This window comes from Cetorhinus maximus, chromosome 11 (assembly GCF_964194155.1).
Source record: "Cetorhinus maximus chromosome 11, sCetMax3.hap1.1, whole genome shotgun sequence".
In the NCBI taxonomy this organism is placed as follows: domain Eukaryota; kingdom Metazoa; phylum Chordata; class Chondrichthyes; order Lamniformes; family Cetorhinidae; genus Cetorhinus; species Cetorhinus maximus.
This window is the reverse complement of record NC_135889.1, coordinates 11,232,720-11,376,898: the sequence shown is the minus strand read 5'-3', so window position 1 is coordinate 11,376,898 and position 144,179 is coordinate 11,232,720. Positions and strand designations below refer to the sequence as shown.

Here is a 144,179-nt window from a genome sequence, read left to right as displayed (position 1 = left end):
TCACCTTAAAGAGCCCGCGTAACGCTTGCACGTCTCGTCACCAGGTGGGCACTAGCGTGTCATCAGGAAGGAGGTGGAGCATTAATAACAGATGCTAAGAAAGGCTAGCAGACTGCAGCAGCATGACCAAGTGGTACTTCCAGCTAATAACAGCTTTCCCCTTTCTGACCATTCTGTAATAATGATTTTCATGTGATATCATTTGGTTATGCAGTATTTCACACCCTTCCAATTGATGTGCGTGCCCACATGCCCAGCTAGAGTTTGTACCAATTACCACCATGGATTGAAGACACCAAATCGATAGCTATTCCCAGAAAAAGATTATTGTAACAAAGAATTATCCACACTTTTCCAACACTTCAAAATGCACTTCAGTGGATCTATCCTATTGATTGGTGACCAGGAACAAAACTTGCACTGCTCTAGAGAAGTAAATGCCTATATTTTAATTTCTCTCTCTCTCTCTCTCTGTCTCTTCACTAATTCATTCATTTTATTGCAAATTCAGCTGACATGGTGAAGTGGTGAAAATTGGAGATGAGCAAGGAACCGGAATTGGAGGAATTCCGCGGAGATCATTTCCTGTCTGCTCCTGGTCACCCACACGACCTGCCAATGTAATACCTGGTTGCAATTGGTAAGTCAGTTGAAGCAGCCCTGAGCCAGTACCTTGTGCCTGCAATCAACTTTTCTGTTTTGGAAATTGGACTGACAACAGCAAAAGAGTGAAATCAAAGGCAAACGCAAATTTCAGGTTGTGAATTGTAACTGGGCTGCACCTACACCTGTGACCAATTAGTATTCAGCCCTTGGAGATATCTCTTACGAGGTACTATGTGCATTGTGCCAAGTCTGCTGCTGTGTTGCACTGTCGGAGGTGCAGTCTCTTGGATGAGATGTTAAACCATTTGCCCTCTCAAGTGGAAGTAAAAGATTCAAAAGTCACCATTCGAAGAAAAGCAGGGGAATTCTTCCCCGGTGTCCTGGCCAATATTCATTCTTCAATCAACATCACTAAAACTGATTAACTCAACGTTTTCACATTGCTGTTTGTGAGACTTGCTGTGCAATTTTGCAACATTACAAAAATACTACTTTGGCTGTAAAGCACTTTGAGATAGCCTGCAGTCAGGAAAGATGCCATATAAATGCAAGACCTTCTTCTTCTTCCCAGTTCCTCTGGGAATGGAATAGCTTGAAGGCGCTGTCAGAGTTGGGGACCTGGGATGGAGGAGTAATGGATGGGAAAGGTAAATTAATGCACAGGAAGCCCAGAACCAAGGGTTTTCCGAATGTTCTGCTGAGCGTCTTTTAAATGTTTTTTCTCCATGCTTCCCAACGGACAGTCAGACTGACTGACAGGATCATTGACAGGCTGATTGACAGACTGACTGACAGGCTGATTGACAAGATGATTATCAGGCTGACTGACAGGATGGTTGACAGGATGGTTGACAGACTGATGGACAAGCTGGCTGACAGGATCACTGTCAGGATAACTGATAGGCTGGTCACTTATTGGACAGGAAACTTGTAGCAGATGGGCGCCGTAGATAGGGAAAGATCGCTGGAGGGGTTCTAGTGGACGGGTGGGATAGACCTTGGGGAAGGGAGAGATGGTTGGGGGAAGGAGATGGAGGTCATGAGCTGGGAGATGGAGGGTGGTGGTCCAATCACAGGGTGGTGGGGGGGTAGAAAAGAGCATACAGATCTCGAGGTGGGGGAAGATACTGCGGAGTTCAGAGGAAATGGGGGGAGGTTGAGAGATAGAGAGAAGAAGGTGATGGGGGTTCTGAAAGCAGTGAAGGGGGGGTGAAGATGGTGGTCAGTGGTGTCCAATCACAGTGGGGAAGGGCTAACAGATCATGATGGGGCAGGGAGGATAGAGTGGTAGTTACAGGTTTAGCTTGTCAAGCCTGGAAGAAACACGCCTGTTTCTCCTGGCCCACAAGCAGTGCTGTAAAGGCACTCACCTTCATGGATTCAATCCTACTCACCTCCTTTCACCGCCAACTGTGCTTAAAACTAGGTATCCAGTTAAAATGGAGGCACATGGCCTCCTTAAGAGATTTAATGACTGACCCGCTCCCTGTGAGTGGATTGGTTGCCTGTGTCCCATCCTGCCTCCATCACAACTGCAAGTGTTTGAGGTTTGAGGTGAGTTGGAGTTTTGTTTCAAGCTTTTAACTTCTCACCTGCCACAAGCCTCCCATTATTTCGATACAGAAACCCTTCACATCAGCACGGTCTGCTGCCCGCTCCCACACTACATTCGGTTTCTTTTATCTGGCTACCCTTGGAAAGAATCACGAGTCACTTATCCAGCGGTCGTTAACTCCCCGCTTGCTCCCGAAACATCTCCGGAGGAGGAGGGTAATCGCAAGGCTTCTTCCCCCTACATTCTGAATTGATATCAACTGCAAATTGCAGCTCAGCCTCTCAACCTCCCCTCACAGAAGGGGGCCAGTGCAACTGCCCCATGACAAGGGGCAACGGTGTTACAGCCACATGATCTGCTGCCATGAGCGACTCCTTCTTTAAAGTGGAATTGTGTCCTGCAAGAGAGAAAAGGAAAGCCGGTCACTGAATGCCCCCAATTAAAAGGGTCTTGAACAGAAACTGACCAACACTTGCCTTAAGTTAAAAAGATTATAAGTTGAAACTTGGCTGGCAGGGGTATGTGAATGACCCCCCCAGGATGTGGTCAGCCTTGCCCTGCTGCGAGGTCCAGGTCCAGCTGCCTTGGCTTGTAGTACCTGGAAGGGTTCTGTGCACAGGGTTATCAGTGACGGCCAATGATGGATATGATGGATTCTATGGCGCTGAAAGCGGAGGAGCTACAACCTCAGAGGGCAACGGCTGACTGGTGCCAGGTGGAGCATCCTCTTGGAAGAGGATTTGTGCTTCTTTCAAACACACGTGAGGAAAGCAACAGGAAATCATCTCATGCTTCCCTTTTCCCTCGTCAAATATGGTCAGTACAAATCATCCTGACCCGAACTATATCGCCGTCCCTTCACTGTCACTGGGTCAAAATCCTGGAATTCCCTGTGGGTGTACCTACACCGCATGGACTGCAGCGATTCAAGAAGATGGCTCACCACCACCTTCCCAAGGGTATTTAGGGATGGGCAACAAATGCTGGCCTAGCCAGCAATGCCCACTTCTCGTGAAAGAATAAAATAATTTTAAAAATTCTTATCATGACAACAGCGCGAATGGGGTTGGCAACACTTGTGTCAACACCCAGCTCAGTACAGGCATCCACGAACTACAAGCAAGCCAATGTTAAAGGCTGGCTTGACCAATCTTATCCACTGTTGCTATGGATTGGAAAGTTTAGAAGGCCATGGTCACTAGTGCCATTCGACATGGCACTTAGATGACAACAATGATAAAAAGTTAAAACTAAACACTTTAGGGAGGATGTGAAGGTACCTTAAGGACATAAGAAATAGGAGCAGGAGTCGGCCATTCAGCCCTTCGAGCCCGGTCCGCCATTCAGTGAGATCATACCTGACCTTCTGCTTCAATGTCATTTTCCTGCCCTATTCCCGTATCTCCTGATGATTTTAATATATAGAAATCTATCAATCTCAGTCTTGAACATACTCGGCAACAGAGCATTCACAGGCCTCTGGGGCAGAGAATTCCAAATATTCACCACCCTCTGAGTGAAGAAATTCCTCCTCATCACAGTCCTAAATGGCCTGCCCCTTATTCTGAGACTGTGTAACAACGTGCAAGGGGTACGGGGGAAAGGGCAGGGCAATGGCACGAGCTCATAATGCTCATTTGGAGAGCCAGTGCAGACACGATGGGCTGAATGGCCTCCTTCTGTGCTGTTAAAGTTCTGTGATTCTGTGTCCCCTGGTTCTAGACCCACCCCTGCCAGGGGAAACATCCTTCCTGCATCGACCCTGTCGAGCTCTGTAAGCATTTTGTATGTTTGAGTGAGATCACCTCTCATTCTGCTTAACTCCAGAGAATAAAGGTCCCAGTCTATTTAACATTTAATAATGAGAAAGACTGCACAAAAGATTCACGAGAATAGTTCCAAGGATGAGGAAATTCAGTAAGGCGGATAGGTTGGAGAAGATTCAGTGGAGATTGACAGAGGCATTCAAAATCAGGAGGGGTCCGGACAGAGTAGTTAGGGAGAAACGTCCCACTGGCCGAGGGGTCGAGAACCAGATGACTACAATTTAAGAAGATTGGCAAAAAAAAAAGTAGAGGCGGCAAGAGGAAAAACATTTTTAGGCAGCAGGTCATTAGGATCTGGAATATACTTCTTGAAAATGTGATGGAGGCAGTTTTAATCGCTTCTTGCAAAAGAGAATTGGACAATTTTCTGGAGAGAAATGATTTGCAGGGCTATTGGGGGAGGTGGGCGAGAGGGACTCAGTGAGTTGCTCTTGCAGAGAGCCAGCACAGGAACAATGGGCTAAATGGCCTCCTTTTGTGCTGTAACCTGTGATTCTATCATATAAAAGAAAGGTTGCATTTGTATATCACCTTTCATGACCTCAGGATGTCCCAAAGTGCTTTACAGCCTATGAAGTACTTTTCTGAAGTGTAGTCAGTTCTGTAATGTAACATGGCAGCCAATTTGCACACAGCAAGCTCCCACAAACGGTCATGTGATAATGACCAGCTAATCTGTTTTAATAATTTCGGTTGATGGATAAATGTTGGCCAGGACACTGGGGAGAACTTCGCTGTTCTTCTTCAAAATAGTGCCATGGGATATTCTACACCCATCTAAGAAGGGAAATGGAGGCCTCAGTTTAACATCTCATCTGAAAGTAGTCAGAGAGAGCTGCATTATCAGTGTGTCAGCTTACGTTATCTGCTCAAGTCTCAGGAGTAGGGATTGGGCCCGAACTCACAGCCCTGCAACTCTGAGGCAAGAGCACTACCACAGCTGGCTGATGCAGGAGATCCTGATCTAACAATAACCAGGCTGTCAGCCTGAATGCCTATAGGTTTAAAGCCAATTCCTGCTCCTTTAACCATGAGAGATGCCCTGGGCTCGATTTTAACCCACTCAAAACCCACCCACTTGTGCAGAATTAAAATTGGGCCCCATGGTCCATCCTACATGGCAAGTGGGATTGTGCCCCAATGTGTTTTTTTTAATACGTTCATGGGATGTGGGCGTCGCTGGCTGGGCCAGCATTTATTTCCCATCCCTATTTGCCCTTGAGAAGGTGGTGGTGAGCTGCCTTCTCAACTGCCGCAGTCCCTGTGGTGTAGGTACACCCACAGTGCTGTTAGGAAGGGAGTTCCAGGATTTTGTCCCAGCGACAGTGAAGGAACGGTGATATATTTCCAAGCCAGGTGAATGACTTGGAGGGGAACTTCCAGGTGGTGGTGTTCCTGTGCATCTGCCGCCTGACAACACCTACTTTGTGGTGGACAATCAGAGGTTACCTTGTCCCATAAACTGTGCTCTATGTTCATATAATTTGAACTATTCCTGGCATCAGTGGAAATGTAGATGACACCTCACACCCAGAGAAACAGGGGACTTTCCAACCTTTACCCTGAGGTGACCTCTGAGTTTGAAAAGGATTATGGGAAATGATGGTTGCCTAGAGACACTAAAAGGTCGACGTTTGGACACTAATGTATGTCCTTGAGGACAGGAATTGTGCACTCTCACACTCTAATGACTCAGCACCACTGTAATTTAAAGAGCTGACTCATTAAAATCTGGGTAACCTCTTAGATGGGTGTAGAAGATTTCAGCTAAACCAGCCTACAACTTACTAACTTGCACTTTAAGAGACAGAGCCTGTTCAAGTCTCTAAACAAGTAGATTCCTCTTCATCATCTCGTACGGCTTTCTGTTGTTTAGTCTGGCTATCCTCAGTCATTAGACCCACCGGTTGCTGGTCTTTGGTCAAACCCATGCCTCCTGGTTGTGGCCTTTTGAAGCCTACGTCTTCTGCTTTTCCTCTTCCCTGCCATGACTCTGTTCTTTGGCAAGCCACCTCCCTCCTGAACCATCAGTGAATTTGAACTCAGTGCCACAAGCAGCCAGAGGAGGAAGTGTTGAATTGGAGGGTTGCTGTACTTGTTAGTGGCCCTTCCTCCATGTCATCCTGTAGCTGCTCCTTGGCTGAATTTGCTTGTGGGGGTCGGGGGGGTGGTGGTGGGGGATCCTGCTGAATCTTTCTTGTGCTCTGGTCACTCCTCTTGTGCTCAGGGATCCTGGATCCCTATCGCTTTAAGTTGCAGCTGGCTGGAAGATCCCATCTGTCAACTCCTGGCCTAGCTGTGAATGCAAGTAAACAAAATGAACAATGGCAGCACGATCCCTATGGCTGTGTAATTTGTAGAGCCTAATTTGTCATTTGCAATTATTGCTGAGTATTTTCTAAGAAAGTAGCTCGACATTTGGAAGAACACTTGATGAAAGCCCATCCACCACCTTAAACGTCCATTTCTAGATGGTGAGAAGCTGGGAATGATGGCGGAGCAGAGAGATTTAGGGGGCCAAGTACAGATATCACTACAACCTAGTGGACCGGTACAAGAAATGATTGAAAAAGCTAATAAAATGTGGGGTGGAGTTTCACAGCCCTGTCACAGTGGGGACAGGGCTGTAAAAGGCGGTGTACCGTTGAAAAGTCCATTGACTTCGGCGGGACCGTAAAATTCCACCGCGTAAAATTCCACCCATGACCTTTAAGAAAGTTGAAATAAAAAGGTGTGGAAGTTGTGTTAGAGCTGTACAGAGCTCTGGCTAGACCCTCATTTAGAGCTCTTTGTTCAGTTCTGGACACCATGTCTCAGGAAGGACATAATAGCTTTGGTGGGGGTTGAGTGCAGATTCACTAGAATGATAGCAGGCCTAACAGGGTTCAAGTATGAGGTCAGTTTGCACAGACTAGGCTTCAGTAAACCAAGTTTGGGAGGTGATTAAAGATGCTAAAACAATTTGATGGGGTAGATAGAGAGAAACTATTTCCTCTGATTGGGGGAGGGGGGTCCAAAACAAGGGAACAGGACCATAAAATTAGAGCCAGGCCATTCTGGGGTGATGTCCACTTCTTCACACAAAGGGTAATGGAAATTTGGAACTCTCTCCCCCCCAAGAAAGCCTAGGGGTCAACTGAAAATTTCAACGCTGGTTTAATAGATTGTTGTTAGGTAGGGGTGTTAATAGATATGGAACCAAGGTGGGTAATAGTTAAGGTACAGGTCAGTCATAATCTAGCTGAATGGAGAAATAAAATTGAGGATTTGAATGGCCTTCTTTTGTTCCTATTGTCTCATGAGTAGTGGTCCCAGCAAAACATCAGAGGGCTGAATATACGCAGTGAGGTTGATTAGGGGGGAGTCTCTTCCTCCTGGTGTAGAAGCTGAAGGCAAGCCCACCCCGTAGTCACTTAATGGCCGTCAGGCTGTTAATTACCTTGAGGCAGGACTTCTGCCCCCATCGGGGAGGAAGTCCCGCCTCCAATAGCTGCAGGCCAATCAAGTGTCTGGCAGCTGGCCGGCAGCTCTCTGGTCCCAGCAGCACCACCAAGAGTGGTGGTCGATGCTGGGATTGCAGGCAATCCCAGGGGGAAGCAACGGAGTCGGGCTTCAAGCTAAGGTCGGGATACTGCTGGGATTGGGCAGTCAGGCTCCATTGAGGCGGGGGCACGAGGAGGCTGGGGGTGTTAGGGTGGATATGGCAGGGAGGGAGAAAGGCTGAGGGGGGGAATATATGGCTAGGGGGTATTACCAATTGGCACAGAGGGCCTGAAAAGGAGGAACCATCTGCACTCCCCCCCGCCACCCCCCCCACCCATACTTGCCTGGCCACCATCCCGCCCAGTTTCACTGGGTGGGCTGGGCACTTTGAATGGGCTTGCCACTTGGCGCTGGACTACCCCCCGACCCACCAGTACAATTAGCCACTTATAGGTTTCTAATGGCCCACAGGTGAGCTGGCCTCCTCTCCTGCTGCTGATAAAATTGCAGTGAGGGTGGAGGAGGGGGGGTGGATGAGCAGCTAACTGCCATGAACGACATCACTGGTGCCCAACCTTACAGCCCCCACATCTGCCACCCGTTCCCCCCTAGTGGGGGCAAGATGAGAAAATGCGTCTAAAGATGCATCTTGACATGAAACTTGTCCGAGGCAACAATCCAGTGAATTTCAGGGCTGCTTCGGTTTTCAATGTCTGCAATGCTTGGACCAAACAGAAGCACAAATTATTTACAAGGATGATAGCAGAAATGACAGGGTAAAATGATTGGGAAAGACGTATGGGACTGAGGAGTGCCTCATAGAGGTCTTTAAGATGACGAAGGGGTTTGTTAGTTTAGACATAGGAAAGATGTTTCCCTTGAGGGGGAGTCCAAAACCAGGGGCCATAAATATAAGATAGCCAGAAATAAATCTAATAGGGAATTTAGTAGAAACGTCTTTACCCAGAGAGTGGTTGGAATGTAGAACTCGCTTCCACAAGGCGTAGTTGAGACAAATAGACTAGAGATATTTTAAGGGGGGACTAGATAGGCACAGAGGGCGTAAAGAATGGAAGGATATGCAGATAAAGAATAGTGAGAGAAGTGTTGGACAGAATGGTCGGTTTCTGTACTGTAAATTCTGAATAATTCTAGGTAATGTTACAATTTCTCCGATAGCTCCCTCTTCCCATGTTCAGGTTTATAGGCACTGACACTACCATCCCGACACGCTGAATCTCTTCCTGCAAACGATGGCTGTCTTCATTCGGCATTTTAACCTTTGCTTCCAAACCACACCACTTGTCTTCTTGCAAGGAGTGATTGACCTTTGTTTTAAACTTCCAGTGCTGCAGCTGTTGTTTGAGAAATCTACAGCGGACATGCACAGGTCTACATAGTAATTTCAACACTGTCCTCGGACCAAGCCCTCTCCACCCACCTCTGTCTCAGCTTTCAGCTATCGCTCAGTGTATGGATTGTGCTGCTAGAACTGAAATTTCACGAGAGGAAACTAGCTAGAATTTTGCCCAACATCAAAACTAATTTAGCAGATCAGGAGTAAACTCCTGTGGGCACCAGCATGCAAAAATTTCCTCTATCTTCTCCAAAAAAAAAACTGATTCAATTGAATGAGGATGATGCCTAATTCCATTCATAACTGGAGTGGGAGCTGCATATCACTGAGACAGAAATTGCTGATGCCAGTCAGGGGAACATTAAGAAATTTCATTACACTGATATCCCTGAAGTAACATCACAAAATCAGGAGAGGGAACACAGTGACCTTGGTGAATGCTACAGAAGAGGGTAACTGTAGAGGTAAATACAACGATTGCTACAGGAGGAGCTAACTAGGGGTAAATACAATGATTGTTACAGGAGAGGATAACTGTACAGGTAAATCTAATTATTGTTAAAGGAGGGGGCTAGCTGATCTAGAAGGAGGCAAATTGGTGTTAACAGATTGTTACAGGAGGTGCTAAATGTAGGGATAAATAATGATTGTTACAGGAGGTGGTAACTGGAGGAGTAAACAGAATGATTATTACAGGAGGGGGTAACTGCAGGGGTAAATAGAATGATTGTTACAGGAGGAGCTGACTGTCAGGGTAAAAACAATGATTGTTACAGCAGGGGGTAATTTTAGGGGTAAATGCAATGATTGTTACAGGAGGGGGTAACTGTAGGAGACAGAGTATGACTGTTAATGGAGGAATACAATGCACATGAAATCAAACTGCTGTAGATGCTGAATTCTGAAATAAAAGCAAAGTGCTGGAAATACTCAGCAGCTGAGGTAGCATCTGTGGAGAGAGAAACAGAGGCTGGGATTTTCCCCTCACGCCCATGGTGGGACTTGTCGCAGGAGAGAAGGAAAATTCGGAGAGGCAGCCAGAAGTCCATAGGCTTTGGGTGGGAATTTCCAGTCAAAGAATCCCGGCCAGAGTTAACATTAAAAGGAACCTGATGTTGGGGTAAATACAGTGATTGTTAGAGGAGAGGGTAAAATACAGGAAGGGGCAAATACAGTGAACATTAAAGGGGTGTTGGGGTAAGTGCTGTCAATGTTGGAGAAGGGGGAACTAAGAGTAAAGATAATGAATCAGCTGGAGTCTTCTAACATTAGCCAAGGGGCAGCCACATGGAGTCAGCTCAGATTGTTTTGTCCCACTCAACAGCCATTGCACAATCTCCTAATATGAACTCATTCTTCCTCAGATATCAGATCCAAGGGGCAGGCATTGTATATCTTCTTTCACAAGACTGCTGCACATAACAGGTGTCTCACTGCTTCTCTTGTTGTAGTTTCTCAATGGCTGCCTTTGGGTTGCCCAATTCGCCTTGTATAGGTGCAACCCATCCATAGTTGTTATGGCTTTCGATTTAATGGCCAAGCATAGATACTCATCAAGGCAAGGGCACATGGCAATGACTTATCACCAATAGACTTGGTGACCAACCAAGCAAAGATTTTGATAATAAAAATGGAAAATGCTGGAAGTACTTAGCTCTGCAGGTGCAAAGAGCTCTCTGGCACTTCACCAAAGTGTGTCCGCTTCATGGACATGAGTTCAACCATTGAGTGTCAGCAGTTATTCCAACATGGAGGGCCAATGCAGGCATGTCCAATCCCTCCTTGCCCAATGTCCACAGGGTGGCAATCCCTGGGAAGTGATGAGGACCTGGAGCTCCTCAGGATGATTGTTACCTCCCTCTGCCCCATTGATGCCAAGCTAAATTTAGCACCCTTTTTGCTGCCACAGTGGAGATCAACACAGACTGGGCATTGAAAGTGGGGCCTTCCTCTGCCACTCTAGAGTGTGTGAGATTTAGCCATTCAAACAAGGCAGAAGGTTGTGGGTTCAAGTCCCACTCCAGAGACTTGAGCCCAAAACCTAGGCTGAGGGAGTGCTGCACTGTCGGAGGTGTTGTCTTTCCTCTCAGTTGCATGTGAAAGCTCCCTTGGCACTATTTCAAAAAAGAGCAGGGAAGTTCTCCTTCCACAGTGTCCTCGCCAATAACTATCTCGCAACCAACAACTAAAACAGATTATCTGGTCATTATCATATCCAACAGCAAGGACCTGTCTGCTGTCTGCTTTAGATGCACTTACAAGAGAATCTGAATTCCTGGGCATATCCAGAAAGCTATGGTGTGCAGGTGTCCATGACTGTTCTGCAGAATTGCAAAAAACACAAATGTGCAAAGGCTTTTAGAAAAGTCAATTGTTTTGGACTGGAAGGCCTTAAGCTGGTTAAAAACTAAAAAGCAGTTCATGAGGCCATGCACTATTGATGATCAAGCACAGGTTAAGAGAAAACTCTATCTGCTTTGCCCTAATGATAGAGGAGGTTTTGATGCACTTACGGGAAATTAGGTAAGTACATGAGGGAGAAAGAATTAAGATGTTGATAATGTGAGATGAAGTAATTAGAGTGGGAGGAGAGTGAGATCAAGCATGGGCTGGTTGGGTTGAACAGCCTAATTTTGGTGCTCCAATTTCTATGCAGCTCAATGTAACTTTCTAAGTTGAGACATTGGGAATGTATGCATCCTCAGCCTGTTGTTTTTCTGTCCCACAGGCGTTAAGCAGATTTTTGATCTACAAAGGAGTCAAGGGGGTTAGAGTTAGGGTTAGGGCTAGGGTGAGGGTTAGGGGGCAGGGAAGGCAAGCAGGAAAGTGAAGTTAAGGCCACAATCTGATTAGCCATGAATTTAATAAATGACAGAACAGCCTTAAGGGGCTGAATGGCCTACCCCTGCCCCCCAAGTCTTATGTTCTTATGCTAAAGTGGCAAATCTCCCCCAATGGGATTTTTTCACAAACTCTGAAGGGCAAAAGCTAGTCTCAGTAATGGTGACCATGAAACTGTTATCAATGGTCGTAAAAATCCACCTGGTTCGCTAATGTCCCTTAGGGAAGGAAATCTGACGTCCTTACCCAGTCTGGCTTACACGTAACTCCAGATTCACAATAAAGTGGTTGACTCTTAACTGCCCTCTGAAATGGCCTCGCAGCCACTCAGTTCAAGGGCAATTAGGGATGGGCTGATCTTACCAGAGATGCCCACATCCCAGGAAAAAAATAAATTATAAAACAATTCCATTTTACACACCAACCATTCTCACAGAGTGGCCCAGATTAGCAACAATTAGTGGTGAATTAAAGAAATGGGTCGAGACTATCCAAACACATTTCTCATAGCCACCCTACCCCACAGCTGACAGGGACAAGGAAACTTTCTCAGTCGTAGTTTGGGATTGCAGAAGTAGGTTTTATAATAAATTTTGAAAGGGCATTGGATAAAGACTTGGGAAAAACATTGGGCTGGGTTATGAGGAAAGAGTAGTGGGATGGGACTAATAGGCTAGTGCTTTCAAAGATCCAAAGGCCAAAAGGTCCCTTTCTGTGCTGTGCGAGTCCATGAGGTGTGGGTTCCTCACCCTCCCTGATTCTTGGCTGGTGGGTCTCCCTCATGCACTTCAATCAGAGCAACTCTTGCAACGAGCAGACAGTGGATTGTCCTGGACAGTACGGGTCAGTAACATCAAGTTATCCTTGAAGGAAGTCTAGATGCAAAGGAAGAAGTGAAACCACAGCGTGAGGTTAAATCAGGTAAGTACAACTCAGCAATAATGATTAGAGTGTGCTCTATTCTGAACTTGTATCCTATTATTTTCGATAAACAGGTCTGACTTAGCAGCTCAGCACTTTGGCACAGGAAAAGATAACTTGCATTTATATGGTATCTTTCACAACTTCAGGACAGTCAATGAAGTACTTTTGTCATGCAATCCTTGCTGTAAAGTAGGAAACATTTGGTCCCCTAATCCTAGATTCCTCACAAACAGCAGAAATAGTTTCTATTTACTCCACCTGTTCCTCTTAATATCTTGAAACCATGGGATCAAATCACCCCCTAACCTTCTTCATTTCAGCAAACACAATCCTGGTTCCTTCCCTCCATCATAAGGTCTGAAGCGGGGATGCTCGCTGATGATTGCACAATGTTCGGCACCATTCGCGACTCCTCAGACGCTGGGCAGAATTTTTGGGCCAGCGAGTGGGGAGGCGGGGCCTACTTGCCGACGTGTAAAATGGTGCACGGTGACATCAGGCGGCCGTCCCGACATCACTGCGCGTCATTTAGATTGTCAGTTTGGCGGGCGCGCAGCCAACTGTCAAAGGCCTATTAAGGCCTTTAAAAATTAATTTAACCAATAAACTGAGCTGTCCGTCCAACCTTAAGGACGGGATGAGGTTTCATGAAGTGCTTATAAATTGAATAAAAATTTTTTAAAAACTCATTGACATGTCCCACTGTCACATGAGGGGACATGTCTTAAAATTTTTTCTTTCCTTTATTCAGCTTTTTAAAACTTAAGCTAATCTCCTTGAGGCACCTCTGTGCCTCAGGGAGATTTCCGTGCTGCTTTTTCGTGTGCATGCGCGAAAGGGTGCAGGCCCCGACTCAGGGAAATCCCCCCCGCCCGCAGAGGAGGCGCTCAGCGCTTCCGGGCACGCGTCACGCTGGGCAGGCCTTAATTGGCCTGCCACTTAAAATGGCGCAGGTAATGGTTCGCGCCCGCCCCCCACCCCCCCCCCACCCCCCCCCCACCCGGCCCCCCACCATGTCAATGGTGGGGAGAATTCTCCCCACTGAAACAGTCCATATCCAAATGCAGCAAGACCTTCACAATATCTAGGCTTAGGTTGACAAGTGGCAAGTAACATTAGTGCCACACAAGTGACGGGCAATGACCATCTCCAACAAGAGAGAATCTAACCATCACCCCTTGACACTCAGTGGCATTACCATTGCTGAATTCCCAACTATCAACATCATGGTGGTTACCAATGACTAGAAACTGAACTGCACTAGCCATATAAGCACTGTGGCTACAAGAGCAGGTCAGAGGCTACGAATCCTGTGGCGAGTAACTCACCTTCTGACTCCTCAAAGCCTGTCCACCAGCTACAAGGCACAAGTCAGGAGTGTGATGGAATACTCTCCACTTGCCTGGAAAAATACAGCTCCAACAACACTCAAGAAGCTTGACACCATCCAGGACAAAGCAGCCTGCTTGATTGTCACCTCATCCACAAACATTCACTCTCTCCACCACTACACATAGGCAGCAGCGTGTACCATCTACAAGATACACGGCAGGAACTCACCAAGGCTCCTAAGACAGCACCTTTCAAACCCATGACCGCTACCACCTAGAAGGAGAAGGGCAGCAGACAGATGGGAACACCACCTCCTGGAAGGTCCCCTCCAAGCTACACACCATCCTGACTTGGAAATATATTGCCGTTCCTTCACTGTCGCTGGGTCAAAATTCTGGAACTCCCTCTCTAACAGCACTGTAGGTGCGCCTACACTGTGTGGACTGCAGCGGTTCAAGAAGGTATCTTCTCAAGGACAATTAGGAATGGGCAATAAATGCTGGCCTAGCCTTTGATGACCACATCCCATAAATGAATTTTAAAAAAAGCAAACTACTACAGATGCTGGAAATTGGAAATAAAAACAGAAAACACCATCTGATAGCATCTGTAGAGTAGGAAACATGGTGAACTTATTAGATCTGTGATCAGAATGCATTTTGATTGTTTTCTATACTTGTTCATGTCATTTTAATGATCCATGTACATGGAGCCCCATTCTCTTTGGACCTCCATTGTTTCTAGCTTTCCACCATTTATAATCTACCCTGTTCCAACCTGTTTTAGCACCATGGTGGATGACTTTACACTTGCTGACATTGAAATCCACTTGCCACAGTTTTTGCCATGATCTTAATCTATTAATGTCTCTTTTTAATTTTATGCTTTCATCCTCACTGCTTCTGATGCCGCCTTTCTCTGTGTCATCGGCAAATTTTCCATCCCATCATCTAAGCCATTAATAAATATGGTGAATAGTTGAGACCCCAACCCAGACCCTTGTGTGATGCCACTAGTCACATCCTGCCATTGAGTAGTGCCTACCCATTATCGCTACTCTGTGTCCTGCCGCTCAGTCAATTCTCATAACCAGTCAATAATCTGTCTTAAATCACATGATCTTCAACCTTAGCCAACACTCTTCTATGAGGGACTTTGACAAATGCTGTCATGAAGTCCCTGTATATAACATCCACAGACATTCCCAAGTCTGCTACTTTCATCACTTCTTCAAAAAATTCAATCAGTTTCCTCAGGAATGTCTACCCTTTGCAAATCCATGCTGGCCCTTTCTGATTAGCTGAAGATTTTCAAGGTGTTGAATCACTCTAGTCTTAATTAGCCAGAAATTAGCTGACAACGAATGTTCGATTAACAGGTCGATAATTCCCTGGTTTTCCTCTGTCACCTTTCCTAAAAAGCAGACTGACATGCGCAGTTTTCCAATTTAAGGAAGCAGTTCCTGAATTCAGAACATTTTGGAAAGTTATAGTTAGGGCATCTGCAATATTCTCACCTAATTCCTTTAAAACCCTGGGGTGGAAAACATTTGATCCTGGGGATTTGTCGCTCTTTTCTGCTATTATTCTCTTTGTTACATTTAATTTTGGTCATGTCCATGATTTAAAACAATCAATGATATTCATTGTCACCATTTACTGAAACTAGGTTTATATTCCAAATTTACTAATTGAATTCAAATTCGAGCAACTACCATTGTAAGATTTAAATGCATGTTCCCAGAGCATCAGTGACCACAGGGTTACTAATCCAATAACATTACCACTACACCACCATCTCCCCTTAAATTACACACTTTATAAGCTTTTATTTATAGAGATGCACATTTTAAACATACATCTCCAATTCCCAACAACCACAAGGGGCACAATTGAATCCCCTAACAACCAACAGAACACAATTAAATACTCAATTACTATACAATTAACAGGGCGGTGAGGATTGATGTCATGGATTTGCTGGGGGCTGAGTTGGGCAGGGGAGTCTGGGGTTGCTGTGGGTCTGGGGGGCAGGGGTGCTGAAGTACCAAACTGAGGGAGATTAGGAGTTAGACATCACTGGATTGGGTGCAGCACATTTGGAGAGGACCAATCCCTTTAATGCAGGGTTCATCCCAGCTGCATATTCAGATAAGATATTACCATCTTTATTACAGGCAATTGCTAGGGCTGAGTTCCCCAAGTGCAAGCACTCAGAATCCTCTCGAGCTTATAAATTCAGCATCAAGTCTAGTATATACTCCATCTAAACCATTAGCCTTAACACTGTTCCACACATCGGACTGGCAGTACAAAATAGTAGGGGGAGGGGGAAAAAGACATTAAAAGCTTTGCAAAATTCCCTCCAGTGCTGCTACACGGCCTAATGTCTTGGACATACCTGAACACAGTGATAGGAAATATCTTGCAGATGCTGCACTGAGCTTGGTGGGTGACAGGTTCCATGACAGACTCCTGGTAGAGAGTGGGGAGCCAGGACAGAAGGACTGCAAACCAGGCAGGAAACTTGTGCCCAGGAATACAGGAGCACAACACATGCAGAGCTGTGAGTGGTAGGACATGTCATTGAAACATATACCCTTATCTCTCCTCCATTCCCTTTATAACTATCTCCACTTCTTACAATGCACAGAAGGAGGCCATTTGGCCTATCATGCCTGTGTTGGTTCTTTAAAAGAACTATCCAATTAGTCCCACTCTCCTGCACTTTCCCCAACATCTTTGCAAACGTTTTCCTTTTCAAGTATTTATCCAATTATGTTTTGTGAACCACAATTCCTTGACTCTTTCAGGCAGAGCATTACAGATCATAAAAACTCCTGATATAAATACATTCCTCCTCCCTCCCTGTTTATTTCGCCAATTATCTTAAACCTGTGTCCTCTGTTACTGACCCTCTTGCCAGTACAGTGTAGTTACTCTATCAAACTTTAATACTTTTACAACACCTCTAATAAATCTCACATTGACTTCTAAGGAAAACAGTCCTCAAAGAGCAAAACCTTCTTTTCAAATGCCTCTCCAAACAGCACTCCAATGAGTGGGATGCATAACATTCCTGGGGTTTGGCTGACAACATTTCCAGCTAGCACATAGGAGGTACGCCAGAGAAGATGTAGTTGGGTGATCCAATAGGGATTGGGGTTGTCACAATAGGAGAAGATTTCCCCTGATTGGCATCTCCGGTGAAACCTGAAATGGTGTTCATTTTGGACTAGAAAACACAGAGACATTTCCTTTCCCTGCTGGTGTCCAGCAACCACAGGTCATGGGCAGCAGTGGCCACGATTTCACACGTGTGTTTACAGCGCCAGTACGAACCTTACTCTCTCTCATTTCTAAGCTACTTTCTCAGGTTTCCTTCTTTGCTTAAAACAGGTGGTAGTAAATAGCTGCACCTCCCGCCATGCCCCGTTGGATCTATATATTGAACTTCCAAGATCTTTGGTGGAGATGACATACCCAAAAGCAGCATACCATTCGAAAGCAAAAGCAAATGTTCAATATTTTTAGGCAACATTAGAACTTTGTATTTACCTGCTCACCCCTTGGAAACAATGGCGTATTGCAGTTTCCACCTGACCTAAGGTTTCTCTCTCACATAAAATCGCAGGTATCTGAAATTGCAGGGACACAAACCAATAATGAAACACTTCTCAATTTTTCTACAAGTGTGCACATGTCCCCTTCAAACCCAGATAATTCTCACCAACACAACAAAAGAAAGGAGGAAAATCACTTTCATAATGCAGACAATTTGCACACAGCAAGCTCCCCAAAATAGCAATGACCATTTTAGATTTTAGATATTGATTGAGGGATAAATATTGGCCAGAACACCACGGAGTACTCCTTTGCTTTTCCTCGACAATGCACCATGGGATTTTTCACATCCAGGTGACAGGTTAGATGGGACCTGGGTTTGACATCTCCTCTGGCACCTCTGGGAGTGCAGCACTCCATCAGCATGCTACTGGGAGTGTCAGCTTGAATTATGCACTCAAACCTTGAGCGCAAAAATCTAGGCTGACACTCCAGTGCAGCACTGAGGGAGTGCTGCTCTGTCAGAGGTGCCAATTTATGGATGAGATGTCTGTCCTATCTGGACATGAATGAACCCATGGCACTATTTCCTGGGTGTCCTGACCAATATTTATCCCTCAAATGAACATCATAAAAACAAATCACATGGTCATTATTACATTGCTGTTTGTGGGAACACATTTGGCACAGATTGACTGCCATGTTTCCGATATTATACCATTGAAGATAGTGCAGAAGTACTGGCTAGAAAACACTGTGGGACTTCTGAGGCTATGAAAGATGTTATATTAATGCAAATTTAAATTTCTTTACATCTCTGAAGTACTATTTGAACCCACAATCTTCTGACTCTGTGTCAAGGCTGACACCTTCAAATTGGTGAATAACCAATATTATGCACCATCAGGGACAGGCGCTCGCAAGGATGCTAGTGTAGGAGATAGGGCTACAACAACTGTAGCGCAAATTCTTTGACTTGTGCTGCCATTGAGCATGGTTCCTACTAGAGGGTGTGGAATCAATAAACTTATGAAAAGATCCACTCAGCTCCCATAGTATAGCACTGCTTCAGGTAGATGGTGGTGTAATGGTAATGTCACTGGACCAGTAATCCAGAGACTAACACTGTCTGGGGACATGGGTTCAAATCCCACCACAGCAGCTAGTAGAATTTAAATTCAATTAATAAATCTAGAATATAAAGCTCGTCTCAGTGATAATAACAACTATCATGATTGTCAGAAAAACATATCTGGTTCACTAATGTCCTCTAGGGAAATCTGCTGTCCTTACTTGGTCTAGCCTACATGTGACTTCAGACCCCCAAACCCACAGCAATGTGGTTCACTCTTAACTGCCCTCTGAAATGGCCTAACAAGCCATTCTCTTCAAGAGCAACAAATGTTGGCCTTGCCATGAAAAAAAAATAAAGAAAAAAAAACATACATGTGAATGGTTTATTTTCTGGTGTCTCAGATGCGTCGAGATAATCAATGAATTGTGAGTGCTGGATTGATAAGCTCATCAGCACACCCCATTAAACATGGGATAACTACTTCTTTCTAATTCACATAAATGACCTGGATTCAAGAACATAATGCAAGGTAGTCAGTGTTATGGCAGGCGGATGGTAAATGCCAAGCTGGTCAAATTCCAGAGGGAAACTTGAAGCAGCTGCCACAAGTATTTGCAATATGTATTCATTTCATGATGCGGGCTTTGAATTCACTGGTAAAATGACCACTGAGTCTCATTGGTTTTTTACAAAACTAAATTAAACCTTTATTAATATAAAAAAATGATTTTAAGCACATACATAGGTTTACAAATTACTACAATGATAACCCCATCTCCCCTAGTTAATCTAACTCCCAGTTACACCTCCGTTAAGGCAACTGTAAAACACACAGATTTTAAAAGGCCCAAGCAAAGTAACATGATACCCTGAACAGTCGAATTCAAAGACAGTTTTCTTAACTTCAATTCTTGCAGACAGCAGTTTGGGCACAGAGGCTGGAGGTTTTTCACACTTGTGATATCTTAGAATTCCTTCCCTTGCACACAGCCTTCTCTCCTTTATACATACTTTCCCCTTTGAATGCAAATTCCCATTGTTTCACTATGTCCTTGGACTTTACCCCTCTAATAATAAAATCTATCATAGTACCAATTTTACCAGCAATCTTTAGGAAAAATAAACACACTGTTTCTTAACTTCTCCTGGCTAGGTGAAACATTACACCCCCTCTTTTGAATTCAAGCTAGTCTGATTTATTTAAAAATGCATAAGTTCCCTTTACATCTCACATTCTAAAACTTCCCCCATGTTTACCTAGTTCACATTTCAAACCTTGTTTCCCACCTGATACATCAAAGCATCCAGACCAGCTGCCTGTAATTCAATTAAAACACACACACACACACAGACACACACACACACACCCATAAACACACACACACCCATAAACACACACACACACGCACCCATAAACACACACAAAAACACACACACACACACACACACACACAGACACACACACACCCATAAACACACACACACACACACACATGCACCCATAAACACACACAAAAACACACACACACACACAAAAACACACACACACACACAAAAACACACACACACACAAAAACACACACACACACACACACAAAAACACACACACACACAAAAACACACACACACACACACACAAAAACACACACACACACACACACCCATAAACACACACACACAAAAACACACACACACACACACACACACACAAAAACACACACACACACACACCCATAAACACAGGCCCCACTGTTACTCTGCTTTACAATAAATTATGAAAATTATTACATCTTCCTGACAGTCAGATAATACCAGTTTAGAAGGAGCAGTGGAATCTGAAACTGCATAATGAGTGGAACAAGATATGAGGGGTCAGGACAGAGGAGATAGGGAGAAAATGTTCCTATTGCTGGAAGGCTGCCATGGAAGAATGTCTCTTCTGCGTCTTCAACGTTCAAGCTATGGAGCCAAGTGTGGCTGGGCACACCAGGCGGGATGGCAGGTCGGGTGGGCACACTAGGCGGGAGGGCAGGTCGGGTGGGCACACCAGGCGGGACGGCAGGTCGGTTGGGCACTTGGCCTCCCCGCTTTTCAGATGAGTGCCTCACTGTCCTCCTGGAGGAGGTGGCTGCCAGGAAGGACACCCTTGTCCCCAGGGATGGGAGGAGGAGGCCACTGCACCTCACCAAGAGGGCATGGGAGAAGGTGGCAGTGCTGATGACATGGTGCGGTGCACGTGGTTGCAGTCCCGGGAGAGGTTCAATGACCTGCCGTGCTCAGGAAGGGTGAGTACCGTGTTGGCATGGGTCAGTGTGCAGAAGTGTTAAGGTGTGGCCATCCCCTGTGGACCTCAGGGATGCTAGAGTCTGAGTGCCAGCTGTCAATGACGCCGGAGCTGGCCAAGGGGGTGAGGCCTGGCTGCTTGGACTGAGTGCCTTCCAGCTCAAGGGTCACGTCTCAGATGTGACCTGTGAGGTGCTCCTCAGCTGGGGTTGGCCAGGCTGCAATGGCGCTGCAGGTAGAGAGTGGACTAATCAATGCTCCTCTGTCCTTTCAGGAGAAGACAAGCCATAACCAAGCAGAGAGGGCATGTACAGGCGGAAGCCCGCCCAACCTCCTGCTGCTCAGCAGGTTCAAGCAGGACACCCTAGAGCTCGAGACTCATGCAGCTAAGCATGGAGAGTCGGATGTGCCAGACAAAGGTAAGAGCGCAGTACTCAGAAGTGAGAGTTTCAGATTGTACAACCTTTCTAGTGTAGTCCCTTCACTGATGTGAGTATTAAACCTGGAGTCCTCATTGATCACTGAAAGATGAGGGCACCATGATGCAGATCTCCATTGTCTCACCAGGGTGCCTGGTGTGCACAATGACAGTTTGATGGTTTTAACTAATGACATGTCTTTCTTCTCCCTTTTAGGTTCACCAGCATGCACTCCCTCTCTGAATCCCGAAGGGCCACCCCTGATGCCGGAGGGTCACCGGGCTTCACTTGCACCTGCGTCACACCCGCTTGAGGTGCAGGAGGAGGCAGAGGGTGCCCAGGGCGCTGGCAATCAGGGGAACAGGACAATGCTCAGTCGAAGGTAGATGATGAGCCTCTAGAGTCGTCCATTAGGTGGCAGATGCTGGATGTCCATTGAGCTGTGCGGGAGGATCTGCCGGAGATCCATGAGAGTCTGTGCGCCATGGTCTCCGTTGTGGAAGAGTCCATGCAGAGCGTGAGCACAGCATTGACCCTCATGGCAGAGCGCACTGCCTCCTCCATCGACAGAGTGGTGACTTCCATGGACAGGCAGCTCCAGAACAGAATGAGAGGTTCCTGGGGTTGCGCTCGGACCTGCAAACCCTTTCACAGGCACTGACCTCAGGGGACCAGTGTCAGTGTTGGAGATGGATGGGGCACCCAGTATCCCAGCTAGGTGCTCGTCCATCAATGGCGAGCAGGGAGGTCCAGAGTGACCTCACATTGGTGCACGAGCTGCTTGTCGTCTCTGCGGGCTCCTCTCGGGGCGCTCCGGATGACAGCAGCAGCTCCTCCACCCCTCCGCTGGTGACTATCACATCTGATGAGGCTGCGATGACTGGGGAGATGCCAGCCGTGGTACTGGCTGCTCCCCCACAGGCAGAGCCAGCACAGGCTCCACTGGCCAGAGGATGACCACCAAGGTCAGCAGGCTGTCTCTAAAGCCGGTGCCAGTGAGGCAGGGCAGCAAGACGTAGCACTCGGAATTGTAAGTTAAAGGCACCATGAGCGCAAGAGGGACAGGTCACGGGTCATTTTATGCTCATTTATATTTGGTTTATCTTTACTGGTCTGGGAATGAAGACCAGAGAGGTTTATGCAAATATTGTCATTGTGGCTTGAGTATACTTCACAATTTTCTTTGGTGCAGGGTACGCCAGTATGTAATGCTGGACGGGAGTGGCTCTAAACTTTTTTGCACAGGCACTAAGTGGATTTTGGGTTCAAATGAAAGGGTCATTTCAGACATCCTGGATGGAGGTGGCAGCCCTGGCATGCAGTTGAATCTGATCTTTGGCAGCCTAGCTGAAGGATCATTGGATTAAAGCATTCCTGGTGTCCCTGCCTCCCTGGAGGTAACTGAGGTCTGCCTCCACGCCCTCAGCATTCTCCTCACCGTGCTCCTCTCCTGACTCACTACTGGATTCATCCTCTGTGGCCTGTGGAGCTGCGTCAAGATCCCCTTCGTCCAGTGGGTCCCCCCTTGCCAGTGTCAGATTGTGGAGAGTGCAGCATGCAACCACTATCACTGACACCCACTCTGGGGGGTATTGTGATGCACCCACTGAATGGTCCAGGCATCGAAAGCGCGTCTCGAGAAGACTTTTGGTCCTCTCTATCACCGACCTTGTGGAGGCATGACTCGTATTGTAACACTTCTCTGTCTCTGTTCTTGGGTGCCGGAGACACATCCTGAGCTACCTCTTCAATGGATAGCCCTTGTCACCCAGCAGCCATCCATCCAGCTGGGCTGGAGCACTGAAGAGCCTCGGCACTTGGGAGTGTCTCAGGATGTAAGCATCATGGGAGCTGCCAGGGTACCATGCACAGACTTGCAGAATCTGCATCCTGTGGTCACACACTATCTGTACATTCATGGAGTGGAATCCCTTCCTGTTGATGAAGGCACCCGGCTGACCCACTGGCGCCTTGATGGCCACATGTGTGCAGTCGATGGCACCCTGGACACAGGGGAACCCAACAATCGCTGCAAAGCCTCTGTCTCACTCAGCCTGACTGGCCTCGCCTGTACGGTAAAGGATAAAGGTCAGTACCTGCCTGAACAGAGCTTCTGTCACCAGCTTGACACAACTGTGGACAGCTGATTGGGAGACTCCACACAGATCCCCCACTGACCCCCAGGAAAGAACCAGAGGCATAGAAGTTGAGGGTCACTGTGACCTTCAGAGCCAGGAGATGCAACATCTGTCCTTTTACCTCCTCCCTTCTCAATGTCCAAGCCCCAAAATGCTCCTTCCAGGTGAATCAGTAATTTACTTGTACTTCTTTCAATCTGGTATACTGTACTGTATTTTCTGCTTACAATACGGTATCCTCTATACAGGGGGACCAAATGCAGGTCAAGCGATTGCTTAGCTGATCACTGCCATTCAGTCCGTAAGTGTGATCCCGAGCTTTTGGTTATTTTAATTCTCCACCCCACTCCCACTCTGACCTCTCTGTCCTCAGCCTCCTAAACTTTCAATGAAGCTCAACATAATCTCGAGGAGCAGCACTTCATCTTTCAATTAGACACTTTTGCAGCCTTCCAGTCTCAATATTGAGTTTGACAATTATAGATTATAACCTCTGCCCCTATTTTTTTTTTGGATGGTAGTTGTTGGTGATGATTCTGTTTTTACCATTTACACCTCATCTAGACACTTGATCTGTTATCATCTCCTTTAGCCTTGCACCATTACCCCTTTTGCCATTTAATCTCTTCTGCTCTCCACCCTTTCAGAGATCCTCCCTTTGGTTCTTTTCCCACCTCCACTGTCTCTGTACTTGTGTAAAACTTGTTAACTTTCTCCAGGTCTGACAAAAGGTCATTGACCTGAAATGCTAACTCTTGTTTCTTTCTCCACAGATGCTACCTGTCCTGCTGAGTATGTCCAACATTTTCTGCTTTTATTCATACTTACAAATAAGAATTAATTTACTTATTACTGTCAATTCTTGCATTCAGTGCACATTAACGAGTTGCAAACTAGTGAATAAACAAAGCTTCGACCCAAAATAAATGGAGAACATAAGACGCTACAACCGGCAACTTTGAACTTTACACTAATACAAATGGCTAATGGTTAGCACATGGTGGCTGGTATCTGCTGCTTTAAAAGTAGATGCTTTCAGTGGAGTGGGCTTATTTACTTCATGTGTTTAGTCATGAAAATTAATGTAGCTACATTTTTATGTTCTCTGAATGATAAGTTTAATTCTTTCCAGGTGAGGAATGTAAGAGAAATTACAAAGCTTTTTCTTTATATATCGGCCTGGAGTTTCTGTTCTGTGTCGTTGGTGCTCCAGGCGCAATACACCCAAGATTGACAAAAGCTGTGCAAACGATTTGCAGAATTTTAAGCGCAAGTAACGTTAGTCACAAGTCGGTCTTCTGTCATCATTTGCACTAGTTTAATAAAAAGGTGTGAGAAACAGACCCCACGCACAACACTGGTCACATCCCGAGGATGTGTTAATCACCTGTGTGAGTTTTCGTGAATTGAGCTGATTTGTGGGCCCACGAGAGGGCCCTGAGCATTAAGCTTTTTCTGTTAGCTGCAAGGACATCAACACGCAGCTTTTTTATTATTCTTTCATGGGATGTGGGCATCACTGGCAAGGCCATAAATTTCCAAGTCAGGATGGTGAGTAGCTTGGAGGGGAACTTGTGGATGGTGGTGTTCCCATTCATCTGCTGCCCTTCTCCTTCTAGATGGTAGGGGTAGACGATTTTGAAGGTGCTGTTGAAGGAGCCTTGCTGCAGTGCATTATGTAATTGGTACACACTGCTGCCACTGTGTGCTGATGCTGGAGGGCGTGAATGTTTAAGTTGGTTGATGGGGTGCCAATCAAGCGGGCTGCTTTGTCCTGGATGATGTTGAGTTTCTTGAGTGTTGTTGGAGCTGCACTCATCCAGGCAAGTGGAGAATATTCCACACTCCTGACTTGTGCCTTGTAGATGGTGGACAGGCTTTGGGGAGTCAGGAGGTGAGCTACTCACCACTGAATTCCCAGCCTCTGACCTGCTCTTGTAGCCACAGTATTTATATGGCTGGTCCAGTTCAGCTTCTGGTTAATGGTAACCCCCAGGGTGTTGATAGTGGGGGATTCAGCAATGGTCATGCCATTGAATGTCAGGGGGCGATGGTTAGATTCTCTCTCTTGGAGATGGTCATTGCCTGAAACTTGTGTTGCGCACAGCAAGGTTCCACTTGTAGAACTGTGGTAATAATCACTTACAGACCATGATAACCTTGCTGTGCACAATTTAGTTGCCACATTTCCTACTGTACTACCACGATTACACTGCAAAAGTACTTCAATAGTTGTAAAGCGATTTGGGACATGCTGATGTTGTGAATGGAGCTACATAAGTGGAAGTATTTTAGCTTCCATTGATTTACATATTGGTAAAGGTACTGTGTACAATGCAGAGACCTTACTCACTGTATAAAGGTTGGCTAATTATAAATGCATGTTTAGTGTGTGAACTATTTGTACAAATGTACCTTTATGCAGTAAGTGCCGTTGCAGTCCTCTGTCTTCGGTGATGTTGATTGAGGGATGTATATTGGATAGGACACCAGACAGAACTCCCCTGCTCTTCTTCAGAATAGTACTATGGGATCTTTTACATCCACATAAGAGGATGACAGGGCCTCAGTTTAACGTCTCACCTGAAAGATGCCACCTCTCTTAATGCTACATGGGAGAGCCAGCATGAATGTTGTGCTTGAGTCTCTGGAGCGGAACTTGAACCAACATCTTTCTGATTGAGATGTGATAGCGTTCACTGAGCGAACAAAGATGTACAGCAGAGCTGAACTGCTTTAGATCTGTGTACATGACGTCTTTTGTCAATCTCTCCTTAGCCCCCACCTATCGCTGGCCTCCTATCCAGCTTCATCTGCTCCACCCCCTCTTAAACCATATAAAATCCATCATATTTCTTCTTCTCTTTAGCTCTGGATAAGAGTCATATGGACTCGAAACATTAACTCTGTTTCTCTCTCCACAGATGCTGTCAGACCTGCTGAGTTTTTCCAGAATTTTCTGTTTTTATTTTAGATTTCCAGCATCCACAGTATTTTGCTTTTATCTTTATGCTTTGGATTTGTTGTTCTTTTGCATTGGGGATAAAGCTCCCATCCCTTTAATTCCTTCCTGCTACTAATGCCAACAGCAACTTCCAATAGCTCAGCAGCGTCCATAGTAGCAAGTTAGTGGTACTGCACCTGGCTGCAGCACACACCATAAAAAATACAACCATAATAGCTGGAATTTTGTTCGCAGAGCTGGGGTCTAGACAATGGGTCCAAAAGCTGGGGGGGCAATGCCACTTCGGCCATCTGCAGGGCCTGGAGCTGCATCTTAAGGAGGTCAGGCAACTAATTAGTTGCCATTGAGGCCGCTACATCTATTAAGGTCAGATGGATGCCTCCAGGAGCTGCAGCCATTCAGAGTTTCACCGGCGCCACAGGGAGTGGTGGCCACTGCTGGGACTGCACCTGGAAGAAGAAAACAGCGTGAAAAGACACCATCCTCCCAACCCGGCAAGTGGGGTTTGGGAGCGCTGGGGTCCGTCAGGCAGGTCCCAGAGTGGGGGCTGGGTGTTAGGTGATGGCAGGCAGCTCTGTTGTCACGGAGGCAGCCATTGCTGCCATGGACCAAAGAGTTCCCAAATAAACCACCACCCCCCCAAACCGAGCCTGCTGGGAGGCCATGAGGATTCAGTAGGAGGCCTCCCCATGCAGCATCGGGCCACACCAGCGGCAGTGGAAGTAGGCCCCAGTTGACCACTTAAGTGCCTCAGTTGGCCTCTGGGTTAGTGGGCTCTCTGCCACCTTCTCCGCCCTTGGTAAAATGGCTTGGAAGTGGGAAGACAACATGCACTGCACCCTTCCCACCTTCCCTTGCCATTTTAAAGGCACCTGCCTCCCAGCTCATCCCCAGGAAGCTGGGAAAATTCAGTCCAATATTACAGGTTGAGGAGGGAGGTGGGATGTCCTTTAGAGCTCATTGAATTGTGGAATATCTGTTACTGGGCTCTGAGGGCATAATAAGTACACATGGAAGCAGCATGTTGGGAAATCACTGCACAATAACAGTGTAGTGTCAACATTAGGGACTCCCCAATAAGGTAAAATACCAGATGCCCAAGAACTGCCAACTCCCCATCTGCCCATCTTAATATTAAGTTTCATGAAAACCCAGACATGAACTGCACCTATCCTTCATCTCTACAGTCTTGTTTACGTTGAATTCACAGCACGGAAATGGTTAATTAGCCTAACAGGTCTACACCAATATTAATGACCCAGTGGAACCTCCTTCCACCCTACTTCCTGTAACCCTAAGATGATCCTGCTTTAATCTAGTGAACCCTCAAAATCTCTAAGTGTTAAGTTAACCCTGGATTGTAATACATTTCCCTCACATTGGGTGAACCTTTCAGCTGAGTAGTCGAGTTTCATCCACTGATATCTGTGGTGGGACAATCCAACAGGAAACAACGTCCACTTTTGAGACATAAGAGACTTTAAACGAGGCCCTGTCTGCACTCTCAGGTGGACATAAAAGGTCTCATGGCACTACTTTGAAAAAGAGAAGGGACTTTGTCCATGGTGTCCTGGCCAACATTTATCCCTCAACCAAAATCACTAAAATAAGCACATTATTTGGTCATTATCACAGTGCTGCTTGTGGGATCTTGCTGTGTGAAAATTGGCTGCCGCATTTTCTACACTACAGCTACACTTCAAGTGCACCCCATTGGTTGTAAAGTGCCCTGCTATGTCCTGAGGTGGTGAAAAGCACTATATAAATGCAGGTTCTTTCTTTCCATTCTAATACACCAGTGGCAGTCCTGCAGAGAGTTTCAGGACCATGTTCTCAGCAGCCCATGATGTTGTAGCTGGTGTTATTACAAACTGCCCAATAGTTTCCTTTAACATTCACCTGAAGGGGTGCTCCATTTGGACTAGTCCTCACCTCTGTATTTTGCAGAGAGTGTGTCTCCCGAAAGGCTGATGAAGATGGCAATGACAGATCGTAACTGGATGGACCCGGTTCTGTTCCTGTTTCAAGAAAAGCCATCGCATCAATAAAGGTAAAGAGAAAAACTACAAACCTGAAAATCCTAAGCAAAAAAGAAAACTGAAAATGCTGCAAGTACATGCAGATCAGATTAGGTTAATGTTTTGAGTAGAGAGCGGGAACTTTCCTCAAAGATCTCATGCTGGAATCCCTTGCATTTGAAACATTTATATGTACTGAAATGCACTGTTGAAGTTGCTGCCTTACGGATAGGACATTTGCCGAGGCCTTATTTGCCCTCTCTGGTGGATGTAAAAGTTCCTATGGCACTATTCAAAGAAGAACAGGGATGTTCTCCCCAATGCCTTGGACTACTTGGGTATCAAACAGCAGAAGCAGCAAGTGATAGACAGGGCTAAGCGATCCCACAACCAATGGATCAGACCTAAGCTCTGCAGTCCTGCCACATCCAATGGTGAATGGTAGTGGACTATTAAGCAACTCACTGGAGGAGGAGGCTCCACAAATATCCCCATCCTCAATGATGGAGGAGCCCAGCACATCAGTGCAAAAGATAAATCTGAAGCATTTGCAACAATCTTCAGCCAAAAGTGCCGAGTGGATGATCCATCTCAGCCTCCTCCAGAGGTCCCCAGCATCATAGATGCCAGTCTTCAGCCAATTCGATTCACTCCACGTCATATCAAGAAACGTTTAAAGGCACTGGATACTGCAAAGGCTATGGGCCCTGACAACATTCTGGCAATAGTACTGAAGACTTGTGCTCCTGAACTTGCCATGCCCCTAGCCAAGCTGTTCCAGTACAGCTACAATACTGGCATCTACCCGGCTATGTGGAAAATTGCCCAGGTATGTCCTGTACACAAAAAGCAGGACAAATGCAACCCGGCCAATTACCGCCCCATCAGTCTACTCTCGATCATCAGTAAAGTAATGGAACAGGTCATCAACAGTGCTATCAAGCGGCACTTGCTTAGCAATAACCTGTTTACTGATGCCCAGTTTGGGTTCCGCTAGGGCCACTCAGCTCCAGATCTCATTACAGCCTTGGTTCAAACACGGACAAAAGAGCTGAACTCCTGAGGGTGAGGTGAGAGTGACTGCCTTTGAGATCAAGTCAGCATTTGACTGAGTGTGGCATCAAGGAGCCCTAGCAAAATTGGAGTCAATGGGAATCAGGGGGAAAATTCTCCGCTGGTCAGAGTCATACCTAGCACAAAGGAAGATGGTTGTAGTTGTTGGAGGTTGGTCAACTCAGCTCCAGGACATCACTGCAGGGGTTCCTCAGGGTAGTGTCCTAGGCACAACCATCAGCTGCTTCATCAATGACCTTCCTTACATCATAAGGTCAGAAATGGGAATGTTCGCTGATGATTGTACAATGTTCAGCACCATTCGCGACTCCTCAGATCCTAAGCAGTCCATGTCCAAATGCAGCAAGGCTTGGACAATATTCAGGCTTGGGCTGACAAGTGGCAAGTAACATATGTGCCACACAAGTGCCAGGCAATGACCATCTCCAACAAGAGAGAATCTAAACATCACCCCTTGACATTCAATGGCATTGCTATCATTGAATCCCCCACTTTTAACATCCTGGGGTTTACCATTGACCAGAAACTGAACTGGACGAGCCATATAAATATTGTGGCTACAAGAGCAGATCAAAAGCTATGAATCCTGTGGTGAGTAACTCACCTCCTGACTTCTCAAACCCTGTCCACCACCTACAAGGCACAAGAAGTGATGTAATGAAATACTCCCAACTTGCCTGGATATGTGCAGCTCCAACAACACTTGAGAATCTTGACACCATCCAGGACAAAGCAGCCCGCTTGGTTGGCACCACATCCACAAACATTCACTCCCTCCACCACCGACGCACAATAGTTGCAGTTGTGTGTACCATTTACAAGATGCACTGCATGAACTCACCAAGCCTCCTCAGACAGCACCTTCCAAACCCACAACCACCACCATCTAGAAGGACAAGGGCAGTAGACACATGAGAACACCACCACCTGGAAGCCACTCATCATCCTGATTTGGAAATATATTGCTGTTCCTTCACTGTCGCTGGGTTGAAATCCTGAAACTCTCTCCCTAACAGCACCGTGGGTGTACCTCTAACATGCGGGCTGCAATGGTTTAAGAAGGCAGCTCATCACCACTTTCTCAAGGGCAACTAGGGATGGGCAATAAATGCTCACATCCCATGAATAAATAAAAAAGAAAGTCTTGATATGTGTCTAGGAAACACTATACTGGTGAAGCTGCACTGAAAAAATTGATGTTCTCTAGTGTACACCCAGATGGGAATTTTAAAAGTGTACCAATATATGTTAAATAGATAGAAGATCCTCAGGCCCAATCCAGGCATGGAGAGGTAGCCAATGGACATACCGATTTTGTCCAATTTAGTTGGGTGCTTTCCTCTTGCACTGTGATGAAAGTGGCTGTGGAAACAAGAGGTGGAGAAATGACGAATTAATTTTATTTGCTCTGGCACTTTTAACCTCCATGGCTGTATTATTTTTTTAAACCATCAAGTTGGGTGAAGTCTTAACCCTAAAGCCTTGGGGAACAGTGGAACGGATTGCGATGGCAAATTCCTCGCTAGGGCCAGAGAAATACAACCTGAAATTCTCAACCAGGTACCTGGGAAGTCTTTAATTGACTTACACATGTATATAGTGCTTACTGTGACCACAGAACGCTCCCAAAGGGCTTCACAATCAATGAAACACTTCTGAAGTGAATGATGTGAGTTAGGATATGGGCAACAGAGCTTCAGAAGAGTTGAAGTTCATTGGGAGGGGGGTGGAAGTTGAAATAAGTCCAAGACTGGGGCTTAGACAGGACAATATTATGACACAGATGGTCAAAATAAGGCATGTACAACTGCACCTGGAGATATAAATGCTCAGACACAATTATCAACAGCACTTGAAGTGCAAAGGGACTCCATTTGCATTGTTGGCCTTCATCCAGTCTCTGCCAATTCCTTCTGGAAGAAACCAGATACATTATTGAATACAAATCTATAATGGTGCCATTGAGGTAAACTGTGAGCTATCAGATAAATGGAACGTACCCATGTTGAGTGGTGTGGGACTCCCGTAAGATACTGAGTGTGTTGTAGCAACTAGCTCATGAGTGTCATGTCAGTTATGCTATTAATTTTCTCATGTGGCTTTATGTGTTGTGTTTGGTTTATATCAAAAGTTGACACTGGTTGAAGAGTCTCAGTGTCACTGGGACCCAGGGTCACTTCCTCCAGTTTTAAACCCCTTTTCATCTGACTTTGAGGACTTGTCCCAGTGCATGGATTTCACAGATGTTGGTCAGCTCGAGTACCTCTCTGAAATGGACCATAGTTCATTTGTGAGCCTCAACAGTTGGATTGTGACAGGCTATTCGGGCAAGGGAGGCATCAGCACTGAGCCCGATCACATCCTCGCCTGCTGAGTGACACCAGTTCCATCAGGGGCAGAATTTTACGTTCTGCGGGCAGGTGCGCGCCCAAACCGAATGGGCGTAAAATCCCGTGAGATGACGTTGGGCGAGCGTCCCGATGTCATCACGCACACGTGTGATGTTTCGCTCAGCGGGCCGCGCGCGGCAGCCGGAAGAGCGCCCGTCGACAATTATGCGGGCAATTAAGCCCATTAATGGCGCAATTGTAAGCGATTTTTTGTGGCCCGTCCAACCTTACGGTTGGCGGACGGGTGAATTGGCCAGGCGGCCTTCACCTTTTTGCTGAAACCTCATCCAAGGGCAGGATGAAATCTCCATTAGGATATGAAATAAAAGGGAATACCTGGGGACAGCGTTTTTATGAGGTGTGCTTTCAGATGCTTGATTGTGCTGCATGGACATTCTTTGCAGCATTTTTGTGCTTTCTGTTATTCTGTGGAGGTCTGCAGCTCCCTGGGGCAGCCGTCTGCCTTCAGGGAGCTCAGGGGAAGCGCTCATCCACACCCACGTTGACATCAGCGCCCGCTCTCTTCCCACTCCCACCCCGGCAGCGCTGATCTTTTCAGCGTGCGTTTCAAGCTGACCGGCTGTTAATTGGTCAGCTAGCATGAAATCGCGGTCGGGGCCAATCGCAGTCGAGGGCCCGTTTCCCAACCGCTCTTGGGAGTGCCAATCACGCACGCCCGACGAGCAGAAAATTCAGGCCCAGGAGCCATTCAGTGTTGATCAGGTATGCAAATCCTGGATTAACCCCCTGCACACCACCTACTCCACCCTTACCACATCCCTAGCCTATAAGCCATGAGCCCAATTACCCCCTGACTCCACAAAGCCCGTCCACCATCTACAAGGCACAAGTCGGGAGTGTGATGGAATACTCTCCACTTGCCTGGGCGAGTGCAGCTCCAACAGCACTCAAGAGATTGACCCCATTCAGAAAAAGCAGCCTTCTTGATTGGCACCCAATCAACCACATCAAATATCCACTCTCTCCACCACCGATGTACAGTGGCAGCAGGGTGCACTATCTACAGGGTGCACTACCTACAAGATGCATAGCAGCAACTTACCAAGGCTCCTTCAACAGCACCTTCCAAACATGTGACTTCTGCCACCTAGAAGGACAAAGGCAGCAGGCACATAGGAACACCACCGCCTGCAAGCTCCCCTCCAAGCCACAAACCATGCTGATTTGGGAATATATCGCTGTTCCTTCACTGTCGCTGGGCCAAATTCCTGGAACTCCTTACATTGCCTAACAGCTCTGTGGGAAGTACCTTCACCACATGGATTGCAGTGGTTCAAGAAGACAACTCACCACTACCTTCTCAACACCAGCTTCTCGAGTGCAACTGGTGATGGGCAATAAATGCTGGCCTTGCCAGTGATGCCCATGTACTGAGAATGACTTTTTAAAAAAAATTGTACAATTTTATGTTCTTTCTCCTGTCAGGAAGATATAGTCGTTCTCATAAGGTTATTGGAATGTATTGTAAAATAGTGGTATCCATGTCTGTATGTTTGTGTGTGTGTGTGAGACTTAATTAGATTAAAGGCAGCTGGTCTGAAGGTTTTGATGTAAACATGTGGGAAGTTTAGAATGTAAGGTGTAAAAGGACATTTGCATTTTGAAATAAACCAGACTAGATTGTTTTCAAAGGAGGGGTGAAATGTGTCACCTAGCCAGGTGAAGTTTAGAAACAGCGTGTTTATTTTTCCCTAAGATTACTGGTAAAACTTAGTGCTATGAGAGAATTTTATTACCAGAAAGATAAAGTCCAAAGACAATGGGAATTTGCATTCAATGGGGGAAAATATGTATAAAGGAGCGAAGGCTGTGTGTAAGGGTAGGCATTTTTAAGATCTAACAAGTGTGAAAAGCCTTCAGCATCTAGGCCTCAAGCTGCTTTTCTCAAAGAACTGAAGTTAAGAAAACTCACTTTGAATTTGATTGGTTCAGGTTATTGTGTGTCACCTTGCCTGGGGCTTTTAAAATCTATGGCCAGAATTTTGCCCCCTGTTCGGGGGGGGGGGGGGGGGGTGTGAAGTTTAGGAACGGGCATGTGGATGTGCGCCTCTGATCGGCGCCCCCAATTGGGGGCGTGTTGCCATTTTATGTGGGTGGGCCAATTTAGGCCTGCCCAGCGTGACGTCCGCAAGGAAGCGCTATGTGCTCCCTGTGCGAGGGTGGGGGGCGGGGGGAATTCCCTGAGCTGAGAGTGCACTCATCTCCCTGAGGCTAAGTGCTGCCTCAGGGAGATCGGCTCCACATGAAAAGATTTTAAAAACAGAAGAAATAAATTTCCCTGACATGTCCCCTCATGTGACACTGTCACATGAGTTGGGACATGTCCACCACTTTTATTGAACCTATATGAAACCTCATCCCGCCCGTGGATGAGGTTTCATTGTTTTTTGTTAAGCCCGCCAGGGCTCCTGGCCTGCCCGCCAACCTTAAGGTCGGACAGGCAGGTCCAAGGAGGACGAGGCAACCATGGCTGACAAGGGAAGTCAGGGACAGCATAAAAGAAAGCATACAATGCGGCGAAGAGCAGTGGGAAACCAGGTGATTGGGAAGCCTACAAAGACCAACAGGGGACAACTAAAAAAGAAATAAAGAGGGAGAAGATTAAATATGAGGGTAAACTAGCCATTAATATAAAAGAAGATTGCAAGAGATTTTTTAGATATATAAAGGGTAATAGAGAGGCAAAAGTGGACATTGGGCCACTGGAAAATGACGCTGGAGAAGTGGGGAACAAAGAAATGGCGGAGGAACTGAATAGGTACTTTGCGTCAGTCTTCACGGTGGAAGACACAAGTAACGTCCCCAAAGTTCAAGAGAGTCGGGGGGGCAGAGGTGAGTATGGTGGCCATTACCAAGGAGAAGGTGCTAGGAAAACTGAAAGGTCTGAAGGTGGATAAATCACCTGGACCAGATGGATTACACCCCAGAGTTCTGAAGGAGATAGCTGAAGAGATAGTGGAGGCGTTAGTGGTGATCTTTCAGGAATCACTGGAGTCAGGGAGGGTCCCAGAGGACTGGAAAATCGCGAATGTAACCCCCCCTGTTTAAGAAGGGAGTGAGGCAAAAGACGTGAAATTACAGGCCGATTAGCCTGACCTCGGTCGTTGGTAAGATTTTAGAGTCCATTATTAAGGATGAGATTTCAGAATACTTGGAAGTGCATGGTAAAATCGGGCAAAGTCAGCATGGTTTCATCAAGGGGAGGTCATGCCTGACAAATCTGTTAGAATTCTTTGAGGAGGTAACGAGTAGTTTAGACAAAGGAGAGCCAATGGATGTTATCTACTTGGACTTCCAGAAGGCCTTTGACAAGGTGCTGCACAGGAGGCTGCTCAGTAAGATAAGGGCCCATGGTGTTAGAGGCAAGGTACTAGCATGGATAGAAGATTGGCTGTCTGGCAGGAGGCAGAGAGTGGGGATAAGGGGGTCCTTCTCAGGATGGCGGCCGGTGACTAGTGGAGTTCTGCAGGGGTCAGTGTTGGGACCACAACTTTTCACTTTATACATTAATGACCTAGATGAAGAAACTGAGGGCATCCTGGCTAAGTTTGCAGATGATACAAAGATAGGTGGAGGGACAGGTAGTATTGAGGAGGCGGGGAGGCTGCAGAAGGATCTGGACAGGTTAAGAGAATGGGCAAAGAAGTGGCAGATGGAATACAACATGGGGAAGTGTGAGGTCATGCACTTTGGTAGGAAGAATAGAGGCATAGACTATTTTCTAAATGGGGAGAGAATTCAGAAATCTGGAGTGCAAAGGGACTTGGGAGTCCTAGTCCAGGATTCTCTTAAGGTTAACTTGCAGGTTGATGCGGTAGTTAGGCTGAGGCTTTATAAGGCTCTGGTTAGACCACATTTAGAATATTGTGAGCAATTTTGGGCCCCGTATCTCAGGAAGGATATTCTGGCCCTGGAGAGGGTCCAGAGGAGGTTCACGAGAACGATCCCAGGAATGAAAGGCTTAACATATGGGGAACATTTGAGGACTCTGGGTCTATACTTGGAGTATGGAAGGATGAGGGGGGATCTGATTGAAACTTACAGAATACTGAAAGGCCTGGATAGAGTGGACGTGGGGAAGATGTTTCCATTAGTAGGAGAGACTAGGACCCGAGGGCACAGCCTCAGAGTAAAGGGAAGACCTTTTAGAACAGAGATGAGGAGAAACTTCTTTAGCCAGAGAGTGGTGAATCTATGGAATTCATTGCCACAGAAGGCTGTGGAGGCCAGGTCATTGAGTGTATTTAAGACCGAGACAGATAGGTTCTTGATTGGTAAGGGGATCAAAGGTTATGGGGAGAAGTTGGGAGAATGGGGTCGAGAAACTTATCAGACGTGATTGAATGGCGGAGCAGACTCGATGGGCCGAATGGCCTAATTTCTGCTCCTATGTCTTATGGTCTTATTATGTACTTTAACTACTTTGTCAATGGCCTCAATAGGCCATTGACAGGTCGGTGGGCGCACAGCTGATTCTGCTGAGCCTCCGCTGACCTGAAAATTGAAATGAGGCAGGGTGATGTCGGGAGTTCTGCCCGACGTCATCCTGCGTCATTTTACGCGTCGGCGAGCAGGCCCCGCCCCCCCCACTCGCCAATCGGGAAATCCTGGCCTATGTGTCTTACATAGAAACATAGAAACTAGGAGCAGGAGTAGGCCATTCAGCCCTTCGAGCCTGCTCCGCCATTCATCATGATCATGGCTGATCATCCAACTCAATAGCCTGCTCCCGCTTTCTCCCCATATCCTTTGATCCCTTTTGCCCCAACAGCTATATCTAACTCCTTCTTGAAAGCATACAATGTTTTGGTCTCAATTACTTTCTGTGGTAACAAATTCCACAGGCTCACCACTCTCTGGGTGAAGAAATTTCTCCTCCTCTCAGTCCTAAATGGTCTATCCTGTATCCTCAGACTGTGACCCCTGGTTCTGGACTCCCCCACCATCGGGAACATCCTTCCTGCATCTACCCTGTGTAATCCTGTTAGAATTTTATAGGTTTCTATGAGATTCTCCCCTCATTCTTCTGAACTTCAGCGAATATAATCCTAATCGACTCAATCTCTCCTCATATGTCAGTCCCACCATCCCAGGAATCAGTCGGGTAAACCTTCGCTGCACTCCCTCTATAGCAAGTACATCCTTCCTCAGATAAGACCAAAACTGCACACAACATTCCAGGTGTGGTCTCACCAAGGCCCTGTACAATTGCAGCAAGACATCCCTGTTCCTGTACTTGAATCCTCTGGCTACGAAGGCCAACATACCATTTGCCTTCTTTATCGCCTGCTGCACCTGCATGCTTACCTTCAGCGACTGATGTACAAGGACACCCAGGTCTGTTGCCTTAATGAAAGTGTAACTGGGAGTCAGATTAAGTAGGGGATTTAGAAGTTATCACAGTAGTAATTTGTAGATCCATGAATGTATTTAAAACCATTTCTCTTATTAATAAATGTTTAATCTAGTTTTATAAAAACCTATAAGACTGGGTGGTCTTATTACTACTGAATTCTAGGCACGCATCTTGAAATTTATACAAATTGCAAAACAAGTTGTGGCAGTTATTTCAAGCTTCCCTTTGGGATTTGAACAACTCAGCATTTACCATTAGCTATGCCAGAACATCTCCAAGGAATGTTTCAGTCAGTGTTCCCTGTTTGCCAGTCTCATCTAAATATCTGTTAGTTTCTTAAGGAATGAAATAGAATCAAATATTGTCTGCATTAAATGTTTGAGTTAGAACCTCATAAAGTTTAGCAACAAAATTAGGAAATGTAGGGCAGCCTGAAGTTTAACCCTTGCCCCCAGTTGCAACCTATGGAATCATACCCATTTTTTCCCGGATAGAATAAACTAGAAGTTCTCCACTGTCTCGCGTGCCAGAGGTTGCTATGGAAACAAACACTTCAAGAAATGACCATTATTAGTAAAACCCTTTTTAAGAACTGGCAAATCATTGGTGTCAATTTTAATTCTTACTTTCCAACTGTTTAACATTTGATGCTGGACAATGACTTTTTTGACCTCACTGCATCTGAGTGAATTTTGTGAATGTGGGCAAAAAAGGTCAAGTCCACTGCCAGGAAACAGTGTCAAGTGACCTGAACTCAGCCATGGCTCACCTGTAAGTGCAAAGGTCAAGCGTTCAACTCCTGCTCCCGCGATTTCAGCTGATAGAGCAGCGCAGTACCGAGGGATTACAGCACTGCTGGAGGTGCCGTCTTTCAGATGAGACGAAAAGCTGAAGCCCAGTCTGCCCTCTCAGCTGGAAGGAAAAAGATCCCCAACAATATTTCAAAGAAGAGCAGGGGAATTCTCCCTGGTGTCCCGGGCCAGCATTCATCCTTCAAACAATAGCACTGAAACAGGTGATCTGGTCTTTTTAACATTGCTGTTTACAGGAGTTTGCAGTGTTGCGTTTCCTACATTACAATAGTGACTGTTCTTAGTTGGTTGTAAAGGCTTTGAGACATCCCGAGGTTGTGAAAGGTGCTATATAAATGCAAAACCTTCGCTTTCATTACCACTGGACTAGGAAAACTCAACTTTCCCAGGTGGTTTTAACATGATGTTTGAAATTTCACTTTGGGTCTTTTTTAATGGAGAGCATGGCAGGACTCGACTCTCTGACTCTCAAATGTGACACCGTAACTGGATGTAGAAACACCCATGCACAGAGCCTCATTCTCCCTGATCAGCCAATATAACTGTGGTCTGTCATCTCCATTTTCTCCCAGGAGGTATTATACTGGAATTAAATATTGAAGCTGCCATGTGTGCTGCCTACAGGTTGCACTGCAACTTCTTCACCAGCTCCTTCCAAACCTGCCACCTCCACTACCTAGAAGGACAAGGGCAGCATACGCATGGGAAAACCAGCAGGTCCAAGCTCCCCTCCATGTCACATGACCATCTTGACTTGTTCTTTTATCACCCTACTGTCATCGTTGCCTTGACAAAATTCTGGAACCCCCTTCCTAACAGCACTCTGGGTGTACCTACACCCCCTTCCTAACAGCACTCTGGGTGTACCTACACCCCCTTCCTAACAGCACTCTGGGTGTACCTACACCCCCTTCCTAACAGCACTCTGGGTGTACCTACACCCCCTTCCTAACAGCACTCTGGGTGTACCTACACCCCCTTCCTAACAGCACTCTGGGTGTACCTACACCCCCTTCCTAACAGCACTCTGGGTGTACCTACACCCCCTTCCTAACAGCACTCTGGGTGTACCTACACCCCCTTCCTAACAGCACTCTGGGTGTACCTACACCCCCTTCCTAACAGCACTCTGGGTGTACCTACACCCCCTTCCTAACAGCACTCTGGGTGTACCTACACCCCCTTCCTAACAGCACTCTGGGTGTACCTACACCCCCTTCCTAACAGCACTCTGGGTGTACCTACACCCCCTTCCTAACAGCACTCTGGGTGTACCTACACCCCCTTCCTAACAGCACTCTGGGTGTACCTACACCACGCGGACGGCAGTGGTTGAAGAACACAGGCTCACAGGCTAGGAGTTAAACACCAAAATAGACTAGATTGGACTCAATATATTTTTGTAATTATATGTAATTCAATCTAAAAATATACCACCTGAACGTTACAAGTTACAATTCATATCAACCTTTGTGTGACACCTTGGTAACAGAGCAGGCCCCCACATAATCTGCAAGTTACTAAGAGTGAAACTGATGCTTGAAACAGAAACTTCATTCACTGCTTGGATTACAGAATCACAGAATGGTTACAGCAAAGAAGGAGGCCATTTGGTCCATTGTGTCTGTGTCAGCTCTCTCCAAAAGCAAATTAGCCCATCCCACTCCCCAGCTCTTTCCCTGTAGACCTGCAATGTCTTTTTTTTCTCTTCAGGTGTTTACCCAATTACCTTTTCAAAGTTAGGATTGAATCTGCCACCACCACACTACAGATCCTAACCACTCACTGCTTAAAAAGGTCTTTTCTCATGTCACCATTGGTTCATTTGTCAGTCATTGGTGTCCTCTTTCCTTGACCCTTCTGTCAACGGGAACAATTTCTCTCTGTCTACACCATCCAGACTCCTCACAATTTGTACGCGTTTGTCAAAACTCTTCTCACAAATAGCAAATTCTTGATCTCATAATGTTCTGGTGCCAGTATATGGCACTGTTGGACTTTGAATGCAAGTATTTTCATACAGAATATTATGAAGGTGTAGACATACTGCCCATTAAGGGAGGGAGATTCAAAGCTAATTTCGTAGATCTCCTGTTATTTTCACAGGGGTGACGAATTGCAAAATTAAACAAACAATATAATGGTCAGTAAGGTTTGCAATATTTGTGTACAAATATTGAACTACTTTACACTACTTTCTTCTGTCTTCTACGGTAAGACACTTTCACAAGTTTCTTTTCAAATGTAATTTTGCAAACAGTAAATTCTAGGCACCAAGTCCCGTTGAACTAACATCTCTGTGCTTGCTGACCTGGCTCCTGGTTAATAAAAGCCTTGATTTTAAAATCCTCATCCTTGTTATCATATTTCTCCATGGCCAACCTCCCACAGCCCCACAACCCTCCAAAATCTCTGCGCTCATCTAATTCTGGCCTCTTGACCAGCCCCGATTTTAACTGCTCCACCATTGGTAGCCAAGCTTTCAGCTGTTAGGGCCTAAGCTCTGGAATTCCTTCCTTAAACCTCTCCACCTCCCTTTCCTCATTAAAATCTGCATCTTGGATCAAGCCTTTGGTCATCTCTGCCTTAATATCTCCTTATGTGGCTCAGTGCCGGATTTTATTTATAATGCCCCTGTGAAATGCTTTGGGACTATTTATTATATTAAAGGTGCTATATAAATACACGTGGTTGTTGTAGGCTATATAGTTCTGATGCATATAGAAAATATAAGGTCAAAGGCCACCAAGACCATTAGGCCTGATCCATACACAAAATATCTTTCAATCTCCTCTACTCATGGACAGTCACCCACTTTTTCTAGAATGTTTATTCTTGCGGTGAGGCCAGCATTTATTGCCCATCCCTAATTGCCCTTGAGAAGGTGGTGCTGAGATGCCTTTTGAACTGCTGCAGTCCACATGGTGTAGGTACATCCACAGTGGTGTTAGGGACGGAGTTCCAGGATTTTGATCCAATGACACTGAAGGAATAGCGATAATTTCCAAGTCAGGATGGCGTGTGACTTGGGGGGGAACTTGCAGGTGGTGGTGTTCCCATGTGCCTGCTGACCTTGTCCTTCTAGATAGTAGAGGTTGTACGTTTGGGAACTTGCATAACTTACTTATGGAGCTGAACAGCCACCAGTCACACTAAAGAGAGCTGTAATCAAGTGAAATGCTGCATGATCCTACATTTTAACAAAGGAAATATCAGTCCACATACTGAGAAGAGTCTGTGTTCCTTTACCTCTGTATGTTATGCTTTAAAAATTCCAGTTTAGGAGCAGAAACTGCATTATCGGTAACTGTTTCTTCAGAACAAGTTATTCTCAGTTAGTTAGTTGCTCAGTGATCCCAACTCCAATTGTACATGAGAATCTAGGGGAAGAATGATTCTAAAAGGAAAGAAATGTAAGGAAGTGTAAATGTAAGGAGATAATATATTGGCATGGATAGAGGATTGGTTAGCTAGCAGGAAGCAGAGAGTAGGGGTAAATGGGTATTTTTCAGGTTGGCAAGATGTGACGAGCAGAGTGCCACAGGGATCAGCACAGGGGCCTCAACTATTTACAATCTACATCAATGACTTGGATGGAGGGACCAAATGAATGGTTGCTAAATTTGCTGATGACAAAAAGATAGGTAGGAAAGTAGGTTGTGAAGAGGGCATAAGGAGGCTGCAAAGGGACATGTATGGGTTAAGTGAGTGGGCAAAAAATTGGCAGATGGAGTATAATGTGGGAAAATGTGAATTTGTCCACTTTGGCAAGAAGAATAGAAAAGCAGAATATTAATTAAATGGCAAGAGATTGCAGAACTCTGAGATATAGAGGGATCTGGGTGTCCTGAATCAGGAAAAGTTAGGATGCAGGTGCAGCAAGTGGTTAGGAAGGCAAATGGAATATTGTCGCTTATTGCAAGGGGAATAGGATATAAACATGAGGATGTTTTGCTACAGCTATATAGGGCATTGGTGAGACCACATCTAGAGTACTGTGTACAGTTTTGGTCTCCTTATTTAAGAAATGATATAATGCGTTAGAAGCAGTTCAGAGAAGCTTCACTTGACTGATACCTGGCATGGAGGGAGGGGGTTTATCTTATGAGGAAAGGTTGGACAGGCTGGGCCTGTATCCATTGGAGTCTAGAAGAGTGAGAGGTGATCTTATTGAAATGTATAAGATCCTGAGGGGATTTGACAGGGTGGATGCTAAAAGGATGTTTCCCCTAATGGGAGAGACTAGAACTAGGGGACCCAGTTTAAAAATAAGGGTCTCCCCATTTAAGATGGAGATAAGAAGATTTTTTTTCTCTCAGAGGGTCATGAGTCTTTTGAACTCTCTTCCCCTGTGAACGGTGGAGTCAGGGTCATTGAATATTTTTAAGGTAGAGGTAGATAGATTCTTGACTAACAAGGGGTTCAAAGGATATCAGGGGTATGCGGAATGTGAAGTTGAAGCCACAATCAGATCAATCATGATCTTATTGAATGATGGAGCAGGCTCGAGGGGCTGAATGGCCTACTCCTGTTCCTAATTCGTACGTTTGTATGTTTGGATGTAACTTGCGATTTGAACAATTATTTGAGGTAAATGTTCATCTTAAGTGCTACCAGCCCAGGATTTTATACACCATGAACACAGGCTCTTGGCCAGTTAACAGGCCTATGGTCTCCTTTGTTGTGACAGCTATCAATGTTACTGTCCTACTGCATCAACGGATCACCACTTGGAAAACCGGTAGGTCTCGATGGCAACACTACAGTTAACGTTAATGGAGCAGTGCCTCTTTACTGGGAATTTTACACCATAATTATAATCATAGCAACATCAATATCATCGAATCATATTGCACAGCAGATCATCATTGTGTCTGTGCTGACTTTTGAAAGAACTTCCAATATTCCCCATACATCCCATTCCGCTGCTTTGTTTCCTTAGCCTTGCACATCTTTCCTTTCCACGTATATATCCGATATCCTTTTGAAAATTACTATTGAATCTGTACCCAACGCCCTTTCAGGAGCTGAATTGTATATCATAACAACTCGGGAGTCTTAAAAAAAAAACTCTCCTCATCCCCCCTCTGGTTCGTTTGCCAATTAACTTAAATTGTGTCCGCTGTTTACTGATCCGTCTGCTAATGGAGACAGTTTTTCCTTATTTACTGAATCAGAAAAACTTCATAAATTTTCCTAACACTATGGCCTAACAATTCTGATGCAGCAACAGCGCACAAAACCTCTTTGGCAGCACTGGATCATTTCACTCATCCCAGCTTCTACTAAAGACTGCTTTAGTGTGCAAAAACCATATTTAAGTACAACGCTTTCCATTTGAAGCTTAGGCTAAAATGATAACAGATTCATTTAACTTCGTTTGATATCATACGGCATTTGTACTTCGAAACTTACTTACAAATCTCAACTGTTCCATGCGACATGAGTATGTGAAATTTTGCTTCCTTCAATTGCCCCCTTGGGGGCGGTGGGGGGGGGTTGGGAAACTGAACACCAACCTCCTCACAAATTCCTTCTGCATTTTCCAGTACCGCTGCTTGCATTTCCTTCTCTCCCTCTGGCTGGAGATGATTTTAACATGTAGTTTCAACATTGAGCATTTCTTTGCGTGGAATAACTTGTGAGGCAATTGGAACATAAAAAACCCATTGGCTTGCATGCATTTGATAATCAAATTGCAACCCAAGATGAAGAGAACATAAATGTGAAGAGTTGAAATTCAGAAGATAATCTTCGTCAATTATTTTGCATATGTTACTTTCTTTCAAAGATGAAAAATGGTGCTCTGAGCCACCTGGTTACCAGGGAATACTCAGTAAGCCACATTGACAAGTCTGCAGCAAAACTGCTTGTGGAGTGCATGTCCATGAAAATAAAGAGGAAGTGTTCAAAATAGAATTGTATTGGTTCTAAAAATAAGACAGAGGGGGTTTTCATTTAGGAACATAGGACTTAGGAGAAGGAGCAGGCCATTCAGCTCTTCGAGCCTGCTCTGCCATTCAATAAGATCATAAGAACATAAGAAATAGGAGCAGGAGTAGGCCATTTGGCCCCTCAAGCCTGCCCCGCCATTCAATAAGATCATGGCTGATCTGCCCCTGGCCTCAGCTCCTCTTTCGTGCCAGCTCCTCATAGCCCTCAACTCCCCGATATTTTAAAAATCTACCTACGTCCTCTTTAAATGCTTTCAGTGATCTAGCCTCCACAGCTCTCTGAGGTAGAGAATTCCAGACATTCGCTACTCTCTGAGAGAAGAAATTCCTTCGCATCTCAGTTTTAAATAAGTGTCCCCTTATTCTGTAACTATGTCCCATAATTCGAGACTCCCCCACTAGTGGAAACATCTTCTCAACATCTACCCTGTCAAGCCCCCTCAGAATCTTGTACGTTTCAATAAGATCACCCCTCATTCTTCTAAACTCTAATGAATAAAGGCCTAACCTGTTTAGCCATTCTTGATAAGTCAGCCCCTTCATCCCAGGACTCACCAACACCCTGTGCAGTTGTACCAAGACTTCCCTATTTTTAAACTCCAACCCCCTAGCAATACAGGCCAAAATTTCATCTGCCTTCATAATTACTTGCTGCACCTGCATGCTAACATTTTGCGTTTCATGCACAAGAACACCCAGATCCATCTGTGCTGCACTTTTTTGGAGTCTCTCTCTATTTAAATAATAGCCTGCCTTTTGATTCTTCCTACCAAAGTGCATGATCTCACACTTGCCTACATGGCTGATCTGGTTGTGGTCTGAACTCCACTTTTCTGTTTAAGGCTCACCCAGCGTGAAATGTGCGCGGTAGCACTGCCTGTGGTGGTGGGTGGGGGGGGGGGGGGGTGGTGGAGAGAGCAAGAGGTAAGTTTTAAGGAGTGTCTTAAAAGAGGAAAGTGAGGTGGAGAGGTGTAGGGAGGACAATTCAGAGTTTAAAGCCTAGACAACTGAAAGCACGGTCACCAATATGGATGCTCAAGAAGCTAGAATAAAATGAGCGCAGAATTCTCAGAAGGTTGTGGGGCTGGAGAAGATCATAGGTAAGGAGGAGTAAGACTATGGAGTGATTTGAAAACAAGGATGAGAATTTTAAAATCAAGATGTTGTTTGACCAGGCCTATGTAGGTCAGTGAGCACAGAGGACACAGCTGAATGGGACTCGGTACGAGTTAGGACATGGGGAACAGAATTTTGGATGGTAAGTTTACAAAGGGTAGAATGTGGGAGACCAGCCATGAATGCTTTGCAATAATCAAGTCCAGAGGTAACAAAGGCATGTCTAAGGGTTTCGGCAGCCGATGAGCTGAAGCAGGAGGGATTCAAACATAGAGTTCTGCTAAAGAAAGGCACAGATTTGGGAGGCGACAATATATTCAAGAGCTTTGCAGAAGAAAGGGAGGTTGAGATGGGGCAATAGGCAGCAAGGACAATGGAATCAAGGGTTAGTTTTTTTGTGGTTGATGACAGCAGAATTAAAGGAGTGTGGGACAACACTGGAAGAGAGAACCATTAACAACATCAGCTGATATGGGCGTCAGGAAGGAAAGTTGGGTGGTCAGCTGTTTAGTGTGAATATAGTTGAGAGAAGAGCAGGTGGGTCTCTTGATCTCAAAGAGGGCATGAGGGGAGATAGGAGAGAAATTAGAGAAAGATGCAAGTTCAGGACTAGGGGAGGGAGGGATCTTTAGAGGAAGTTTGACCCAATGAGCTAGTGCAAGGGAGGCAGTTGATTAAATGGTCTCAATCTTAGTGACAAAGAGTCCATGAGCTCAATGCACTTATTGTAGGAGGTGAGGGTGGAGGAGAAAGGTTTGGGGAGACGATGAGGGATGATGGGTTTCTAAAGCTGGTGGTGGTACAAGGCCAAAATATGGCTAAGATTCCTCATCAATACCTCATAATAATGTCCCAACTGCAGTTTTCAGGTGTGATCTTTAAAGATGATCCCTCAAAGTGGCCATACTTACATCTCCCTGTAAGATTGAGCCTCAAGGGTCATCCATCAGATGAAATTTAGCAATCCACGTCACAGCATGGCATAGGAACCATTCAGACCCTCAAGCTTGTGCAACCATTTCAATTAAATCCTGGTGATCTGCATCTTGCTTAGATACAAAGTGGATATCTCACAATTTTCTACACTAAACTTCATCTGGCACCATTTTGCCCACTTGCTTAATCTATTGATGTCCCTTTGCATCCTTCTACTCCCATCTACATTATTTGCTGTGCCACCTACATTAATATTGTCAGCAAACTTGGATATATGGCTCTCTATTCCTTCATCACGCTGTTAACAGCGGTTGAGGAGTCTAGAAAGAGTAGACATAGACATAAGATTAAATGTAAAAGTTTCAGAATAGAGAGCAACTCGGGATTTTTTTTTACACAGAGGGTTTTAAAGTTGTGAATGCATCACTGATGTAAATGTCAATATTTATAAATAGGATAGGTGGTTGAAGGAAAATGGAATATAACGATATGGAAACAAAGTGGGCATATGAAGGGTTGTAGAGATAAGCCAGGGAGCTACAGGCCAGTGAGTCTCACGTCAGTGGTAGGGAAACTATTGGAGAAAATTCTGAAGGAGAGAATCTATCTCCACTTAGAGATGCAAGGTTTGATCAGGGATAGTCAGCATGGCTTTATCAGAGGGAGGTCATACCTAACAAATTTGATTGAATTTTTGAGGAGGCGACCAGGTGTGTAGATGAGGGTAGTGCAGTTGATGTAGTTTATATGGATTTCAGCAAAGCCTTTGACAAGGTCCCACATGGGAGACTTATAAAGAAGGCAAATGCACATGGGATACAGGGTAATTTGATAAGGTGGATTCAAAATTGGCTTAGTTGTAGGAGACAGAGGGTGATGACAGAAGGCTGTTTTAGTGACTGGAAGCCAGTGTCCAGTGGCGTACCACAGGGATCTGTGCTGGGTCCCTTATTATTCGTCATTTATATAATGATCGCACATAGATGACCATGTGGGGGGTAGGATTAGTAAGTTTGTGGATGACACAAAGATTGGCCAGGTGGTTAACAGTGAGGTTGAGTGTCTTGGGCTACAGGAAGATATAGACGGGATGGTCAAATGGGCAGATAAGTGGCAGATGGAATTTAACCCTGAAAAGTGTGTGGTGATACACTTTGGAAGGAGTAATTTGACAAGGAAGTATTCAATAAACAGCATGACACTAGGAAGTTCTGAGGAACAAAGGGACCTTGGCATGTGTGTCCATAGATCTCTGAAGGCGGAGGGGTGTTAGTGGGGTGGTGAAAAAGGCATATGGGACACTTGCCTTTATCAATCAAGGCATAGTTTACAAAAGTAAGGAGGTCATGTTGGAGTTGTATAGAACCTTGGTGAGGCCACAGCTGGAGTACTGTGTGCAGTTCTGGTCGCCACATTATAGGAAGGATGTGATTGCACTGGAGGGGGTGCAGAGGAGATTCACCAGGATGTTGCCTGGGATGAAACATTTAAGTTATGAAGAGAGGTTGGATAGACTTGGGTTGTTTTCGTTAGAGCAGAGAAGACTGAGGCGACCTGATCGAGGTGTACAAGATTATGAGGGTCATGGACAGGGTGGATAGGGAGCAGCTGTACCCCTTAGTTGAAGGGTCAGTCACGAGGGGACACAAGTTCAAGGTGAGGGGCAGGAGCTTTGGGGGGGATGTGAGGAAAAACTCTTTTACCCAGAGGGTGGTGACGGTCTGGAATGCACTGCCTGGGAGGGTGGAGGAGGCAGGTTGCCTCACATCCTTTAAAAAGTACCTGGATGAGCACTTGGCACATCATAACATTCAGGGTTATGGGCCAAGTGCTGGTAAATGGGATTAGGTAGGGAGGTCAGGTGTTTCTCACGTGTCGGTGCAGACTCGATGGGCCGAAGGGCCTCTTCTGCACTGTGTGATTCTGTGATATGAGATTAGGGTAACTGCTCATGTGAAGTACAACCACCAACATGGGGACTGGGTGGGCTGAATGGTCTTCTTCCGTGTTGTAATTTCCATTTCCAAGCAATCAATATTTTGTAGAAACTGGATCATACTTAATTTCCTTCCCTCTCTGATTTTACTGCCTTTGAAACATTTCCCAGGTTTCCTGTAGGAATGCTCCTCTTGTAGACATACATTAGGTGTCCTTTAGGGAAGGAAATCTGCTGTCTTTACCCAGCCTGGTCCATTTGTGACTCAAGAACAGACCAACATCGCTAACTGTTAATGGCCCTCTGAGATGGCATGGCAAGCCATGTAGTTGTATAAAACCCTTCACTTTTCTGTCTGAAAGCTGCTGTCCAGGTAACAAAAATTCCATTAATCATATTAACACAGAGTCGATGCAAAACAAATGATTTTATTATTTGGCAAAAAATAAGAAATGCGGACAGTGAATATGAATGTAAATCATTTACCAAGTACTATTTCCGAGATACTAAGCAGGTTTTGTATTAAAGAGAGAGTCTCTGTCAGAACCTCATTTAGTGGCAATAGCATTATTAGGACCCCTTTAAAAATCAGCCTGCAGAGTGATGATTAACTTTAAAATTATTTTGGGCATTAACTTTGCTTCTTTTTATTACTCAGAACGCATTGCTAAGATAGTAAAGAATAAAGCTCAACTTGAATTAGGTAACAATTTGGTTTGTCTAATTCTGGTTCCAACAACTGGTTGATTGAGCCTGTAGAGTGAGAGGGCAAAGGATGATAACTAACTTTCGATCTCTTGAGTTACAAGGATAGAGTTACAAAATCTAGGCTGGGGGTGTGGGGGTGGGGGATGGACATATGATTGAGGGTCTTAAAATTATGAAAGGTTTGGATATTGCAGATTTGATTAAGATATTCCAGATGAAGGCTATAGGAATAGAGAGCGTAAATAAGCAAAGAGCGTGGTTAGATGTTTTTTTCCCCTTAGATGATCGTAGAACTGATTACTGGTGGTTATGGTAATGTTCCTTAAAATGGACCTTATAATTTCCAGAGGGAAGAGGACACTGTTGTTGACATTGAGCTGATCTGGAATGTTTGATTTAGTTCATTTTACCTGGAAATGCATCATATGTAACCATAGTTTCCTGGAGCTTAATTGATGCCTTAGGCTGTCCGTTGTGAATCTCCCAGCATTTTCCCCTGAAATTGGTTAGAGCTTTTTTTCCTCTCTGTTTCCTTGCTTCCCCTGGACATTGGATTACTAGTGGTTGGTGAGAATGATGCATGAGTTCTGGTGAGCAGAGTGAGCAGTGGTGGGTCTAGGGATCTTCCAGTTGTTCTCATAACTGTGTATGTTCATGACATCTTCAGGATAATTGCTTTGGTTAAATGATCAAACCAAATAACACATGGGAGGTGAATCAGCAGAATCCACTGAAATAATAAGATCACTAAGGGACATTGGTTTAATTACAGTACTTCAAATGACACTGATCCCTCACCATACAGCTCAGTAATTCCTGGTATCTGATGAAGTCATTGACAATCACCATTTCAACAAAAATATTCAAGAAAACCTGAACAAATTTAAAAATGATATCAAAATTAATCCCAAGTCTCTAGAATTGATTTTTAAAAATTGGTCTCAACCGTGAGACTCACATTTTGAAAGTGGACTCAGTGGTGTGATCTATTCTTTAATTAACAAAGTAACATATGACAATTGTCATTTCAGTGAATGAAGCCCTTTCCATTGTCTGTTCTGTTAGTGTCACATGTCGGGGAGTTGGAGAAAAGTAAATATGGTACAATTCACAACCTGTAACAGAAGAGAGAAGAACTTGAACACTGTGACAGAAGGAAGCCAGCCTACTCCTGACCCAAGTTTCTAACTCTAACCTATTACACTTACCTTCCTAATGTACAAATTAATGGGTCAAAATGAAACATTTCCTCTTCTTTTTCATGAGTTGCTTGCTCAAGGTCACTGACCACCTTCAATCGATCTGTTAATTCCAACTAAAGCTATGAACAGTTAAGTCTCACTCCTTTCAATCAATAAGCTTTTTTTCTTGAAACATAATTCATTAAGAGACATTAATCTTTTATCTTCTACCTTCCCCATTCTTTTTGGTGGTGCATTTACTTCTGATTTGTAACCTTGCCCACATTTTGCAATATTCCCAGGTTGAAAGCAGACCACAACTTGCCATAGGTGGCCCTCCAGCATAGTAGGAGCAGCAGTCTGCCTTTGCTGATAAGGATGAGAGTTGTATCTCTCTCCAACTTTTTAAACTTTTAAATTTAACAATGGCCTCAGCAGCCAGGCCACCTTGTGGAGAGGCAACCTGTGGTCGCAGCCATGGCTAGCCAGGTCTCAAAGCCTACTTGGGGCGCTGCCATCCAACCACGTCTGCCACCGGCAGGCCATTTCTAGGCAGCTGCTTAATTCACCACAGCCCCATCGCTCAGCTACCAACAATCTCTATCAATCAGGACTCATATATAACATTCATATGCTTCAACTCACCCTCACACCTTTCACACTGTTGCAACATTTAGCTTGCACATTATGTTGACAATGCAGTCATGATAGCCCCATCACCCGAACAGGTTGCACGACACTCACTGACATGCTTTCCTCAGTCTTGCAGGAAAAGTGGGTACACAACCAGAAGCAGCAGGAACTAACCAGAGGGGGACAGGCGCTCCTGCATGTCCTTACCCTCATGGAGGAGAGATGATGCTGGCCATTATGGGAAGGGACATTGCTGAGGCCGTGCACACCAGCAGTGCTGAATCCAATGAAGATGACTGTATCCTCATACCTAATCCTCCTCCTCTCATCACACTTCTCCCTTATTTCTAACTCTCTTCGGACTCACAATCTGTAGGTGGTGTATGCATTCACTTCTTACTTTCTCCTGTCTCAACCCTCGTCCCTATTTCATTTTAATTACCCAAGAGCTGCAACCTGCCCAGGCAATGGTGGAACAGCAAGAAGACAGTGAGGATAAAGACACACCATCACTCAATTTCACAGTCATAGCCACCAGCTCAGAAAATGACATTGCATGTAATTTAGTGGCTGGGATAGAAGCAGGGTCTGCATGTAGTGACAGCATGCATAGGTGTACAGGAGCCACGCTGGGGGTGGAGGGGAAAAGGATAGTGCAGTGGCCAGCTCACTGGACGGCGATGTTGCTCATTAGTCCTGCTGCAGAGGATTCAGGTGACTACTTTGATGAAAGAGGCTACAGAAGGCTGATGGGCATACACACCAAAATGCTTGGTGCACTGGAAAGTCTGCCAGAAAGCCTAGGCTCAAAGTGAAAGAGCATAGAAAAGTCTGGCAGCAACTTGGCTTTGGATGGGCTGTGTGTAGAGCTTGGAGCCCATCCTTTCTATGGAATGGGCAGCCACCTCCATCAACAGACCCGTGGAGCAATCATGGTGCAGCATCTGACAGCTGATGTCTCAGCTTCCATTGTAGTACAAGTAGCATCCACCCAATGTCTGAATGCTGCAGTAAAATCTCATGAAAGCTCAGACTGCTCCTATCATGGCTCTGGATAACAGTGCACTAATGGGCTCCCAGGGCATCACAGCAATTATGCAATCTACTCTCCGACAGATCTGCTCTCTAAAACCCTCTGCGGATATGGTCTCCTGCTGATAGCTCTTCTTCACCTCCCTCTTCAAGCAACTTGTCCTCCTCTGCGTGACGTCCACTCATTCCCCCAATCATGCTTAATGCCAAGAGGAAGCCCTACTAGGCTACCCATGTTTGGAAGCAATTGATTTGTGCATAAGCCAATAAGCCACAATAGGACTACATTAGCATCAGCTGGACCACTCCTAATGAATCTTTTAACAAGTATCCAAAAGCACCTAAAATGTGTAGAATTGCAGCAACAGGCAGAATAAATAATGCAGCAACTAACAGGTAAGTGGTTGATGATCTCTTTATATAATGCTGGCGACTGGTTCTGCATGGTGTTGAATACATTTTCAGCTGTAGGAGGTTAAGAAAGGGTGTCAGCTGGAGCATGGAGCTCCAAAATGGCAGTGCTGGTGTTAAATCAGCGTTGCACACTGATTGACGTCATGATCTACCTGCTCTACATATTTCCAGCAGGCATTGGTCGTGCACATGCTAATTCATTTACCAATATAGCATCCAGTGCGCTTTGTGACATAAGTGTACTGTGAATGCCATTTTGAAACCTTAAGGGCCCTTGCAGTGCCCAAAAAACGGGTGCTACAGAGTCCATTTTCTCTCCCAGTAACTGTGATGGGACACAAGTCTACTGTTTGTGAGTGTGTTGCCATAATTCTCGACACTTGACAAATGTTGCACCTTGAGGATTGGGCTGTTCTGTTGGCGGTCTTGGGGGGCAGAGCAGAATTTGCCACTGCACTCAGGACCTACCCTCCTATGTGTTGGGATGGGTTTGGGTTAAGTTGCTGTTCATACTCCTGTAGCCATACACCTTCCCAAACTGAGGTGTTCCGTGACGGTTTCAATGGAAAAGTCTCTTAAACAACCTGAAATTCCTCTGATTTTCGTGAGTTCATATTCTTTTATATACAGTGTAACCAAATGAGTGAAGGGTAGCTACCTACCTCGTTGCTGTTCTCCTATTATAACTGAACCCTCCTTTTAAAAGAGGACTGTTTGTCCTCATCTTCATTACTTTTTGCTTCAAACAGTAGATCTTGACCAGATGAGGCACTGGATTCCATCTCACTTCCCTCCATGGGAATGAAATTTAAATTATGCTCCTGTAAAAAAAATCGACTGAGTTATAAGAAAAGTTTGAAACAATATTACTTTGTAATTTGTTCAGAGAATGTAGGTGGTGCTGTCAAGATCAACATTTATTCCTCATGCCTAGTTGATACGAGATAGAGATTCTTCTTGTGATTGCCTCCACAGCCTTGCTCAGTCACTTTAGAGGACTGTAAGTGATCTTCATTTTCACCAGCTTTACAGAAGTTTGCCCTCTTTAGAGCCTGTCTAATTGTTCTTTCATGAAAATCTATGGAATGAAAATTATGCGGGTTCTCTAAAGGGCAGGCCATCCACCCAACCCAATTACTTCCCAGATGGTAAAAAATTACCATTGACCTCAATGAAAAAATTCTCATCTTTGTTTTTAAATCCATCCATGGGGTTGTACCCCCCCCAGCTCCCACCACAATGTGGTCCAGATTCATAGTCACCGCACTACAGTGTCCCAACTCAATACATTGGAAATGTGAATAGAGAAATACAGCTGAAATGGTAGGATTTTACATGGAATACAGGAGCAAATGGACCCTGATGCACAGAAATGCAGCTCATCAAAAGAGCCACGCAAGCTGATAAGGCCATAAAAAGATCAATGGAATCCTTCATTTTGTATCTAAAGGCAGAGAGAGAGATAGAAAATGGGGGAAAATTGAGAGGGAAAGCAAGAGAGAAAGAACAAATGAGCGTGTGCTTCTTTAGCACCTTTCATAACCTCAGGAAGTCCCAAAGCATTTTACAGCCAATGAAGTACTTTTGAAGTGTAGGCACTGTTCCAATGTGGTAGCCAATTTACACACAGCAAGCTCTCCCAAACAGCAATGAAATAATGAGCAGATTATCTGTTTTTAGTGATATTTGTTGAGGGATAAATATTAACCAGGACTCCAGCAAGAACACGCCTGCTCTTGTTCAAGTGGTTCAGCGAGATCTTTTATATCCTCCTGAGAGGGCAGATGGGCAAGGAGGTGATGCTAAATTTGTACAAGACCTTAATTAGTTCACAATTGAAGTATTAGAGAAGGTGGCTCAAGTGGAGAAAAGTGCTGGCATAGACTTCAGTGCTACATGGCCAACTGCTGCCCAGTTTCGGCCTAATGGCCTGAATGTAGATCAAAATCCAATGGTATTATGGTGTTGCCATTTGACACCATCAAGCACAAGTAGTGCTGACCAAATGGAATCTGGCACAGACACAAGTATAAATGCATGAGCTATATGGTGCTGGTATTAGAGACATATGCCAATTATACAGCTGCTTTATCTATCCCAAATGCCAGAGAAATGCATCATGCATCTCTGCACCAAGTCAGTTTAGTCTGCTCTGCAAATAATTGTTCTATCAAATAACAACAAATTGCATTTATAAAGCAGCGTTAAATGTAGTAAAATGTCCCCAGGTATTTTACAGGAGGTTATAGACAAAATTTGCCTCAAAGCCACATCAGGAACAATGAATACAAGGATGGTTGAAGGTAAAAAGGAGAAAAGAAAGACTTGCATTTACATAGCACTTTTCACAACCACTGGATGTCTCAAAGTGCTTTACGGCCAATGTGGTACTTTTGAAATGTAGTCACTGCTGTAGTGCAGGAACTGTGACAGTCAATTTATGCACAGCAAGCTCCCACAAGCAGCAATGTGATAACGACCAGATAATCTGTTTTTGTGATATGGATTTGAGGGGTAAATATTGGTCAGGACACTGAACTTCCCTGCCCGTCTTAAAAATAATTCTGTGAATCTTTTACATCCACTTGAGAGAGCAGACTGGACTTCAGTTTAACATCTCATCCAAAAGATGGCATCTCCGACAGTGCAGCACTCCCTCAGCACTGGAGTGCCAGCTTTGATTTTTGTGCTCAGGTCCTGGAGTGGCATTCAAACCCGCAACCTTCTGACTCAGAGATGAGAATACTGCCAACAGAACCAGGGCTCATACTATACTGGCAATGTGCTGAGGCCCCACTTCATCAGGTTGGTGTAGGATAAGGAGTATTTTGTCAGGCAAGGTCAAATAAAGTTCTATTGCTATTGAGAACTTACCAACTTCAGTTCTTGAGCAATGTACTTCAGTTTGTTTTTTGTCTCCTCACTGATCTCAATCTGTGACTGAATCACCCACTTTTCACCACAGAATCGAACTGGCACAGAGAAGACGATGCCCGGTGGAATACCGAAATCACCTGAAGCACGGGATCAAAATATAATGCATCTTAAATGTTTAAGTTCCTGCCTTGTAACAACTGAATATGACAGTCATAACTTTCAGTAACCTGGGGTGTGGGAGTAGGGAGTTAATTTCCTCTCATGGTGCACTGTTGAACACATTTGTGTAAGAAAGAAAAGCTTACATTTTTACAGCACCTCTCACAACTTCAGGTCATTTTGAATCGCTTTTCAACAAATCAAGTGCTTTTAAAAAAGTTAGTCTCCCTTGTAATGTAGGAAACAGGTCAGCCAATTTGTGCACATCAGGCTCCCATAACAGCAATGTAAAAATGATGGGATAATTTGATTTAGTGATGTTGGTCAGGGAATAAATATTGGTCAGGGCACTGGGGAAAAACCCACAGTGCTCTTCTTTAAATTAGCATCATGAGATTTTCTTCATCCACCTGAGAGGGCAGACAAAAGCTTGGTTTAAAGTCTCATTAGAAAAGCGGATTCTTGTTGCACAGTTTTAATGCACTTGTTAGGGTTAACACTTTCATTAAAGTAATGCACAATGGGAATCTTAAGCAAACATTTAAACAGTGTACTACCAGGCGAAATTAATCTCCTAGGCTGGAGAGCTTAGATTTCCAGTTAGGTGTTGATGAATATAAAAAGAGCACTGTGTATTTCACAATTGATAGCGTCTCACTGTTTACGGTTGTGCCCAGTAGTGCATGCAAATTGCTCACAATTGCATCCTTTGCCAACTTGCATTTTCATTCTTTCCCCCACTTTGACTTACATTAATGCACCCTTTTACTCCTTTTGACCTTGGCCTCCTGCGCTGTAGGCCTTAGTCTTTCACTTTGGTTGCACAGTGCAAATGAATTTGCTTACAAAGTCAGGGGTAGCGCCTGTTCCATATGGTCTCCACAGCTAGAGATAATATTGAATGGCAACATACTGGAGGTCCAATACACTAGCCCACAGAATGGCTGGAAACAGATTGGTGCTGATACTTTTCCCACATGATCCTGCTCTCAATCATATTGTGTGTTAATGTTGAAATTGTGCTGCAAGAGAGTACATGCTTTAAGTTGGTAATTAAGAGCAGCTGCCCTGATTAGGGAATCATTATAAGGGCATAAAATACAGTTCACACTGGGTCTTAGGGAGAACTAGAGGAATGTGTCTTTATTCTGTAGTTTTGGAAATAAACTAGGCTTAAAGAAAAGACTGGCTTCAGATTCATCCTTGCCTCAATATGTGATTGGTGGAATTAACACAGTAGCAGAGGATGAACATTGAGCTCTGGTGATTGGACGTTGAATAAGAAGTTTTTTGTCTCTATCTTCTGAGAGAAAAAGGAACATACTACTCCTGGCAACCTCAGATACGAAATGGCTGAAGGCCGATGCAAATTTCCAAGCTTTGATTTTCCACCAGTTTTTCAGAGTCTGAACCATATGAGCAATGGAAAAATGAAGTAGAAACCTGCACACGGGTTACCTCATTGTCCTGGAAGAAGCAAGGTATGGTTGCCATTACCAGTAAAATGTAAGATTAGAAGTAAAGTATTTTCGGAAGTGGGCGTGGCTGGTTTGGATACCGAAGAGGGATTAACCCTTCTGTAACAATTTTTGGATAAGTTTTACAAGAAGGATGACTCGTTGGAAACATACGAAGCGCGGTCAACCTTTGATAAATTTAAGAAGACAGCTAATCAGTCCATGGAAGAGTATGTTCTGGACTTTGATAGGTGGTATAAGAGATTGAAAAATTTTGACCTTGAAATCCCAGAGTCTGTGCTTGCCTTCAAGTTACTGGATTATGCATGGATTTCACATATAGATAGACTTTTGGTATTGATGGGGGTTCAATTTCATGGAAAAGACTCCCTCTTAGACCAAATGGCTGCCGCCCTGAAAAAAAATTTGGGAAAACATTCATTTCCAGCTACTTTCCAATCAAATGCAGGCAACTGTGCAGTGATGCAAAGAATGGAGGACTGTATGGTTGTGGAATTTCAAGATCGCTTAAATACTAGATGCAGGGGTCAGTACAAAGACGGGTTGCTGATAGGTGGTCTGAAGATGGTCGCACTTTTAGCCCATTTGAGAATCAAGAAAAAAAGCGTGTATGGGATGACGACCATAGGTGCTTGAACCCTAGAAATGCATGGAGAATGATTAATAGGTGTTATTGTTGCATTCCAAACATGCAATGAATTGCCCGAAGGAAAAAAGTTGAGTCTTTGAGGTAACGCATGAAACAGACAGTTCCGACACTGAGAATGATGACGTGACTGGCCTGAAGGAATTGTGTTGGTCACTGGGTGTTTGAATCCAGTGATGAGTATTTTGATGGCTGCTTCATTCAAATGTGCAGTGTTGGATAGTGGTTGCACTTCCACAGCGTGTGGGGTGGATTGGCTCAATTGCTACTTGCAATCTCTTGACAAGGAAGATTGAGGCAAGGTTAGAGTACGAAAGCTCCATCTGCTTAAACTTTCGGGATGACAACATGCTAACATATTTTTAAAAAACGAATCCTCGATAAAGGGCAAAATGTAAATCCAAGGCTTTCCTGAACACAAGTAGTTTGTCATTCTCCATATCAAGTTTCATCTGAGCTTTTTTCATTGAGGATTTGCTCAAGAATAAAGGTATCTCACTGGGATAAGTCTCTTCATTAATACTGATGTGGTCTCCAGTGAGATACCTTTATTCTTGAGCAAATCCTCAATGAAATAAGCTCAGATGAAACTTGATATGGAGAATGACAAAGTACTTGTGTTCAGGGAAGCCTTGGATTTACATTTTGCCCTTTATCAGGGCACTACTGCATAGTGAGGGCATTGAGAAAACCAGGTGTTTCTCGTCGGGGAGTTCAGGCAGTGAACATCAGGTTGTTAACTTCAGGTGACAAAAGGTTGATTCACAAGAAAACAATTATTTGGAAGTTACATAAGCAATTCCCACATCCTTTGTCACAGAAATTATAATCTCTGCTGTGGGATGCTGGAGTGGTAGATAAGGAATACGAAACTCTTTTATTGAGCAAGTTATTGCTCAATGTGACATTTATGTTGAATACTGGAGGACACCAACACATCCTGTTGCAATTCTTCCACTAGCCCAGGAACTCAATGACATAGTGGCAATGGACCTAAAAGTATGGGACAAGGATTGAGGTTTTTTTTGCTACACTTTGTGGATATGGAGACTGATGAAATTTAGCCTATCTATGTTTATAAATGGCAAGGACAAACAAACCATTGTAAACAAGGTCATGGAGAAATGGGTTGGCACTGGACAAGGAACGCCAACAACATTTTTGACAGGTAATGGAGGAGAATTTGCAAATGATGAACTTGAATATGATAGTTATGAGTACTGTGGCTGAGAGCCCATGCAGCAATGATTTATGTGAGGAGAATCATGCGGTAATTGAAATGTTGTGTAAGATACTAGCCAACCGACCCGGATTGCAAGTCGTAAATGGCGCTGGCATGGGCAATACATGCTAAAAATTCTTTGCAAATGATGGAAGGGGGGTGGGGGGGGGGTGGTGGCGGGTACAGCCTGTGCTAATTGGTGTACGGAAGGAATCCAAAGTTACCTTCAGTGCTGTCTGAGGCTTCCCCTGCTCTAGAAGGAATTACCATTAGCTCTATTTTCTCTGCCCACTTGAATGCCAAACTTGCAAGCAGGAAAGCTTTTGGCAAGGCTGAAGTTTCAGAAAGAATTAGGAGAGCATTGAGACATTGCATAAGAACATCTGAGGTACATTTTACTTCAGGTGATCTGGTTTATTATAGGAGAGAGAGAGACAAAGGGAATGGAAAGGCCCAGGGAAAGTTATAGGGTGTGAGGGGAAAACTGTGATTATTCAACATGGGAATCAATCCTCACAGGTCATCAGAATGAATTATGATTTGGCAGATATTGACAAGGTGATGGAAGATGACAAAGCACAAAGTGCATCTCATACTCATATATTTTGCAGGACAGAGCCAGAGGAACAAAATATCATAGATCAAGCGTTAGATATTGGTAGAAAATCTGATTGTGATGAACAGGAAAGGGCTATTTTGTCCAGAGGTCAGTTGCCCAAAGTGGGTTCCCGGGTATCATACCGTCCAGAAGGATTGGATAACTGGAGGGGTGCAATAACAGTGGGACGGGCAGGAAGATCTACTGGAAAAGATAAGCATTGGCTGAATATCCAGGATGATGGACAAGCAGTGAAGGCCATGGATTGGGAGAATGGAGTACGAGAATGGAAAATATGGAAACGTAGCTCGAGTTACAGTAATGGATCGGGTTATGAATCCCGGGTAAGGAAGTGTTCACATACAGTGGATAGGGCCTCAGACAGGGGATCTAACAATAGCAGCCCGAAGACTTCAACAGGCAAGTTGGGGTCGCAGTCTGACTAGACAACAAAGTAGAATGGAGAATGCAGAACCATCGTGACACAATAGTAGAAGTAGAGGTCCTCAAGACCGAGAGGTTTTTGTAACAAGCAACAAATTGGGGAATAAAACTATATGGGAGGCTAAACAGAGGGAGTTGGGCAGTTGGAGGGAGTTTGCTGTGTATTCAGAGGTCCCAAATACGGGTCAGCCAGCATTATCAGATAGGTGGGTCTGCACAATGATGGTCCTACTGGATGGAACCTATAAGGCCAAGGCGACGTTAGTGGCCTGGACTTTGGAGAATGTTTAGCAGATAAAGAGGTCAGAGTGGACTTGCCCACAGCAGGGAAGGTAATTTAAAAAAATATTTGGCCCTTTTGGTGTTTTTTTGTGGGAATGTAAGTCGATAGATATAAAAGCTGCATTTCTACAGGTGGATCACCTCCAGACAGAAGTGTTTCCCAAACCTTCGAAGTAGGTGCCAGAGGTAGAAGGAAAACTTTGGAAGCTGAATAAGCATGTCTATGGTTCAAACGATGCTTCCAGAGTGTGGTAGTTTTCAGTTTGATGGGTGTTGTTAAATTTGGGTTGTCTCCTACTGAAGGCAGATCTTGCCATGTCTATTGATACCATGGTAGGAAACTTGCGGGCATCTTTATGATGCCTGTTGATGACTTCCTATGGGGTGGCACTAATGAATTTCAAAACAAAGTTATTGACAGGATTAGAACTGACTTTAAGATTGGGAGTCAGGCCAATGGGGCCTTTATATATATTGGATTAGAAATAAAACAGTATGGATCTGAGGTTACTTTACACCAACAATCATATTTAGAAAGTGTTAGCCTTAGCACAGTCAATTAGGCTAAGTCCTCACAAAAAGATGCAGATGCTTCCAAAGATGAGACAGAGCAGCTGCGGAGTTTAACTGGACAATTAAATTGGCTGGGCATACACACAGGTGAGGCTGGCTGCAAGCTTTGATGTTCTTGAACTGAGTATTATAATGAAACATCCCAAGGCCCAAGACATCTTATGAGCAAACAAAACATTTTAAAAATTGAAGATAGAGAAAAGTGTACTGTAGTTTCCATATTTGAGTGATCCCAAGAATATAACATCAATTGTGTTCAGTGACACCCGTCACGCAAACCTTGTTGATGGGTTTTCAAGTGCAGCGGGTTTCATAATATTTCTTGCGGGTGAAAATGGGAAATGTTATCCCTTGGCTTGGGAAACCAAGGAAATAAGGTGACTAGTAAAGAGCACCCCGGCTGCAGAGACTCTCGCACTGGAAGAGGCGGTTGACATGGTGTTCTTTTTATCTAAAAGATTAAGAAAAATACTATTTTAAAAAATTTATTTACAGGATGTGGGTGTTGCTGGCTAGGCCAGCATTTAGTGGCCATACCTAATTGCCCTTGAGCTACCTTCTTGAATCGCTGCAGTCCCTGTGGTGCAGGTACACCCACAATGCTGTTAGGGAGGAAGTTCCAGGATTTTGACCCAGCTACAGTGAAGGAATGGAGATATAGTTCTAAGTCAGGATGGTGAGTAGCTTGGAGGGGGAATTACAGGTGGTGGTGTTCCCATGTGTCTGCTGCCCTTGTCCTTCTAGATGGTAGCGGTTGTGGGTTTGGAAGGTGCTGCCTAAGAGGAAATGATGAAGGAAATATCCCAATAGAATGTTATATTGACAATCAATCCCTTTGGGATAATGTACACTCCACAAAGAGTGTAAGTGAAAAAAGATGACAAATTGATATTGCAAGTCTAAAACAAATGGTGGAGAAAAAGGAAATCTCTAAACTCTGAGGGGTTGATACAAGCCATCAGTTATCAGATTGTTTCACCAAAAGGAATGCAATAGAGAAAAATTATTGGGGGTGTTAGAAGAGGGAAAACTCAGGATGAGTCTTGAAAATGTGTGATTTATTTCTATGTCTTCAATGTTATTAATTTCTTTTCTCTGTAAAAATATGCATTTTTTTTGTTTTCTCTTAAAAGAAAAAAGGGAATCTTAATGTTGAAATTGTGAAATTATGCTGCAATAGAGTATATGCTTTATATTGGTAATTAAGAGCAGCGCCCCCAGTTGGGGAAAGATTAGGGAATCGATGCAAGAGTATAAAAACCAGTTTACACTGAGTGTTGGCGGAAACTAGAGGAATCTGTGTCTTTACTCTGTAGTCTTGGAAATAAACCTGGCTTCAAGAAAAGACTGGCTTCATATTCATCCTTCCCTCAACATATGATTAGTGGAATGACAGAAAGATCTCTGTAGTCACCAGGCTAAATGCAGGTGGGAGCATATTCTCTGGTGGAAGAGATGGGACCAGTAGAGATTTAAGGAGATTGGAAGATTTGCCCTAGCACAGCTGGGGAAGGTGTTGCTTAGCTGTTAGAAGTCAGTATGGGGAATCTCTGCAGACTGAGGGAAACAACTTTCGATGGGTACTGGAAGTTATGCCTCAGTGAAACGGGGAATAACTTTGGATTGGCTCAAAGTGAAGACTACAATTCTGAGAAGTGATAAAATATAACGTATAAAAGTGGTGTGAGGTATTCAGTTGTGTTAGAAAATTAAGGGGATATATCTTTTGTGTAGTTTAGTGCATTAGTTGACTACTATGTAATGTTTAGTTGAGGTTGATTTTAGTTTGTTTGGTATCGTAAAAGTCTTAAAATGGGAAATCTTATTGCGTGATTCTTTTGAGTTGGTCACTGGGAATTCAAATCTCTTTTTTTTAAACACAAGTGATTCATCTCTACAGTGATCATAACAAATGCATATCTGGACTTTTGATTTGCTCTGAGACCACGTGATGTTTTGCAAACTCAATTTTTTTATATTCATGCATGGGATGTGGGCTTCGCTGGCTGGGCCAGCATTTATTGCCCATCCCTAGTTGCCCTTGAGAAGGTGGTCATGTGCTGCCTACTTGAACTGCTGCAGTCCATGTGGTGTAGGTACACCCACAGTGCTGTTAGGGAGGGAGTTCCAGGATTTTGACCCAGCGACAGTGAAGGAACGGCGATATATTTTCAACTCAGGATGGTGAATGACTTGGAGGGGAACTTCCAGTTGGTGGTATTCCCATCTATAGGCTGCCCTTGTCCTTCTAGATGGTAGTGGTTGTGGCTTTGGAAGGTGCTGTTGAAGGAGCCTTGGTGAATTACGGCAATGCATCCTGTAGATGGTGCACACTGCTGCTACTGTGCGTCAGTGGTGGAGGGAGTGAATGTTTGTGGATGTGGTGCCTATCGAGCGGGCTGCTTTGTCCTGGACTGTGTCAAGCTTCTAGAGTGTTGTGGAAGCTGCACTCATCTAGGTAAGTGGGGAGTATTCCATCATACTCACCTCCTGACTCCCCAAAGCCTGTCCATGTACAAGGCACAAGTGCCTTGTAGATGGACAGGCTTTGGGGAGTCAGGAGGTGAGTTACTTGTCACAGGATTCCTAGCCTCTGACCTCCTTTTGTAGCCACAGTATTTATATGGCTAGTCCAGGTCAGTTTCTGGTCAATGGTAATCCCCAGGACGTTGATAGTGGGGAATTCAGTGATGGTAATGCCATTGAACATCAAGGGGCGATAGTTGGATTCTCTCTTGTTGGAGATGGTCATTGTCTGACACTTGTGTGGCAGGAATGTTACTTGCCACTCGTCAGCCCAAGCCTGGATATTGTCCAGGTCTTGCTGCATTTGGACATGGACTGCTTCAGTATCTGAGGAGTCGCAAATGGTGCTGAATATTGTGTAATCATCAGCAAACAGCCCCACTTCTGACCTTATGATGGAAGGAAGGTCATTGATGAAGCAGCTGAGGATGGCTCAGCTGAGGACACTTCCCTGAGGAACTCCTGCAATGATGTCCTGGAGCTGAGATGACTGACCTCCAACAACCACGACCCTCTTCCTTTGTGCTAGGTATGACTCTGACCTGTAGAAAATTTTCCCCCTGATTCCCATTGACTCCTGTTTTTGCTAGGGCTCCTTGATGCCACACTTGGTCAAATGCGGCCTTAATGTCAATGGCAGTCATTCTCACCTCACCTCAGGAGTTCAGCTCTCTTGTCCATGTTTGAACCAAGGCTGTAATGAGGTCAGGAGCTGAGTGGCCCAGGTGGAACCCAAACTGGGCATCAGTGAGCAGGTTATTGCTAAGCAAGTGTCGCTTGATAGCACTATTGATGACCCCTTCCATCACTTTACTGATGATCGAGAGTAGACTGATGGGGCAGTGATTGGCCGGGTTGGATTTGCCCTGCTTTTTGTGTACAGGACATACCTAGGCAATTTTCCACATTGCTGGGTAGATGCCTGTGTTGTAGCTGTACTGGAACAGCTTGGCTAGGGGCACGGCAAGCTCTGGAGCACAAGTCTTCAGTACTATGGCTGAAATATTGTCAGGGCCCATAGCCTTTGCAGTATACAGTGCCTTCCGTTTCTTGATATCACGTGGAGTGAATTGAATTGGATGAAGGCTGGCATCTGTGATGCTGGGGACCTCAAGAGGAGGCCGAAATGGATCATCCACTCGGCACTTCTGGCCGAAGATTGTAGCAAATGCTTCAGCCTTCTCTTTTGCACTGATGTGCTGGGCTCCTCCACCATTGAGGATGGGGATATCTGTGGAGCTTCCTCCTCCAGTGAGTTGCTTAATTGTCCACCACCATTCACGATTGGGTGTGGCAGGACTGTAGAGCTTAGATCTGATCCATTGGTTGTGGGATCGCTTAGCTCTGTCTATCACTTGCTGCTTATTCTGTTTGGCACGCAAGTAGTCCTGTGTTGTAGCTTCACCAGGTTGACACCTCATTTTTAGGTATGCCTAGTGCTGCTCCTGGCATGCCCTCCTGCACACTTCATTGAACCAGGATTGATCTCCTGGCTTGATGGTAATGGTAGAGTGGGGGATATGCTGGGCCATGAGGTTACAGATTGTGGTTGAGTACAATTCTGCTGCTGCTGATGGCCCACAGCGCCTCATGGATGCCGAGTCTTGAGTTGCTACATTTGTTTGAAATCTATCCCATTTAGCACATTGGTAGTGCCACACAACACAATGGAGGGTATCCTCAATGTGAAGGCGGAACTTCGTCTCCACAACGACTGTGTGGTGGTCACTCCTACCGATACTGTCATGGACAGATGCATCTGCGGCAGGCAGGTTGGTGAGGATGAGGTCAAGTATGTTTTTCCCTCTTGTTGGTTCCTTCACCACCTGCCGCAGACCCAGTCTAGCAGCTATGTCATTTAGGACTCGGCCGGTAGTGGTGCTACTGAGCCACCCTTGCTGATAGATATTGAAGTCCGTCACTCAGAGTATATTCTGCGCCCTTGCCACCCTCAGTTGTTCCTCCAAGTGCTGTTCAACATGGAGGAGCACTGATTTATCAGTTGAGGGAGGGCGCTATGTGGTAATCAGCAGGAGGTTTCCTTGCCCATGTTTGACCTGATGCCATGTGATGTCATAGGGTCTGGAGTCGATGTTGAGGACTCCCAGGGCATCTCCCTTCCGACTGTATACCACTGTGCCGCCACCTCTGCTGGGTCTGTCCGGCCGGTGGGACAGGACATACCCAGAGATGGCGATGGTGGTGTCTGGGACATTGTCTGTAAGATATGATCCCATGAGGATGACTATGTCAGGTTGTTGCTTGACTAGTCTGTGAGATAGCTCTCCCAATTTTGGCAGTAGTCCCTAGATGTTAGTAAGGAGGACATTGCGGGGTTGGCAGGGCTGGGTTTGCCATTGTTGTTCCCGGTGCCTAGGTCGATGCCGGCTTGTCTGTCTGGTTTCATTCCTTTTTTGTGACCTTGCAGTGGTTTGACACAACTGAGTGACTTGCTAGGCCATTTTGGAGGGCATTTAAAAGTCAAGCACATTGCTGCGGGTCTGGAGTCACATGTAGGCTGTAGGCCAGACCAGGTAAGGACAACAGATTTCCCTAAAGAACATTATGATTGACCAATTGCTCTGTGTTAGTGTTTATGCTCCACATGAGCCTACATGCATCTTATTTCATCTGATTCCATCAGCATTTCCTTCTATTCCTTTCTCCTTCTTACAGGCATGAGTCAGAGTAGGATGTAATACTCTCCACTTGCCTAGATAATTGCAGCTCCAACAATAGTCAGGAAGCTCAACACCATCCAGGACGAAGCAGCCTGCTTGATCGGGCCCCATCCATCACCTTAAACATTGATTCACTTCACCACTGACACTCCATGGCAGCAGTGTGTACCATCTACAAGATGCACAGCAGCAACTCACCAAGGCTCCTCCGACAGCACCTTTCCAAACCCATGATCTCTACTTAAAAGGGCAACAGATGCATTGCAACACCATCACCTGCAAATTCCCCTCCAAGCCACACACCATCCTGACTTGGAACTATATCACCATTCCTTCACTGTCAAAATCCTGGAGCTTCCTAACAGCACATGGGTGTACCTGTGCCATTCAGATTGCAGCAGTTTAAGAAGGTGGCTCACCACCACCTTCTCAAGGGCCAATGAATGATAAGCAACAAATGCTGGTGTTGCCAGCGACGCCCACATCCCAAGAATTAAAAAAATAATCTAGCCTCCTCTTAAATGCATCTATGCTATTTGCTTTAACTACGCATGTGGTAGCATGTCCTGTTATAGACACACAGTCGGTGCTGGGACACTCAGTCCTTACAGTGAGAGAGTGTGAGAGAAACAGCGTGGTCATTTACAGCGAGAGAGTGTGATAGAAACAGCAGGGCCTTTTACAGTGAGAGAGTGTGAGAGAAACAGCATGGTCATTTACAGGGTGAGAGTGAGAGAGAAACAGCATGGTCATTTACAGCGAGAGAGTGTGAGAAAGCAGCAGAGCTATTTACAGTGAGAGGGTGCGAGAGAAACAGCGTGGTCATTTACAGCAAGAGAGTGTGAGAGAAACAGTGGGGCCATTTACAATGAGAGAGTGTGAGAGAAACAGTGGGACCATTTACCGTGGGAGAGTGTGAGAGAAACAGCATAGTCATTTACAGGGTGAGAGTGATAGAGAAACAGCATGGTCATTTACAGCGAGAGAGTGTGAGAAAGCAGCAGGGCCATTTACAGGGAGTGAGGGCGAGAGGAGCGGGGCATTTCACAGTGAGAGAGTGAGAGAAGAGTGTGAGACCATTAAAGAGCATGAGAGAGAAAAGAGCACGGAGAGCATCTGATTGGTGAGTAGGATTGGTGAGTATTTCTAGTCTTTAAAGTAAAGTAAGGTCTTTAGTTTGTGTTTAGATTGCTAGACTTTTTTTTCTCTTTTTCTTAAAGATAGCTTGTTAAGTATAAGATCGATATAAAAAATATAAAAATTAATTATAATAAAGTGTAAAGAGTGGGGATACTAGAGTAATTAGTTAATAAATTTAATAAAATACGATAGCGATGGCAGGATGGGTGATGTGTTGCTGCTGCAGCATGTGGGTACTGCTGGACACCAAGATGATCCAGAGCAAACACATCTGTACCAAATGTTTGCAACTTGAGGAACTTCAGATCCGAGTTAAGGAACTGGAGTCCGAGTTGCAGACATTGCGCCACATCAGGGAAGGAGAAAGTTACCTGGATACTTTGCTCCAGGAGGCAGTCACACCTCTCAGATTAGATAATTCAAATTTGGTCTGTGATCAGGGATAGGAGGGTGTGACTGCAGGTGAAGCAGTTTTAGGACTTGGGGGGTAGCGTTTGAGGAGCCTTGGCCCCTGCACTGTCCAATAGTTACAATGTTCTTGCAAGCTGTGTGGATGAGAGTGGGGACTGCAGGAAGGATGAGCAATCTGATCACGACACCGTGGTACAGGAAGCCATTCAAGTGGGGGGAGGAAATGGGAATGTAGTAGTGGTAGGGGACAGTATAATTAAGGGGATAGATACTGTTCTCTGCAGCTGTGAGCATGAGTCCGGAAGGTTGTGTTGCCTGCCCGGTGCCAGGGTTAAGGGCGTCTCCTCAGGGCTGGAGAGGAACTTGGAGTGGGAGGGGAGGGATCCAGTTGTCGTCGTCCATGTTGGTACCAATGACATTGATAGGACCAGAAAGGAGGTTCTGCTGAAAGAATTTGAACAGTAGGAGCTAAATTAAAAAACAGAACCTCCAAGGTAATAATCTTGGGATTGCTACCTGAGCCACGGGCAAATTGGCATAGGGTAAATAAAGTCAAGGAGTTAAATCCGTGGCTCAGAGATTGGTGTGGGAGGAATGGGTTTCAGTTCATGGGGCACTGGCCCCATAACTGGGGTAGAAGAGAGCTGTTCAGGTGGGATGGGCTTCACTTGAACCGTGCTGGGACAAGTGTCCTGGCGAACCGAATATCTAGGGCTGTAGAGAGGGCTTTAAACTAAATAGCGGGGGGAGGGTTCTGGAAAGGGGATACGTAGGCTTACAAAGCAAAAGGACATGGCTGCCTTGCAGGGCAGCTATTTAGGTAATGATAACCAGAGTGTGACAGGAAGGGACAGAGTGTACAAACATTAAAAAACAGCAGCAAATAGAGTCAAAAGGATTAAAAATGGTAAAAAGGCAAAATTAATGGCTCTTTACTTAAATGCACATAGTATTCGGAACAAAATAAATGAATTAATGGCACAAATAGAGGTTAATGGGTATGATCTTATAGCCATTGAGGAGACGTGGTTACAAGCAGATAAAAGCTGGGAACTAAATATTCAGAGGTCTGTGACTTTTCAAAAGGATGGGCAAGAAGGAGAGGGTGGTGGGGTAGCTTTGTTAGTACGAGATGGAATAAGTACGATAGCAAGAAAGGATCTTGGATCGGAAGATGTAGAATCCATATGGATGAAGGTAACAAATAATAAGGGGAAGAAGACACTGGTGGGAACTATACTGTAGGGCAGAGAATAAATCAGGAGATCATGAGGGCATGTAAAAAAGGCAGTACATTAATCATGGGTGACTTTAATCTTCATGTAGATTGGGAAAATCAATTTGACAGAAGTAGACACGAGCAAGAATTCATAGAGTGTATTCGGAACAGTTTCTTAGAACAATATATTGTGAATCCAACCAGGGATCAGGCTATTTTGGATCTGGTAATGTGTAATGAGGCAGGTTTAATAAATGATCCCAGAGTAAAGGATCCCCTAGGAAACATGACCATAATATGGTAGAATTTAGCATTCAGTTTGAGAGTGAGAAACTTGGGTTGGAAACAACTGTGCTAAACTTAAATAAGGGTAAATACAATGGAATGAGGGCAGAGTTGGACTGGGAAAGGAGTTTAGCAGAAAAGACGGTTGATGAACAATGGCAGATGTTCAATAAAATAGTTCATGACTCTCAACAAAGATGTATCCCAGAGAGGAAGAAGGAGTCAAGAAGGGGATAAACCAACCATGGTTAACCAAGGAAGTTAAGGACAGTATCAAATTGAAAGAAAAAACATACAATGTAGCAAAGGTTAGTGGTAAGCTAGAGGATTGGGAAAGTTTTAAAAACCAACAGAAGATGACCCAAAAAAAAAGAGGGAGAAAATAAACTTTGAGGGTAACTAGCAAGTAACATAAAAACAGACAGTAAGGGCTTCTTTAAATATATAAAAAGGAAGAGAGAGGCCGAAGTGAACATAGGCCCCTTAGAGAATGAGGCTGGGGTAATAACAATGGGGAACCAGGAAATGGCAGAGGAGTTGAATAAATACTTTGCTTCAGTCTTCATGGTAGAAGATACTAATAGCATTCCAAAAATACTAAATAATCAAGGGCAAAAGGAGGGAGGAAATAAATACAATAACTATCACCAGAGAAAAAGTACTAGGGAAACTAATGGGGTTAAAGGCTGATAAGTCCCTTGGACTTGATGGGTTGCATCCTAGGATATTAAAGGAAGCAGCTACAGAGATAGTGGATGCACTGGTAGCAATCTTCCAAGAATCCTTAGATTCTGAAAAAGTCCCAGAGGATTGGAGAATGGCCAATGTAACATCCTTATTCAAAAAGGGAGGGAGACAAAAAACAAGTAACTATAGGCCAGTTAGTTTAACATCTGCCATTGGAAAAATGTTGGAGTCTATTATAAAGGATGTAATAGTAGAGCATTTAGAAATACATAATCTAATCAAGCAGAGTCAGCATGACTTCATGAAGGGGAAATCATGCCTAACAAATTTATTAGAATCCTTTGAGGAAGTAATAAGCAGGGTAGATATAGAGGGACCAGGAGATGTAATATATTTGGATTTCCAAAAGGCGTTCGATAAAGTACTGCACATAAGGCTAGTTAATAAGATAAGAGCCCATGGTGTTGGGAGTAGACGATTGGCTAACTAATAGAAGACAGAGAGTTGGGATAAGGGGGGCATTTACAGAATGGCAACCTGTAACAAGTGGAGTGCCACATGGATCAGTGCTGAGGCCTTAATTATTTACAATATATAAATGACTTAGATGAGGGAAGTGAATGTACTATCGCCAAGTTTGCGGATGACACAAAAATAGGTGGGAAGGCAAGTGGTGAGGATGACACAAGGAGTCTACAGAGGGATTTGGACAGGTTAAGTGAGTGGGCAAAAACTTGGCAAATGGACTATAATGTGGGAAAATGTGAGGTTATGCACTTTGGCAGGAAGAATAGAGGAGCTGAATATTACTTAAATGGAGAAAGACTGCAGAAGGCTGCAGCACAGAGAGATTTGGGAGTCCTTGTGCGTGAGTCTCAAAAAACTAACATACAAGTTCAACAGGTAATAGGGGAAGCAAATGGAATGTTGGCCTTTATTTCAAAGGAAATGGAGTATACAAATAGGGAAGTCTTGCTAAAACTATGCAAGGCACTAGTTAGACCACACCTAGAATACTGTGAACAATTTTGATCCCCTTATCTAAGGAAAGATATACTGGCATTGGAGGCAGTCCAGAGAAGGTTCACTAGGTTGATCCTGGGTGTGGAGGGATTTTCTTATGAGGAGAGGTTGAGTAGGTTGGGCCTGTACTAGTTGGAGTTTAGAAGAATGAGAGGACCTTATTGAAACATATAAGATTCTTAGGGGCTTGACAGGGTAGATGCTGAGAGGTTGTTTCCCCTTGTGGGAGAGTCTAGGGCCAGAGGGCATAATCTCAGGGTAAGGGGGTGTCCATTTAAAACAGAGATGAGGATGAATTTCTTCTTTCTGAGGGTAGTCAATCTGTGGGATTCTTTATGGAAGAGGGCTGTAGAGGCTGGGTCGTTAAGTATATTCAAGGCTGAGGTGGACAGATTTTTAATCAGTAAGGGAATCAAGGGTTATGGGGAAAAGGCAGGAAATTGGAATTGAGGATTATCAGATCAGCCATGATCTCAATGAATGGTGGAGCAGACTCAATGGGCCGAATGGCCTACTTCTGGTCCTACATCTTATGGTCTTATAGCAAGCTCCACTTTCTAACCACTCTCTGTAAAAATATTCCATTTGTCATGAAATGGTTTCAAAGCCTGTGTTCTTGAAACAAAAACCCAAAAATTTAGATTTCTGGGAGGAGGTGTTTCCTAATTGATTTTCCTGGCAGTGACATCAGGCTTCTCAGAAATAATCCTGTGCCCTCGCTTGCTAAGGAACAGAATTTAATTGGGAAAAATAAATAGGCTGGGAATCGGATTTCAGCCTGTGGTCAGTCTTCATCTCAGTGACAGCAAAGGCATATAAACAGAACAGAACTGGGGCTGTGAAGCGGAAAGGATGGAAACCACAAAGCTGTGTGAACAGTTCACAGACACTGTAGAGCTGAGTAGTTTCTGCCAGAGCTGGCCATACCGTGTACTGGGATGGTTTGGGCGGTCGGATTAAGGGTACTCTGGGAAGTGTCATGACCCAAGAATGAGAGATTCCACAGAAGTGCATCTTGTTGGAGATAACTGTGTCCAGGTATCTCAGAGAGAGCAAAGCGATTGTAGAAGGCTACTTGAGGATTAGACCCAGCATGACAAAGGGTGGTTGAAATCTACCAGACAGCTAGGGAGGGCTTTGGGACTGCACGTGGTGGCCCATTTGTCACGTGTTGCCTGAGAAATGCGTGAGATTTAGCCCTGTTGGATCAGCTATTTAAAGAGTAGTTTATAATTTCTACTGAATACAATTTTCCTGTTAATTCATATTTAATGCGTGTTGATTTTAGGTGGATTGTTACAGTAAAAGCTTCTAAGAAGTGGAATTTTGTCCCTCAGATTTTTCCATTGGGGTCATTTGGGAAGTTTGATTCTTTCATGTTATTGGTCTCCATGGGAATTATTATGCATTATAAATATATTATATTTTGGATATAATGAAATACAAGCTGCTGATTTTAATTTTCTTTGTTTACAATGAACGGGTAACATGCAGAGAATAGTGACCTTAAGAACAAGAGAATGAGGCTTCAGAATAGGGGGAATTTTATCATAAGACAGTCTGTTCATGGCTTGCTCTTTTCAGCTGCTGAACTGCCAACTATTGCTGGTTGACAGAAAAGACTCAGCAGATGTATGGTGGGAAAGTGCTCTGCCTATTTGTAGCCTAGCTCCTGCAGGTACAATCCCTGATCTTGGCTGTGCTTTCTAGTATCTTTAAGGGTGCTACATTGATCTCATCTCTCCTGGATTTGACAGCAGAGAAATCAACCCAGGTATCCTGCTTCTTCTTGTGACTCCTGCTAGGAAGTCTAGATATTAAAAGTGAGACCAGGACCGGAATTAACTGTGATGTCTTGCACATAAATTGGTAAAATGGCCACTTCAATGAGTGCCCCTTGCCCATGGATTTCTACCCCTCCCTGCACAGGTCAGTCAGAAGAGGGGAGAAAATCCCAGAAGGAAAAACAGTTCAGACCAATACTCTTATTTCCTACTTTTTACTACTTTTTTCCCTTCTGGGATTGGAGGAAGAAAAGATAAGGGAAATTTTATGGAGCCCGCAAGAGCAGGAAATGTGGCGTGTGGAGTGACTTAATTAGGCAGAATGTGAAATCTCAATTTCCTGATGGCAAGTGAGATGCAGAGATAAAGTCAGTGGCATGTTTGAGGTGCATCAGGCCTCACTCTGGCCTGTGGCAAATTCCCACTTGTAATATATTTGGATGCTATGAATACTCATGTTAGTTGCATCGCATGGGAAGGTGTAGTGGGAAGGGGATGAGGTGTTGGGCATGATAGTGGAGTGGACCAGGGTGTCACGGAGGAAATGGTCCCTTCAGAATGCTGACGGGGGAGGGGAAGATGTGTTTGGTGGTGGGCGGAAATGGTGAAAGATATTCCTTTGAATATGGAGGCTGGTGGTGGGCAAAGTGAGGCAAGGGCAATCCTATCGTGGTTCTGGGGTAGAGGGGAATGGGTGAGAGCAAAAGTATGGGAAATGGGTCAGATACGGTTAAGGGCCTCGTCAACCATAGTGGGGGGTGATTCCTCAGTTGTGGAAAAAGGAAGACATGTCACAAGCGCCTTCCAGGTGAAGCAGTGATTTACTTGTACTTCTTTCAATTTAGTCTAGTGTATTCGCTGTTCATAACGTGGTCTCAACACTGGGGAGACCAAATGCAGACTGGGTGACTGCTTTGCAGAACACCTTTGCTCAGTCCACAAACATGCTGCCCTGACCTTCCAGTTGTTTGCCATTTTATTTCACCTCCTTGCTCTCAGGCTCACATTTCTGTCTTCGGCCAGTTGCGTTATTCCAGTGAAAAGCTTAACGCAAGCTGGAGGAACAGCACCTCATCTTCTGATTAGGCACCTTACAGTCTTCCCAAGTTAATTCAACTCAACATTGAGTTCAACAGCTTCAGACCACGAACTCTGTCTTCCATTTTGATTCTTTTCTTGACTAATCAGTCTGCATTTTTTCCCCGTGTTTTTGCTTTCAGAAATAGCTGTTCATTATCCTGCCATTAACATTCACTCTGGACCAATGCTTTGTTTCTTCACTACAACCATTATCACTCCCTAAGCCTTTGTGCCATGACGTCTTTGTTATTTAATCTCTTCCCAGCTCCCTTAACTATCCAAGACCTTCTCTTTATTCTACCTCCCGTCCTGCCTTTCAACAGCACAAAACACATCACATTTCTACATCCCTTCAATTCCAAAGAAGTCATATTTGATTCAACACATCAACTCTGTTTCTCTTGAAATGCTGACAGACCTGCTGAGCTTTCCAGCACTCTGTTTTGATTTGAGCGATTTTCCTTGTTTAACTCTATGGCACAAGGGAGGGGAGCAGAAGTATGGCAACTTGCATGGAAGCTCTGTGCCGACAAGGGTGAATCAGTGGTGAGGGGAGCGGTGGTGTGGACTGGGATCGAGGACATAGAAGATTGGAAATGGGATCCAAAGGAGGACTGAGGGTGATGTCGAGGGCATGGAGGAGTGAAGTGGGAAGGCCATGATGTCCTGGGTTGGTGAGGACACTTAGTCAAATTAAGAAAATGAGGGGCCTAAAGGATGGTGTAAGTGCTGTCCAAGTGTGTGTCCATCTCAGGGTGTTGGATGGCAGAGTCCTTATAGGGCTTTGAATTCACCTACAACTGGCAGGGGTCTTGGATAATGTCCTTACAATGCACAGAAGGGAGGGCCAGTTGTGCCTGCAAGTTCGGTCATTTCCAAAAGAGTGGAGAGTACAACACTGGACAATCACATGAACATTCAATAAAGAGTAAACAAAAATACACCACATTGTTTCTTCCATAATAAAGGAAATGTCCCTAACTCCCATGTAACCATCAATGCATGCCAACTATGGGGTGTACCAGTACATTTAGCTCTCTGACTAAACTAGTCTCAACAAATAATGATGATGTACATGTGAAAAAAATGAAACCAATGTAAGGTGAAATATAAACAACTGAAAGTTAATTTTCAAAAACTTTCATGCCACATTTATGCTTTCAGTTCTTATGTTAATGGAAATGGAGCTGGACAGGAAGGTTTTGGTCATAGTGCAGAGCCTCCCTGTTTGACCAAAAGACTCTTTTATTGCAGCATTGCCAGCTGATGGTGGGTTTCACTACTGAAAAGCTTCCCCCACCATGTGATCGCACCTATCTCCCATGCATGCTGCCGCATTTAAATTTTATTTGGAATCCTGAGGGTAATGTTATGATCCGAGCTGATGTAACTACTGGACAAGTCAAATCCCAAGGTGGAACCCGGCCTGATAGATTCTAACATCTATTTTTTTGTTTAGATACGTGGAGAGTGGCTACTGAACAAAGTCCCAGGAGTTAGCTGAAGAAAAGAATAAAATATTTATTAAACAGGAAATGACTCCTTTGCCCACAACTATACCCTTACAAATATATACAGATTTGTAAGGATAACACAAGTTACAAACGCTATCTTATATTCTTATGTGCACAGTAAGTACACTGTCCACGTAAACTAATAGGCGACCTGTGGTCAGACACACGACTCTCTGCAACCAAGTGACAGATGCCACTCCAAACAGATGCTATGGATCTCTCATCATTTCCCCCCAGACGCTTGTCACACAGTGAGCCAACTGGTCTCACTGAATTCCATCTTTCACACAAGGGTTTCTAATCTCCACTCCCGAAGAACTCGCTCTGGAATCTTCTCCCAAACAATGCTTTCTCTCAGATGCCTTCTGCAAGGGTCCATCTCCAGGGTTTTGAACTCTCCTTCCAATGTTCCTCTCCCCTGGATCGCCACATGCATTCAAGCTTGCTTCCACATACTCTCGTATGCTCAGTCGTGCCAACAGAACACCACTGCTTCACATGCCCATAGTAAAGAGTTACAGACCTTCGGCTGTCCCCATGGATCTTCCGGCTTTTTGCATGCCTATATCTCTTTAAATCTGCGTCCTGCAGCTTTCCCCCTTGAAGCTCGAAGCTCCCTCTCTGCTCCTTACTTTCAATTTCACAGAACAGGACTTTTTTCAGATTCCTGTCCTTGTCCTTTGACTAGACTGTCCTCTTGGGACCTTTCTTGTTCCACTCTGCTGGATCTGGGGGCTTTCTTCTTTAGTTTCTGGAAACTGCTCCTGCAGTTTCCTCTCCTTTGTCCAGATTTTCCTGGCAGCTGGCTTCAACTTTAGTTTGGGACATGCTATCTGTCCCTCCTAGGCTGATTCCACTTGAAACTGCTTCTAACTGAACTGAAACTACTTTTCTGTCTCTGTGGGGCCTCCTGTTGCTAGGCAAAAGTACAGTTTTTTTTAACCTTGTGTTTGTTTAACCTTCAAGAATTGTAAAACCTTCATTAAAATGCAGGCATCTTTTAAAGTGAAACTAAAACTCAACTTTCCCTTTTTCTTAACACACAAATACAGAAATACAAATTAAACTTAAAGAAACACACCCAAATACAAATATAGCTTACTTAAACTATCTCTATTTCCTAACAGTAATGGGAAAAAGCAAGAGAGAGGAAGTGGCACAAACTTCTGGTTATGCCATTAGGAGCAGCACATGGTTGAAAAAAATCCCCCCCGATATTTCTAATAAAAGGAGATGGCTCACCTTGACTGACGACTCCAAGAGATACAATCTCCCCAGGTGGCGAGTTGAAGTACCACCAATGCAAGACATTGTGTATTGCAGCGGCAACGGAGATACCCAGTTTATGTTTCAATCCTGCTTGGATTTTTCGTCGGTGAGAATGTACTTCTTCCAGGAACTCTTCTTCTATCCAAGTCCTGTGGACAAGAGGTTAAGGCAAACATACCCAATGATGCCCAATACCAAATCTACATTGCTTCTTGATAATTATTTCTAGTGAGTAAGGCTGACTGGATAAATCACATGTAACAACTCGCACTTACATCGTATGTTTAATGTGACAAAAGGCCCAAAGGGAAGAATTCTTCTCTCGTCGGGCGGGCACATGCCCAACCTGAACAAGCGTAAAATGAAGCATGGGCGAGCATACCAATGTCATCACGTACTTGTGTGACATTTCAGTTGGCAGGCGCATGCAGGACTCGGCAGCACGCCCGGTGACAATTAAGCGGCCTTTTAAGGCCCTTAGTCAATTAATTGACTAGAATTTTCGCTGCCCGTCCAGCCGTTCGGTTGGCGGGCAGTTGGGCGAAAATGCCAAGTAGCCTTTGCATTTTTGGCGAAACCCCATCCATGGGCGGGGTGAGGTTTCGACCAGTGATTTAAAAAAACATAACACCTTTTAATACTCATATTTAACATGTCCCTGCTCATATGACAAAGTCACATGAGGGGACATGTTTTTATTATTTTTAATAGTTTTATTTTTTATTTTAAAAATCTTCAGCTCTCTGAGGCAGCTCTGTGCTCAGTTATATCCAGAAAATTGATCCTGTGCCTGTAAACCCTGTGTTGGGATATCACCTCCTTTGAGTTGAAGCTGTGTATTATCTCCTCTGTACTGTGGAGGGCTTGTGGTGAGGAAAAGGAGCAGCTCTTGCTGGTGGTGCTCCTGCTGCTATTGGTGTTACTGGTGCTGCTCCTCCTGTACTTCATCAGAAGTCCAAGGAACATCTGCAGAAGTCTCCAATTCTGCTGAGAAGGGTGACTGGAGGGAAATGCAGATCACAGTCAAATGACTGGATTTTTTTTCTCCTAATGGAGGTGAGAATCGGGTCATAAAACACTGGACAGAGTTTTTTTTTTGCTGGAAAATAATTTTCCAGCGTTTGCCCGACCTCGCACCATTTTGTGTGGTCTTTTTGTGGGTCAAGAAGGTCTTGGGTGCCCATGCACTTCTTTCGAGGTCTGGGTCCCCACTGTGAGGACCACAGGAATTTTTGTATACTGGTGTGGGTTTTGGAAGCGCTAAAATAACGCACCTCCTTGGAGAGTTTGTGCACACTTTCTAAAACGTAAGAATAAAATGTTCGACACCTTCAAATGTCACTATTGGATGCTGCATTGTGATGTAGATCTATTTATAATGCAATGATTCATCGTGGATCTGTCTCACAAATTTAAGTTAACCATTATATTGACTATCATTGTGTAAGTGTTGACATGCATTACAGTACTTTTTCCAATTGTGAAAGTTCCATAATGCTTTCAAAAATGTAGAAAAATGTGTTGGTAAACTTTTCTCGTTATGTTGGTACTGGGCTTTTGTTTTTATTCACTCAGGGGATGTGGGCATTGCTGGCTCGGCCAGAATTTATTGCCCATAACTACTTGCCCTTGAGAAGGTGGCAGTGAGCAGCCTTCTTGAACCGCTGCAGTCCATATGGTGTAGGTACATCCATTGTACTGTTAGAGTGGGAGTTCCAGGATTTTGATCCACCGACAGTGAAGGAATGGTGATATATTTCCAAGTCAGGATGGTTAGTGTCTTGGAGGGGCACTTCCAGGTGATGGTGGTTCCATGTGTCTGCTGCCTTTGTCCTTTTAGACGGCAGCACTCGTGGGTTTGGAAGATGCTGTCTGAGGAGCCTTGGTGAGTTCCTGCAGTGCATCTTGTAGATGGTACACATTGCTGCTACTGTGCGTTGGTGGTGGAGGGTGTGAATATTTGTGGATGGGGGGCCAATCAAGTGGGCACTGCTTTCTCCTAGATGGTGTCAAGCTTCTTGAGTGTTGTTGGAGCTGCAATTATCCAGGCAAGTATTGCAGCACACTCTTGACTTGTGCCTTGTAGATGGTGGACAGGCTTTGGAAAGTCAGGAGATGGGTTAGTCCTGCAGGATTCCTAGCCTCTGACCTGCTCTTGTAGCCACAGTATTTATAAGGCTAGTCCAGTTCAGTTTCTGATCAATGGTAACTCCCAGGGTGTTGATAGTGGGGGATTCAGCAGTGGTAATGGCATTGAATGTCAGGGGCCGATGGTTAGATTCTCTCTTGTTGGAGATGGTCATTGCCTGACACTTGTCTGGTGTGAATGCTACTTGCCACTTGGCAGCCCAAGCCTGGATATTGTCCAGGCCTTGCTGCATTTGGACAGGACTGTTTCAGTATCTGAGGAATTGGGAACATTCTAAAAGGAATGGTGTCACGAATGTTGCTGAACGTTGTGCAATCATCAACGAACATCCCTACTTCTGACCTCATGATGGAAGGTCATTGATGAAACAGCTACAGATGGTTGAACCTAGGACACTACCCTGAGGAACTCCTGCAGTGACGTCCTGGAACTGAGATGATTGATCTCCAACAACTACAACCATCTTGCTTTGTGCTAGGTATGACTCCAACCAATGGAGAGTTTTCCCCCGATTCCCATTGACTCCAGTTTTGCTAGGGCTCCTTGATGCCACATGCGGTCAAATGCTGCCTAAAGTGTCAAGGGCAGTCACTTTCACCTCACCTCTGGAGTTCTGCTCTTTTGTTCATGTTTGAACCAAAGCTGTCTTGAGGTCAGGAGCTGAGTGGCCCTGATGGAACCCAAACTGAGCATCAGTCAGCTAAGCAAGTGCCGCTTGATAGCACTGTTGATGACCCCTTCCATCACTTTACTAATGATCAAGACTAGACTGATGGGGCAATAATTGGTCTGGTTTGATTTGTCCTGTTTTTTGAGTACAAGACAAACCTGGGCAATTTTCCACATAGCTGGGTAGATGCCAGTGTTGTAGCTGTACTGGAACAGCTTGGCTAGGGGTGCGACAAGCTCTGGAGCACAAGTCTTCAGTACCATTGCTGGAATATTGTCAGGGCCCATAGCCTTTCCTGTATCCAGTTCCTTCAGCCATTTCTTGATATCACTTGGAGTGAATTGAATTAGCTGAAGACTGGCATCTGTGATGCTGGGGACCTTCAGAGGAGGTTGACATGGATCATCCATTCAGCACTTCTGGCTGAAGATTGTTGCAAATGCTCCAGCTTTATCTTTTGCACTGATGTGCTGGGCTCCCCCATCATTGAGTATGAGGATACTTGTGTAGCCTCCTCCTCCAGTGAGTTGTTTAATTGTCCACTACCATTCACAACTGGATGTGGCAGGACTGCAGAGCTTAGATTTGAATCATTGCTTGTGGAATTGCTTAGCTCTATCTATTGCTTGCTGCTTATGTTGTTTGGCACACAAGTAGTCCTGTGTTGTAGCTTCATCAGGTTGACACCTGATGTTTAGGTATGCCTGGTGCTGCTCCTGGCATGCCCTCCTGCACTCTTCATTGAACCAGGGTTGATCCCTAGCCTGGCGGTAATGGTAGAGTGGGGTATATGCAGGGCCATGAGGTTACACATTGTTGTTGAGGACAGTTCTACAACGTAAATGTATAGACAGCTCTGACTGTGAAAAAAAATCCCTTGATTTGAAAGGTAAAAAAAAATCTAAACGCCTGCTCCCAGCCATTGATTGACAGGCAATCTGATTTGAAACGGAGAGGACATAATCTGTTCTTTCGATTTCAGGGCTTGTGGCTGTTATGGTTTGTTTTGATAGATGTGGCCATTATGAACGCTTGGCCAAGTTCCAAAAAATCTACTGCCATACTCAGTTCCATTGACATGGCTGTTGAGGGATAATGATGAACAGTTTTACGAGGTTGTAGCAACATCCTCTGCTGTTGATTTGGTTTTAGAATACATGGTTGTTTGTTTACACAGCTTAAACCTTTTTTCACAGAGAACAGTTTTCTTTGCAGTATCAATAACAGACTTTTGAATAACAGTGTTTTGAATTACATTGTAACAGGTTTAATTTTTTAATCATCTTCATTTCAAATAATTCCCATTGCCTATGCATAGCTCCTGAGGACTGTACATAGTGGATGCTGGGTGAGTGACTACAGAGGATACATGGGGGTCAAGGGGAGGGGTAGCATGGGGAACTGAGGGAGCATGGAGTTAACATGGGGATTCTGAGGGGGCATGCAGGAGGCATGGGATAGCATGTGGATCTGAAAGAGCACGGAGGTGGCATTGGGGACCTGAGCGAGCATGGAGATACCATGAGCGATCTGAGGGAGTGTGGGTTGGGATGGGGGTGGGGGTGAAAAATGTGGTTTATTGGGCCTTTAAATGGGCCTTCTAACCAGCATGCCTCTGCAACCGCACTTTCCCCGCACTCCATTGCAGCTTGCAAACTGCACTGCAAACCTGAACCCTGCCTGAGAAAACAAATATCCTGGGCAAAGTCACACATGGGTCAAATATGCAGTTTGGAAGTCTCAAAAGTGTGCAAGTCGCGCTTTCCCTAACCTACACGAAAATCCAGCTAAAAATTCCAAACTAGCAGAAATGATGTCCTATATGTTGGAAATCACCTCCAAAGCAATGAAGGCACACTCAGAGCAAGTTCTATGAGAAAAAGTCTTTTACTTAGGCCAGGAAGCAGCTGTCATAGCTCTTTATTTAAAGGCTTTACAGCCTGTAAATTTCATAGTCACGTCAATCCTGCTACACTCTTGATAACCCTGGTGAGTTTCAGACGGTTTGGGAAACCCGTGCGTTGGCAGTTAAAGCCAGAAAGCAGGGTTAAATCTTCATTTAATTGCTACTTTACATATTACAATCACCTATCTGCTTGTGCTTGGATCTTTGGAATTCTCTACCCCAGACAGCATTGGTAGTCTAGGCTGTTAGACAGATTTTTGATCTACAAGGGATTCAAGGGCTATGGCGGGGGAGGGGGCGGGGGGGAGGGGGGACAGTAAAGGGGAGATGAAGTCATAATTAGATCAGCCATGATCCTACTGAATGGTATTGCATGTTCAAGGGGCTGAATGGTCTGCTCCTGCTCCTATTTCTTATGTCCCACGGGGATTTCTCACAAAACTGGAAATGCACCAGTTAAATGGGAAAGTCATGAGGATCATACTGGGTTTCCAATGCTTTAATCCTCAGAAGCAACAACATTCCCACCCACACCCCAGTGGGGAGATGATGGCATAGTGGTATTGTCACTGGACTAGTAATCCAGAGGCCCAGGGTAATGCTCAGGGGACCCGGGTTTGAATCCTACCATGGCAGATGGTGGAATTTGAATTCAATAAAAATCTGGAATTAAAAGTCTGATGATAACCATGAAACTATTGTCAACTGTTGTAAAAACCCACCTGGTTCACTAATGTCCTATAGGGAAGGAAATCTGTCATCCTGGCCTACATGTGACTCCAGACCCAAAGCAATGTGGTTGACTCTTAAATGCCCTCTGAAATGGCCTAGCAAGCCACTTGGTTGTAACAAACCGCTACAAAGTCACAAAAAAGCAATGAAACCGGATGGACCACCTGGCATCGACCTAGGCACTGGAAACGACAACAGCAATCTCAGCCCCGTCGACCCTGCAAAGTCCTCCTTACTAATATCTGGGGGCTAGTGCCAAGATTGGCAGGGCTGTGTCACAGACTAGTCAAGCAACAACCTGACATAGTCATCCCCATGGAGTCATGCCTTACAGATAATGTCCCAGACACCACCATCACTATCCCCGGGTATGACGTGTCCCATCAGCAGGACAGGCCCAGCAGAGGTGGCTGCACAGTGGTATTACAATCGGGAGGGAGTTGCCTTGGGAGCCCTTAACATCAACTCCAGACCCCATGAAGTCTCATGGCATTAGGTCAAACATGGGTAAGGAAACCTCCTGCTGATTACCACGTACCGCCTGCCGCTGGCTGTTGAACCAGTGCTCCTCCATGTTGAACATCACTTGGAGGAAGCACTGAGGGTGGCAAGGATGCAGAATGTACTCTGGGTGGGGGACTTCAATGTCCATCACCAAGAGTGGTTTGGGAACACCACTACTGACCGAGCTGGCCAAGTCCTAAATGACATAGCTGCTAGACTGGGTCTGCAGCAAGTGGTGAAGGAACCAACAAGAGTGAAAAACATACTTGACCTCATCCTCACCAACTTGTCTGCCGCAGATGCATCTGTCCATGACAGTATTGGTTAGGAGTGACCCCTGCACAGTTGCTGTGGAGACGACGTCCCGCCTTCACATTGAGGATACCCTCCATCATGTGTAGCACTACCACCGTGTTAAATGGGATAGATTTTGAACAGATTTAGCAACTCAAGACTGGGCATCCGTGAGGCGTTGTGGGCCATCAGCAGCAGCAGAATTGTACTCAAACACAATCTGCAGCCCCATGGCCCGACATATCCAGTATTTAGCCATATAAATACTGTGGCTACAAGAGCAGATCAGAGGCTGGGAATCGTGCGACAAGTAACTCGCCTCCTGACTCCCCAAAGCCTGTCCACCATCTACAAGGCACAAGTCAGGAATGTGATGGAATACTCCCCACTTGCCTGGATGAGTGCAGCTCCTACAACACTGAAGAAGCTGGACACCATCCAGGACAATCCACAAACATTCATTCCCTCCACCACCGATGCACAGTAGCAGCAGTGTGTACCAGCTACAAGATGCACTGCAGGAATTCACCAAGGCTCCTTAGACCTTCCAAACCCACAATCTTCCAAACACTTTCCAAACCCACAACCACTACCATCTAGAAGGTTAAGGGTAGCAGATAGATGAGAATACCATCACCTGGAAGTTCCCTTTCTCATCACTCACCATCCTGACTTGGAAATATATCGCCGTTCCTTCACTGTTGCTGGGTGAAAATCCTGGAACTCCCTTCTTAACAGCACTGTGGGTGTACCTACACCACATGGACTGCAGCAGTTCAAGTAGGCAGCTCAAGGCCACCTTCTCAAGGGCAACTAGGGATGGGCAATAAATGCTGGCCCAGCCAGCAAAGTCCACATACCGTGAATGAATTTTTTAAAAAATCCCCCACTCTATCATTACCATCAAGCCAGGGGATCAACCCTGGTTCAATGAAGAGTACAAGAGGGCATGCCAGGAGCAGCACCAGGCATACCTAAAAATCAAGTGTCAACCTGGTGAAGTTATAACACAGTACTACTTATGTGCCAAACAGAATAAGCAGCAAGTGATAGACAGGGCTAAGCGATCAAACAAGCAATGGATTAGATCTAAGCTCTGCAGTCCTGCCACATCCAGTTGTGAATGGTAGTGGACAATTAAACAACTCACTGGAGGAGGAGGCTACACAAGTATCCTCATACTCAATGATGGAGGAGCCCAGCACATCAGTGCAAAAGATAAGGCTGAAGCATTTGCTACAATCTTCAAGTGGATGATCCATCTCGGCCTCCTCCGGAGGTCCCCAGCATCACAGATGCCAGTCTTCAGCCAATTCGATTCACTCCATGTCATATCAAGAAATTACTGAAGGCACTAGATACAGGAAAGGCTATGGGCCCTGACAATATTCTGGCAATAGTACTGAAGACTTGTGCTCCAGAACTTGTCACACCCCTAGCCAAGCTGTTCCAGTACAGCTACAACACTGGCATCTACCCGGCTATGTAGAAAATTGCCCAGGTATGTCCTGTACACAAAAAGCAGGACAAATCCAACCCGGCCAATTACCGCCCCATCAGTCTACTCTCAAACATCAGTAAAGTAATAGAAGGGGTCATCAATAGTGTTATCAAGCTGCACTTGCTTAGCAATAACCTGCTCACTAACGCCCAGTTTGGGTTCCGACAGGGCCACTCAGCTACTGCCCTCATCACAGCCTTGGTTCCAACATGGACAAAAGAGCTGAACTCACAAGGTGAGGTGAGAGTGACTGCCCTTGACATCAAGGCAGCATTTGACAGAGTGTGGCATCAAGGAGCCCTAGCAAAATTAGAGTCAATTGGAATCAAGGGGAAAACTCTCCGCTGGCTGGAGTCATACCTAGCACAAAGGAAGATGGTTGTTGTTGTTGGAGGTCAGTCATCTCAGCTCCAGGACATCACCGCAGGAGTTCCTCAGGGTAGTGTCTTGGGCCTTACCATCTTCAGCTGCTTCATCAATGACCTTCCTTCCATCATAAGGTCAGAAGTGGGGCTGTTCGCTGATGATTGCACAATGTTCAGCACCATTCGCGACTCCTCAGATACTGAAGCAGTCCATGTCCAAATGCAGCAAGACCTGGACAATATCCAGGCTTGGGCTGACAAGTGGCAAGTAACATTCGTGCTATACAAGTTTTCAGCAATGACAATCTCCAATAAGAGAGAATCCAACAATCGCCCCTTGATGTTCAATGGTATTACCATCACTGAATCTCCCACTATCAACATCCTGAGGGTTACCATTGACCAGAAACTGATCTGGACTAGCCAAATAAATACTGTGGCAACAAGAGCAGGCCAGGGGCTAGGAATCATCCGATGAGTAACCCACCTGCTGACTCCCCAAAGCCTGTCCACCATCTACAAGGCACAAATCAGGAGTGTGATGGAATACTCCTCACTTGTTTGGATGAGTGCAGCTCCAACAACACTCAAGAAGCTTGACACTGTCCAGGACAAAGCACCACATCCAAAAACATTCACTCCCTCTGGCACTGGCGCACAGCAGCAGTGTACCATCTACAAGATGCACTGCAGGAATTCACCAAAGTTCCTTCAGCAGCACCTTCCAAACCCATGACCACTACCATCTAGACGGACAAGGGCAGTATATAGATGGGAACACCACCGCCTGGAAGTTCCCCTCCAAGTCACTCACTATTCTATCTTGGAAATAAATTGCCTTCCTTCACTGTCCCTGGGTCAAAATCCTGGAACTCCCTTCCTAACAGCACTATGGGTGTACCTACACCACATGGACTGCAGTAGTTCAAGAAGGCAGTTCACCACCACCTTCTCAAGGGCAATTAGGGATGGGCAATAAATTCTGGCCCAGCCAGTGAAGCCCACATCCCATGAATGAATTTTTAAAAAGTAACCCCCCACCCCCAAGAGATTAAAATTCCTCCAATGTTTCAGGTTGATGACCTTTCATCAGAATTGAAAGATATTAGAGTTTTGAGTGAGGCAAGTCTAAAGCCAGAGAAAACAGGGGCAGGAAAAGAACAAAGGAGGATATGTGAGTTAGGGTGGAGGGCAAGAGTGATAAAACGAGTATAAAGATGATGCAAGGTAAATGGGATGAGAATGGGACAGATAAAGGAACAAAAGGTGGGTCCAGAGGAGTTCTAAACGCAAAAAATGGAACAGCAGAGAGGAAGGGAATCATTGAAAATCTGGCAAAACAAATTGGGTTTCTGTGACCTGTGAAAGTAATAGAGATAGGCTGGTAGATTCCTGGACCACCCCACCACTGTGCTCCAATGGGGGATCCCCACCCTAGCCCACATCTCCTGTGCCGAGTAGCTCTGTTCCAGCTATCCTCCATTACCAGCACTTACTCTCTGAGAAAATGAGAGCCGTGATTAAGGTTGAAATGATCACATCACTTTCAATGTATTCTTTGCAGAAACATCATGTTCCCAATGACATAAGCCTAACTCTATAATTCTAAGCATCAGAGCTGCTGCAACTGCTATGTAGCAGAGCAGCAGGAAAGGTTTCAGTACAGCACAAAGTCCAAACTTTGCCCTCCATCAAAAAGCTTTCCCCTTACTTATCGTGCAGTATCTCCAGTAGTGGGCGTGAGAACTCAGGTGGTCCCCAGATGGCACTTTCATATTGACTGACACGCGCTCTTTGTAGATCAATATATACGCTTCTGCCGAGATTTCCCCACAGAATCACATTTTTTATATCTGCAGAGAGGATGAAGAAAAGGGACATCACTTATAATACCACTAACAAGCCATTTGCTGATAAGTAGCACGTCAAAACAAATGCTGTAATAACAATAGAGAGGTGAAATTCAGAAGCAACCTAAAGAACAGTCCTATCTGTGCAGATTTGTGATGCATAGAAAATGAGAAATTTCCTGACAATTTATTTGCCGATCAGCCTCTACTAACTTAAAATTGCTGACCAGAGCAATGTGGTTGACTCTTAAATGCCCTCTGAACAAGGGCAATTAGGAATGGGCAATAAATGCTGGCCTACCCAGTGATGCCCACATCCCATGATCGAATAAAAAAAAAGACTTTGGTTCATCAGTGTCTCAACTTTAATAGGCCACTTTGAAGCATTTCATGTAGCTCTGTGGGCCATAAATAACAAGCAATTTCCATGGTCCCCTGCCCCTCAGGTGCACTCCGTGCCCTCAGCATAAGGGTCAGGATAAAGGACCTGGTTTCTGTATCTTCAATGCTGCTGCGGGATTTAAAGGGTTTTCTGTACATGGTGGGTGTGAGTTTGGTCTATCAGATCTGTTGCAGTGAGCAGGCGGGGTCATTCCTGACTTCCCAACTCATTTTCTCGGGAGCAGGGACAACCAGAAAAGATGATCCAGTCCTGTCCAAAGCCCCAGCGGACTGGGGGAATGGGGGCAAACTGACGGAACAGGTGGGTGGGTGCAGCACATTTCAGTTGCATTGTTCCTTTTTAGTGAAAGGGCGGGGAAGATCAGCCCTGGGAATGTAATGTTCCTATTAATTTGCTAGCATTTGAACTGTGGTTAGTAACAGACCTTCAGTTGTCAACTGTGATTCAGTTGATTGCGCTCTTGCCTCTGAGTCAGAAGATTATGGGTTCAAGATGTTTGAACACAAAATCCATTCTAAAACACATCTGCAGTACTGAGGGAGTGCTGCACTGTCAGAGGTGAGATCTTTTGGGTGAGACATTAAACTATAGCCTTGTCCGCCCTTTCAAGTGGATGTAAAAGATTCCAAGGTACTATTTGGAAAAGAGCTGGGGAATACTCCTCAGAGGCCTGACCAATATTTATCGATGAACATCACTAAAATGGTCATTTATCTCAGTGCTGTTTGTGGGAACTTGGTGTGTGCAAATCAGCTGCCATGGTTTCTACATTACAACAGTGGCTACACTTTAACAATTCTTCAGTGATTATAAAAAGCTTTGGGACATCATGAAATGTGTTATATAAGTCTTTTTTTTTATCTGATTTAATATTTATTTGCCACTGAGACAACAGCAATAAGAGTTGCCCTTTCCAAACTGCCAGCCCCATGAAATTCCAATGAGGAAAACCTGAAAATAAGAAATAGATTAGATATGGAATTGATATTGCAAGCTTCAAATGACCCATGAGCTGTGTAATAGCCTCATCTTGTGACCATTTGTATATTTATGTATATAAGTCAAACTAGAATAAACCAGTTCAGTTTTTGTATTAGAACTCCATGTGTGTGCTCCAGTGTTTCTGTCCTGCAAAGATATCACAGGCTATAGTTTGAATATCCCTGCTCTAGTAGATCCATTGTTTTGTATCGATTGATCATAGCAGCAAATGGCACATTCCTCAGTAGCCACTGCCGCAGCAAAACAAACCCCAATTTTAATAAACCATCATATACAATCAGAATCAAAGAAGAAAAATGATAGCAAGGTTGTTATCCAATCTTGGGCTCAGATGATGGTTATAAATGTCTTGAACTTCATTTTTATATCATCTGAACGCTTTAAATTGCTTTCTTCCAACTCACTCTTCGGTTCCATCATTTTATATATAAACCATCTGAATCCTTTGATTAGATTCCAAACTGTGGCTCACTCCCAGGTTTCATTACTCTGCCTATGAATCATCAGAACCCCTTGATTAGATTCCAGCCTATTACTCACTCCTGGATATCCGTTGTTAGATATGCAAGTCATCTGAATTCCTCAATTGATTCCAGCCTGTAACTCACTCCCAGATATTCATTACTAACCACCAAAACCCTCAATTTGATTCCAGTTTGTAACAAATTCCTAGGCATTCATTATAGCCGATAATAAACAATGAACTGGCTAAAATATTATTCATAAATAATATTATTTAGAGTTGCAAATGCATAAGTTCCAATTGTTCCAGCTGCCATTCGTTATCATGCAATCTCTTTCAGGAGCACATGAGGCAATGGCTTGAACCATTAATTACCACTGTATATGAACATCATTGTAAATCATGATTGCCAATTTTTTTCTGCCCTAACCAACCCATCTTGTGTCAAAAAAAAACTTCAAAGACATGGCAATCAGATCAAACCATGCTTGAGCATTCAATTTATGTCATCTGCAACACTAAAACTTAGAAAGATAGGAGAACAAGAGATTTTGGATGGGGATTACTAACACAGGGAACTGTGGAACTATGGTAGTTATGTTCCATGCACAATAATATTTAGGTGTATCTTACAGACAATAATAGAGGGCTTATAGTGTGGATAATAGTGAACTTGGAGTGTTATATTGAGGGTGATAGAGGATTCTGATTCTATTTTATTCAGGGTAATAGAAGACTGAGGGAATGCTATGTAGAGTGTATAATAGACAGTCCCTCTACACCTCCACTTGATAATTGGATTGCCCAACCAGTTCTCATCCACCCCCAGCCTCCTCTGCATGGCTGAACATGGTTGTTCTTATATTGAAAAACTTCTCTTTTGACTCTGTTCACTTCCTCCAAATAAAAGGGGTTGTTACAAGAACCTGTATTGGTCCTAGCTCTGCCTGCCTTTTTGTGTGATATAGGCAACATTCTTTGTTTCCTCCTCAACAATTCTTCCAGTAAATTGAGTGAAATCTTATTGCAGCAGTGAGTGTCCCAAGATCAGAACCAGACTTGAATGGGAAATTCTGGAGGCCACACACAATCACACAGCAGCCAGCTAATTAGATATGCCTAGTCAAGGGGCACAGCCAATTGTGCGGCAGAGTTGCTGACCCACCATTTCTTCATGGTAGTTGAAAGTCCAGGTGCCATATTTAAATGGGACCTGACAGGCATCAACTCCCTGCAAACCAACAGCATCATTCTGCCTGTCTGAGAGCAGGTTTTCGAACTTGAAGTACTCCAAGCTCCTCCCCACCTGCTACACTTGGATTCCTGGAGCTGCAACCCATCACTCTGCACCCTGCCTCAGTCACCTTTGACCTTCCCTCCATTACCTTCGAACCACTCATCATCACTCTTGATTAACTAACTGTCTGCCAACTTAGAGCTGCCCCTGACACCCTGGACCTGTACCCCAGCCTCCCGCCTCGTCATCCTTGGCCTGCCAACCATCATCCACAACCCTCCCACTATCATCCTTGACCTGCTCTCAGTTACCCTCAACTCTCCCAGCCTCATCATTGACCTGCTTGCAATCATCCTTTATCTCTCCTCTATATCATGCTGGTGCTGCCTCTGGTAGAGACTGACCTTCCTTCTGTCGTCCACCTCCCTCCTCTGTCCCCCACAACCCTTCTTAGGACCACAATTATTCGACCTCCCTCCCTCTCTCACACAGCCATGCCCCAACCTCCCTGGAGACCCACCACCCACCTGGAGAGCCGCCTCCCTTCCTCCCCTGGACAGCCAGGCCCAATCTTCCTGGACAGCTACCAAACAATCTCATTGCAACAGCTCATCCTCCTCTCCCCGATCCAACAAAGTTCCCCATATGAGAAAAGCAATTCATGCTCATTCCAAATCCACCAGGAAGACTACTTAGCCTGCTGCACCCCACCTTTAACCAGTTGTGAATCTGAAGGCTCATGTTTCTCGGTGCTGCAGATTTAATTGCAATGGTACAATTTAATCTGATGACCATGTGTTTTAATGAGTATACATGACATGGTAATGCATTAACAAGTGCTCACTGCTTGCTGTCCACATTTAATCCTTTGCCAACTTACTTCCTAACTTTCATCCCGCTATCAAGAAGCTGACATTTCACATCCCACATAATTAAGTGCCTCTGTCAGTTTTGTTTCTCCCCCTCCTGGCCCACTTTTCCATCACTCCCAACAACTGCTCCCTTCTTTCAGCATGTTCTTGAACCTCTTTGCTTTCTACCATCTAGGACCCTAAAAACTCCTCTTAGGTTAAACAGCAATTTACTTGTACTTCTTTCAACTTATTATGTTGTGCTCGCTGCTCAAGATGTAGCCCCCTTTACACTGGGGAGACGGAAGGAGATTGAGTGATCTCTTTGCTGAACATCTCCATTCAGCCTGGAAGCATGATGCTGAAATTTAGGTTTCTTGCCATTTTAATTCTCCATCCCACTCCCACTGCCATTTCTGTCCTTAGCCTCCTACGCTGTTTCAATGAAGTTCACAGACACAAGGAATGGTGCCTCATCTATCAATTATGCATGTTACAGCCTTCCGGATGCAACACTGAGTTCAGAAATTTCACATCATAACCATATTATATTATTACCCATTTTATTGGACTATAGGCAGAGTGTGAATCTGTAAAAATGGTCCTGCTATTGCCATTTCAGCTCCTCTTGGTCATGGTTTGTTCTTTTACTTGTTACATTACCATGCCTTTTGCCTGCAGCATCATCCCTTTTATCATTCAATCACTCCTTCCTTCTACCCTAGCACATACTTCCCTTTTTTCCTTCCCGCAGCACACCTCATCCCCATTACCACTTTCCTTACCTCTGTACTTGTTTACAAACTGTTGCACCTCTAACTTTTTCTAGTACTGATGAAAAGTTATTGATCTAAACTATTAACTCTTGTTTCTCTGTCCAGAAGCTGCCTGGTCTGCTGAGGAATTACAACATTTTCCATTCTTAATTTCAGATATCCAGCATCCCCTGTATTTTGCTTCTGTTTGTTTATCCTTCTCTCTCTATCCCGGCAAGTGACTATTCAGTTGTTCGCCAGTAGACCCGACAATTTAACAGACTATGCTGCTCCTCCCCTTAGGATGTGGGCTTCAAAGAAAACATATCTTCTGCTGTTTTCAAAATGAAGAGGAGCTGTTCTGACTAATGGGCATGAGACAACAGACCCTCATTGTATCAGTTTGAAAGAGACTGTGACCTTGCTCCTGTGAATGTTGGACATTGGTCTTGGGATGTTTTATTATAGTCGTTTGGTAGTACAGAACTTGAGTGTTGCTGAAAAAAGGGACTTTTTTTGTCAAAGCTTTTTGTCTTGCACTCATCAGGACAATTCACAATTTGCAAAAGAATCAAATGTGACATGAGAAAAAACTTTTTCACACAACAAGTGGATCGAGTCTGAAATGCACTGGCTGGAAGTGTGGTGGAGGCAGGTTCAATCGAGGCATTAAAGAGGGCATTAGATGGTTATTTAAATAGAAACAATGTGCAGGGTTACAGAGAAAAAGCAGGGCAATGGCACTAGGTCATAATGTTCATTTGGAGAGCCGGTGCAGACATGATGGACTGAATGGCCTCCTTCTGTGCCGTTAAAATTCTGTGATTCTGATTCTGTGAAAGTACCAATGTCAGGAAAACAACATATTTATACGGTATGAGAAGAGAGGGCTGATTGGTTGGCAATGATCTCTGATTGGTAGAGGCGTTGCCATGGAGAATGCACCAGTTGATGGTGACTGACAACTAACTGCTAAGTATTGTTTGAAATTTAAACCAGGTAGCTTGACTCTGTGCGCTAAGAATAACACCGACAAACCATGTAAGATTGGCAGTCGGGCTCTCAGTGTGGCGCATTTACATGTACTGGAAGCTACATATATTATACACAGGGCCCTGTTCTTTGCAGACAGAAAGAACATGTGCACACATTGCGCCTGTTTCAGCTAAATGAGATAAGTGATAGCCATTCACTGGTTCATTCCCCAGGGCAATGCCTTGACCAGTACCAGGGCCTAGTAAGGCTCCATTCCTGCGCCAACAGGGTTTTCAGTCAGCAACATTGGCAACCCATGTTGGCCTAGACCACGTCCATGCCAACATGGTGGGCTCAAGGGAGGAAGTGAGGGGATGGGGTTTGGGGGGAAACAATGGACAGGCCCCACTCATCCACCCACAACATTTGGAGAGTTGGGGGAGGGGATTTGGCAACAAGGTTGAGTTGGGTGGTGCTCTCTGTGGGCTCTCCCCACCAATGCTGCACCCCTTGATCAGGCACTGGTGACCTTTGAATGGAGGATCCCTCCCCCAACCCTCAGTGCCCGCAAGAAAACAAGCCAGGATTTACTTTTCAGGCTTCCCATGTGGCGATTGCTCCACCCGTTGTTGATTGAATACCAGTGGTGGCATGGTGAGGTCCTTAAGTGGGCATTAATTGCCCACTTAAGGGCTTCAATTAGCAGCAGGGCGGGAAGGTTATCCATGAGCCTTCCTGTCCCGGACTTAACTGGGGCAGAGGCAGGAAGGCGGTGGGGACCCCACCCTGTACCCTCTTGCCTGATTAAATTCACCTCGGCACAGGACATTAAATTCCACCCATAAAGGTGGTTTACTGGAACACGGGATTTAACAATCTGCTACATATTACACAATAATGTACACAACTGTAATGCTCCTAAACCTGTTACATAGAGGAACAATGTTTGAAAAAAATTGTGACTAATGTCCCATGAGTAGGCTGGTTTGATAGTTCACAAGTACCAGAGTCATGGATGCCTATTAATATTGCGGGAGTCTTCAACTCTTTATGTTGACTAATTGTTTGCCAGCCATGGGTATAATAACTCTGTGGAGTCAAGCATCTGTATGAAGGAGCAGAGAGGTCTGAAGGAGACAACAAAGTGTAACATTTACTCACCATGGGTATTTATGTTCAACTTCTTGGATAGCACAGCTTTAGCTTCTCCTTCCAATTGAGTTGATACTGCTATAAAGTTACAATGATCAATAGAATATGCATTATGCTTGAGTAAGTATGTTTTCAAATTCAGTATGTAATCACCAGCCACAAGCACACGGGCATTGGAATTTGCAAAGGTGTCAATCCTAACGGCAAGTTCTTGGTAGAGACTAACCATTTCTTTGTAGCAGTCTTCAATTGCTTGACCCTCTGCTGGCTCCATATCGTCGAGAACAATGATGATCTCGGCATCCATGAAAGCCTTTCTTAGGGTATTTTGCACTGTTATTTTACGAACCAGAGGCCAGGCCATATCTTCAGTCTCCATTTGTAAGCTTTCCAGTAATTCTAAGGAGGCATCAACGTGCAACAGGTGTAAGCTGACCTCTCTTCCTTGACCAAACACTTCTCCACTTGCCAAGGTAGGGATCAGATTTAAACTAGCAGGACACAATACTCTAAAATATGAAGGAAATCATCTAAGTGAACTGAGTAAGTGATCCACCACTGCTCACAGATTATTTCATTAATGGTTTTTACTTTAAAAGTAGGAGACTCACATGACTAATTTTACAAGAATACATTATGAATGGAACTATGTGTGAGAACTATGCAATGAGATTGCAAGCATTCTATGCTCAGCAGGTTCCTTAAGTTACATAGCCATGTGACATTCACTACTTATACAAAGTATTGAGAAATATTGCCACTTCACTGGAAAAATACTTTCTCTATGTGCTATGTATACATATTGCAGTTTCTGGGAGCCAGGTTGCTATGTAGCTTCCTTGTCAATGGTTAAAGCCCATTGTTGGGTGGGCTTTAGATCATGTAGGTTACCGATTTGCCCCTAGGTTAACTGATCTCTGCTGCTGCAAAATTGGGGACAATGCAAATACCTTCAATGTTCCCAGGCTGGGAAGGGGAGGTTGGTGGGGAGATTGGGGATGGGGTGGGTGGAATTCAGCCAGGGGAATTCCTCTTGATCGCTTTACAATAACTCCTGCTTCAACCGCAGGAACAGGAGAAGGCCTTTCACCTCCTTAAGCCTGTTCCACCATTCAATTTAATCATGTCTGATCTATAATTCAACTCTATTTACCCGCCTTGGTTCCGTAACCCTTAATACTTTTACTCATAAAAATCGATCATTCTCAGCTTTAAAATTTTCAACTGACCTCCACCTTCAACAGCTTTATAGGAGGAAAGAGCTCTGAATTTTCACTACCTGACATCATTCCTGCACGGACCAGCTCTAATTTTAAGGTTATGTGCCCTTGTTCTGGACTCCCCACCAGAGAAAATAGCTTTGCTCTATTTATCCTAGCAAATCCTTTAATCATTTTAAACACCTTAATTAAATCAGCCCTTATTCTTCAATGCCCAAGGGAATATAAGCCTAGGCTATGCAACTGTGCACACTCACATTGGCTGTTTAGCCTGGCACATGAGAATGGCCTCTTGGATAACACAGTGGAAGGGGGAACAAACAACTACACCCATACATGAGTCACCAGCTACATGAGTAGAAAGGAGTGGTAGCAGTTGTGGTAGTACTATGATGCATTTTTAAACTTTGTTTCAAAAACAATATGGAAGCACCAAAACAGCATTACAATCATATTATCACAATTCCGTAACCAAAATGGTATTTCTGAAATGGGCTCCCAATTGTAATATAAGCTTTGCAGTTCCAGGCAGTGAATTTGTTCACGAACAACAACAATAGCTTGCAAGCTCAGAATATCATTAATGCTGCTTTAAATCTAGCAGCCAGAAGATTGCTAAAGGATTACAATAGAAAGTGGATAAAGAAATATGATCAAAGTTTGAAAACTCAGATCAAAAAACAATTAGCAGTGTCGTTCCCTCATTGACCATTTTTTGCTCCCATCCAGTGCATACATTTTTCTGTAGCATTTACAAACTACCACAAGTACCCTAGTGTGAGAAGAAAGCAATACGACAATGAAATTGTTATGTATTTGCTAATGTGGCTTGAAAATGCATTTTATAAAGGATATGCAGTATATTTTAATTTTGGTGAATTTATCTTTCATACAACCGAAACTTAGAATTACATAGAATTTACAGCACAGAGAGTGGCCATTCGGTCCAATCAGTCTGTTTCAATGTTTCTACTCCACACCATCTACCCCACACCCTACTTCATCGAACCCTATCAGCATATCCTTCTAGTCCATTTTCATATACTTAACTAGCTTCCCCTTAAATGTGTCTAAGCTATTCACCTCAACTACAGCTTGCAACATTCTAACCATTCTCTGGGTTAAAGAGGTTTTGCCTGCATTCCTTATTGGATTTATTCGTGACTATCCTTATATTTATGCCCCCCAGTTTAGGACTCCCCACAAGTGGAAACATAATTTTACAACTATCCTATCAAACCCCAACATAATTTTGAAGGCCTCTATTAGCTCACCAGGAGGTCTTGTGGCTCACTGGGTAGAGTCCCTGCCTCTGAGTCAGAAGCTCTGAGTTCAAGTCCCATTCAAGGACTTGATGGCCCAAGGAAGGTTATTCATAACATGCCAAACAGATTGAGTATCAACTTATAAATCCTTCCAACATATGGTAGGCAGCAAGGGTGGGAGGGATTACCGGTCAGCCACGTGATGGAAAGAGATTCTACCATCTCTATCCATAGCTCCAGGCTACAATATGCATGCAAAAGTGCTTGTTGCTATAGCAACTTTGACTCCTTAGGAGCTGGATGACTGGTGCTGGTGTGGATCAGATTGGTGCCAACAGCATGGGGTTCAATTCCTGTTCTGGCTGGGATGGATTTGGGTCCTGCCTTCTTGCCCCTACCCATGGTGGGAGGTTCTGGCACTGTGAGGCAGACCTGCCTTGGGGCAGAGAACTCAAGAAGATTAGTTCACCCCTCAGATAAGCAAGTTTGTTATTTTAAAGCAGGCTGGTAGTTAGGTTATTAGATTTCCATTTGTAATTGAATTGCTGCAGCAGATTCTTTGTTCAGTAACTGGACCTGTAGAAATAGCACTCATCTTCTGATAAGTTAAGGATTGGTTTAAAGGAATAAGCAGGACTTGAAACAGGCAAAGGCTTGTCAATCTTGGAATGGGTAATGACAGTGGAAATATGACTAATAAAAGGGTGGGCATATTCAAAAACTGAAGTGCACACAGAGAAGCTAACACGATAGTGAACATCATAAGAAGTGCTCAATGGTCAAACACTGACAATTATGAGGGAGAATGTACTGAGGAAGGTTTAGAAAAATAGATTAATAGTGATTTCTATAAGAGAAAACAATTTCTACTTACCCACTAATCCAGATTGGTTTTGGTTTAATCAGATTCTTGTAGAATGTTTCTTCATCCTGCTCGCTTTGGTTAGCCTTCAAGTTCTCCTTTGCAATCTTTGTCATGAGTGCAGTCGTCATATCAGAAGTAAAACCATAATAACCCTAAAGTTGAAACAAGCAGGCAAGCATAGCAATTGCCTTGCACAAGTTTCACTGTAGGAATAATTCACTCGCGTATCCTTCCCTCCCGTTTTTCAGGTCACTACAATTTCTTTTTCCTACCGATACTGATGTTATAACACATCATGCATACTGAATTTCTGTGGATTTAATGCCCTTTGGCAATGAACACTGCCAATATGAGTTTGGAATAAAATATGTCAGCTTTGGCTCAGTGGGTAGCACTCTCATCCTTAGTTCACTCTCAGAGATGCCATGCTTTGATAAGATGCTAAACCAAGCCCCTGTCTTCCTTCTCACGTGGACTTAGAGGATCCCATGGCACCATCCTGAAGACATGCAGAGGAATTATCTCAGTGTCCTGGCCAATATTTGTCCCTCAACCAATATCACTAAAACAGATGATCTGGTCATTGGTACATTGCTGCTACTGAGACCTTGCTCGGTGTAAATTGGCTACTTACCTTTCCTGCATTAAACAGTCACTACAGTTCAAAAGTACTTAATTGGCTGTGAAGTTATTTGGGATGTCCTGAGGATGTGAAAGGCACTATATAAATGCACGTCTTTCTTTAGATGTTTTTCTGGCACTGCTAAAACAGCATACCAAGGAATGTTATGAGAAAACATTAAGCAACTGGAGGAAAGTATGCCCAGGACAATAAGAACTTTGTGGTAGAAGTGTCTTTGTGTGGTACTTTAATCCTGCAGACAAAGTCATACACCTGTTATAAAGATATACCAGGAACTAAAAATGTAATAAAGAATAGTCAATATGGATTTTAAAAGGGAAGGCCATTCTTGATCAACCTTGCTGAATTCTTTGAAGAAGTAGCAGAAAAAGTGGACAAGGGTGATATAGTGGACATAATACATATGGACTTTCAAAAGGTACCTTCAATGAGATACCACACAGTCGACTCATGTTTAAAGTTACAACATGTGGAGTTGGGGATAAGTAGCAGAATGGATAATTAGCTGGCTAAAAAAAACAGTAAACAGAGTAGGGGTTATAGGTAGTTACTCAGAATGGCAGAGGTAGGAAGTGGTGTTCCACAAGGTTCAGTGCTGGGACCACTGTTGTTTGCCATTTAGAAAAATAATTAGAACTGGTGAATGAAAAGTACAATATCAAAATTTATGATTACTCCAAAATGATGGGTAAAGTTAATCTTGAGGATGACTGCAACAGAGTATGAAGACATTAACAAATTTGCAGAATGGGTGTGTAAGTGGCCAATGTGTTTTGAATAGATAAGTGTGAGATAGCAGAAATAAGGAGGATACCCACTCCTTGGAAAATAAGAGTCCAAGTGTTATAGAGACGCAAAGGGATCTAAGGGTATAAATCACTAAAAGTAGCAACACAGGTTAGCAAAGCCATGAAAAGTGCAAATAGAGTACTGGGGTTCCTTTCTGGAATATAATACCAAAGCAGAGAAGTTACTTTAAACTTATATAGAACCACATTTAGAATACTGTACACAGTTCAACATTACAATAAGAATATAGACGCACTGGAGAAGGTGCAAAGAAGATTTACAACGATGATACTGGAGCTGAGAGGCTATAACTACAGGAAAGACTGAACAGGTGGGAACTCTTTTCTCTAGAATAGAGGAGGCTGAGAGGTGACCTTTAAAATTACAAAGGGGTTTGACAGGGTAGACAAAGAGATGTTTTCACCTGTGGGGGAGTGCAAAACTATGGGCCATAAATGTAAGATAATCACTAATAAATCCAATAAAGAATTCAGAAAAAACTTCTCTACTCAGATAATGGTGAGAATGTGGAATTTGTTGCCACATGGAGTAGTTGAAGAGTACAGCATAGATGCGTTTAAAGAAAAACTAGATAAGTACATTAGAGAGAAAGGAATAGAAGGATATGTTGATAGAGTTAGATGAAGTAAGATGGGAGGAGGTTTTTGTGGAGCATTAACACCAGCATAGACCAATTGGGCTGAAGTGCCTGTTCCTGTGCTGTAAAATTCAACATAACTTAGTTGATGAGTTAATTTAACATGCACATTTCCTCCAAATCTGTGTTCTGTCCGATTTAATAACAGAACATGTATCACAATATTAATGTATCCTGATGTTGCATGACTCTTCCACTTAATCATATGCCACAATCTTAAGAATTGCATTCCATCTGGTCGCAGAACATCCCTCACTGACACTTGAAACTGGCTACAGGGATTTGTGGCATGGCCACTAGATGGAGCATCCAGTAACAATTGAGGTTGGGAGCAAAAAAATTCACAGGGTGATTCTGTTCCTACTTTCTGGGGTTGAAATCCTGTTATGTGATATTATTAATAAATATATTCACGCAATTATCTGAAATTCCTTTGCTATTTTAATGAAATACAGAATTTGCCTTTCATATGTTCAGGATGTCCCAAAGGGCTTCACAGTCAATTAAGTAATTCTAAAGTTAGCATAGTAGAGTCTTATGATGTAGTGGATCATGTCCCTGCCTCTGAGCCAGAAGTCTCAGGTTTAAGTCGCATCCTAGGACTTGCTGGCCAAGGAAAATGTATTCATACCAAATAGGAAACAGAGAGTGGGAATAAATGGGTCTTTTTCCGGATGGCATGTGGTGGCTAGTGGTGTACCGCAGAGGTCAGTGCTTGGGCCCCAGCTATTCATGATATTTATAAATGACTTGGATGAGGAAACCAAATGCAATATTTCCAATTTTGCCGACGACACAAAACTGGGCAGGGTTGTAAGGAGGCTTCAGGGCAATTTAGAAAAGTTGTGTGTGTGGGCAAACACATGACAGATGCAGTATAACGTGGATAAACGTGAAGTTATACACTTTGGTGTGAAAAACAGAAAGGCAATGTATTATTTAAATGGTGATATATTGGAAATGTGGATGTACAAAGGGATCTGGGTGTCCTTGTACACCAGTCAATGAAAGTAAACAGGCAGGTGCAGCAAGCAATTAGGTAGGCAAATGGTATGTTGGCTTTCATTGCAAGAGGATTTGAATTCAGAAGTAGGGGTGTCTTACTGCAGTTATACAAAGCCTTGGTGAGACCGCACTTGGAGTATTGCGTGCAGTTTTGGTCTCCCTACCTAAGAAAGGATATTCTTGCCATCGAGGTAGTGCAGCGAAGGTTCACTATGCTGATACCGGGGCTGGCAAGACTGTTGTATGAGGAGAGATTGGTTCGACTGGGCCTGTATTCACTGGAGTTTAGAAGAATGAGAGGGGATCTGATTGAAGTGTATAAACTTCTAACAGGGCTAAACAGACTAGATACAGGGAGGATGTTTCCCCTGGCTGGGGAGTCTAGAACCAGGGGCTACAGGCTCAGGGTACAGAACAGGCCATTTAGGACTGAGATGAGGAAAAGTTTCTTCACTCAGAGGGTGGTCAACCTGTGGAATTCTCTACCACAGAAGATCTGTGGAAGCTGGATCACTGAGTATATTCAAGAAAGAAATTGATTTTTTTTGGATATTAGGGGCATCAAGAGGTATGGCGAGAAATATGGCTTGAGATAGAGAATCAGCCATGATCATATTGAATGGCGGAGCAGGCTCGAAGGGCCGAATGGCCCACTCCTGCTCCTAGTTTCTATGTTTTTATGTCTATGTTTCTATATATCAACCTGCAAATCCTTCCAATACAGGGCGGTAAGAGTGGGAGAGATTCTTGGTCAGCCATGTGATGGAAAGAATGTTGGAGCCTCTACCATAACGATCCATAGTTCCAGATCACAACATGAATGGAAAAGTGTATGTTGCCACAGCAACTCAAACTCAGTAAACTATAACACACCACCACCAAATCTGGAATGTGGGGACTTGGCAGCCTATTTGCACAGAGCAAGTTCACACAAATAGCAATGTGATGATGACCAGATAATCTGCTTTAGTGATACCGTTGGAGGGATAAATATTGTCCAGAACACCAGAAGAAATCCTCTGCTCTTCATTGAAACAGTGCCATGAGATTTTTCATGTCTGCCTGAGATGGTAGATAGGGCCTTGGTTTAACATCTCAGCTAAAAGACAGAGCCTCTGACAGTACTACACCGAAGGTACAATACAAAATTATCAAGTCTCTGGAGTGCAACTTGAACCCATGATATTCTGACGCAGAAGCAAGAGTGCTACCACTAAGACAAAGGAATTAACAGTCTGGACTATAATGGTGCTATTTCAATTCACTTATGAGACAATTTTACCCACATGGGTAAAGCCTGTAATTGTGAGATAAAAAATTATCAATGGAATAGCAAAAAGCAAAAAGAGGATACCTGGGAATGCACATGGGAAAATGATCATAGCTGAATAGAGAGATTCCCTCTATAGGGCAGCCTTTTCCTGCACCCACAGCAAGACAAGCAAGGAGGGCCTGTAGGCCTGCCTGGAGCACTGGCTCCCTAATTGCCACTGGGTGCCTGCCTCCAGGCAGTTAAAATGCCCCCATGTTGCAATGACAGTAAAATCCCGGTCAGCCTCCTTTAACCACCCTTAACAAGGCTCTTAATGAGCTTAATTGGCTCCCTGCTTCATGAGGATCGGCAGCCCTGCTGGGTCCCAAACATGCCTATCCTAAAATGGCTGGTGGCAAGCTGACCAGAGCCTGTGTTACCAGGCCCCATCCGCCTCCGTTCCTAACCTTGGCGGGGCCCAAAAATACTGTCCAGAGTGTCAGCTCCCCACATCTGTTAGACCATTTGTAACCCACACAAGGACACTTAGTTTACAAAGTTACAAGAGGGTGTAGATTTGACATGGTCCTGAAGCTTTGCAACAGTTCACATCGAATGTAGCCCCTCTATATTCAAAAACATCTCTGACAAAACAAATCATTACAGTTTCCGACATATTTCCAACCTGCAAGTGGAACTCGGGACACTGGAGCATTTATAAATCCTACCTGTGCATACTCCATAAAGTCATTGAATCCACCCAATAGTAATCCCTTTCCACCACGCTCCACAAGCTCTCGCCATATAATTGGGGAGTGTTCATGCACCCAGTTATTTTTTTTGCACAACGCTTGAAGCCATGGCTGGAGAAAGACAACAATGAAGACATGAAATATGCTTGCTTTCTTGGTTCTCATAGTTAAAAACAGTCATTGGCAGTTGACGGGATGCACAATATTAAACAAGAATCAAAACCAAATCGACAGTTTGGATCTGATTTTAACTCACTCACACAAAGAGTTAAAATCAGGCCCATGTCAGTACTGACAATAGTGTCCTAGGTCCAACCATCTTCAGCTGCTTCATCAATGACCTTGGTCATAAGGTCAGAAGTGGGGATGTTTGCTGATGATTGCACAATGTTCAGCACCATTTGTGACTCCTCAGATACTGAAACAGTCCATGTCCAAGTGCAGCAAGAGCTGGACAATATCCAGGCTTGGCTGACAAGCGGCAAGTAACATTCACACCACACAAGTCCCAGGCAATCACCATCTCCAAGAAGAGAGAATCTAACCATCACTCCTTGACATTCAATGGCATTAGCATCGCTGAATCCCCCACTAACAACATCCTGGGAGTTACCATTGACCAGATTCTGAACTGGACTAGCCATATAAGTATAAGCCATACTGTGGCTACGAGAGCAGGTCAGAGGCTAAGAATCCTGTGACGAGTAACTCACCTCCTGACTGCCCAAAGCCTGTCCACTATCTACAAGCCACAAGTCAGGAGTGTGATGGAATACTCTCCACCTGCCTGATTGAGTACAGCTCCAACAACTCTCTAGAAGCTTGACATCATCCAGGGCAAAGCAGCCCACTTGACAGGCACCCCATCCACAAACATTCACTCCCTCCACCACCAATGCACAGTAGCAGCAGTGTGTACTATCTGCAAGATGCATTGCAGGAATTCACCAAGGCTCCTTAGACAGCACCTTCCAAACCCACAACTGCTACCGCCTAAAAGGATAAGGGCAGCAGATGCATGGGAACACCACCACCTGCAATGTCTCCTCCAAGCCACACATCATCCTGACTTGGAAATATATCGCCATTCCTTCACTGTCGCTGGGTCAAAATCCTGGAACTCCCTTCCTAACAGCACTGTGGATGTACCTACACCACATGGACCGCAACGGTTCAAGAAGACAGCCCACCAGCACCTTCTCAAGGGAAATTAGGGATGAGCAATAAAATTCTGGCTTAGTCAGCGTCACCCATATGCCATGGGAGAGGCAGAGGGAGAGTCCTTCAACTTCATTTTACCGAAACCAAGAATTTTTAACTGTGCATGAGCTCAACTGAAATTCTGGTGTTACCTTTCATTGCACCCACCTTAGACAAGTGTTCTTTTGGGCCCACATAATCTAGTCCATTATCACCCTGGAACTTACTCCTACCCATCAGGCTCCACCTGGGGTTGGGGGGGCAATATTGGCCAGCATGATCCAATTGCCCATATGCCAACCCACAGCTTGCCTGCTCATGAAGGTGAGAAAAAGCCTCGAAAAGTGTGGCCGCTTCATCATCATCCTCTCTGACATGAGAAGAAACGTTTTTACACGATGAGTAGTCAGAATTTGGAATGCACCGCCTGATAGGGTTATGGGTACAGATCTGACAGTAGCTTTCAAAATGAAATTGACTGAAAGTGTACCAACTGATACCTTAAATTGGTGTTGTGCAATGTGTAGTGCAGATATTTAGTTAATTGTCTGAAAAGTGATTCTGATATGTACATCCTGACTTTTATGTCACCTCTCCTCGTTCTCCTGACCAAAATGTATCACTTCACACTTCTCTACATTAAGTTTCGTCTGCTACATGTCTGCTCATTCCACCAGTCTGTCTGTATCCTTTTGAAGTCTATCACTATCTTTCTCACAGTTCACAATGCTTCCAAGTCTTGCATCATCTTCAAATTTTGAAATTGTGCCCTGTACACCCAGGTCTAGGTTATTAATATAAATCAAGAAAAGCAATGGCCCTTCTATATACATTCCCCCAGTCAGAAGTAAGTAAAATTTTCTGTAATTCATGTTTTAATAGGCTTGAATTAAATAATTAAACTGTTGCATAATGAAATTCTAGCTATGCTAAAGACTAGTGATTCAAAATACCTCATGGTTGGAAATAAAATGCCCACTGGCACTAATACTTTTCACTTAGAAAGCATAGCTTTACTGATGGTTGGGGACTCAAATGATTAATACATAGGAAAACAACATAATTATAGATTTAGAAATGATATGGCCAACACATTTTCTTAGAGTTCTTATACCTCAAAATTTGGCACTACGTCCCTGAGTATATCCACAGCCATGGTGCGTCAATGGGAGCAACAGTTATGATTCCATTGAGTCATTGTGCAGTGCGAATCGGGACTTATCATTTCATTAAAGTAGTGAATATGATCAGTGGGGGAGGGTGAATCTCTTGTCACCAAAATGAAAAATGTTCTTGGCTGCCCTAGTCAAGTCACTAAACTTATTTCTTTCTTTCTTTTAGTTTTCCAAAACATTCATAAGTCACTTATTGTGTACAGTGAAGACAGTTACTTGCTCAGTGCCTGAAAAATTATCTTTTTATTAATAGTGGCTTGAACGTTAATGATTGCTGTGATACTAACAACCAAGGGCAGAGCAACTGAACTAATGGTCCTTTTAAAGTACTATCTTTGACAAATTCTCCCTGGTGATCCCCAACCTTTATATACTTCTGCTCAGGGAGATATAATTGGGATATTTAGATCTCAAAGGTTCTCTCTCAACGGCAATGTCATCTGTGTAGTTTCCTCCTTGTAGGCAGCCACAGCTCTCTCTTGGGCAGTTCTTCTTTACCCAGTGAGTAATGAGCCTCTGGAATCTGTTTGCTGACTCTTTGCATACCTTCAAAAACGAATTGGGCTGGTTCTTGATTGGGGCAGAGATTGCAGCATATAGAAGGTAAATGTCCTTATAGATACACACTGCTGCCAAGGTACATCAGTTGTGGAGAGAGTGACTGTTTAAGGTGGTGAATGGGGTGTCGATCAAGTGGGCTGCTTTGTTCTGGATGGTGAATAAGTGAGATTATTTGGCTGTTACGTTACTCCATGTAATGATTCTAAATTTGTAAAAAGGACTTAAAAATTGAATGAATACACCACTGCTAATAAATGGCTCAAACTGTACTTTTAGTCTGCTACTATAAAAGATGGGAATATACATATATACATGTATATATAGATAGATATATATGATCAACATTTATGAAATGGTACTAAGTCTTCTCAAAGTAGCCTCAGCATCTTGAGTGCCAATTTTTGCACGCTGATAGTTTGTTGCAAAATTCCTTCTGTGCTCTAACCTACAGTATCCTCTGAAAACATCAGTGCAGCTCCGACATTTCCCACCTCAGCTTTCTGAAGCAATTTTGTGACAACTTATGGACAGTTCTGTACATTCATGCTCGCTGGCAATCTGGACTAAAGTTGAACAAAGAAAGAGTCCTCAGAGAAGACACTCCAAGCTATTAAATTAGAACCCAAAGCTGAAAGGATAACATGCTGTACCACTCATTGTGCCTTCCTAGAAAGCTCACCTTATATTGTCATGTCATTTCAAAGACAACTAGGGCAAAAAAAAAAAATTATCAATGACATTCCACTTCAATTTTGTCCATTCAGTCCAGAATGAGCATTGGAGTTTGAATTACTCCTGGGGGAGAATTTTCTCCCTGTTGGCCGGCCATTTGGGAGCGGGCGTGGAGCTAATCATCGCCTGCATCAGCTCCGTGCCGCCATTTTATGTGGGCGGGCCATTTAAGGCCCGACCAGCGTGAAACGCGGCTCCCGAGGACAATGGGAGTGGGCTGGCGGCGGCAGGACTGCAGGGTCCAATGGCGACCCGGCGGCCTGTTTAAATAGCACTCCTGCAGCCTTGCAAAGGCCGTGAATCATAGCAAACAGAAGGGCTCCCCAGAGCACTGCTGGTGAGCAGGCCAGGCAGGAGGGTGGGTCAGCAGGGCACTGTGCCCCTTGCTTTTCTGGCGAGTGCCTTGCTGCCCTCCCCGAGGGGGTGGCAGCACGGCGGGAGGTCCTCGTTCCTCGGGACAGGAGGAGGAGCCCCCCCCCCCCACATGACCAAACGTGTCTAGGAGGAGGTGGCAGGCATAGTCAGCTCCTACGATGTGGTGCAACCCACCTGGGTCCAGTGCCGCAAGTGTTTCAATGACCTCTTGCGCTCGGGAAGGGTGAGTACCATATTGGCACAGGTAACTTAACACTTAACACAGCAGGTAGGCTTTCCCCCAGCCAACTCCCCACCCCCAACTCTGAGAGCGGGTACAGCATTGAATCCTTCACGCCATGTGTCCCTCGCTGGGTGGGCCAGCAGATATTGCCCATGCCTAGCTCACCCTGAGAGGGTTGTGCTGAGATGGGTTCTGCACCCGCAGCATGTGGTAGACTGACACCCAGAGTAGTGTTTTGGGGGCTACCTCAAGGATCTGCACCTAGACGCAGTGTTGGAACTGCAAAACATGTCAAAGTCAGGCTGCTGACATGCTGGGAGGGGAGCTTCCAGCTGGCGGGGAACCCATCCATCTGCTGCCCTTGGCATTCCACGTGCTTGTGCATCCTTGCTTTGCAAGGTTAGACCATGTGGTAGCAAATGTGATGGAGGCAGCATGTGGGCCAGGGGGGGGTCAGCCCTGGCTTCTTGGTGTGAGTGTGCGGCAGCTGCCGGGCCACGATTCACTGGAGCCCTGCAATGTTTCACTCGGGTGGGGGTGGCAGAGATGCGATGGGAATCCAGGTACAGGCTGGACTAATCAATGCTCCTCTCTCCTTTCCAGGAGAAGACTGCACACAATGCTGCCGAGCCGATGCGGACTGGCAGAGGCCAGGCCCAGTTGGCCATAATCACCAGACATGAGCATGAAGTGATGGAGCTGGAGAGGCGCCATGCGCCCAGGTCCACCGGTGGTGGTGAGGCTGGGGTGCCAGGGGGAGGTAAGATTGCCGTGCACTGAGGTCACCATGTGTGTCACAGCGGCCATCCCACTGTTGAATGTTCAGTGATTGAAGCTTCCAACATGGGCTGACCATTGATTATGGAAGGATGAGTGCATACTGATCTGGGGGCCAGGGATGCACATTGACATTGTCTCCGCTTGAACTAATCAAATGTCCTTGTTCTTCCTGTCAGCATCACCGGGGCAGGGCCAGGAGGAGGAGGCAGAGGGGCCACCTCTAACATCTGAGGACCCAGAACAATTAGAATCACCAGCATCACACCATCTCTGCCAGGCAGGCACCAGCGCAGATACAAGCACCTCAGTGGGAATTAGATTGTCGGCTAGTGTCCCAGGGCACAACGGTGAGGGCACTTCACGCTCGCTTGAGGTATGGGCGGAGATAGAGAGTGCCCATGGCGCTGGCAGTCGGAGGACTGCAGGGGAGCAGGCACATGCTCAGTCGGTGACTGATGATGTGCCTCTGGAGTCGTCCGTGAGGCAGCAGATGCTGGAAGTGCAGCAGGGTATGCGGGAGGATCTGGCGGAGATACATGAGGCAATGTGTGGCATGGTCTCCATGCTGGAGGAGTCCACACGGAGCATCACCGATGCAATGAGCCTCATGGCCGAGCGCCATGCTTCCTCCGTGGAGAGAGTGGTAACTCTTGTGGAAAGGCTCCTCCAGGAGAATAATCAGGGCCTCCTGGGGTTGCACTCGGGCTGGCAAGCCCTCACAGCAGCACTGACCTCAGCTAGTCAGTGCCAGTGTGGGAGATGGATTGGGCGACAAGTATCACAGCTGGGTGCCCATCCATCAGTGGTGAGCAGGGAGGTCCAAACTGACCTCACGTCGGCGCAGGAGCTGCCTGTTGTCTCTGCGGGCTCCTCTCAGGGTGCTCCAGATGAAGGAGCAGCTCCTCCGCCCCTCTGCCAGTGACGGTGGGATCCGATGAGGCTGCGGCAACTGGGGAGATGCCAGCTGTGGAACTGGCCACTCCCTCCCAGGCGGGGCCAGCACAGGCTCCACGTGCTAGACGACCCCCGCCAAGGTCATCGAGGCCAACAGGACAGCAGAGTGAGCAGGCTGACTCAAATGCCAGTGCCAGGGATGGGGAGCACCTAGACGTAGCACCTGGAAACGTAAACTTAAGGCACTTAGGCACACCACGGGCATCTCACTGGTGGTTTTATGTTGCCCCGCTATGAGTTGATGACAAGTCGGTGTGATGTTGAACACCTTTGCATTCAGTTTCTTTTCTGCTTTATTTTATTAATTCATTCAATGTTTATACGTGAACGTGGCCCAGGGTGATTCCTTACTTCTGCAGGTGGACGGGAACCCACGATGTTATGAGTGACTTGTTTGTCCTTGAGCTTTATTGAACAAGGCACACAATTAATGTTCCTAACCAGACAGATGTTGCTCTCAGGTATCGAGTATGGAGCCTGTAGCCCTGGCATGTGTTGGAGGTCCATCTCTGGTGGGCTAGCTGAAGGAGCGTTGGATTAAAGCCTCTCGGGTGTTCCTGCCTCCATAGAGGATGCCTGGGTCAGCGTCTACCTCCTCAACGTTCTCCTGTGCATGCTCTTCCTCGGATTCACTACTGGACTCATTATGTACAGCCGGAGCAACTGCGTCTACATCTTCTTCCTCCACTGCGTCCCCCCTTTCCAGCGCAAGACTGTGGAGAGCGCAGCATGCAACCACTATCAGCGACACACGATCTGGGGGGTACTGGAGTGCGCCCCCTGAACGGTCCAGGCATCAGAAGCGCATCTTGAGAAGACCAATGGTTCTCTCTACCACGGCCCTTGTGGAGGTGTGGCTCCTATTGTACCGCTGCTCAGCCTCTGTTCTTGGATGGCGGAGGGGAGTCATGAGCCACCTTCTGAGGGGATAGCCCTTGTCACCCAGCAGCCATCCATCCAGCCGGACTGGAGCACTGAAGAGCCTCAGCACCTGGGAGTGTCTGAGGATGTAAGTGTCATGGGAGCTGCCTGGATACCTTTGCACAGACTTGCAGAATCTGCATTCTATGGTCACACACTATCTGCACATTCATGGAGTGGAAGCCCTTCCTGTTGATGAAGGCACCCAGCTCACCCACTGGTGCCTTGATGGTCACATGTGTGCAGTCGACTGCACCCTGGGTGTGGGGGATCCCAGCAATTGCCGCAAAGCCTCTGGTTCACTCTGCCTGGCTGGCCCTGTCCCAGCGGTAGTGGATGGAAGTTAATACAAACCTGAACAGAGCGTCTGTCACCTGCTTGACACAAGTATGGACAGCTGACTGGGAGACTCTGCAAAGATCACCCACTGACCCCTGGAGAGAGCCGGAGGCATAGAAGTTGAGGGCAGCTGTGACCTTCAATGCCACTGGCATGGGGTACCCACCTACATAGTTGACGCAGATCTCAAGGCCTATCATCTGGCAAATAGAGGTCACTGTCTCCCTTGAGAGACAGAGCCTCCTTCAGCACTGCACCTCAGACATATTGAGGTAGCTGCTGTGCCACCTGTAAACTCTGGTAGCAGGATAGTGGCGTCTTCTGCGGCCCCTTCTGCCCTGGACTTCCTGTTTGCCCAGCGCCCCTTGTGCCTGTGCCTATCCTCCCAAAGGTGGTTCCCCTGGAGGCTGAATATGGACTCCTGGCCTCCTCCCACTTCTGGCCCTCCCTTCCTCCTCAGAGGAGGTGCCTCCTGTGGAGAGCACAACTCCAATTCCCAGGGTAAGGGAAGGCTTCCTGAAACCAGCAAGGTCCCAAAAATGATGTATACTCCAGAGTCCTAACCCGAAGCCTGTTGCTCCTGTCCAAGCAGCTGTGAAGGGTTTTGAAGTATTCCTGCTCACACAGGCAAGTAGCAGTAAGTTTAAGCATTAAATGTCTGACAAATAACACTCACGACCCCACTCACCCCTCTTATCCCGCCCGTGGATGAGGTTTATAAAAATGTGTCCTACCTGCCTGCCCATTGCACCCGTGCGATGACCTGAAGATCGCACGGGCCCCGAAAAATCGGCATCAGTTACTGGCTCAAGGGCCTTAAGTGGCCCGTTAATTAATGGCGGGCGCGCATCGGAGATCATCACGTGCCTGCCCACTGATGGCACGCGGTGACGTCGGGATGCACGCCCAATGTCATCGTGTGTCGGCGTGCGAGGTCCACCCTTGTACGCCGACGTGAAAATTCTGCCCCTAGATTCAGCATCTTGGAACCAACTCAGCACTCAGTCTGAGCTGCACAATTCTTTGCATAGCATGACTTCCCTTATTGTGGAAACTAGCATACCTATGCCAATGAAACTTCATAAACAATTAGATTCAAAGAAACACAAATGTCAGATCTGAAATGCAGCTGATTTTAACTTCTTTATGTATATAAAGAGTTGTTTTTCTGTTTTCAATACCACACAGTGACTAACCTGCCAATTTTCGGGTGCTTGGACAATTTTATGGACCTGGAAGTCTGGCAAGTTTTTCTGAAGATATTCTGCCACAAATTCTGCCTTGGCATAATAAGGACAGTTTGCTTTACCTGCAAAAATCAAAACAAATTAAAAACTATGTAATCTTCATCTTGCCGTAAGAACATCACCATAAGAGCAGGAAAAGGCTGGGTTTCTGCCCTGGGTCCCTAGTCAGTGATCCTGACTGGACATATAGGGTGCAGTACAAAGAGAGAGAACCAACTTGCATTAAAGAAGAAAGATAAAGACTTTGCATTTAGATAGAACCAGGATGCCCCAAAGGTGCATTTCTGGGGATGCTAGCTGGCTGTCTGTTTTACACAGATCAACCTCCCTACCTGTCGTCTTGTCATTATCCTTTAAACTCTTTCTCTCCGCGAATCCATCAAATTGCTCCTTGAACTCACTTATACTGCCCATTTCCAGGGATTTTTCCTGTTCCTATTTCACAGCTGTGAATGGAAAATTTGTTGCCAAGTTTCCTAAATTAGTGACCACACTTCAAAAGTATGTCATTGGCGCTGCTAAGTGTTTTGGGACATCTTGAGGCTGTGAAAGGTGTTACAAAAATGCAAGTCTTTCTTTCTTTCTCTTGGGCCAGCTTTTAAAAATGATAATCCTCTCCACTGGGACACACTTGCTGGAATACAGTTGCATGAGCACTGGAACTGTGCCTCCCCAGGATCTTTGCTCAACTGTCTACTAGTCATGAGTAGTCGCACTCTTACCTCAGAGTTAGACATTTGAGCCCCACTCCAGAGACTTGTGCATAAATTCTGGCTGATACTTCATTGCAGTACTGAGGGAGTGCTGCACTGTCAGAGGTGCCAACTTTCAGACGAGACATTAAATCAAGGTTTTCTCTCTCGGGTGGGATGTAAATCTACCTGCCCTCTCAGGTGGATACAAAGAAAAGCAGGGGAGTTCTCCTGGTGTACCTGGTCAGTATTTATCTCTTAACCAATACCACTAGAAAAAAACACATTATTCGGTTATTGCAGTTTCCCGCTGGGAGCAAATTAACTGCCACGTTTTCCTGAATTATGCCACGAGCTACAGCTCAAAAGAGTAATTAATTGGGTGTAAATCATGTAGAATTCACAGCACAGAAACAGGCCATTGAGCCCAATGGTGCTTCTCCTCCACACGAGCCTCCTCTCTTCCATCAACATATGCTTCAATTCCTTTCCCCAGCCCCTTGCACTCAGCTCGCTTCTCCAGAAATGCACCTTTGGAGCATCCTGGTTCCGTCTAAATGCAAGTTGGTTCTCTCTCTCTCTCTCTGTACTGTACCCTATATGTCCAGTCAGGGTCACTGACTAGGGACCCAGGGCAGAAACCCAGCTGTGCATTAACCTCCATCTTTCACCCCCCCATCCCCCAGGTCTGGGGCACCGAGGCCAGTGGCCAATGTTAATTCCACTGCTCGCCCGCCCCCCTTGCTGCCCTTTCTGAGATTAATCCTGTTACTTTGCTCCATTTCCTTAGAGGCGAAATTTATAACCCGAGCTCAGCCGTTTAAACGATTACCATCGTTTTGTTATTATTTATATATATATATATTGTTTTTTCATGCTTTGTTTTCATTTAAGACGAAGACGCCTCCGACCCACCTGCCACCACAAACTTGGCCATTTTGTTTGAGGCGTTGCCAGGCAACGGGGAGCGCCCGGACCCAAATAGCGGTTGCACCGAGCGCGCCGCCCATTTCCCCTTCCGGCTACAGCAAGAGCTGCGATCATAGGGTTCCACACTCCTGCCATCTATGGCTATTGTGACCTAAACAGAGACCTAAACAAAATAATAAGATCTATCAGCCAAGCTTCTGGGGAAATTTTGATCGAAAAAAAAAGTGGTCAAGACTTTAAAACAGTGGTTTTGGTGCATTTGGATTACATCTGGAGCAGGCAGCATAGAAAGGACAAAACAAAATAAAAACAGAATTACCTGGAAAAACTCAGCAAGTCTGGCAGCATCGGCGGAGAAGAAATCAGTCAACGTTTCGAGCCCTCATGGCTCTTCGGCAGACAAGTTGAGTTAACTCAGTAGGCCAGAGGAAATATTCCCAGTTTTATTGGTGCTTCATTTTAAAGTATACAAGACCAGTTCAGACCAGCATTCTTGTTTCCCAGTTTTCACTTTTTTCCCCCTTCTGGATGGAAACAAAGGTGCTGTTCCAGGAAGGAAAAGTGGGCAATATATTCACCTAGCTCCTAGGGGTCCCAGAGACAATGATCAACCTAAATGATGCTTTAGTTGGACCACACCCTGTCCATTTCTGGTCATCAAGTAGGGTTGCCAATTGTGATTAAATGTATTCCTGGAGGTTTCATCACATGACTTTCCTCCACGCTCCAGCCATTAGTTGGCCAACACATCCGTCCTCGTGACACACTGCCTTCCTACGTCAATTGGAAAGGAAAAAGACTCATTACCCATTGTTGGTAGTATAGAACTTAAGTATTGCTGAAAAAATACATCTTGTTGAAGCTTTTCTTCTTGCACTCATCAGGACAATCGCAAGAATACCAATGTCAGGAAAAGCAACAACTTTATACTGTATGAAAAGAGATTGATTGGTTGACATGTGGACTGTGGTTGGCAGAGGTGTTGCCATGAAGAATGCACCAGTTAATGGTGACTGACAGTTAACAGTCAAGCATTGTTTGAAATTTATCCAATCAGCCCATGCTTGCACAACTCCAACATCAGATTTGATTCTGCGATTGGACAACACTTGCTAAATAATCCTCAGTGTGTTAAGAATTACGCTGACAATCAATTTAATATTGTCAGTTGGGCTCACAGTGTGGTGCATTGGAAGCTACACATATTAATACACAGAACCCTGTTCTTTGTGGACAGAAAGAACATGTACACACATTGCCCCTGTTTCAGCTAAACAAAATAAGTGACAGCCGTTCACTGGTTCATTCCCCAGGGCAATGCCTTGACCAACCAGAGTCAAGCTTCCTGGTTTAAATTTCAAACAATGCTTGGCAGATGGGGTGGCTCTGGAGTATGTTCCCTTATCTCGGCAGCCACCTCTCCCAAGGGATGACCATCGATGAGGAAGTCCAAAACCGAGTCAGCTGTGCCAGGCCTGCCTTCTTCAAGCTGCACCAACGCGTCTTTGACAACAGGGACCTTTGCAAGTCAACATAGGTTCTGGTTTATAAGGCAGTTGTGTTGACCACCCTCCTCTACTGCAGCGAAACATGGACTGTCTACCAACGCCACATTAAGATCCTTGAGAGCTTCCATCAGCGGCGCTTGCGTCGAATCCTGGAGATCAATTGGGAGGACCACCGGACTAACGTGAGTGTCCTTTATGAAGCTGCATCTACCAGCACTGAAGCCTTGCTCCTGCAGAACCAACTCCGATGGATGGGCCATTGCGTCTGGATGCCCGAAAACCACCTCCCTCAGCAGATTCTCTTCTCACAGCTCTCCTTTGACCAACGCTCAACGTGGGGACCAAAGGAAAAGGTATAAGGATACGCTCAAGGTCGCCCTAAAGCACGGAGGCATTAACACCACCGATTGGGAGAAGAATGCTGTGGATTGTTCGCCATGGCACCACCTGGTCCATCAAGGCCACTTTGAGGCTCAGCGACTCGACAGCGAGGCGGAACAGTAGCGGCAGAGGGAGGAGGAGGAAGCCAACTCAGGGCTGCGATTTCCACTCCCCTGCGCAACAACACGCCCCACCCCTGCGGAAGAATGTGTGGATCCAGAATTGGGCCCCTCAGTCATCTGAAGACTCACCAAGCCTGATGGACGTCATCCTCAATTCCGAGGGTCCGCCACCACCGACCATCAGCTAATGAGAATAGTTTTTCTTATTTTAATTTATCTAAACCTGCCATAATCTTGTACATCTCCATTAAAACTCTTCTCAATCTCCTTTTTTCCAAGGAGAGCTTCTTCAACCTAAACTTGTAGCTAAAGTCCCACATTCCTGAAACCATCCTAGTAAACCTCCTCTGCACCTTCTTAAGGACCTTCACATCCTTCCTAAAGTGTGATGGCCAGAATTTGGTGCAATATTCTAGGCACCATGACAACAAACATTCACTCCCTCCACCACTGACGCACAGTAGCAGCAGTGTGTGTACCATCTACAAGATGCACTGCAGGAATTCACCAAGGCTCCTTAGGCAGTACCTTCCAAACCCACGACCAATACCATCTAGAAGGGCAAGGGCAGCAGATAGATGGGAACACCACCACCTGGAAGTTCCCTTCCAAGCTGTTCACATCCTGATTTGGAAACATCGCCGCTCCTTCACTGACGCTGGGTCAAAATCCTGGAATTCCCTCCCTAACAGCACTGTGGGTGTACCTATCCCACATGGACTGCAGTGGTTCAAGAAGACAGCTCAGCACCACCTTCTCAAGGGCAATTGGGGATGAGCAATAAATGCTGACCCAGCCAGCAACACCCACATGCCATTAGTGAGTAAAGAAAAATATCGTGGCCTGACCAGAGATTTATAAAGGTTCGACATAATCTCTCCCTGCTTTTGTACTCAATGCTTCTATTTATGATTTGAAAGGACAATGGATGGGCACTCTAATGAAATAAACTTGCAGGGCTACAGGGTTGAAGCAGGGTAATGGGACTGACTGGATTGGTCTACAGACAGCTGGCATAGACTTGATAGGCCAAATGGCCTCCTTCTGTGCCATTATGACTCAATTCATAACAGCACTCATTATAAACGTTAAATTATTAAAAGAATTAAAATGGCCCAAGTCTTCCTTATCTGTAATTTACCTTATGACCTCAGAAATCAAAACGGTATGCTCAATTTTCACCTTAAAAGGTTTCCAAATGTCAACCATGGCTCCCTCTTGCTTCTGAATCAGAAGATTGTAGATTAAAGTGCCACTCCAGAGACTTGAGCACAAGACCAGAGCTAATACTTCAGTGCAGTAGTGAGAGTACTGCAACTATTGGATGAGACATTAAACAGAGGCCCCATCTGCCCTCTCACCTGGACATAAAACTGTGGTTCACAAGTTTTTTGGTTGAAGGACGCCTTTTCAAATGGATTCTCAGCCCTCCACTGAAAGTACCAACAGGAATATTTGATGGGCACAGTAACTGGTTAATGTAATAACCTACCTATGCAATGCTCACTGCCACTTTAAGCCAGTTCAGTGAACTCAATACCAGTGCTTATCAAAAAGTCAGCAGAAATCAGGAGACAACTAGATCGTTACTTACATTGTAAATCATTGTGCCACTCTCAGCACTCCACCGAGCACGCTCCCCTGCTTACTTGTGGGGCCCACACTCTGCTCCTGATGGTCACCAAACCCACCTCCACCCACTGCTCATTCGCTTACTCTGGACACTTCCTGTGATCATCCATTAAGGATCTATTAATAAAAGCTGGGAATCCTTAGTGTACCCCAGCTATTTTGAACAGTCCCCTCCTCCCAAAGTCTCTGATTATTGCTCTGCAGGTTCTTATGCTGACAACCTGAGCAGTCTCTATGGACTGTGTGTCCACGAGGGGGAGCTGTGGGCTGGCTTTTCTGAAATGTTAATATTTCATGGTGTCTTAGCATAACCTGACCGTAGGAATCAAAAGCCCAACTTCAAGATACTGACCCTGGAATAAATAGTGACTCGCTGATGTATCTGACAGTAGGGCACAAGCTTCAGCAATTCCCACAAAAGACACAACAACAATTTGCATTTATATAGCATGTTGAACGTAGTAAAACCTCACGAGGAGCATCACAGGAACATTATCAAGCAAAAATTGACATTGAGCTGCACGAAAACATATTGAAACAGGGCAACCAAAAGCTTAGTCAAGGAGATGGGCTTTAAGGAGGGAGAGAGAGATTTGAGGGAGGGGATTCCAGAGCTTAATTAGGACCTGGGCATTTTTTTTCTTTATTCTTTTATGGAATGTAGGCATCACTAACCAGGCCAGCATTTATAGCCCATCAATTGCCCTTGACCCAAGTGGCTTGCAAGGGCATTCAGAGGGTAGTTAAGAGTCAACCACATTGCTGTGGATCTGGAGTCACATGTAGGCCAGATTTTAGTGAACCAGTAATCGTTGTCATGGTCATCATTACTAAGACTTAGCTTCTAATCCCAGACTTATTAATTGAATTTAAATTCCACCAGCTGCTGTGGTGGGATTTGAACCCATGTCCCCAGAGTATTAGCCTGGGACTCTAGATTATTACATCACCATCTCCTCCACCAATGGTGACTGCCAATGGTGGGATGTTGAAAAACCAGGAACACAAAAGAAGCCAGAACTGCAGGAATGCAGAGTCCTGAAAGGTTTGCAGGGGTGAGGATTTTACAGAGATAGGGAGCGGCAAGGCCATGGGGGGATTTGAAAACAAGGATGAAAGTATTAAAGTCAGAACACAGCTTGACCAGGATCCAATGTAGGTCAGTGAGCAGAGGGGTGATAGGAGAATGGGACTCGTGAGTTAAGACATGGGCAGTAGAGTTTTGGATGATCTTAAGTTTATGGAGGGTAGAGTGTGGGAGACCAGCGGAATGCATCGAAATAATTGAGCCTAGAGGTTAACAAAGGCATGGATGAGGGTTTCAGCAGCAGATGAGACAGGGGCAAAGCTGAGCAATGTTGCAGAGGTGAAAATAGGCGGTCTTAGTGAATATGAGATCAGAAGATCATCTCTGGATCAAATGTGACACCAAGATTGTGAACAGAATGGCTTAATCTCAGACTGTCGCCAGGGAGAGGGATAGAGTCGCTAGTTAGGGAAGAGCGGGGACTGAAAACAATGTCTTCCCAATATGAGGAAATTTCTGCTCATCCAGTATTGGCTGATCTATATCCTAATTACTTCTACCCCACTTGGCTCTGTATCCCTGACCGAACAACAATCTATAAATCACAGTTTTGAAATTTCCAGCTGACCCCCAGCCTTTTGGGGAGAGAGTGCCAGGTTCCCACTCACCTTTTTGTGAACAAATGCTTCCTACCTTCATCCCTGAACAACCTAACTCTTAATTTCAAGGCCATGCTTCCTTATTCTGGGCTGTCCTACTGAAGGAACTTGTTTCATATATTAACCCTGGCTTCTTATCTCTACTGCAAGCTGTCTTCTTAATCCCCTGTCTCCTGCCTCTTCCAACCTCACTCCCAACAAGAAGCACAAGGAGCTCATGATTTATTTGTCACTAAGATTGAGACCATCTAATCAGGTGCCTCTGTCACTTCCTTTCCTTCCCTTTGTCCACAGGGCCAAACTTCCTCCAAAGCTGCCCCCTGACCTAGCCCTGAACGTCCTTCTCTAGTTTCTCTCCTATCTCCCCTCATGCCCTCCCTGAGCTCATCTTGTCTCTTGCTCCCTCAATCCCATTCCCATTAACCTGCTGGCCATGCAGCACCCCCTTCTGGCTCTCATGTTAGCTGACACTGTTAATACTTCTCTCTCCTTGAGTTACTGTTGCCCTTTCCTTCAAAGCTGCTGTCATCAAAAATCTGCCTCTCTTCCACAAAAACACCCCTCGACCCTCCCATCCTTGCAAACTACTGTCCCATCTCTAGCCTCCCTTTCATCTCCAAAATTCCTGAATGTGTTGTCGTCTCACAAATCTGTTCCCATCTTTTCCGGAACTCCATGCTTGAATCCCTTGAATCAGGTGTCTGCCCTGCCACAGTACAGAAACAGCTCTTATCAAAGTTACAAACAACATCCTATGTGACTGTGACAAAGGTAAACTTTCCCTCCTCATCCTTCTCATCCTGCACGCAACCTTTAACACAGTTGACTACACCATCCTCCTTCAATGTCTCCTCCATCAACATCCAGCTGGGTTAGACTGCACTAACCTGGTTCCATTCTTATCCATCTTATCGTTGCCAGAGAATTTCTTGCAATGGCTTCTTTTTCCATTTCTCACACCGTTACCTCTGGTGCCATCCAAGGATCTAACCTCGCCCCCCCGATTTCATATCTACGTGCTGCCCCTTTGCAACATGGTCCAAACACTCAGCGTCAGGTTCCCCATGTACACTCAGCTTTACCTCACCACCACCTCTCTCAACCCTCCTCTGCTGCTAAATTGTCAAACTGCTAGTCTGACATCTGCTGGTCCGATGCGAAATATTTTCTCCAATTAAACATTGGGAAGACTGATTGTCTTTTGTCTCTGTCACAAACTCCACTGCTTTAGCCCCCAATTCCATCCCCCTCCCTGGCAACTGTCGGAGGCTGAACCAGATTGTTCACAACTTCAGTGCCATATTTAACGCTGAGATGAGTTTCCATATATCTGTGCCATCACCAAGACCGGTTATTTCCACCATCATAACTTTGTCTTTTTCCACCCATGCATCAGCTTATCTGCTGCTGAAACCCTCATCCATGCCTTTTTACCTTTAGAATGAACTATTCTAAGGCATTCCTGGTCAACCACTCACATTCTAACCTTGATAAACTTGATGTCTACTCAAAGCTCTGCTGCCATATGCAAATCCCATTCACCCACCATACCTGTGATTGTTGACCTACACAGGCTCCTGGCTAAGCAATGCCTTGATTTTAAAATTCTCGTCTTTGTTTTGAAACCCTCCATGGCCTCATCCCTCCCTCTCTCTGTAATCTCCTCCAGTCCCAAAATTTAATGAGATCTCTGTGCTCCTCTAATTCTGGCCTCTTGAGTATCTGCAATTTTAATCGCTCCATAATTGGTGGCTGTGCCTTCAGCTGTTGAGGATCTACGTTCTGGAATTCCCTCCCTAACCCTCTCTACCTCTCTACCTCATTTTGCCCTTTAAGAGACTCCTTAAAACCTACCTCTCTGACTAAGCTTTTGGTCATCTGTTCTAATATCTCCTTCTGTGTTTTGATGTCATTTCTTTGTTTTATAATCCCCCTGTGATGTTTTGTTATGTTAAAGGTAATATATAAATAGAAGTGGTTGTTATAAATTTAATCATCTCTATGAGAGCTGAGAGGTTTCCTGTCATAATTGCCTGGTCAAACAGTGAGGAATTTCTGTTTCCCTTCAATATGAGTGATAATTTTCCCTAACAGGTTTGCACCAACAGTGAGGTAACTGTGGGATGATCCTGCTGGAAGCTTCTAATGTGTGAACGTAACACACATCGTGTAGTTGTCAATAGGTCAGAAGTTTACTTTCGAATAAATAAGCAAATTCCAAAAACAGCCAAACTTTTCCCAGGCAGTTACTTCAAAAATATATTCAGAATGACTTTTTTTTTTTAAATGCCGTGGTGTAGTGTAGCTGAGGTTGTACTTTATGGTCAATGAGTTATGAAAGATAAAGTACTCAAGATGCAGATCTCCTGATTCCCCTTCTCTCTAACGTCACACGATAAGAGCCTCCTCACTGATTCCTGAGTCCCACGATAAAGTCTACAGAGACTTCTGTTTTATGCGTTTATTTCCACTCACCCATACATTACAACTTAAATATGCCCTCACTTGCATGTGTGTTACATGATGATGACAATCTCAATAACCTACTGTTTATACAATAGGACATCTTTCACTTATTTGTGGATTATATAAAACTGTTCTCCTTACGTTTGATAAGTCCCACAACATATGCCTGGTTCATCCTTTGCAAACTACCAGGAACATTATAGCAAATGTTGCATTATTTTGAAATATATTGAAGCATATTGTACTGTATGTCCTCCGTCTTTATGTGCTGTGTTTATTCTATATTGTACTCGACCCTATTCTACTCCAGAATGATGCAACACCTAAGGAGCCCATTAAGACCATCATGCCTTTGATGAATTATTCAATTAGTGCAACTCCCCTGTTCTTTCACCATATTTGTACTTTGCAAGTATATCAAACTCATCTTTGAAAGTTTTCAAATCTCTCCATGGTCTTGCCCATCCCTCTCTCTGCAATCTCCTCCAGCCCTGCAAAACTCCAAGGTCTTTGCACTCCTCTAATTCTAGCTTCTTCAGCATCCCCAATTCTAATCGCTCCACCATTGGCAGCCGTGCTTTCAGCTGCTTTGGTCCTGTATTCTGGAATTCCCTCCCTACAACTCTCGACCTCAGCTTCCTCCAGCAAGGTGCTCCCTAAAACCTACCTCTTTGACCAAGCTTGTGGCCATCTGCCTCATTATCTCCTTATGAGGCTCCATGTCATCGTTTACTTTATAACGCTCCTGTGAAGTGCCTCCGGACACTTAATTGCCTTTCACTGAAAGTGCTATGTAAATGTTAAACATTTAGCCATCTCCCTGAGAGCTGAAAGGTTTCCTGTCACGACTGCCTAGTCAGAGCCAGGAATTTCCATGTCTCCCTTCAGTATGAGCTGCAATTATGTGTGAAGTGCTGGGCGTGTAGGAGGTTGATGGAAAATTGATTACAAAACCATTCAGGTAATTTAGCACTGAAGTGGCAGGGAATGAAATGTTCAGTGAATAAAGGAGCAAATGGAGCGTTCACAGGAACTCAATGGGAGAGATCACCAAGTGATAACTCTAATGGAATAACTTCACCAATTGCTCCTCAAATGGAGGGAAGAAGGAGTAATAGGCTATGAAGGTAAGAATGACTCACTCATTGGGTTCCAGTTGGGTGGAACAGCAAACAATATGATGTGATGAAGGAAGTAATCTACCGCTGAGGTTTAGTTCCATTCTAATCGGGGAGGAGAGTGATAGACATAAATTAAATCAATGGTATCATTATGTTTGCTTTACTTTGCTTCTAAGAGGAAAGGAGAGAGCAATTACAATTGTGGGGAGCTCTCTAATGGGACTTCAAATCAAAATTCTGTTTTAATGAATCCTCAGACTACATTGTTATACAACAGCTAAAGGAACCTTGCGTTTATATGGCTGAAGTAATAATAGCTCAGATGAACGTAGCACTGTAGCTTTAAGAATAATCCTGTGATGTAAGGTCACATGATCTGTGTAAACCAAAGAGTTAGCAGCACAGGGAACCCCTAGGAGAGAGCTCTTCTTTAGTTATGGAGTCAGATGCACACATGTAATTCCTGTTGCTGTCTTATAAATAAAGTTAAATGTGTCCACCAAGAAAAGTTGCCCAGAAAATCAACTCTATAACAAACTGGCGACGAGGATAAATCAGATCTGGTGCTGTCTCTCAATCAGCGATTGTGAGTATCTAAGATAAATAAAAAGAAAGAAAGATATATCATCCAAGATGCCACATTTTGGCAGAATCGATCCCTTTGAACCAGCCACAGATGACTGGTCTCAGTATATAGAATGTCTTGCGTTCTACTTTCAAGCCAACAAATTCACAGGGGAGGAAAAGACGAGAGCGATTCCCCTGAGTATTTGTGGGAGCAAAACCTACAGTTTAATTCAAAGCTTGACAGCCACCAGTGCTGCAGATTCAAAGACTTTCAGTGAATTAGTAGACCTCGTTAAGGGACATTTCCAACTTAAACTCTCAGTCACAATGCAGAGGTTCAGGTTCAATTCATGGAATAGAGCCCTGGGAGAGACCATTGCTACCTATGTGGTGAAATTTAAACAACTAACGGAATATTGTTTTGGTGAAACCCTGAATGACATGCTCAGGGATCGTTTGGTATGTGGTGTGCAGGAGCCATTCAAGGGGTGCAAAATGGCACTGTTCTCCAAGTTGGGCAGGAACAGTCAGCTGAAAGTGGTGTGGAAAGCTGGGACTCTGCCGTGAGGCAGAAAAGAGCCGCCGCTAACCAAAAATTGAGAGGAAACAAACCATAAGAACATAAGACATAGAAGCAGAAGAAGTCCATTTGGACCATCGAGTCTGCTCCGCCATTCAATGAGATCATGGCTGATCTGATAATCCTCAACTCCACTTTCCTGCCTTTTACCCATAATCCTTGATTCCCTTACTGATTAAAAATCTGCCTATCTCAGCCTTGAATATACTTAATGGCTGAGCCTCTACAGATTCCTGTGGTAAAGAATTCCACAGATTAACTACCCTCTGAGAGAAAAACTTCCTCCTCATCTCTGTCTGAAATGGGCAAACCCTCACTCTGAGATTATGCCCTCTGGTCCTAGACTCACCCACAAGTTGAAACAACCTCTCAGCATCTACCCTGTCAAGCCCCCTAAGAATCCTATATATTTCAATAAGGTCGCCTCTCATTCTTCCAAACTCCAATGAGTACAGGCCCAACCGACTCAACCTCTCCTCATAAGAAAATCCTTCCATATCTCCATAATGTGAACCTAGTGAACCTTCTCTGGACTGCCTCCAATGCCAGTATATCTTTCCTTAGATAAGGGGACCAAAACTGTTCACAGTATTCTAGGTGTGGTTGAACTAGTGCCTTGTATAGTTTTAGCAAGACTTCCCTATTTTTATACTCCATTTCCTTTGAAATAAAGGCCAACATCCCAATTGCCTTCCCTATTACCTGCTGAACTTGTATGCTAGCTTTTTGCGATTCATGCACGAGGACCCCCAAATCCCTCTGTGCTGCATTTTTCTGCAGTCTTTCTCCATTTAAGGATATTCAGCTCCTCTATCCTTCCTGCCAAAGTGCATAACCTCACATTTTCCCACATTATATTCCCTCTGACAAGTTTTTGTCCACTCACTTAATCTGTCTATATCCCTCTGTAGACTCTTTGTGTCATCCTCACCACTTGCCTTCCCACCTATTTTTGTGTCATCCGCAAATTTGGTGATAGTACATTCATTTCTCTCATCCAAGTCATTAATATATATTGTAAATAATTATGGCCCCAGCACTGATCCCTGTGGCACTCCACTAGTTACAGGTTGCCATCCTGAAAATGCCCCCCATATCCCAACTCTCTGTCTTCTATTAGTTAGCCAACCCTCTATCCATGCTACCCCCAACACCATTGGCTCTTATCTTATTAAGTAGCCTTATGTGTGGTACCTTACAGAATGCCTTTTGGAAATCCAAATATATCACATCTACTGGTTCCCCATTACCTATCCTGCTTGTTACCTCCTCAAAGAATTCTAATATATCTGTAAGACATGATTCCCCCTTCGTGAAGCCATGCTGACTCTGCTTGATTATATTATGGATTTGTAAATGCTCTGCATCCTTTATAATAGACTCTAACATTTTTCCAGTGACAGATGTTAAGCTAACTGGTCTATAGTTACCTGTTTTCTGTCCCTTCCTATTTTGAATAAGGGTGTTACATAGGCAGTTTTCCAAACCTCTGGGACTTTTCCAGAATCTAAGGATTCTTGGAAGATTACTCCCAGTGCGTCCACTATCTCTGCAGCTATCTCCTTTAATATCCTAGGATGCAACCCATCAGACCCAGGGGACTCAACGGCCTTTAGACCCATTAGTTTCCCTATTATTTTGTCTCTAGTGATAGTTATTGGATTTATTTCCTCCCCCTGCCTTTTGCCCCATGATTATTTAGTATTTTTGGAATGCTATTAGTGTTTTCTACTGTGAAGACTGAAGCAAAGTATTTATTCAACTCCTCTGCCATTTACTAGTTCCCCATTATTATTTCCCCAGCCTCAAACTCTAAGGGGTCTATATTGACTTTGGCCTCTGTCTTCCTTTTTATATATTTAAAGAAACTCTTACTGTCCATTTTTATATTACTTGCTAGTTTACCCTCAAAGTTTATTTTCTCCCTCTTTATTATTTTTTTGGTCATCTTCTGTTGGTTTATAAAACTTTCCCAATCCTGTATGTTTTTTCTCTTACTTTGATACTATCCTTAACTTCCTTGGTTAACCATGGTTGGTTTATCCCCTTCCTTGACTCCTTCTTCCTCACTGGGATATATCTTTGTTGTGAGTCATGAATTATTTTCTTAAATGTCTGCCATTGTTCATTAACCGTCTTTTCTGCTAAATTCCTTTCCCAGTCCACTTCAGCCAACTCTGCCCTCATTCCTTTGTAACTACCCTTATTTAAGTTTAGCACAGCTGTTTCCGTACTAAGTTTCTCACTCTCAATCTGAATGCTAAATTCCACCATGTTATGGTCACTGTTTCCTAGGCGATCTTTTACTCTGAGATCATTTATTAGACCTGCCTCATTACACATTACCAGATCCAAAATAGCCTGATCCCTGGTTGGATCCACAACATATTGCTTAGCAGCAAAGTTAAAAACTAATTTTTACCAACGTGGAAATAATCATACTCCTAACGATTGGCAATTTAAAAAGGTGGAGTGTTATTTTCATCACAGAAGTGGAAACATTGCAAATGGGAATAAGTTGAAACATTGGAAAGCGAGGTTTAAAAAGGCTGCCAGGCAACAATCTAAGTCCAATGAAGTATATTGTGTAGAAGAGCCAGAAACAACCAATTCTGACATTTATTCATTATTCAACATGAAAGTTGAGAAGACAGAGCCAATTATTGTCACAGTACAAGTCAATGGTAAACCCTTAAAAATGGAAGTAGACATGGGTCCTTCTACCACTGTAATAGGACTTTCAGATATTTAAATAAAGGTGATCAACAATTATTGTTGGAACAAACATCTGCCAAGTTGAAAACATACACAGGTGAAAAATCCAGGGAAAAGGTATTACCAGAGTAACTGTTCATTATAGACAATTGTTATAGGCACAGCTACCACTGATGGTGGTAGAAGGTAGAGGATCAAGCCTTCTAGGTTGAAATTGTTTGAGTGAAATTAACCTGATTGGCCAGTGAGATTTCAAAAGGAAGTTGGAAGACTTCCTGAGTTGGAAAAGGAACAAGGCAAGGTACTTCAGAAAGAGCCTGGAGAGTCCAAGGACTGCAACTGGATGAAAAAGGAGTGTATGGCCATTCAGCAACCTGAAGAAATGAAGATTGTCTTAAACAACGACATGGAAGGACAGCAGATGAAACTCAAGAAGACTCTGCTGAATGACAGAATTCAAGATGAAACGGGTGAGTTTCGCAAAGAAAAGGAAAACCTGTTGAAAGACCTTCACACAGTACAAGGATCCCTCAGGTCAAAATTTGTACCTCTGGAGAATTGCGAGGAGAAACAGGAAGAATTTAACGTCACTCTGACCAAACTGAAGAACCAGTTGGCAGACAAGACGCAGCAATGTTCAAGGTTCTAGGAGGAACAGTTACAAGAAGGAGACAGAGGAGCTGAAGAATCAGTTGAATGAAGCTAAAGAGGCTTTGAAAGCAAAAGTCGTAGAACTTTCCAAGATGCAAGTAGATAATGGAGTCATGGGTAGCTCAACTACTGAACTAAGACAAGTTGAGATTTCACCTGAGAGGAGTCAGGCTGGCAACGAAGTCAAAAAGAAGGCCAAGACTAAATTCTGTGGTAGAACGAAGACACATAGAAAGAGGATGCAGAATTACTGATGAGGCACTAACTCTCACACACACCCTCACATCTCCATCAGGCTCATATCCTTTGGAGCTCATGCCTCACACAGACATTCCATGCAGTGCCATGTGTCCCGCTCACACTCTCTCCATCTGTTTTCATGCAGGAGAAGGTGGCTCACATCAGCAGGGAGAGGTCCCAGACCGGGGGTGGAGTGACCCACATTAGGCCCCTCACTCACTTTGGGGAGCGTGCCACCGCGCTGACTGGTGAGGACGTGGACCATGATGGAGTGACGGTGAGGTTGGCGGCAAACACCCACCTGAGGATCCTGCACCACATCATCCCCCTCTCAACGCAACTGTGAGTGCTCTCTCTCCTGCTTTTGACTGCTGACAAGCACTATTCATCTCAATTTTGGTTCACAGGGAGCTCTGCCAAGCAACTGACAACCTCAGCCAGCCAGTCCCTCAGCTCCAGCCACGTCCTCATTTGCAGCCAAGAAGACAACACCTCCATTGAAGAGCTGGAAATAAGCAGCCTGGAAGACCCGTCACAGCGCTTACCCACACCCTCCACCAGCGCAGAGACACACACCTCAGTGGGCCTAGATTTGGAGCAGGCTCAGCTTCACAATCTGGTGGTCACTACATGGACATGTGTCCGCAGCAGGAAGAGGCAGGTTCAGCCAAGTTCCCCTGCACTTGGAGGACTGCTGAGGAAGGGGCAAGTGTGAGGTCCGAGTCAGATGATGAGCCTCTGGATTCAGCCTTTCAACTCACCCCGGAGAGTCAGCAGAAGGCGGGGGAACATCACGCAGAGCTGTTGGAAGCCCTCAACACAGTGGCTTGTGAATTGAAGGAATGCATCCACCTGCTCTCTGACGAAGTGGTGCCCATATGTGTGTATGGCGGTCTCTCTGGGAAGGATGATGGACACCATGGATACGCTGGTCAAGCAGAACGCGGAGATGTGTGCAGACCTGCATTGTGGTAGCAATGGATGAGTTCCTGCAGTGACAATGCGAGAGGGAAACAGGGCACCTCGACGTCCCTCCAGGTGCTCTTTCCCCTCAAGGAGTCAGCCCAGGGCCCTTGGGCACCTGAAAGGAGAAGGAGCATTAGCTGGACATCCCTGGATCATCCACTCAGGAATCTCAGAGGCTGTCTGCTCACTCCAAGTCCCCTTTGCCTGTGACCACCGCCCCCCCCACCCTCAACCTCGTTCTCTGTCACCGCAGAGGGAGCAGCTGGCCCACAGGAGGACAGCCAGAGCAAGCCTGGGCCCTCAAGGCCTCGGCTCTCCAGAGGACCCACCCCAAAGCCATCAGAAGCAACAGAGCCAACCATTGCGCAGGCTGTCTCCACCCCTGCTGTGGATGTCAGGGCAGCACCTAGAAGAAATGGTAGGCCTAGAAAAGTTAAGAAATTCTGATCACAAGTGGTTGCACAGGTGAACACATTTTATCACTTTATAATGTGAAAATATATTCACTTTCACTGAGTAATGTGTAATGGTGGGCGGAATCAGACATGCCCGCTGGCGTCAGGCGTGTTCACTGGTGTGAGCGGACAACATGGCGAGAAGGTCAAAAATCGGCTTCATGATGTCATGAAACCAGTTTGTGATCATCTGCTCAGCCAGTCAATGGCGGACCACGTTTCCCGCCATTGGACATCGGGATCCTCATTGTAATACCATTCTGCCCATTCTGGCAGCGATGACCAGCACCATCAAGGTGCAGGCATCAGTAATATGTCCAGGGTCCACATCACAGTGGTCTGAAGGCTGCACAGAGCACAGGGAAGAGGCCCTGGACTGAGGCACCTGCCTTTATCTTCTGCAGAAAGGTTTCACATCTGAGTGACAGGAACACTGCTCATCAGAACAAGGAGCCATAGGCAGGGAGACATTCTTGGGAGTTTATTTACAATAGTGTACATTTTGTACAAGTGATTAACACCCATGCCCAGGCTGTGCAATTACATCTTCTTAACCTCTCTAACCCTGCCGCTATGCCTTGGTGCTCCCCAGACATCCACAGCAGAGGTGGAGGCAGCCTGCCGACTGTGATGAACTTGGTGGATGCCTTCTGGAGGCCTGAGACCTGGAGGGCCCTGGCCTGCTTTCGGGGTCCTGCTATGTGGCAGTGGCACCCTCCTCGGCCTGTGGAGCTGGAGCTGCTGGGGTCACAGGGAGAGGGGATTTGAATGCGCCAAACACTCCAAGAGTCACCTGGACGGATGGCACTGGAGTGTGCACCTGCTGATCCCCCTCCTCCCGAGGGCCCCTGGCTGACTCCTTGAGGTGAGAGGGTAGCTGGAGTGAGATCGGGCTGCCCCATACCGCTCTTGTGTACACATTGTTGGAGGCCAACTATGGCATCAGTGATGGAGTTTAGCCCACGTAGCAGTGCAGGACAGATGTCCTGAACCAAGGTCGCCATGGTGGCTGCCACCCTACCAATGTTGATCTCGGTGCTTTGGCATGCCGGCGCTATCACCTCAGCCTGAAGGCGAATGGACTCCTCCACGGTGCCTTGCAGTCTGAGGAGTGCAGCGGACATCCCTTCCTGATGTTCCCGAGCTTGCCTTTGCAGCTCCAGCAACTGTGACATGACCGAGTCCAGAGGCTCGTCAGCTGACTCGGACAGAGAAAATTTCTGGTCTCCAGCGGTCCTCTGAGTGCCGGACATCTGGGAAGTCCCTGTCGCCGCCTGCTTTAGATCAGACAGTGCGATGTGCTCACCAGTTTGCGATCCTGAGACTGCTCTTAAGCTAGGTCCCACCGAGATGTGTGTCTCTGTGCTGGTGGAGGGTGGGGGTGAGTGCTGTGATGGGACTTCAGGGAGGGTGCCTCCAGATTCCTCTTCAGAGGTTTCTTCAGGCCATCATTGGAGGCCCTGGGTCATGGTATCCATCCGCTGTTTGACAGATGTGCCTGCGAAAGCAGGGAGGGATAATTAGTACATGACAGTGGCTTGTGAAAGAGGACACATCACTCACAGCATGGTTGTCTGATGGATGTTGCACTGCTGGACCCTCACTTGGTAGAGCAGTGCCGACCTCACCGTCAGCACAGGAACGGTCCAGATCATCGCCAGCCAGCCGGATGGCTCTGTTTTCAAAGCCTGTGGGGACCTTGATTTCAGGCATTCCTCCACCAGCCTGCTTCTCCCTGTTGTTGTGTGCCAGCTTGTCCTGCATGAATAGAGATGGAGAGACTGTAAGCAGGATGCCTGCCAGGTCAGATGATAATTATGCCTGGCATGTGTAGATGGTGAGTGGTCCCATGGATGGGATGAGGACAGTGACGGTGAGTGTGAGAGAGTGAATGGTGATGTCCCTTGAACTGGCAGTGAGTGAGGGCCCTGTGGATGTGTGATGGGTTTGTGAGTGTGTGAGTTGAGAGTGATGAGAAGAGTGACTTACCCTGGTGGAACGGAGGAGATCATTCATCTTTTTAGGGCACTGGGTGGCTGTCCTCTTTTGCCATGGCAACGGCGTGTATCCCAGGAATGCATAACTAATGCAGTGGGTTCAGGACGATATGGCGTGAAAAGCTGCCATTGCAGCTGAGGGTAAAACATCGTTTTACCCACCCGCTAACGCACTTAGTGCAAATCTGAGACGATTCCGCCCGGTGTCTTTCAGATTCATTTATGGGCTTTGTAAGTCCTCCCCCTGTATCCCTCCCCACCCCCGCCACTAGTAGTTCAGCTGCCAGACCATGAGTGATTCTGGAGGGAGAAGTGTGTGTGTGGCAGAGCCTTTCAGAGCCTGGTGCAAGAATTCTCCCGTACACGCAGAGCCTTCCTCCATCACACTCATCTCACTGTCCCGAGCATTTTCAGTGCTGCCTGCTGGGGTTCACTTCCAGTTGTCCATCTGAGCTGACCTGCATCTCCACCCACTGCTCACACCCCCATGCAGCACCTGTGCCCATCCAACACAACGCTCCTCACTTTCCATTTCAGAAGTATGGTTGTAGTGAGGTTTGTTTTCAGTTCCCTCGTGCTTTCTCCTCCCCCAGACCCCCATGTCCTTTCCCCCATCACTGTTGACCACCCCCTGCCCGACATCACCTTTCACCTCCCCGCCATCACCTACCAACCCAAACCCTTTTCTTTCCAGGATGTCCAGGTGATTGTGCACGCTCCTGATCTTCCCAAGAGTCCCACCCCCATCCACACTGACCTACCCGACCTCCTTCTTCCAACGCCCAGGGTCCGTGTCTGCCTCCGAGTCCTCACCAACCACCCTCGCCATCCCTTCTACAGGTACCGTCGCACCCTCACCCTCCCACCCTACCTGCTCACTCTGCCCCTCTCATACTCACCATTCCCTCCTACCATGCCCACCCTCAGTTCTCTCCCTAGGAGGCAGTCATCGACCCCACAGTCCCCTCCCTTGCACATTCACCTGGACACCTCCCCTTATTCCCTCCTCCACTCTTATCCCCTCCTCCACCCTTACTCCTCTTCCACCCTGACTCCTTCCTCCATCCTGACTCCCTCCTCCCCCTGGACTCCTCCCCTGCTCGAACTCCTTCCTTCTCCCGGACTCCTTCCTCCCTCTGGACTCTTTCCCCCCCTCCTAACTCCTTCCTTTACACCTACCCCCCTTACACCGACCTCCCCAGTTTCTGCATTCTCCCCCGTTACACCCTCCTCCCCCCAACACTCCCTCCACCACTCTCCCAACCTCACCTCCATTGACATCTTTGCTCCCCCCTCCAAACTCACCCACCCCTTGTACACCTTCCTCTCCCAGTCATACCTAGACCTTCCTCTCCCCCCCCCGCCCCCCGGGCGGTACACCTTCCTCTCCCACTCAGAGCTGGACCTTCCTGTCCCCACCTCGCCATCATCTGTAGCAGCCCACAGCCAAGACCGTGATGCCCCAGAGCAGACCCCAGACATCAACGGAGACCTCCCGCCTTCCGTGAGCTGCTTCGCGGTGGAGCCATGTCCACGCAAATCCACCCAGCGTGTGATGCACGTGTTCCTCCAGGGCCTGGAGAGCTGTCGGGCTCCAGCATCCTCTGCTCCTCGGATGTCCGCGGTGTGAGCAAGGCCCTGGCGGTAAGTCCCGACATCTGCACATCACACTGGTCAAGACGTGTTCTGGGCCGGCGTGTTTTCCCACTGATGTGGGTGGTAAATTCGACATGGGGGGATGATTCCAGTGAGCAGGGATTATAAATACATGAAAATGCATGAAAATGCCATTCAGCAGCAAGAAGCACAGCCTGCTAATGATGGGCGGAGCAGACAATCACAAACTGGTTTCACCACGGCTTGAAACCAATTTTTGGCCTTCTCGCCAAATTGCCCGCTCACGTCTGCCATGATGCTACGGGGATGGAAAGTTCCGGCCTAGGTCTTGAATCCACAACCTCCTGGTTCAGAGACAGAAGCTCTACCTGCTAAGCCACAATTGCCTGGAGGGCTAAGCTTTCAATAAGTAAAATAGACTTTTGCCTTTAACAGCTGAGCGTTAAACATCCCTCAATGTGATGAGAATAATCAGGTACACATCTCTTACAGAACCTCCCTGGTTTTCCTTAGGGCATGCTCTGTCCCTGACCTGCCTTCCCATGTCCCCCTCCACGTCCCTCCACCACCGCTACCCTGAGCCCCAGTCTCTGTTCGGCTCTCCACTCATCCCACGCTCAACACCCAGGTGGTTAAATAGAAATCCCCCAGATTTCAATGAGCGTATTAGGACTGTGGACATGGATTTGTGACTTCACCACCAGAGTTCCTGACCTGACACCAAACAATCAAATGATGGCATACAGCGAAGGCAAACAGGGTGGAAATTCATTCTAGGCCGCAGCGTGAAACGGGCAGCATCAAATTGTCCACCTGTTATACACAGAATCATAGGATGGCTCCAGCACAGAAGGGGCCATTCCTCCTATCGTGTCTGTGCTAGCTCTCTGCAAGATCAATTTAGCCACTTCCCCATAGCCCTGCAATTTTTTTCCTCTTCAGCTGCTTATCCAATTCTCTTTTGAAAGCCTCTGTTGAATCGGTCTCCACCACACTCCCAGGCAGTGCCTTCCGGATCCTAACCACTCACTGCATAAAAAAGGGTTTTCCTCACGTCGATTGGGCTTTTTCCCCATAAACCTTAAAATGGTGTCCTCTTGTTCCCAATCCTTCCACCAATGAGAACAATTTCTCTCTATCTACTCCAACCAGACCCCTCTATCAAATCTCCTCTCAACCTTCTCACCTCCGAGGAGAACAGTCCCAGCGTCTCCAATCTATCCTCATAACTGCAGTTCCCGATCCCTGGAACTGAATACAGGCTGACGACTATAAATCTTACCATGCCAAAGCCAAATTTTACCCCAATCTCTACCTTTCTCTCACACATGCACACCACCATGTATCTAACGTTACTGAGGTGATGTCCAAACCACATGTAATTTTCCACAAACTGATTTTTTTTTTCTCTTTTTCATTATGAGTTGTTGGCTTTTCATTACTTTTCACTTTAAAAGGAGTTCATACTCGTGTATCCCCAGGAAGGAGAAAAAGTTTTAAAATACGATTCACAAGTATACAGAACAGATTTGGCACAATCGATATTAAACCTCGTTATAATGATAATCGGGGGAAATGCAAAGATCTCCTGCCAACAGTGAATTCATTACCAGGGAGGCGACAACAACCAGGTTAGTTCGCTAATGCAGGTGGGTCAGACTTTACTCAATGACCTCCTGTTCAGCAAACATTTCAAATCTGCTTTTAATATTGCACTTGGCAAGAATGTGTAAATGTTTCTCGAGTGTTGCTGAGAAAAGAGACATGCTGTCAAAGCTTTTCATCTTGCACTCATCGGGATAGGTTGCAAGAATTTTCCAACAGTTATGGGTGATCAACAACTTACACTTCATGAGGGTTGGAAAGTGGACTGATTGGTGGAGGCATTGCCATGGAGAATGCAGCATGGAACAGTTAACTGCCCAGGTGCCATATCAGTCAGGCTCACTGTGTCACTCATTTACACATGCTAGAAGCCACATATATTCACACACAGGGCCCTGGCCTTTGCAGACAAAAAGAACATGTATACACTTTGCACCTTTATCTAGTAAACAAAAGCTTAAGGAACAGTCATTCCCTGGTTCATTTCCCAGGGCAATGCCTTGACCAATCAGAGTCGACTAACTGGTTTGAATTTGAACAAAGCTGGGCAGTTAACTGTTCCATGCTGCATTCTTCATGGCAATGTCTCCACCAATCAGAGTCCACTTGCCAGCCAATCAGCACTCTGTTCTTATGCAGTATAAATTGTTGCTCCCCCGTTACTGTTGGTAATTTCCTGTGAGCTATCCTGATGAGTGAAAGATGAAACGTTTTGATAGCATGTTCCTTTCTCCTACAATAATCAAGTTCAAGTCACATGACTAAATGTTTCTCCTTGTTGTTATTTGTCTATTTCCAATTAAGGGTCTGGACCAAAAGCAAAATGCTGCAGATGTTGGCAAGTACAAAGTCCAGAAAGAAAGACTTGCATTCATGTAGCTCCTTCATGACCTCAGGACATCCCAAAGAGCTTTACAGCCAATGAAGTACTTTTTGAAGTCCAGTTACAATGCAGTGCTTCCCAAACTATTTTCAAATACAACCCCATTTTAAGACTGGAAAAAATACAACACAGACACCAACAATAGCAAAACAGCAAAATAGTAACATAGTAACATTCAGTATATAATAAAGTTCACATATTATATATCAATAAAACATCATTATAAATATGAAAATCTGTGTTTTTAAAGTAATTTGTAAAAATGATATTATTTTATGTACTCCACGGTCCATTACTTCATTTGAACTGCTCCCGCTCATTGTCCTTGGCCGGGAAATAGTGGAAGCACAGGTCAAGGATCTTGAGGTGTAGAATGTCAGAACCCAAGGGTTGGGCCCAGAAAGGCCACAGCTCAGCAACGGAGGCATCACCGCTGAGTTCATGGTCGGGGCTGGGCTTTGAGACTCAGTGAAGCAGCCACATGGAGGAGCCCACCACCCAGAGAGAGAGAGAGAGATTTTCCAGTCCTGCCTGCAGAAAGTCAAAGGACTTTTTGCTGGTTCACCAAATTTTACATCCCGCCAGCGACAGGTTCCCGCCACCGGCGGGACCAGAAAATCCGAACCTTGGTGTCTTGTGGGGCAGACTGGGAGGATGCGGGGCTCGTGGATCACATTCACTGTTCTTTCAACCCTAGCTTGGAAACCACTGAAAAATGGTAACGTAGGAAATGCAGCAGCCAATTAACCAAAGTCCTGGGGGAAAATGGGTGGAAGGTATGTTATGGAAGGAGGGCAGGAGGAATTGGTTGAGCAAAAGGAATGATGGTGGAAGGCAAAGAGAGTGGTAATAGGACAAGCATAGGAAAAAAACTGGGTCCACGGGAAGTGTAAATGGCTATTGACCGAGAGAATGTGTGCAATGGTTATGATCTAACGTTGTTAAAGCCAGAAGGTGGTAGTTCCTAATCGGAATTTGTTGTGTATGGGGTGATCTAATTGAGGTGTTTAGGATGGTTATAGGATTTGATGAGGTAAAAATTATTTCCTCTGGGATAAGGAAGTCCAGAACAAAGGGGCATAACGTTGAACTTAGAGCTAGGCCATTCAGGAGTGATGTCAGGAAGAAGGACCTGATGTCAGGACCCAGTTTTTTTTCCAGATTTCCAATCCCCTTTGTTTGAAGAACCGTTAATAACCCCACAGCAAACTTGTGATAGAATGACCTCAAAGGGTTAGTTTATTTGCAAACACTCAAAACTCAGGAGGGGCGGGGGTCGCAATGCACAACCCCCTTTGTATTCATACAATAAAGAGGGATAGAGAAAAGAAAGATTTGCAGTGCAGAGGCCATAGAGAAAATAAAATGGTTTTTCACATGGGTTCCAAAGCTCAAAATCAAAGTGTAGTGAGGTATTCCTGCATGGAGGTCAGCAGGCTGAAAGCTAATGCTATATAATTCACTTTTCTGGTGGAGTTAAGTTCATACAATGAGATAGGGATGTAGCGATGAATCAGACTTGTAGGAGATGGTACAGAATTTCCAGCAGAAACGGAATAGGTATTTAATCTGAGCAGAGTTCCTTTTCTTGTTGTTGTTAGATGATAAAATGACAGATGGTAAAATGGACACATCTTCAAACAAAGGGGATTGGAAATCTGGAACTCTCTTCCACAAAAATCTGTTGAGCTAGGGACCAATTGAAAATTTTAAAACTGAAATTGATAGAGTTTTTTTTAGGTAAGGATATTAAAGGATATGGAACCAAAGCAGATAGCTGGAGTTAGGAAACGGATCAGACATGATCTAATTGAATTTCAGAACTGCCTCAAGGGGCTGAATGGCCTGCTCCTGTTCTTGTGTTCCTATGACAGATAGAATTTTCCCTCATTATAATTTGTTTTTCTTTTAAATTAAGCAATATGAATTTTGAAAATAAATAAAGGCTCATTGAGGGACTAAGACCTCACACTGTATATTTTTTATAAAATATGTATAGATACCCTCATTGTTATTTCTAAAAATTAAAAAACTGGACAAAGACCTTTTAAAATGGCTGAAGCTATGTCTTCTGTGACCCTGAACTAAAGGAGCTACCTGGCAGTCTTGAAGAACTTGCACCCGTTATCCCTGAAGAGACACTAATGCCCCCTCTGTGGGCTGCACAGACCAAATTCAAAGAGAGCTATACAACGGCCATCTGCATTTCATAACCTAGGTTTTCCAACTGGAGTCTACTCGTCTACTAGGACAGAGGGCCCTGAAACCTTCCTTCCAATTTCAATTGGTTGAGACATTTAGACATTTTGGGAACCCAGATGAGGTATACACAGCCCTTGTCAAAGACAATGTGGAGAGGTGGGAGTCATGTGACATGGATATCTAGCTTGTGTAACCAGTAATATTGCCTTGCTGTACTGCAAAATCTCAGTCTGCCATCTTACCATCTAACTAGCAGCATCAAGAAAAGGAGCTCTGCCCAGATTAAATACCTGGCCACATCTATTCCATTTCTGCTGGAAATCCTGTACCATCTCCTACAAGACTGATTCATCGCTATGTTCCTATCTCATCGTATAAACTCAACTCCACCAGAGAAATGAATTATATAGCCTTGGTTTTCAACCTGCTGACCTCCATGACGGAATACTTCACTGGACTTTGATTTTGGACTCTGGAACCCACGAGAAACACCATTTATTTTCTCTATGGCCTCTGCACTGTAAATCTTTATTTTCTCTATCTCTCTTTACTGTATGAATACAAAGGGGGCTGTGTTGCAACCCCACCCCCTTTCCTGAGATTTGAATGTGTGCAAATAAACTAACCCTTTGAGGTCATCCTATCACAAGTTTGCTGTGGGGTTATTAACAGAAATTGGATCACACCAAAACTGAGGGGTTGGGAAATACGCCACCGCTTATAAGGGGGGGAAGCAAATCAAAACAGCTTTCTGTTTATGGATGGCTGGTGAGAGGAGAAATCGTTGCAGTTTAAATTAACCCTCCTCCTGTTGGTAACAAGTTGCAATGAAGGGGAGGAAGGAAAGAGTTTGTGGATGTGAGGGCCTCTGACCTTCACTCACCTGCGCTGGGGAAAAGCAATGAGGAGTGGATAAAGGCTTAAGGATGAGGTGAGTGACAGCAGAGCAAAGTGGATGGGAGGATGCAATAATTTTATTTTGTTCAGTCATGGGATGTGGGCGTCATTGGCTAGACCAGCATTTATTGCCTAATCCTTTTTGCCCTTGTTCAGGGGTTAAGAGTCATGAGTTCTGTGGGTCTGGAGTCAAAGGTGAAGATCACAAATGTCCTTCCCTACAGGATATTAGTGAACCAGATGGGTTTTTACAACAATGGTTCCAAGGTCCTCATTAGACTTCTGATTCCAGATTTTTAAAAAAAATTGAATTCAAATTCCACCATCTGCCATGGTGGGATTCAAACCCAGGTCCCCAGAGCATTACCTGGGGTCTCTGGGTTACTAATCCAGTGACAATATCACTATACCACCGCTTCCCCATGAGCGAGTAGTTTAAAGAGAAAGAGATAGTGATGGAAAAGAGGGGTTGGTAGGAAGGGGAAGATGTAGTAGGTAGAATGTGAACAAGGGGGTGGGGAAGAACACAAGTGATTGAGGGGAGATGGTGTGAGTGAATCCACTGAAGCCACATTTTCACTGCAACTTCAACCCCAAATGCAAGCTGCCTCCTTCTCCATACTTCTCAGCACCTCCCAGGTGAGAGAAAAGAAAGGAAAAAAAAGACAGAGAGAAGCAGAAGAGGACAACGAAGACTGCAAGAGGGAGACAAGCAGAAAAGAGACAGAGAGAAAACAGCTCTGCAGAGGGCAGAGGAGAGATAACTCACAGCCTCTGACTCTCTGGGTGCAATGTCAGGAGAAATCCAATGGTATAATTATATACTTCCCGCTATTTCATTGTTTAGCTGCCTGTAATAAAAGGCCTTCTATTAATTTTGTAATCAATGTGAAGAAAATATTGGACAGCCGCCATCTAATTTTATATGCTGCTCATGACCCCTGTGCCACACTTTTGAAGGGATTTGTTTTTGTGCATTGCCCAGGGAAGATCAATTGAAATTGCCTCCCTGACAAATCCATGTTATTGCAGTGACCTTCACTCCTGCAACCTGGGATAGTGATCAACAATTGCCATGGACTAATGGCATGAGATTTTGCAACCAAATGCTTTACACGGAGCAATCACTGGGTGTCTCGAACGCTGCTGATTAATAGCACTATTCCTATACCATTACTGACCTTCTGAACAATTACGTGTTTGATTATTATTGGAAAACAAGCTGGAGCAAAAGAAACAGTTAGCTTTTTAAAAAAAAAAATTATATTGTAGACAGATACCGAGTGTGGATAAGACACAAACAGACCTGTGTCAAGAATAAAATGAAAACTGAAATTGCCATTTAGACATAGGACATTTGCAACTTATAGAGGACAGTCCAATCTATGTAGCTCAACACTTGCAACACACATGCCTGAAATTGAAAGGCATGATGAAATTTCTGCCAATTTCTATCCTGTTGCTGCAGTCACTATTTATCCCAGAAATTCCTCCCAATCTCAGTAGATTCCAACACAACGTAAAAACCAGCGTAAAAAGTAGAAACCAGCTAAGCAATCAACACCCAAGCACTGCAGAAAACCTAAAGCCAAATCCCTTCCTTAAGCCCCTCTATGTCTATGGAAGTTAAAGTTTGAAGCCATCCAACCAGCATGGTTGCTCACCAGGCATGAACATAGAGTCATTATGGCACTGGAGAAGGCCATTCTGTCCATCAAGTTCATGCAGGAGAAAACATGTGTACAGCTTTATTTAAAGCTGGATGTAAACGCATTGGAAGCAGTTCAGAGAAGGCTTGCTAGACCAATACCTGCAATGGAAAGGTTGTCTTTTGAGGAAAGGTTGGACAGGCTAGGCTTGTATCTGCTGAAGTTTAGAAGTGTAAGATTGAAACCTTTAAGGCCCTGAGGGATCTTGACAGGGTGGATGTGGAAAGGATGTTTCCTCTTGTGGGAGAATCTAGAACTAGGTATCACTGTTTAAAAATAAGGGGTCGCCCATTTAAGACAGAGATTAGGAGAATTTTTTTTCTCCCAGAGGGTCGCGAGCTTTTGGAATTCTTTTCCTCAAAAGTCGGTGGGAGCAGGGTCTTTGAATATTTTTAAGGAAGAGCTGGATAAGCGAGGGGGTGAAAAGTTATTGGGGGTAGGCGGGAATGTGGAATTGAGGTTACAGTCATATCAGCCATGATCTTATTGAATGGCGGAGCAGGCTCGATGGGCTGAATGGCCTACTCCTGCTCCTATTTTGTACGTTCGTATGTACGTGTGTTCGTATGATGGAGAAAATGTAATAGCTGCGTTTCCATTTTTAATGTTGCTCATTTTGCTGTCACAAATAAAGCATTCAAAGATGTAGAAGACACAGGGCAGGCCTCAGTAAAAAAAAAAATCACCAAAGCAAAAATATCATTTGAAATAATGACTTTGGCCCCGGTTGTGCTTAAATCTTTAGCTGCACATCTATCCCCACAGTAAAATCGTGAAAATGCAGCAAATTCATGGGAGCTGCTGTTCCGAATGCAGAGGGTTTTAGTGCAGATTTTCTGGGAATTGGTGCAAACGATCGAGAAAGCTGGAAACCAGTGCTATGGCATCACATTGTCTTATCGCAAGTTTCGTCAAACTTCCAGACCATACAATCCAAAGGCTATGGAGATGAGCAGAATCTTTTATTAACTCAGTCAGTTATTATGATGTGGAATGTACTGCCTGAAAGGATAATGGTGGCAACAACAACTTGCATTTGCATAGCGCCTTTAACATAATGAAACATTCTAAGGCGTTTAGCAGAAGCGTAATTGCCAACAACATTTGACACCGAGCCACATGAGGAGATAGTAGGACAGGTGATCACAAGCTTGATGAAAGAGGCAGGTTTTAAGGAGTGCCTTAAAGGAAGATCAAAAGAGAGGTGAAGAAGTTTTGGGAGAAAATCTCAAAGTTAGGGCCGAGGCAACTGAAGGCATGTCCGACAGAGGTTGGACCAATTAAAATCAGGTATGTGCAAGAGGCCAGAGCTAGAGGCGCAGCCATCCTGGAATGTTGTAGGGCTGGGGGAGATTACAGAAATAGGGAGCGGTGAGGCCATGATGAGATTTGAAAACAAGGATGAGAATTTTAAAATTGAGGCTTTGGCAATTCAAAAGTAACTTTCGAAAAGTAATTGGTTATATAATTGCAAAGCACAAAGATGGGGAAAGAGCAGGGGAGTTTGATTAATTGAATAACCCTTTCAAAGAGCCAACACCAGCATGATGGATTGAATGGCCTCCTGTGGACCATAGGGATCTGGGGACAGGAGTAGGCTATTCAGCCCTTCAAACCTGTTCTGCAATTCGGTAAGATCATGGCTGATCTGATTGTGGCCTCAATTCCACTTTCCTGCCTGCCCCCATTACCCTTGACTCCCTTGTCTGTCAAGAATCTATCTAACTCAGCCTTGAACACATTCAATGACCCATCCTCCACTGCTTTCTAGGGAAGGGATTTCCACAGGCTAACAACACTCTGAGACAAAATATTTCTTCTCATCTCTATTTTAAATGCGGGACCTCCTATTATTCCAAACCTCCTGTGCTATATGATTCTGATTCTGAAGTAAAATAGAATACATGTTGTACAATATACAATAAACACACCACATAAAGATAAAAAACAAACAGAACAATATGCTTCAATATATTTCAAAATAATGCATCACCTAAAATGTTCCAGGTAGTTTTCTGTAACAAGGAGGAGCAGGGAAGAACTAATTGATATTATTTGATATTAAGTATATTCCAAAAGGTTTAATTTAATTTAAAGTGGTAAGTCATGGCAGGAGAGCTCAAAGCTGTGGTGTGCTCCTCCTGCTCTGTGTGGGAAGCCAGGAACATTTCCAGTGCCCGGGGCCATCATGTGTTCAGGAAGTGTCTCTAGCTGCAGCTCCTGGAAGCCCGGGCTTTGGAGCTGGAGTGGCAGCTGGGGACACTGTGGAGCTTCGGCAAGGTGGAGGGTATCATGGAAAGCATGTATAGAGATGTGGTCACACCGCAGGCTAAGAGTCCACAGGCAGGAAGGGAATGGGTGACCACCAGGCAGAGCAAGAGGACTAGGCAGGAAGTGCAGGAATCTCCTGTGGCTATTGCCCTGCAAAACAGATATACTACTTTGGATACTGTTGAGGGGAATGGCCTCTCAGGGGAAAGCAGCAACAGCCAAATTCATTGCACCAGGTTTGGCTCTGCTGCACAGGGGAGCAGTAAAAAGTGTGGGAATGCAATAGTTATAGGGGATTCAATTGTAAGGGGAATTGATAGGTGTTTCTGTGGCCACAAATGAGACTCCAGGATGGCATGTTGCCTCCCTGGTGCTAGGATCAAGGGTGTCTCAGAGCGGCTGGAGGACATTCTGAAGGGGGAGGGTGAACAGCCAGTGGTCATGGTACACATTGGTACAAACGACATAGGTAAAAAAAGGAATGAGGTCCTAAAAGCAGAATATAGGGAGTTAGGAAGTAAGTTGAAAAGTAGGACCTCAAAGGTAGTGATCTCAGGATTACGACCAGTGCCACGTGCTAGTCAGTGCAGAAATAGCAGGATATATCGGATGAATACATGGCTGAAGAGATGGTGTGAGGGGGAGGGTTTCAGATTCCTGGGACATTGGGACAGGTTCTGGGGTAGGTGGGACCAGTACAAACTGGACAGGTTACACCTGGGCAGGTTACACCTGGGCAGGACCGGGACTGATGTCCTAGGGGGAATATTTGCTAGGGCGGTTGGGGAGGGTTTAAACTAAAATGGCAGGGGGATGGGAACCAAGGAGTTAGAGGAGGGGGAATCAAGGACAAGAACAAAAGACAGAAAGGGGAATAAGAAAAGTGATAGGCAGAGAAATCAAGGGCAAGAATCAAACAGGGTCTCAGTGAAAAATAGTGGGAACGGGACAAGTAATGTTAAAAAGACAAGCCTTAAGGCTTTGTGCCTTAACACGAGGACCATTTGCAATAAAGTGGATGAATTAACCACGCAAATAGATGTAAACAGGTATGATATAGTTGGGATTACAGAAACATGGCTGCAGGGTGACCAGGGATGGGAACTGAACATCCAGGGGTATTCAGTATTTAGGAAGGACAGACAAAAAGGAATTGCATTGCTGATTAAAGAGGAAATTAACGCAATAGTGAGGAAAGATATTAGGTCCGATGACGTGGAATCTGTATGGGTAGAGCTGAGAAACACTAAGGGGCAAAAAACATTAGTGAGGGCTGTATACAGACCCCGAAACTGTAGTGGTGATGTTGAGAATTGCATTAAACAGGAAATTAGAGACACATGCAATAAAGGAACATCTGTAATTATGGGTGACTAATCTGCATATAGATTGGGCAAATCAAATTAGTAACAATACCGTAGAGGAGGAATTCCTGGAGTGTATATGGGATGGTTTTCTGGACCAATACGTTGAGGAACCAACTAGAGAACAGGTCATCCTAGACTGGGTATTGTGTAATGAGAAAGGAATAATTGGCAATCTAGTTGTGCAAGGGCCATTGGGATTGAAGGACCATAATACGATAGAATTCTTCATCAAGAAGGAGAGTGACGTAGTTGATTCTGAGACTAGAGTCCTGAATCTCAATAAAGGAAGTTACGATGGTATGAGGCGCAAGTTGGCTATGATGGATTGGGAAACGTTACTTAAAGGGATGACGGTGGATAGGCAATGGCAAACATTCAAAGAGTGCATCAGTGAACTGCAACGATTGTTTATTCCTGTCTGGCGCAAAAGTAAAATAGGAAAGGTGGCTTACAAGGGAAATTAGAGATAGTATTAGATCCAAGGAAGAGACATACAAATTGACCATAAAAAACAGACCTGAGGATTGGGAGCAGTTTAGAATTCAGCAAAGGAGGACCAAGGGATTGATTAAGAAGGGGAAAATAGAGTACGAGAGTAAGCTTGCGGGGAACATAAAAACTGACTGTGAAAGTTTCTACAGGTATGTGAAGAGAAAAAGATTGATGAAGACAAATGTAGGTCCCTTACAGTCAGAAATGGGGAGCAAAGAGATGGCTGACCAACTAAATACATACTTTGGTTCTGTCTTCACAAAGGAGGACACAAATAACATACCAGAAATATTGGGAAACATCGGGTTTAGTGAGAGGGAGGAACTGAAAGAAATCAGTATTAGTAGGGAAATGGTGTTGGAGAAATTGATGGGATTGAAGGCCAATAAATCCTCAGGGCCTGATAATCTACATCCCAGAGCACTTAAGGAAGTGGCCCTAGAAATAGTGGATGCATTGGTGGTCATCTTCTGAGATTCTTTGGACTCTGGAACAGTTCCTACAGATTGGGGGGATAGCTAATGTAACCCCACTATTTAAAAAGGGAGGTAGAGAGAAAACAGGGAATTATAGACCCGTCAGCCTCATGTCAGTAGTGGGGAAAATTCTGGAGTCCATTATAAAAGATTTAATAGCTGAGCACTTGGAAAACAGTGGCAGAATTGGACAGAGTCAGCATGGATTTATGAAAGGGAAACCATGCTTGACAAATCTACTGGAATCTTTTGAGGATGTAACTAGCAGAGTTGATGAGGGGGAGCCAATGGATGTGATTTATTTGGACTTTCAGAAGGCTTTCGACAAAGTCCCACATAAAAGATTAGCATATAAAATTAAAGCGCATGGGATTGGGGCAGTGTATTGAGATGGATAGAAAACTGGTTGACAGACAGGAAACAAAGAGTAGGAATAAACGGGTCTTTTTCTGAATGGCAGGCAGTGACTAGTGGGGTACCGCAGGGATCGGTGCTGGGACCCCAGCTATTCACGATATATATTAATTATTTAGATGTGGGAACTAAATGTAATATCTCCTAATTTGCAAATGACACAAAGCTGGGTGGGAGGGTGAGCTGTGAGGAGGCTGCAGAGATGCTTCAGGGTGATTTGGACAAGCTGAGTGAGTGGGCAAATGCATGGCGGATGCAGTATAATGTGAGGTTATCCACTTTGGTAGCAAAAACAGGAAGGCAGATTATTATCTGAATGGCTGTAAATTGAGAGAGGGGAATGTGCAACGAGACCTGGGTGTCCTCGTACACCAGTCGCTGAAGGTAAGCATGCAGGTGCAGCAGGCGGTAAAGAAGGCAAATGGTATGTTGGCCTTCATAGTGAGAGGATTCGAGTACAGGAGCAGGGATGTCTTGCTGCAATTATACAGGGCCTTGGTGAAACCACACCTAGAATATTGTGTGCGGTTTTGGTCTCCTTATCTGAGGAAGGATGTTCTTGCTATAGAGGGAGTGCAGCAAAGGTTTACCAGACTGATTCCTGGGATGGCGGGACTGACATATGAGGAGACATTGAATCGGTTAGGATTATATTCGCTGGAGATCAGAGGAATAAGGAGGGATCTCATAGAAACCTATAAAGTTCTAACAGGACTAGACAGGGTAGATGCAGGAAGGATGTTCCCGATGGTGGTGGAGTCCAGAACCAGGGGTCACAGTCTAAGGAAAAGGGGGTAGACTATTTAGGACTGAGATGAGGAGAAATTTCTTCACCCAGAGAGTGGTGAGTCTGTGGAATTCGCTACCACAGAAAGTAATTGAGGCCAAAACATTGTATGTTTTCAAGAAGGAGTTAGATATAGCTCTTGGGGTGAAAGGGGTCAAAGGGTATGGAGAGAAAGCGGGAGCAGGTTATTGAGTTGGATGATCAGCCATGATCATAATGAATGGCGGAGCAGGCTCGAAGGGCAAAATAGCCTACTCCTGCTCCTAGTTTCTATGTTTCTATGCAAAAGATGAGCCAGGTGCATGTTGTTTGTCTAAACATACGAACATACCAATTAGGAGCAGGAGTAGGCCACTTGGCCCTTTGAGCCTGCTCCACCATTCAATAAGACCGTGGCAGAACTGATTGTGGACTCAACTTCATATTCCTGTCATGCCCCAGTAACCTTTGACTCCCTTGTTAGGCAAGGATTTATCCAACTCTGCGTTAAAAGTACTCAATGACGCTGCCTCCACCGCACTCTGGGTAAGAGAGTTCCCAGACTCATGAGCCTCTGAGGGAAATAAATTCTCCCCATCTCCATCTTAAAAGGGAGACCCCTTGTTTTTCAACTGTGTCCCTTAGGTCTAGTCTCTCCTACAAGGGGAAACATCCTTTCAGCATCCACCCTGTCAAGCCCCCTCAGGATCTTATATGTTTTGATAAGATCATCTCTTGTTCTTCTGAACTCCAGTGGTTACAGGCCCAGCCTGTCCAACCTTTCCTCATAAGATAACCCCTTCATTTCAGGTATCAGTCGGGTAAACAAATGCAAGTGAGAACAGTCCACAAAGAAGTGAACGGTGCCCTATTGTATAACCAGTAGCTGGTTGAGATTACTATGATCATGTGAATGAAAGTAAACTGGCATAAGCCACAAGTGTTTGCAGATGCCTTTATCGTATGCCTCATGAATCAGTGGGGAGGCTCTTCTTCCTTTACTCGTTCATGGGGCAGGGATGGGGGCAGGGCTGTAACAAGCGGCGAGCCATTCTCAACTCCATTGACTACGACGGGAATGTAAAATCCCGCTGGCATAAAATTCAGCCCAAAGTTTGTTTGCTCCACCACAGGTGCAACAGCAGGTACTTTCTACAAAG

The 144,179-nt window shown here is 45.0% G+C and overlaps 1 protein-coding gene across 1 annotated transcript; it reads right to left on the bottom strand.

Moving 5' to 3' along the window:
* Window positions 1–48,960: 48,960 nt before the first annotated feature.
* On the bottom strand, window positions 48,961–111,242 carry mdh1b (malate dehydrogenase 1B, NAD (soluble)). The gene is made up of 10 exons (XM_078551544.1): window positions 111,219–111,242; window positions 109,561–109,673; window positions 101,081–101,215; window positions 96,015–96,157; window positions 92,665–93,164; window positions 85,679–85,820; window positions 75,820–75,995; window positions 54,823–54,962; window positions 52,611–52,769; window positions 48,961–49,803 (listed from the first exon to the last, which is right to left on the bottom strand). Exons 1-9 carry the CDS (start codon window positions 111,238–111,240, stop codon window positions 52,629–52,631), a joined length of 1,512 nt encoding a protein of 503 aa, XP_078407670.1. The 5' UTR covers window positions 111,241–111,242; the 3' UTR covers window positions 48,961–49,803; window positions 52,611–52,628.
* Window positions 111,243–144,179: the final 32,937 nt, after the last annotated feature.

Bases quoted from the DNA above. Each gene is read 5' to 3' on its own strand.
- mdh1b (XM_078551544.1), bottom strand. From the start codon at position 111,240: ATGGCCAAGTTTGTGGTGGCAG. The intron at 101,216-109,560 runs GTTAGTCACTGT...GTCTTTCTCCAG, and splicing joins AAGCACCCGAAAATTGGCAG to CCATGGCTTCAAGCGTTGTG. The intron at 93,165-96,014 runs GTAAGTAGAAAT...TTCATATTTTAG, and splicing joins AAACCAATCTGGATTAGTGG to AGTATTGTGTCCTGCTAGTT.